At 40.4% G+C, this 129,534-nt stretch overlaps 4 protein-coding genes across 9 annotated transcripts; 1 reads left to right on the top strand and 3 right to left on the bottom strand.

Moving 5' to 3' along the window:
* Positions 1-20,359: 20,359 nt before the first annotated feature.
* On the top strand, positions 20,360-28,129 carry SERPINB3 (serpin family B member 3). The gene is made up of 8 exons (XM_033087601.1): positions 20,360-20,390; positions 21,601-21,791; positions 22,317-22,373; positions 23,648-23,776; positions 24,084-24,201; positions 25,316-25,458; positions 25,729-25,884; positions 27,718-28,129. Exons 2-8 carry the CDS (start codon positions 21,627-21,629, stop codon positions 28,126-28,128), a joined length of 1,179 nt encoding a protein of 392 aa, XP_032943492.1. The 5' UTR covers positions 20,360-20,390; positions 21,601-21,626; the 3' UTR covers position 28,129.
* Positions 28,130-32,120: 3,991 nt separating this feature from the next.
* SERPINB13 (serpin family B member 13) lies at positions 32,121-46,345 on the bottom strand. The gene is made up of 7 exons (XM_033087578.1): positions 46,240-46,345; positions 45,499-45,630; positions 38,152-38,283; positions 37,623-37,740; positions 36,080-36,222; positions 35,726-35,881; positions 32,121-33,282 (listed from the first exon to the last, which is right to left on the bottom strand). The coding sequence occupies exons 1-7, from the start codon at positions 46,330-46,332 to the stop codon at positions 32,878-32,880; spliced, it is 1,179 nt and encodes a 392-aa protein (XP_032943469.1). The 5' UTR covers positions 46,333-46,345; the 3' UTR covers positions 32,121-32,877.
* Positions 46,346-59,214: 12,869 nt separating this feature from the next.
* On the bottom strand, positions 59,215-95,416 carry SERPINB12 (serpin family B member 12). Of its 5 annotated transcripts, none has more exons than XM_033135652.1 (9): positions 95,364-95,416; positions 73,369-73,424; positions 70,006-70,191; positions 67,796-67,930; positions 66,898-67,038; positions 65,195-65,312; positions 62,232-62,374; positions 61,091-61,258; positions 59,218-60,146 (listed from the first exon to the last, which is right to left on the bottom strand). In XM_033135652.1, exons 1-9 carry the CDS (start codon positions 95,377-95,379, stop codon positions 59,742-59,744), a joined length of 1,368 nt encoding a protein of 455 aa, XP_032991543.1. In that variant the 5' UTR covers positions 95,380-95,416; the 3' UTR covers positions 59,218-59,741. The 5 variants fall into 5 exon arrangements, with proteins under 5 accessions (XP_032991548.1, XP_032991543.1, XP_032991545.1 ...); XM_033135654.1 differs by lacking the exon at positions 95,364-95,416 and adding an exon at positions 79,254-79,397; XM_033135655.1 differs by lacking the exon at positions 95,364-95,416 and adding an exon at positions 76,973-77,073.
* Positions 95,417-105,116: 9,700 nt separating this feature from the next.
* On the bottom strand, positions 105,117-126,662 carry SERPINB5 (serpin family B member 5). 2 transcript variants are annotated; one of them, XM_033135624.1, is made up of 7 exons: positions 126,291-126,379; positions 118,941-119,115; positions 116,628-116,765; positions 114,388-114,505; positions 111,614-111,756; positions 109,283-109,450; positions 105,117-107,123 (listed from the first exon to the last, which is right to left on the bottom strand). In XM_033135624.1, the coding sequence occupies exons 2-7, from the start codon at positions 119,106-119,108 to the stop codon at positions 106,731-106,733; spliced, it is 1,128 nt and encodes a 375-aa protein (XP_032991515.1). In that variant the 5' UTR covers positions 119,109-119,115; positions 126,291-126,379; the 3' UTR covers positions 105,117-106,730. The 2 variants fall into 2 exon arrangements, with proteins under 2 accessions (XP_032991515.1, XP_032991514.1); XM_033135623.1 differs by lacking the exon at positions 126,291-126,379 and adding an exon at positions 126,540-126,662 and having other exon boundaries at positions 105,119-107,123.
* Between the last annotated feature and the right edge of the window lie 2,872 nt (positions 126,663-129,534).

Below are 129,534 nucleotides of genomic sequence, written 5' to 3'. Positions count from 1 at the left end.
CCCCTAAGTTTCCAATAAAAATTGTTGTATACAACCAACCACACAGAACTGAAAAGAGTCCCAAATCTGTCCAGTCCTTCTCTGCTCAGAGCAAGTGTTTTCTGACACGAGCCAATTCCAGCTGTGGGTTTCCATCACTCAGAAGGACTCATATCCACATTTAAGACTAATACGACTTCTTTGTCTTGTTTTCATCTCCCTTGAGATGAAAAAGACTGATTATCTTAGTTTTCTTCCTATCTAAGAATTGAGCTGGTCTTCCTTGATCTAGATTGTACCATTATTTTCCCTATCAGACAGGAAGCTCTTGACTCATTTGGTTTTTCTTACCGCGTGAAAGGATATCCGTTAGCATAACACCCTTTGCCTCTCCTGACTCTCTCATTCACTCCTCCTCACCCCAGTATTTTAGCCTGGATTCCCTGAAAACAGAGCCTTAAACAAAGTCTTGCAGTCATGTAGTTTATTCGAGAAATTGTCTCAGGGAGTATAAGGAGAAGAGACAGGGAAAGGAGAAAAGCTATACTGTGATTGTTCTAAGTTGGCCCCCCGCACCTGACTCTGTGGACCTTTGGGAGAACCTTACAAAAATGTATCTCAGAACTGTCCCCTCGGAGGAAAAATGAGGGAAGCATTTATCTATTGACTTTCATCCCCACTGGTCAAGGATGTCCCCATGGGTATTAACTCAGGTTGCTCTAGTCTGCCTGTCAAGTGTGCACGTCCCACACCAAGACTTTAGAAAAGCTCTGGAGCTAGAAGCAAGAGGTGAGGGAGGGGAGGTGATGCCAAGTAGAAATGCACAAAGGTATTTCAAGCTTGTGCACAAGTGGTAGTGTCACGAGCAGCTAGATGAGGAGGTGGGATGACAGAACTCGAAGTGGCTCACAAGAGACGGCCCACACCTCTAATCCATGACAGAGCCCGTCAGTGGGCCTGGCACCTTATGTGGGTGCTAGCTGTCCAAAGGAAGTACAGGTTCTGGTCTATTCCTTCCACCCTAGGTTTTCCTGGCCAGCACCTCACATTGCGAGTCCAGTAATTCCTGTGAGTAGGTTGTATGTCTCTAATTCTGAGGACCAGAATTAGAAAACCTATTGTTGGCTCATACCTGATCCTGTCTCTCAACCATTTAGGTGTCATAAATAGTTTGTTCTCCATCTGCCTGCATTCTTTGACTTTCCCTCAAAATTTTCCAGGATTTAGGTGAGGTAAGAAGTGTTCTTCATTGGGCCTCATAGCCTAGGGACAGTGGGCTTGAGAGTGGAGTGCAGGCTAGATTTCTGCCCCCGGCTACTCCCTCACCTTTGACAGGGCACCGCTATCACCACTGGACTTCATGGCCTTCACCAGAAGTTAAAGGAGGAGAATTTCAAGAAAGAACCTGGAGACAATTAGAAGGGCCTAAGTGACCTTAGCAGAAGTTGCTTAAATGGTGTTCTAAGGGAAGAAGCTGGCTTGCAATGCATCGTAGAACATACTGGAGAAGAAGACACCCTTTAAATAAGGTTGTAACAGAACACAATGCTAGAGGAAGCAAAGTTTTCCCAGAGGAAGATGTCATGAGACCAGTCGAGCCAGGATCACCTCTGTGGTTTCAGTGGGGGTAATGGGGGTAGGGGGTGGGTACAAAATGGAGAAGCAAAAGATTCCCTGTGAAATGGAGGGCCTCTGGTAGGATTCAGAAAAAATGAAAACAGAAAGAATAGAATTGGACAAAGAGGAGACTGTTTAAATGGTGTTACTTGTTCCTGGGAGCTTAGGAGGGGAGTGCGGGTGCGGAGGACTTGGGGAGCATCTACTCTACGTGTGGGAGATGGAAAGGGACAGAGAATGCTGACTTTGTGGAGTTTCCATTTGCATCATGAATGTCATTCCCCTCTGTAGGGTGGCCAAATTTAGCAAGTAAAAACATAGGATGTCCACTTAAATTTGAATTTCTAATACACAATTAATAATGTTATAGTATAAGCATATCCCAAATAGTGTAAGGGACATGTTTATACTATGTCTAGGTCATATTTTCACTAAAAATATTATTCATTGTTTATCTGAAATTCAAATGTAACTGGGTGTTCTGTATTTTATCTGGCACCCCTACCTCTCTGGTGTTTTCTTGAGAAACTGTAGTAACTGCAATCCCCACTACCAACTTCTAGTTTTTGCAAGTTTCAGTTTTCTGACAGGAAGTTTTCAAAAAGACAGGACTTTTTTAATGAATCCCTATAACTCTTACTTTTCATTACAAAAGACAATGCTTTCAAAAGAAGTCATGTCATGTGACAATCAAGAGTTTTGAAAACAACACGTAGGGCATTTTCCACTTAGTTAGATTAGCTCTCGACAAAGAGCCAGTTACAACAAAATGGAGAGTGTGAGGCACAGACCCAAGAAAAACAATCAACGATGTTGTGGTTTTATTTTTCAGGAGGCACAGAAAGAGCCTTTCAACTATAATAAGCAACTCTAAATACTAGAAAGATAGGTACTTCAAGCCTTTGATAGGCCTCGACACTTTAGTCTGCACACTTGGAATATTTCCTCAGGTAAATCAAGAGGAATTCACTACTTGAAACAAACTAAAAGAGAACTTGTCTTTTTAAAATCCTGTAAGTCTCATCAAAAGCCACTATTAAGAAACTAGGCAAGAGACAGATTGGGGGGAAATATTCACGATGCATATACCTGAAAAATTGTTTGTATGTAGAATACACAAAGAATTACAATCTAAAAATTTAAAGATAAATAAATGGGCAAAATATTTGCACAGGCACTTCACGGGAGATTATGTATGAATGGTCAACAAGCACATAATACATTGCTCAACATCATTAGTCATCAAGAGAAAAGCAAATTAAAACACAAAGACACCACTTCACACCCACTAGAATGAGTAAATAAAAAAGATTGACTACACTACATGTTGACCAAGGTATGGAGCAATCAGGGCTCTTGTACACTACTGGTGGTAATGCAAAATGCTACAACCACTTTGGGAAAAGTGCCAGATTCCTAAAAAGTTAAACATGCATCTAACTTACGGTCTAACAATTCTTCTCCAATGTATTTATCCAAGAGAAAGGAAAACATATGTCCACAATAAGACTTGCACAAGATGCTGACAGTAGTTTTAAACGTAAGAGCTAAGCGCTAGATGTCCATCAAGAGGAGAAAGTATAAAAAAACTGTGGTGTATCCATCCATCAGAACAACACAGTGTTAGAAAGGAACAAGTTACTAATACACACAATAACATTCGATCGATCTGAAAAGAAAGCGTTATGCTGAATCAATGAAGCCAGGCCAAAAAAAAATTGAAAAAAGACCTATAACTACATAGGCAAGTACGTATGATAACAAAAATCAAAACAGTTGTTCTTCTTGGGGGAGGATTGACAGGGAAAGGGCATGAAGAAACTTTCTGGAGCAATAGAAATGTTTTATTTCTTGATAGAGTTATGAGTTATGTGAGTGCATGCATTCGTCAAACTGGTTAAACTTACTGACTGGAGCATTTCATTCTATGTAAATTATATATCAATAATAGTGTTTTATTTTAAAGAAAACTTTTTTTGAAGTAATCGTGGGTTCACTTATATGCAGTTGTAAGAAATAATACAGAGATATCCTGTGTATCCTTTACCCGATTTCTTGCAATAACACCTTGCAAAACTATATATAGTGCCATGTCACAGCCAGGATATTGACATTATCAAGTCAAGATACAGAGTGTTTCCACCACCACCAGGATTCCTCGTGTTCCTCTTTTAAAACCACACTCATTCTACCATAGCCTCATCCTTAAATCCTGCCAATCACTAACCTGTTCTCCGTTTTGATAGTTTTGTCACTTCAGTAATGCCATATAAACAGAATCGTATCGTCCATAATCTTTTGGGGTTGCCATTTTTTCACACAGAGTAATTCTACGGTGTTCCTTCCAAGTTGTTGAGTTTATCAATAACTCATTCCTTTTTATTTCTAAGCAATGCCCACGGTATGGATATACCACAGTATGTTTAACCATTCACTACTTACAGGACATCTGGGTTGTTTACACTTTGTAGGTATTACAAATAAAGTTGCTCTAAATATGTATGTACATGTTTTTATGTGAACATACATTTTCATTTCTCTGGGATAAATGCCCAATTTCTGGGTGATAGGGTCATTTCATGTTTAATTTAGTTTTGGGTTTTTTGCTTGTTTGTTTGTTTGTTTTTTAAGAAACTGTCAAACTGTTTTTCATGAGTGGCTGTACCAAGTTGTACTCTGCCAGTGATGAAGAGTGGTCTAGGTCTCCACATCCTCACCAGTATTTGGCGTTGTCTTTATTTTTCATTTTAGCTATCCTGATAAATGCACCAGGATATGTAAGTGTAGTTTTAGTTTGCATTTCACTAGCAATGAACATGGATATCTTTTTATGCACTTATTTGCTATCTGTATATGCTCTTCTTTAAAATGTCTCTTCATGTCTTTGCCCATTTTCTAATTAGATTGTTTGGATTTTAATGCTAATTTTGAAAAGTCTTTATTATTCTAAATACTAGTACTTTGTTGGATAGCTTGTCATTTCATCCTCTTCACAGGAGTTTTCACAGAGCAGAAGTTTTTAATGTTGATGAGATCCAATTTATCAATTTTTCTTTTCGTGCTTTTGTTGTCAAGGCTAAGAATTCTTTGCCTAGCCTAGATCCCAAATATTTTCTCCTCTCTCTCTTGCCCTACAGCTTCTGTCCTTAAACTCTCTAGTCTCTCGCTCAGCTGCCTTTCTGCCTATATCTTGGCTATAGCAGTGGGAGACTGGGTCTGAAATGAAATGGAACATCCATGGTGTCAAAACTTGGTCAAAACTTGGTGTCAAAACTTGGTGTAATGACCCCATTAAACCCCTCCTCTAATACCTACAAGCCCTGAATTTTAGAGCATTCTTGCTGGTTTGATTTACCATGGCTGATCTCCTTCTGGATTTTTCAATCTCTCAAAAAATCACATTCTCCACCCTAGCCTGACACCACGCTCTCCATTTCCAGGTTCCTTAAAGACTGCGTTCCAGTGTTTGTATTGGTGGGGTGGAGAGGAAAACTTCAGCTCCCCAAAGAAGGGTTTACCCAGAGAACACACAGATTGACAGTAGGGAGTTACTGTACAGCTATGTTGTTATTTTTAGATTTTCAACCTGTGTACTGAGTAATGCTGTGAGCAAGAAATAGTGAACATTATGTGCTGCTATTATCGGAGGTTTGTGTTACAACAGAGTGTTATTTGGAAAGTTGAAAAGAAAAGAAACTTTTCCGGGGCTAAGATCCGAGAGGGAGAGAAAGAAATTATTTGGCAGGGTTGGGGAGAAGTATTCGAATCACAGAGTAAATGCAAGATCACTAAGCAGTTTACTTAACGTACTGTGTTTTTAGAGAGATAAACATCAAATATTTGACATATCCGCTTGTAAAATAAAACAAAGATTCAAAACAAAATATTTCAGTTAACAAGTATAAGGATACTAAACATTTCTATAGTATACCAGACAACAAAAGAAGGGTGGGAGGAGTTAGAAGTCAGTGTGGAAGGGTCTAAGTGGAGAATAAATGGCGTGGCGGGGAGGGGTGAGGAAGGAGCGAGGAGAATTGAAGAACAGAAAAGGAAAAGTTAACACTACACGTTCCAGGAGTGTTCGGGGAGGTAGACTATGTCCCTCAGGTCCCTCTGATGGAGTTCAAATCCTAGTCCTGTTTTCTTAGCAATCTTGAGAAAATCCTCTAGGCCTCATTTTTTGCAGTTGCAAAGCAGGCAGTTGGAGCAAAAGCTTTTCTGGAGTCCCTCGCCTGTCCTCGTATGTCAGCCCATCTCTGAGGCCTGAAGCTGACCTGCAGACAGGGGCCACAGCCTCAGCAGACCTAGGAAAGAACTTATGCGGCTCTTTATTTTGCTAAAGGTTTAATTTGCTTATATCTTTCCCATCATTTAAGTATATTTTGTCATTTAATTTATGCTTGCTGCTGATTTTCCTACTAAAGTCCTTTTCAGTTCAGAGTTTATGATTCTGGAACCCAGGGCTACTCAGTAATCTGCTTCTCTGAGGTTATGGTGCCAGCTCACAGCCTCAAGGAAACAAGACAGAGCTACTAACCAAGCCAGAGAGTCTGGAAAGTACTGAATCCTGAAAGTCTATAACCATCCCAGGCACAAATGTCAGGACACTTGCCTAAATGGTTGCTTCACAGGGATGAGGCAAACTACATTTGCCTCTTCCAATTACACAGCACAGTGAACAGAGACAAGGCTACAGCCCTTGATTCATGTTTGCTCAACTTATTACAAAACAAAAGCTTACAGACTCACTGGAGCTTGCTCAGGGGGCCACACAGTGCAAAGAATGCTAAGGCTGTGATAGTTATTGTGGTTAAACAATGGCCCCAGATTTCCAAGGAAGCTGCATAGAGAATTAGTGTTTTTGTCTTGCGCTTTGAGCCTAAACGCGTTCTATGTCTTGGCCTCTCGAGTTACTTATTTTCATTATCTAATGTGTGTTGATTGGCAGACATTGCCGAGCACCATGAGGGAAGAATCTGTCTCATTTTACTTTTTATCTTTTACAGGACCTATGACAAAACTGGCACAGGATAAGCATCCAACACATACTTGATTAAATAATCGTACCTGTAGGAAAACAGTCACTTGAATGACGGCAGATTTCTCACCTGAAACCTTGGAGAAGCACAGGTGACAACCTGGACTTGCGGTTGGCATCTGAACCCTTAATGTGAGGTCCACACGCTCTCTCTCTTTACCTGCAACCTTGCTGTGTGCCCTTTGGGTGTGCCGTGTAAACTTCTGGGACGTGTAAGACCTGTTGTTCCTCAGAGTTCCCTGGTAGTTTCTGCTGAAGTGCACCTCACAATCATGAGAGCTACAAGGATCGGTCCAGCCACAACCTTGGCCCCAGTGGGACTCCCTACAAGTAATACAGCTAGGGGGAACCCCTCAGGCATTCCTAACCCAGAACATCACTGTGCATAGGCTGGGACTGACACAGCAAGCATATTTATGGGAGCTACTCTATTTTGGGGTCTCTATTCTCTTCCATTGATCTACTGCTCTGCCAATGCCATACAGCTTTACCATGTTGAGTTTTCTACTCCGTGAACACAGGCTAGCTCTCCATTTATTTCGGTCTTTTATTTCTCTCATCATAATAGTTGGTAGTTCTTTTCTTTCAACACTTGAAAAAGGAGAAAAAGGAAACCCGGAGATAGTGTCAGATCCCACCGTTTAAGGGCTCAGTCCCACAAGACTGCCCTCACCCCACTTCAAGTGCCAATCACAGGACCATGTTGTCACCTTGCTTCTGACAGATTGGCTATAAATCAAAGGTTCGTATGACCCTCTAGTCAGATTGCACTTATTTCCTATAGCAGCTCACAGAACTCACGTGTGAACAGAAAAGGGGCCGTGCAATAAGCCTGACAGGCTCAGCGGGGGGCAAACGGCAGGCCTGAGAAGCTCAGTAACCAAAAGTAACCACACAGGGATGGTCTGGTCACAAATTCTTAACTGGGCTGGTCGAAGCGAGTAGTCACACCCCAGGCCAACAGCTTCCTTACCAGAGATCAGTCTTTACCTTAAGTGAGCCCTGTCCATTGCCTTGTGCGTTTAGGATAACATACATTTGAAATGTCGGAGGAATTTTCTTTTTCTGTTCCTCGAAGGCACAACCATAGACACCAGAGCACAAGACCACAGAACCCCTCATTGTCATATTGTTTCCCAGCTACCATCTCTTTGTGCTGTAAATGTTACTTATTAACTATCCTATACCCCTCAATGTAAAAGAACTATGTGTTTCCCCATTTTGCCTTTTATCCAATCCTAGAGATTTCCCCACTATGCTTTCTTTCGCCTCTTCAATCTATCACCAATGGATTTCATATACCTTCCTTTGATTCTCCTTTGATTCGAATATATAAAACAAGCTGCAAAACTGCCGTTCTCCTGAGCATTTGAAATATTGCTTCCCAATATATGACATCAGTTTGGCTCAAATAAACTCATAAAAGTTCTCTACAAGTTTGGACGTTTCTTATGTCAGCAAAGAAAAACGCTTACTTATATTTACTAGTTCATTAAAGGATATGATAAAAGAAACGGATGAACATCCAGATGGAAGAGATGCGTAGACTAGGTAAGTGAGAAGGGGTGCGAAGTTTTCCTGCTCTCTCTGGGCGCACCACTCTCCTGGCACCGCCACGTGTTCACCAACCTGAAAGCTCTCCAAAGCTTATCTTTTTGGGTTCTTATGGAGGTTTCATTGCGTAGACATGGCCACTGGCAGTTGATTCAAATTCCAACCCTCCTCTCTCCCCTGTAACCAACCTTCTAATCACACGGTTGGTTCCCCTGACAACAAGCCCCATCATTAAGTGCAGTCAGCAAGTCACCTCATTAACATACTAAAAATCACCTTTATTGCCCTAATCACTTAGGAAAGGCCAAGAGCTCTGTGCCAGAAATGGGATGAAGACAAGTTATATATTTCTTATTATAAGTTATAATATCACAAGGCCAAAATGTCAATGTGATGTCAATGTTGACAAATCCTTTTCTAAACAAAAGAAACAGAAAGCAGAAGTTTTAGTATTGTTAAAGAACAATACTCAACCAAGTAAATATAAAGGCCTAATTGGCTTTATTAAGTGATTCATGAATTGGGCAACATCCCAACTAGAAGCTTGGAGGGGTTGTACAAAATGGAAGGTTTTTATAGGAAGAAGAGTGAGACAAAAAAAAAGAAAGGATTATTTTTAAGCCAGGACGTCTTCTTTGGAGGGGGAAGGAAAAGGCAAGAGCTTTTATCATGCAGATTGCCTCTTTTTCCCTATGGGGGATAGAGAGCGTCCCTCTGATAGATTATCTCATTAGTGTGGACCAGAAAACTCCAGACTGGTTGATTAAGGTTACCTTTCTGGTGAAGGTTGAAACTGCAATTAGGTCACGGGCTTTAGCATAAGTGACACCATCCTGGACCTGTGGTTTTCTCTCTAACCGTATATTATTCTAAAGGAGAGCTTTAAAAATTTCTGTCCAGATATGTGGGAGGTCTTCACCTGCCACCACTTAAATTCACATTGTGTTCTTATACTCAAGAGACCACCGCCACAAGGAAGGAGCCAACGATCACAGAGATCAGGTCTTGGATGACTGTGCCACCAAAGGGTGTGACAGGGCTTCGTGTCACCACACACTTTAGCAGTAACCACATCTCGGTGGCTATTTGCAATGATCTATGAGTCTTGGCTTTAAGACATTTAACTGTCACTGGGAAGCTCAACCTAGCCAATTGAACCTTTAGGAGGACAATACAATGGAAGAATAGTGCTGAATCGGTAGTTCAGAAAAAAAGGCTGAGGTATGTTTGAGCAGAAGGAAGAATTTCCCTGAGGAGGTTGAACATGTGATGGATTTTTGGGCTGTTGGAGGTAAAAATACCAGTATCAGAATATAAGTACAAAGGTTATCTGTGAGGCTACCGAGCTTCGGGCATGGATCTAACAAACTTAATCTGGGCTTAATATTTATATTGACAGCAAAATTCAATGAACTCACATTTTGAGTTTTGAAGGTTGAAAAGTTGGGAAATAAGCATCATCGATTCCAAAAGCTGCTGATTGAACTGAATAAACACACGGAGGCCTATGAACTGCTATCACCAACAAGCTCCATGGAGAAAAGAAATCTCAATTTTTTTCAGGTGAGCTTCACTGGCCTGCCACATCTTTCCTCTGCATCCTGGGCCCTCTGTCCCCAGTGACAAAATGGGAGAAAGTGAGGCACAATCAGAGTCTGACTGACACACATGGGAAGCATTTATTCAGGGTGTGTCAGGCCCCATCACCACAGCTTTGCTCATTGGAGTGACAACTCACCAGTAAAGTGTGGGTTTAGGGATGATTTTATGACCAAAGAGGAGGTTGAGTAACAGAGTAAGTCACCGAGTGGCACCAATGAGCTAACATCATTCAGTCACATAATGTAAATTCTGGTGAGCAATGACCCAAGAAATGTATGGCTAATGGGAAGTCGACAGGATGGGCAGGCTAGGGGAGTCCCCAGGGAAAGTCGGGGAAGTACCAAGGAATACTGAATACCCAGGATGGAAGATATAAGCAAAGGTGAGAAATATCAGGGTAGATAGTACTGGTGAGGAGTCCCAGAAGCAAACATCTTTTCAGGGCCACATGCTTTACTGTTTGCAAACCACAGCCTCTTCTGCCCCTGCCTTTCTCCAGATGATATTGTCCTCAGACACCTCATTCTTGTGCCAGTCTGTATTTTCCTTTCACGTTGTCCACATCACACCTGTTCAAAACCACACATGGGCAAGAAAAAGTAGCGTTCTTCAGGATCTGGAATCCTATATTGTATTTGGTCATGATTGAAAATAATTTAATTTGGGAATACATAGTTATGGATAAATAACTCTTAATTCCTTAAATAATTAGTACATTGATTTTCATTTTCATATGTTGATCTATCCTTGCATTCCAGAAATACATCCTACTTGGTCATGATATCCAATCCTCTTAGTATGCTGCTGAATTCAGTTTGCCAGTCATTTTATGAAAATGTTTGTATCAATATTAAAAGGGATATTTGTCTGTAGTTTTCTTTTTATGGTGTCTATCTAGCTTTGATATCAGAGCAAAGCTGCCTTCATAGAATAAGTTAGGAAGTGCTCCCTGCTCTTCAATTTTTTTTTGAAGAGTTTGGGAAATATTGGTTTTAGGTTTTTAAATATCTGGGAGACTTCACCAGTGAAGCCATTTGGCCAGAGCTTTTCTTCATTGGGGTAAAACATGACTTTTTAGTGAATAAGACAACATTCCTGTTCATAATCAGATGAAATGCAATCCATCCATGCCCCATCTATACTGATGTCATTCTCCCTAGATCCGCTCAATCCTAATAACTTTCAGAACGCAGGGTGTTTACCCCGTTGGGGTATGAAGAGGGATGGTCAGCCTTGCACTTGTTTTAAAAAGGAAAAGCCAGAAATCAATGTTGTCCCAAGGAAATCTTGTACTATTGAGTTGCTGTTGCAGCCATTACCACATGGTGTCACTAGCAGTGTGGCCTGGTACATGCTGCACTTGCTAAGGCACAGCACCACCGTGGTCTGAATCTGTCCCTTACAACATGATCTCCAACCCTTTGGCTCAAGAACAATTCAACTTTTTTGAAACCCAAACAACATGAACCCAAACAGGCCCACACCAAGACTCATTTATAATTCAAATGGCAAAGATTAAAGACAAAGAGAGAATCCTAGAAGCAGCAAGAGAAAGGCAACTAGTAACTTCTAAGGGAGCTTCCATAAGACTGTCAGCTGATTTGTCAACAGAAACTTTGCAGGCCAGAAGGGATTGGCACAAAATATTCATTGTGATGAAAAGCAAGGACCTACAACCAAGGGTACTCTACATAGAAGGCTATCATTTAAAATTGAAGGGCAGATAAAGAGTTTCCCAGACAAGAAAAAGCTAATAGTTCATCACCACCAAACCGGTATTACAAGGAATGTTTGAGGGACTTCTTTAAGACAGAAAAAAAAATCAAAATTATGAATAATAAAATGGTGATAGCTACCTATCTATCAACGGTGTAAATGGATTAAATGCTCCAATCAAAAGACATAGGAGAGCTGAATGGATAAGAAAACAAAACCATTACATATGCTGCCTACAAGAGAAGCCCTTTAGATTGAAAGACACACGCAGAATGAAAGTAAAGGGATGAAAAATTTATTTCATGAAAATGGAAGTGAAAAAAAAAATAGTTGGAGTAGCAATATTTATATCAGACAAAATAGACTTTAAAACAAAGGATATAACAAGAGACAAAGAAGGACCTAGTTATCCCACTTCTGGGACCTGTGCATCCTTATGTTCACTGCGGCACTGTTTACAATAGCCTTTGAAACTAGTCCTCCTGTAAGGCCTTGGGAAGGGCTACTCACATGACATGCCAATTTCCTGTACTGCCCTCTTAATCTTTGCCCTTGAAACTAGGACTTTACCTCTATGGTCTCTAAACTGCTGCCACTAGAAGTGACCCAGAAAAACAATGGAGAAGCCAAAGTGCAGCTCATTTCATGCGGTCTAGGATGGATAAGCTGCACAGGAGCCATGACCTCTTTCACCCGGTACCATTTTAGCCAGCCCTTCAAGGCTGCTGAATATCCTACCTACTGCCAGGTGCAGGGTCTGCTCATTTGCTGCCCCAGGGTGACTGGAAGTCCTAATACCTACCATCTTGGCCCCATCACCCTCAATAGATTGATAATCATGAAGGTATATACTCTGATGTCCATGGATTTCCCGGTATCTGGGCTGTTCAAGCTTACTCATGATCACATGAATACAAGGATATGTCTTAGAGTTATGGAAAAATCCCTGGATGGTTTCTGCTCAAACTGTTAAAAGTGATTCGTTTTGGCTAATGGGATTGCCAATTAATAGGGGGTTCAACAGTACCCTTCAAAAACTCAGAATCTCAGAGTGTGACCTTTCTATGTGGAAATAGATCATAGACATCATTAGTTAAGATAAAGTCACACTGGATAGTGCTGATTTTGGTAACTGCATAGCCCAAACAGTTTTTGTCTCCAGTGTTCATCCCTGCCTCTAATCTGTAACCTTTCTTACACAATCCTGAATCATGCCTCTGAACTCACTTTAGGTAGGGGTGGCTTGTACTTCTACCAAGCTAATCTAGTGACTTCTGCCCTTATAAAAAGAGAAGAGACAAACAGAAATGTCATGTAAAGAAGGAGGCAGACTGAATACACAAGCCAAAGAATATTAGGAACCACCAAAATCTGGAAGAGGCAAGGAAGGATTCTCTACTAGAGCCTTCAGGGAGAGTGTGGTCTTGATGACAGCTTGATTTTAGATTTCCAAGTTCCAGAAGCATGAGAGAATAAATTTCAGTCATAATAAGCCCAGTTTTCGGTACCTTATAACAGTCTTGGAAATCTAATACACTGCTGGAGAATGCAGGAGGAGTCCCCTCTCACACTTTCCTGCCTGTATTTTTGGATTATTTTAATTTACTATAGCAGACATCTAGTATTTCAGCAATTTTTTAAAGTGTTTTTAAAGAAGTAAAGATAAGTATCCTAGAAATAATATTGTAAGTCAAAATGAACATTGACCGAATATTTAATTTAATGCCCTGAATTTCAAGAATTCTTTTATATAAAGTATAATTAATTAACGTTTTCTCTCAAGTGATCCTCATAATGTAGAGAAGACATCACTGGGGCGATTTCAAAGTCCAGACTTTCTCATGCAATAACAGATAATTACTTCTATGTATGGGAGTAGCTTTTATTAGGCTTGGGCCACTGGGAGATTCAAGGGAATGACAATAACTTCTCCTGCAAGTCCTGGGATGTCGCCACCCCTGCGATGAGGGTTGTGGGGAGCGAGGAGGGTGACACAGGGTTCAGAAAAGACAGAAGCCATGAATAGAGTTTAAGCAGGGCCAATGGACCTGCAGCCTCAAGGACTGGGCCCCAAATCGGGCCTATGCATTAGCTTTTATTACTGAGGTGAGGAAGTAAAGGAGATAAAGCTCGTCAATCTCAAGATCTGTGAATCCCATACATCATAATAGGAAACTGATTCACGCCAGTCACCCTTGCCTGCAGGCAGCTGAACCATAAGTCTCAGGATGTATGCACTTCCCCAAAGGGACAAAACCTTTATGCATATGAATAGATGGAGAGCACATCATTGAATCTCTTCCCTTGCAGGATGTAGGAAGGAATGCAGCCACAGAGTCAGAGGCTCTCCTTAGCCGGGGGAAGGTGGGGGGCTGTGCCCACCTCTATTAACCCTGTGTTGGTCCCCACTCTACTGCACCTGGCTTGAGTTGTGCCCCCCATGTGGAATCTTACTCGTCATTGGCTGACCAGCCAGCTTTCTGGGGCCAAACAGGGAGACATAAAGTGCAAGCACAAAGGTGAAGCAATGTCCCTGAAAGGACCCGTCTCACAGACTCTCCTTTCTTTAGGGGCAGGTACAAGGAGACAGACGGGTAGGCTGCTGCGTGGCAACACTGGGAGATGCAAATTAAGAGCAAGATTATTTCCAGGAATACAGAGGCTGGTTTCAGAGGTAATGAAATGGGAAATGTATGGTGATAGCATAGGCTAGGAAGTTTGGCTCAGGGAATCAGGCTTAGTAAATCCTTTCTCCCCCAAAGTAAAGGAAACTTGCAAACCTTCCTTATCAATAAGTCCCTGCTTCTAACACTGGAATAGAGACCACTCACTTAGCCCATTATTAAGTCCTAGAAAATAACCAAGAACCCATTGAATGGAGAATGGATCACTGAAGAAGTCTTAACAATATGATAATCAAACACATTACATAACCATCTCTAAATTCAAAATGAGTGGCCAAGATATGGAGGCAATCAAAGTGTCCTTCAACAGATGATTGAATAAAGAAGATGTGGTCTACATACACAATGGAATACTATTCTTCCATAAGAAAAGATGAAATATGACCATTTGTGACAACATAGATGTATCTTGAGATTATTATGCTAAGCGACATAAGTCAGACAGAAAAAGTAGAGAGCCATATGAATTCACTGATATGTGGGATATAAAACTGAAAAGAACAAAGGAACAAGACAAACAAATGAAGGAATAAAACAGACAATAGTTTAATGGTTACCAGAAGGTAAGGGGAGAGGGGGTGGTAGATGAGGATAAAGGGGATCAAATATATGGTGATGGAAGCAGAACTGACTCTAGGTGGTGAACACACAAGGTGTTATATAGATGATGTATTACAGAATTGTATACCTCAAACCTATGTAACTTTACTAATAATTGTCACCCCAATAAACTTTAATTTTAAAAAATGAATGTTCAAGAAGCTTTCATGAAATGTCAGCAGTTAATAATCACTTATTCATGTTTATTGTTAGAGTTGGTGCATAGAGAAAAATATCTCTCTTTGTGTTCCAAAGACACATTTATCCTACTGAAACATTAACAGAGCTGCAAAACAGAACAAGTGTCTCCTGGAGCTCATAGAAGATGGAGAAGAGTGAAGGGTGGAACTGGAGAAGCAAAATAAAATCACCAGCATACCTATATTTCTTGCAATCAAATTTCTTAATCCATCTAGAACTTTGCATCTCCATTAGTATTCCAGAGACAGACATCAACAATAATTAATATTGATTGCCCTTATATAAAAAGTATATTCAAATAGATAAGGAAACATCATAAATACAATAAACAAAAGGGCAAAAAAATAACTTTTTTCACAAAGCAGGAGATTCGACTAGAATAGAGATGTAAAATAAAACAAGAATTAATTCCAATTTTTGCCAATAAAGTGAAACTTTTGAAGGCACCCAGAATACAGGAAGCAGTTAGGATAAAGAGAAAACCCATAAAAGGGTAAGGAAGCAACAGAAAACTTAGTGAATATTAAAGAGTAACACAGAAGATGGTAGGTGAGCACTTGGTGGTACACCTGCATGGCAGGAAACTTAAAATAGGGCATTGAGACAAGGAAAGAACAATGGCTAGAAAAGGAAGTGGGAATAAAAGAAAGAGAAGACCATGTGTCCTGGGTTCATGCTATGAAGATGGCGAAGTGAGGAGCTGCCCCTGAGGAAAGATCAAGGGATGTGCTGCCATGGGGAATATCTGTATTTCAGATAAAGCAAGGAGAAAGAGGGACAGGATCTAGGAAAAGGAAGAGCCTACACTGGTGTTTTTGGCAACAGAACAGGAACACCAAGATGAATCAGAGAGGAAGTTATAAGAGCTTAGTGAGGGGCAGGATTGGATTTGGTTGAAAGTGTGCAATAGGATGACAGTCCTGGGTGGTGCTGGAGGCGTGGAATGTGGGGAGAGGCAGCAGTAATATTAATGTGTCTCAGTTTTCCATAATATACCTACATATGAGACCAATTCCCTACCAACTTTTTAAATCTTACCGGGGTTGATTCTCCTCTGAAAATTAAAGCAAAGCTAATTAACCCTGTTCTAATGTTATTCAAGGTGTACATATCTATATCTCTATTTGTATCTGTAGAGAAATCCTAGTGAATCCAGTAACTGGCAGACATTCTATTATTTGATGCTTGACGAATCTTCTTCACTAACCAGTTTCCCTATAGACAGGCACAACCACATTCTTGGTGAAAAGGAAGAAGTAAAATCTCCCCTAAGATTTGCAATTTAACGATACTGTCAAATCTTCCCGCCCTTCACAGGAAGTAAGGTTCAGGAAAACCTAGGAGATATTTCTTAACCAACCTATAAAGGCCTTAGAAATAGCAGGATGGTTCCTGAAAGTGTAATTTCCTCTTTGGTTCTATTGGGTTCCTGAATTCCTGGAACCAATGATGTTGGTGTATACTTAGAAAATACCCAAAGACAGAAGTTGGTAAGTATTCACAGGCAAAAACTTCGGAGAATTGCTCAGTCTTCTGTGATGATCAGGATGTCATAATCCTGTCGATTACAGGCCAGGTGTATTTTCAGGAAGAGGAAAAAAAAAAACAAGTATGACGTGGTTTCTCACTTGACCCAACCCAAACTCTCCAAATTTAAGCAAACTCTTGGTCCTTATCGTTTAGTGCCTTTTCCGTAAACCCAGCTTCTGCATGAGGAATCTTGGTGGTATAGTCTCAGAAGAATTCAGCCTTAGTCAGAAGTTCTCTTGAAGGCCAATTTATCCTACTCTGTCACACGATTTCTTCTCCCATGCCCAGGCTGAGCTTCCTGTGTCTGTCCTATGGAGGTTAGGTCCTTTTCTCTTTGATCCCAAATCAAACCATCTTGCTCGCGCTCCAGGAACTTCCACCCTATCTGGTGATGATGGCCTGTGATGCAGCCTTGACAGAAACTCCTATCCTCACGGTTGCAATTTTTCATCCTGTATCTTATCTCTTGTCATTTTCTTCTACCTTTGGACTTACTCTTTAATAATTAAAACTCCAGTCATCTACATGACCCCTCACGCTGGACCCCGTCTCAACTCAGGGATCTTTTACACAACAAGGTACACACTATTGGCAGAGGTGACCTTAGAGTACAGTGGCCTGGGGGTGGGGAGATCAGGCAGGGAAAATCTTTCATAAACAAAGATCTCCTTCTCCCCCACCTCCTACCGCCATCCTTTCTGGGCCCTCGTTGTAGGTGAATCTGCCTGTGAATTCGTGATGTGCTAGGACTTGAGACCCTGCTCGTGCTGGTGTTAAAAAGAACCCATGTCAGTAACAAATGTCAGAGGGGTGTAGAAAAGTCAGAACTCTCATACATATTACTATCGTATCCTGGTGGGAATGTAATACAGTCTGGCAATATGATCACACCGATGGAATCTAATAATAATTAATAATAATAATTGAAAAATAAAAAAAAATTTTTAAACCAAACTTAGAGATACAGAGAACAGATTGGGGGTTGCTAGAGGTGGGGAGGGGAGGTAAAATAGGTAAAGATACAAAGTTATGAAATAAGTAAGATCTGGGATGTAATGTACAGCATGGTGACTATAGTTAACAACACTGTATAGTAAATTTGAAAGTTGCTGAGAGAGTGGATCTTAAAAGTTATCACTACAAGAAAAAATAATTATAACTATGTGTGGTGATGGGTACTAACTAGACTTATTGTGGCGATCAAATCATTATGTTGTACACCTAAAACTAATACAATGGTGTATGTCAAATACATTTCATTTAAAAATAAACAAAAGAAATTTGTACACAAAACCTCCTATCAGCATTATTCACAATCTCCAAAAATGGACACAACAAAAATGTCCATCTATTCATGAATGGGTAAAAACATTGTGTTGTATTGTGCAAAAGAATACTATTTATTCGTAAAAGGATGAAGCACTGATTGGAACATCCTGGATGAATCTTGAAACGATTATGCTAAATGAACGCAGCCTGATACGAAAGGCCACATACTGTGCAAGTCCACCCATATGAAATCTCCAGAATAGACAAATCCATAGAGATAAGAAGCAGATCAAGTGTTTTCCAGAAACTGGGGGAAGGGGGAGGGAGAACTAACTGTATAGGGGGTTTCTTGAAGGATTGATAAAATCATTCTGGAATGAGATTATGGCGATGGTTGCACAACCTTGTGAATATACTAAAAAGCAGTGACTTGTTCATTTTAAAAAGGTGAACCTTATAGTATATGAATTATACCTCAATTAAAAAGCCAGTCCCCTGTTGTGGGGTGGACGCTGGGCTAAAGACCTGGGGCAACAGCCTGGGCTATAGCTAGGCCTCAGGGTACACTGTACGCGGGGGGGTGGGGGGGACACGTTGTTTTGTTGACTCCCTTTCCCTTTCAGTCATTGATTTCTACTAAACCCCAGCTGGATAGAGCTCTTTGGAGGCACAGAGGCACAGGCTTTACTTGATTCTCTCTCTGAGCTCAGAGGAGATAGATCACCCCAACTACATTCCCCATTCACTGTTCTTGGTTGCCTCAGGATGGAGCCCTAAAAGTGTGACTGAAAGCCCAGCTTCCCCTCCTGGTGACTGTGGGGCCCACAGAGGAGAGTTTGGGGTGAGTATTTCACCCATTCCCGCCCCTTCAGATTCTGTGGGAAGCCATTTTCTCTATGGAGAGTGCAAAACAATGGCTCTTCATTTAAACACAAGGGAAAACATCATCTTAAGACCAGAGTCTGCCTAACAGTTCGGGTAGTGGATGCATGTGCAGTTTCCTGAGCCAGCTTATCTACCCTGGGCATCTCCTCTGTGCAATTTACTACCCGTGAAAACCTGGGCTTCTGTTCGCACACTGTGTGCCTCAGTCTGTCATCTGTGAAATGGGGATAACAAAGAGGCCTGCCTCAATGAATTATTAAAGGAGTAAGCGGGCAAATATATATCTCAGCTCATAAACATCAACAGTTTTTAATATCATTCTGCCTCTAGGAACACCATGCCCATGAAGAGAGTAAAGCTCCGGTGATAATGGAATTATCCATGACATTCAGTGAACACCTTTTTCTCAGTTTTTCTTACAGGCATTTGACTCTGTTGTCCAGCCCGTAAATCTGAAGCTGACGTGCTAAAGGGCAGGGTGACAGAGAAGTGTCAGGATTTTGGCAGTTCGACCATTTTATTTTTGTTTCGTGGTTATGTTGGGGCAGTTTTTCCCTGCGAGCACAGCCGCTAGGAGCTTTCCCGTCCCCCTCTCTCCTCCGATATCTCATCGGAGCAGTTTTCCCGCGAGCACAGCAGTTAGAGGCTTTCCGGTCAAAACAGTGTCCAGCGATCACAGCTGTTAGGGACGGACCTCCCTGGCACCCAGGCCAGATTTAACCGATCCCTAGAGCCGCAATAGCAATGGGGCGAATCCCCCCCAATCCCGGAGGCCTAACGCTACAAAACAAAGCACCCCACCCCAATAAGTGCTCAGTCTTTGGGAACAATCCCGCTGAGCCCGCCGGCGTAACAAAGCTGTGTTCTCCCTGATCTCTGCCGGCCGCTTGAGTTTCTCGGTCCTCCTCCTTCTTCCGCAACAGTTATAGCAAAAATAGAATGCTGCCACGCAAAATGGCCCCTGTCTCTAGCGATTGTTCTTCTCATTGTGAGCATGTTAACACTGCTAGGTGTGTGAGCTTCCCACTGACCTTAGGAAAAAGGGGAAATCTGGGATTGGCTGCAGGGGGCATGGGAGGTAACAGGGAGGACCACTGTCAAGGTCCAGCCTTCAGAGGAAGGCAAGTGACCCCTGCTCTCCGCACCCTGCTCAACACCTTCTCAGAATTCGAGCTGTTTTCTTAGTCAGACAGAATAATTACTAAGGGAAGTGCTAGGCTGCACAAACCCTTTCACAACTTATAATTGCAAATGTAAGCTTTTGGGTTACTTGGTGTTGGAAGTGGGCCTCAAAGATGATTCACCACCAAGAGGAGAATGTGTGTTTTTTTTTAAGGGTTAGTTCCGGTTGGGTGTACCTGGGGGAATGTGAGGAAGTTGGAATTTTAACTTTATTCTCATTGGTTTCTGCAAAGCACCTGCATGCATTTCATATGATGCAGTGATAGCCATGGTTGGAGACCCACGATTTTGTCTGTATGTGAAAAGAAAGCACAGTGATTGGATAATAATCATGTCTTTACCTATATGGAAAACACATGATTTCATGCTCATGCTGGTGAGTGTTGGTCTGGTTGAGAAATCAAACATTGATTTCTTGAAATAGCATCTATAGAAAGGCGGGGCCAGAGAGGTATGTATATAATCCGGCTCGCATCATTCACTACACACAGGCTCACAGGCTCCCTGTTCACCTGCTTCCTCCAGCAACACAGGTAAGGGCTTCCGCTGCAACCACTTAACAACATGAATCATTTTGGAAAATAGTAACAAGGGTTTGTTTTCTATTGTAGCGTGTGTTTCATTCTGTGTGAATGGAATTTACTTATTCTGCCAGGGCAAAATTAAAACACCTTCTTCATCTGGTATGTCCTTTATCAAATGTATTTCTTTCCCGGTAAGTAAACGCACTCTTGGGAGCACTTGTGGAGAGCCACAGCCACAGAGCCTTGAAGAAAAAGGCAGAGAGGTGCCTCAGGAGAGCTGGCTGGATGTTCTCCACATGAATCGCGATCTTGGCATCTGTTATACAGCCTTTTCTACACAGACTTAATGCAGCCAGTTACGATGGAAAGATAAAGATGTTCTTTCACTTTTTCACAAGTCTTAAAATAATAATCGTGCTAGTTTTCTTTTTCTTCTTCTTTTTTTTTTTTTTGATTCCTTCATGATTCTAGAACTTTATTCTAGACATTTTTTATTAAGGTAGTATTTCTACTTACAATAATTCCCCTATTGTCTAAATCCTTTTTTTTACCTTTAATTAAAGTTTATTGGGGTGACAATTGTTAGTAAAGTTACATAGATTTCAGGTGTACAGTTCTGTATTACATCATCTATATATCACATTGTGTGTTCACCACCCAGAGTCAGTTCTCCTTCCATAACCATATATTCGATCCCCTTTACCCTCATCTACCTCCCCATTCCCCCTTTACCCTCTGATAACCACTAAACTATTGTCTGTGTCTATGAGTTTTTGTTTCTGATTTGTTTGTCTTTTTCTTTTGTTATTTTTGGTTTATATATCATATATCAGTGAAATCATATGGTTCTCTGCTTTTTCTGTCTGACTTATTTCACTTAACATTATAATCTCAAGATCCATCCATGTTGTCACAAATGGTCCTATTTCATCTTTTCTTACCGCCAAATAGTATTCCATTGTGTATATATACCACAACTTCTTTATCCATTCATCTATCAAAGGACATTTTGGTTGTTTCCATGTCTTGGTCAGCTAGTTTTCTAATTATGAAATTAATGCATGCACATTATAGGAGGTTTGAAAAGTAAAAAGAAGAAAAACTTTAGTTGCCAGACTCCACAACCCAAATATAAGTCATTTCTTCAAAAAAATTTCATCACAGAGGATTTTTCTGTTCAATAAAAGTCATTATATAATGAAATCTGATGCTTTTCCAGGAGTTCCTGATCGCACCAAAGTCGCCATGAGTTCACTCAGTGAAGCAAACACCCGCTTTGCGTATGATCTGTTCCAACAGTTCAGACAATCGGAGAAGGAAAATATCTTCTATTCCCCGCTCAGTATCACATCAGCCTTAGCCATGACTTACTTAGGGTCCCGAGGACAAACTGCATCAACAATGCAGAAGGTATGTAGACCAGTCTGGACAGGTTTCTCTGTTGGCTTATGTGCAGATGATCACAGATGTGGCTGTCCCCATCGGTAGCACAGGAGGCTAAGCAAGCCTTCCCATGATAGGCGGGTGCCTCTTTGTGCCTAGACTTCCTTCGGGGCTGGGATTACATCCTACAATTGCCCACCTACCAGAGGTGATGCTTAAATAGAAGAGTTCTGGTAGAGGTGACTTAAATCCCTGGGAAACATCATCAAATGTGTCCTCAGCAATAAAGGAACATGAGTTGAATTTTTTAAAGTAGTTGGTCATAACCCAGCTTTGCTGTGTTATGTCAAGAAGCAAACTCTTACACTAAGTTTTCATTATTCTTTTTTCTTTATTTTGGTTTGGTTTGGGGGTTGGGGGATTGGTTTGTTTGGGGTTTCTTTCTTTCTTTCTTTCACTCTTCCTTTTGTTTTTTTTTTCCTCTTAATTTCCTGTGATGTAGACAGATCTTTTGAGTAAAGTTTTCTTGTTCTACTTCCTGTCTCTTTCCAGGTCCTTCACTTTAACGAAGTCACAGAGAACACAAAAGGAGAAGCTACAAAAGTTCCTGTGAGTCACACAGCTCTTGGGTCTCAAAGGAGCACCCGGTGTCTGAGACGGTCATAATTAAAACTAGAAATTGCACATAAACTGTGGAAAGTCTAGTTTTTAGGGGAAATCTTAGGCAAAACAGATTGGCCAAGCAGAGTTCTTTCTCATTTCATTCTACATACTTATTTATTTCATATTTTTGTTTTCCTGAGAGGAGATCAGCATTGTGCGAAAGAGCATGAGTATTAGAGCCGAAAGCCTAGCTTCAAATATCTCCTCTGCTGTTCACAAATGGTGAACATGGATGAGACACAGCAGCTCTGAGCCACAGCGACCTTGATCCCAATAAACTAGGGGTAATAAAAGATCTGCCTCTATTCATGAAAATACATGCAAAACATACAACAGTGCCAGGACTACTAGAAGCCTTGATAAAAAAAAATAATGTATTGTTATTATTATAGGATAATAATAATTATAATAATCCCAATAGCGTTGCTAAAATCATATAGTTGTAATTAACTCATAAATGGGATTAAGAGGAATAAGCATACATCCAAGTATACTTCGGTAAATAACTGTATGAAATACATGGTTGATAGCCTTCATAGTCCAAAACTAGCGAGCAAATGGAAGTTTCTGTATCCAGACGGGCCTAGTTTCAGAAATTGGCTCTGTGACATTACATCTTCTTGGAGAAGTTATTTAATTCTCTGAGCTTTCTTGTTTTCATTTGAATTGGACTGAAGCCTTAGACATGCCAGTGTAAAGCCTTTAGCAGACTGTTACTGCTAAAGGCACAACTGTTACTACTCCTGGAGTATGACCATCACGAGTGCAGAGCCACACACCACAGTCCATGGGTCTTAGGAGGTAATACTGCCACGCACAGTAGCAGGGCTTCATGTCACAGCACATTGAAATACACGAGTTTCACATTCTCATACCACTGATGGTTGTTAGAAATGAAATAGGCCTTCAGGAACTTGAGTTTAGCCGAGAAGCTACACCTAACCATTTGAATGAATTAAAAGACAATCCAATAGTAGAATGGTGCTGCATCTGTATTTCAAATGAGAAAAAATTGGAGTATGTGAGAGGAGGAAGAAAAAATTTCCTGGGAGATTAAATGGAAGGATAGTTGAGGTAAAATACACCAAATGTCAGAGAATAACAACAAAAGTCACCCGGGGGCTGGCAAACGTTAGGTATGGATCTAACAGAGTTAAGTACACGGTTTAGTATTTACGTTGACAGAGAATTCAGTAAGCTCATTTTTTTGATGTTTGCAGGTTGAAAAGTCGGGAGATGTGCATTACCAATTTCAAAAGCTTCTGACTGAACTGAATAAACCCACTGATGACTATGAGCTAAATATTGCCAATAGGCTCTATGGAGAAAAGAAGTTTCAGTTTCTTCAGGTAAGTTTCACGGACCTAGCACATGTCTCGTCTGCATCCTGGGCCCTCTGTCCCCAGTGAGCAAATGGGGGAGAGTGAGGCAGATGCACCTGGCTGACCCCCATGGGGAGCATTTACTCTGGGTGTGTCAGGCCCCCTCTGCCCACTGCTGTGTCCCAGAGCCGGACAACTCACCAGTCAAGTGTGGGTTTAATGATGACGATGTTATGTACTATATTTGGTCATGACTGAACATAATTTAATTTTGAGAATACAGACTGCGGATGCATTACTCTGAATTCCTCCTTTCTTCTACCCCATGTCAAAGGAATACAAAAATAATGTTAAGAAGTTTTACCTAGCCAGTGTGGAATCTGTTGATTTTGTAAATGCTGCAGAAGAAAGCCGAATGATGATTAATTCCTGGGTGGAGAGCCAAACGAATGGTATCGTATGATAGGGTCGCCCCGGAAAAACCACTTGTGAGCTTGTGCATAAACCCTGTGCTTGACATGGCACGGGGTGCTGGGAGAGGAGAGTGAGATGAGTGTGCAAAGAGGTGACAGAGGGCACGACAGGTGGTGGAAAGACCCCAGTAAATGTGGAGAGAACCAAGGGAAACCCAAAAGGGATCTCAGGACCAGCTATGTGGCAACACAGCTTGAGATCTGTGTTTGCACATCTCTGTGGATGGCAGCATTTTTGTGGACCGCAATTCTCTGCTCAGACCCCATCTTGGCTTCACATCTTTTACTTCAAATCAGAGGCTTAACTTTTGGATTATGATTCCTAAGAGAAAATATTAGAAAGGATTCTCTTATCCTTTATTAATTTGGAAACCAGCAGCTCTCCTATAAACTACCCTTCTTGCCACCTACACCTATAGCTGTCTGGCCCACTTCACCATCCCCACAGCTTTTTCCCTGATCACAGCAGACAGCCTGACAAAGTCTCCATCCTCTGAGCCATATCGTCCCACCCACCCCATTGTAGGCCAGGCCTACAGCAACTCAAAGTGGAGAATGAAGAAGACACCCCAGGAAATGGTGGCTAACAGCAAAGGGCACGTGTTTCAGATTATAGAGTTTATGTCATTTGTCCTAAAGAACATTCAGGCCCTATTTCCTCTGAGTAGTGAGCCTAAATTTGAAAAAATACAAAGACGTGAGGGGAGGAAGGAAGAGAGGATGGAGGAAAGAAAAGCCAGAGAGGGAGGAAAGGAGGAAGTAAAATAAGGAGGGAATGTGGCAAGGAGGGAGGAGATGCATTTGTTGAAAGAGTAGCTGACATCCGTTCATCAGTCTGCAATGTGAGGTGACTGACGTCACTCACAGAGAACCCGAATGAACACTTTCTGAATCATAAGAGGGGTGTGTCCGTGGGGGCAACTCCATCAGGTTGGTGCCATGAAGAAAGCTGTACCTTGTGAACTATAGGTCATGGAGTCCCTAAAGTGGTGACTTGTGTGAATAACTACTGATCAGTTTAATTTTCAAAGCATCTTCCAAACAAACCACTTGTACTTTTCATGACAGACCTTTATGTTTCTTTCTTTTGCAGAAAAAATCAAGAATCTCTTTCCTGAAGACTCTCTTGACAGCTCCACCATTCTGGTTCTAGTGAACGCGGTCTATTTCAAAGGGCAGTGGAACGAAAAATTTGATCCAAAAAACACTGAACAGGGTGAATTTTGGCAAAACAAGGTATTGTCTGTATTTATATAATGCAACATAGCTATACGTGGAATGTTAAATTTACACACATACTTGATTAACGTACAACTGCAGGTAGAAAATAGAATTTGTCACTACTTTATTTCCTTGTTTTACTTTTTTGACTTTATTTGGTTGGGAATACTTTCCAATTTACGAATGTCCCAGGTTATCTCTCAGAAGAAGGAAGGGTATCTCAATAATATAATTTTTTAACTTATCCCTCTGTTGGCATGTGTTTGCTACACTTATTTATTGCAGGATACAAGCAAACCTGTGCAGATGATGAAACAAACCAGCTACTTTAATTTCACTTCACTGGAAGACGTGCAAGCCAAGATCCTGGAAATACCATACAAAGGCGAAGATTTAAGTATGCTGTTGCTGCTGCCAAATGAAATCGATGGTCTGCAGAAGGTAAAATCTTGTACCTCCAATTCTTCCTTCAATTGCCCAGTTTCCCAGCAGCACAACGCTCGTCTGGGCTGTTCACAGAAGCCGTGCTCATGGTTTGTTGGTGATACCTGGCAGGGCTCAAGAACAGAGCACATCATCTCTTCTCTGCACACAGCCTAAAATAGAATAAGGAGAACCTGGCATTCTGTCACCTCCCAAAGAATAAATATCATAAGTATCACCGTGGAGTATGGAAGGAGATATAGAAAATTTTAACATCATAACTCCCGTTAATATTCTGATGAAACCATGAATGTCAGTACAGAAAACATACATACAGAGAGTGCCAAAAAATGTATGCGCATTTTAAGAAAGAAAAACTGTATTAAAATTGTAATATGTCATATATACTGATAACAAAAGAGGACTACAAGTCACGTTTGACTTCTGCAATTACAAGAGGTGCTCAAAGCGGTTACCATCAGCGTCCAGATACTTCTGATTACGACGAACTACTGCTTGAGCAACATAGACCAAAGTGTCTACTTGCATACATTTTTTTTGGCACCTCCAGTGTATACCTTGGCACACACATATACTATTTTGCAACCATAAGAACCTCTGATGTATTCCAGTTCATTCATTTAAAGACAAGGAAATTAAGACTCCGATGTAGGTGAGACACGGAAAATATGTGCAAGTTCACTCACAAACAAAAGCAAGCAAAGTAAAGCAACAATGGGTAGCCTTTTGCATACTAAATCACAGTGGTTTTGTGGACAGTAGATAAATAGGTTTATCTTGATGTTCGCTTCCCATTTAGAAGTAGACCGTCCCTAGGAGCTCGAAGTCATTTGGAGTCTCATTCCTGTGGGGGGGAGGGGAAATAGAGGAATTTCCCTCTTAGCATTGTTAAAACGATTAAAGACAATGTGTAAAAACAAAATAATAATATCTGGCATGTTAAGAACGTTCCAAAACCGGCCATCTGCAATTCCTATAATAGCTGACGCTGCTGCTGAAGTTGCAGTAAACTTACCACACTCCAAATATGTACTGTGGTAACACTGGAAATTGGAGTCCTCAGGGAAAGAAACATGTCAGCATATGTGAACAGCCATTACTATACTCACCCAGCCACTCAGCAATCCTTCTTATCCATAAGATCAGGAACACCAGTCCTGGGATTTATCCTAAGGGAACAAGTCGAAGTGAAGTAAAAGCTTTTGGACAGAAGTGGCTCAAAGTAATGAGAAATGCAAAACAAGGAACAATGGTGTGATTTTGCATTGCCAAGAGTTTAGCTTAGGGACTGGCACACAATAAATGCTTAAAAAATATTAAGATACATAGTTTGAATGTCAATGTAATGATAATCTCATGTAATAGTTTAAACTTGATTAGAGAAATCTATAGCTACATGGGAAAAATTCACCCAATAGGTCAAGCAACAAAAAAGAATAAAAATAAATTGTATGCTATAATTGCTCTATAAATTATTAAAAATGTATGTGCAAAAGGACAACCACAAGAAAAGAGTACTTGAAAATGAAACAAGCAGTGAACTGGCAGTTAAGAAATGGGGATATATAGTTCATCTTTTACAAATAATTTTATTTAATGGTTCTGTTGTTTTATATAAATATGTATAATACAGAAGATTCGGTTTATTATATATACTAATATATATTTACATATTACTATATATTATATCTAATATACATATATTACTGAATCTCTTGTATTGACATTTACTATTAAAATAAAGACCTACCATAGGATTCAATCCAATGTTAAATTGAGTTCAATGCTTACGGAGAATCAGTCAGCTGTTCCTTTTTTCCGTTGTTCCAGCTTGAAGATCAACTCACCGCTGAGAAATTAATAGAGTGGACAAGCTCACAGAATATGAGCAAGAGAAAGGTGGAGTTGCGCTTGCCTCGGTTCAAAGTGGAAGAGAGCTATGCCCTCGAGGACACAATGAGAGCGCTGGGGATGGGGAATGCCTTCACTCCAGGGGACGCCGACTTCTCAGGCATGACAGGGAGCCGGGGTTTCGTGCTGTCTCAAATAGTACACAAGTCCTTTGTGGAGGTGACCGAGGAGGGCACAGAGGCCGCAGCTGCTACTGGCATAGTCATTGGTCGAACATCAGTACAGATGTATGAACGCTTCCATTGCGATCATCCTTTCCTTTTCTTCATCAAGCACAATGAGACCAACAGCATCCTCTTTTTTGGCAGAATCTCTACCCCTGACATGTGATTAGCCTGCCACCACTTTAGAAGGACGGTCATAGAGTTATTTCAGTATGTTGATTGCTGGAAATAACAGGCTCTTCTTCATTCGTTTTCCTTTCCAGTCTCATAGTCATCACTGAGAATGCAAAGGTTGAAATAGCATGTCTGTCTCTCTCTTTCTATACACACATGTAAACGTACTCCCTCTTCTCTTAAATTTGAAATACTATATCTGCTATTTCAAAAAGCATATCTACTATTCAAATGTATTAACCTAGACACCTACATTTATTTGAATTTTGGTGATACCTTGGACTCTTACATGTCTAAATTTTTTTATTTTATAAAATGCATTATCAATAAAACAGTGACTTACTCTCATTACTTGTTGCTTTTCTTTTAAACAAAGTGCATGTGGCCCACCACACATAGGAAAGATAACTTAGACATGTATTATCATAGAAAAAGAAAAATTCAAAGTAGGAGTAGGGCATGACACGGCTGGAGAGGTAGGTCGGTGCAAGACTAGGAAAGGCTTTGTAGCCCACATTAAGAAATTTCTATTTTATCCTAAAATAAATGGAAAGCCATTTCAGGTTTTGTGTGTTTGTTTTCCAAAGAGGAGAATGAGATCATCGTATCTGCATCTTTAATATATATCTCTGGGTATTATGACGTAAGTGAGTGAGAGGAGACCACAGTGCGGGTACAGTGAAATTAATTAGTAAACCACTAGAATGTCAGGAGAGGAGATTGAGAGAAACAGACACAGGTGACAATTATTTAGGAAGTGAAATTCACAGAATTCCATCAACCCATTAGATATGGCAGAGATGAGATCTAGAAGCCAAGGGTGATGCCTAAATTTTTGGCCTAGCCAACTGGTTGGATGGAGGAAGATTTCATTTTGGAGAGAAGAGAAGACCCTGGATTTAGGCTTGCACTTGTGAATTTTAATTCCTTATGAGAAGTCCAAAGGGAGTGGTCTAGTAAGCACTTGAATATGTGAGTCTAGAGCTCAGGTATGGGATATCATATGAAGATCTAAATTTGTGATGTTCAATAAAAAGAAATACTCATCATCTAAAATACTGCCTAAAACGATTCACATTTCATTTGAGACTAATAATGCACTTGCTACCTTCCTAAGAAGAACGTCTTTACCTATATTGTTTTCTAACTATAATTTTAAGGAAAACAAAAACTTGCATTTTTTGAGTACACTCTAAGTTAGAAAGTGATCAGACCACAGTGAAGTTCACCTTTAGATAAATTGCACATGACAAATGGAGTGTTGTCTGCATGTTTACCTCCTTGCAGTCATGTTTAGTCCAGAGGCTGCACATCAATGACGTCAAAGCCAGTGTCAAGGTGAGCTCCCAGGACTGATAAAGCCTATCACACCATCCCTGGTCTCTTGCTTTTCAGAGCGTGTCCTGCATTGCACAGTGGTGGTACTGGGGAGGTCCTCCTTTCCATCCCAAGACCTCACCCTCCAAATGCATATCTGCACAAATACAGCAGTTAAACAAGTGCTTAGAGGTCATGGGACCTTCTGCTGACAACCAGGGAGGGGCATGGAAAGGAAGCTTGTATCTACATATGTCCATTTCTGAACTGGTTATTCTGCCCACACCTTTTACAGTGAAAGGTTTTGGGTGCGGCAATGAGAGAAAACCTGCTTGGAGATGCCCAGTGCATAACAAATACAGGATCAGAAGTAAATATTTTCAAAACCCAGGGGATTAGTCGGTGTAAGCTTAGTGAGCCAGAACTTTAGGCTGCCAGAGGTAAAAGCAGCTGAGGTTAAGCAGAAGGCCCCGAGGGAAGTAGAGAGAGAAGCAAGGGAGTGACAAGAGGCTCAGCAGCCGCAGAAGATTTCCGAGAGTCTCAGCAAAAATACATTTCTCGCAGGAAAGAGTCTGTCGGAGCACACCTCTGGAAAGAATGGGCACGGGCCCTGGGCACGCCGACTCAGCAGCAGGAAGCTTCCTGGGCCCTATTTGGCTTGGGAGCCCAGAGGAGGTGGGTCCCCCAGAAATGACACAGCCTTCCAGCTTCTGCTGTAGTGGAGAAAGCTGGACAGAGTGCTGCTCCACGCTAATCTGAGATACAGATTATATACACGTTGCGTATATCTGAATAATACACAACCTCTTGGCCCCTCGGAAAGCCACAGTTGCAAGGCAACCACCCAGCCTGAAATCTAAGGAAAGACAAGTGCCTCCGAGAAGAGAGAGCACGCATGCACTGATGTGCCTGGGGCAGAACATGGGAGCAAGACAGGGCCCTGGGACTAGTGTTGAAGGTCAAGTACAGACAGCACAAAGGTAAAGAACCCTGGGAGGTGCAGACGCAGGGGGAGTTTACACCCAGACTTCTCCACAGGGGTCCCCTGGGTGTTCAAGAAAGCCAGGGCTAGGCTGGCTGGTAAGAAAACCCTTGAGCCCTCTCCCGTGGCACCTGCAGGAAATGTAAACCACGCAAGCAAGCCTTGATCAGGCACAGGAACTCTCACCCAAGCCCAACTCCTCACCACAATAAAAGCCCTCCTGGCTCTCTGAAGCCAAGGACCTTGCCAGGTTCTTCCCAGAAAGCCTCATTCCATAAGTAGTAAATCACTTCCTACCTGCTTGGTGCATGTGTGGTATTATCAGTCTTAATGGCCAACAAATTTTGTGTGGGGGGCAGAGGAGTGGGGGATGCATTCTACCTCCCTGGGATGACCACGACATCCTACTATATATGATGTGTATTTTTAAAAACTCTCTTTAAGTATAAGGACATATCTAGGTTAAAATGAAAGGATGGAAAAAGATATACCATGCACCAATACTTGTCATATGAAAGCCTGAGTGGTTATATTATTAAACAAGTCAAACCTCAGGAAAGATTATTATGTGGGATGGCAAGATATTGACATACGATAGACATATATAGATCAGTGGAGGAACAGAGGACCCAGACACAGACCCACACATGCAGAGGTCACAGAGTTTCCAGGGTAATTAATTCACTGGGGTAGGGATAGTCCTTTCAACACATGAAGCTGGGACAATTGAATGTCCACATGAAAAGCAATGAGCCCTAACCCTTACTTCACAACAATTAATTGAAAATAAACCATAGGCCTAAACGTAAAAACTGATACCATAAAACTTCTAGAAGAAAACATAGAAGGAAGTCTTAGCAAACTTGCGATATGCAAAGACTTCTTGAATAAGACAGAAAAAACAGAAATCATAAAAGAAAAAAGTTAATGAGTTGGATTCCATTAAAATTTAAAACTGCTCTTCAATGACACCATTAAGAAAATGCAATCCGTATATATGGCATACAACTTTTATTCAGAATATATTAAAAACAATTATAAGTCAGTGGTAAAAAAACAATTTAATTAAAATGGGCAAACAAATTGGACAGACACTTCGCAAAAGAAGATACACATATGACCAATATACATATGACAAGATCCTTATTGTCATCAGTTATAAGAGAAATGCATGAATTAAAACCACCATGAGACTGGCCACACCAACCACTGGGATTCTCATACAATTGTTCACAGGAATGGGAAGTGGGACAATCACTTTGGGGAACATTTTGTCAGTTTTTTAATAAATTTAAACATATCCTGAACTTACCATATGACCCAGCAATTTTGCTCCTGGTTGTCCACCCAAGAGAAGTGAAAACATATGTCCACACAAAGACTTGCAGACAGCAGCATTATGCATAGTAGCCAGACTGGAAGCAACACGAATGCCCATCCATGGGTAAATGGATAAACAAAATGTAGTTTACCCATATAATGGAATACTGTTTATCAATAGGAAATAAGGAAATACTGATATTTCAACAACAGTAATGTTCTCAGCGCTCAGCAAAAGAAGCCAGACAAAAAGGAAAATATACTGTATGAATCCACTTGAACGAAACTCTAGAAATGACCAGTCTACCCTGTAGTGATTGAAGGCAGATCAACAGTTGCCTGGGCTGGGGATGTGTGGGGTGGTTGACTGGGAAACAGAACAAGGGAACTTGGGGGGATGATGAAAATATTCTGGATCTTGGGTGTGGTAGTGTTTTCACAGGTGTATACATTTGTCAAAACTCATCAAGTTCTAGTCTTAAAATGAGTGCATCCTATTTTATAATCACATTTGTTTCACAATATCCAAATGGTTATGCAACTGACAATGGATAATATTCTCTGTTAGGAGAGAGGGTGAAAATATGGCATCATCTCTGCCTGGTATATCGTTTCATTTTATTCTGGCTTTTGAGTTTTAATTTATGTTTTGCTAATGTGTTTCTAAATTCTCTTTCTTATGTGTAGTTTGCCACACTGCTGAGAAAGAAAAAAGTAACACATGAATTAAGTAAATTATTGTTTAATTTTCCTTTGCATTATAATCTGTCAAAATATCAGAACTGGAGGGACTCCCAAAATCACTAGTCCATAGTCATTACTGATGAGACTATTTCTCTCCATTAGGGCACAAAACCACAAGACATTGGTTTACTTTCAGAAGAAATCAACAGATTACTAATAAGCCTTGATGTAACTCACTTCATACCTGGCACAAACAAAAGGACATTTCACTTTTCAGGAAATTTATAAACACACACACCCATTACAGTCATTAAATCATCAATTTTGATGGTAAGACTGGAATGCAAGCAAAAAAAAGCAAATTTTTATAAAGAATGGGCTCTTTCCATAGTCACATGAATACTCCGGCACTGGTTTTCTGCCAAAGCAATGACTGGCCTACGGAGAAGAAAATCTGCCAAAGAACAGGATGCTGCTGGATTCATTGTGCCTGATGAAGAACAGGAAAGGATGATTGCAGTGAAAAGTTTCGTAACCTGCCCCTGATGTGACGGCAAAGCCCAGGCCGGTGGCAGCTGCAGCCTCCGTACCTTCCTCGGTGACCACCACGAAGGACCTGTGCAGGAACTTCTGGGCGTGCATCCCGGAACGTGAGCACATTCCTGAGTAGTCGGCCGTGTACTCACTGAAGGCGTCCGCCAGCCCCACGGCTGCCAGCGCGGCCTCCAGATCGTAACTATCTTCCACTTCCAACCGGGGCAAGCGCAAATTCACAGTCCTTTCCTCCATATGCCCTGGGTTAGTCCACTCTATTAGTTTCTCAGGAGTTATTTTATCTATAATCTATTAAGGAAAAAAAAAGGGAGGAAAGAATGAATGCCGTGATTATCAATAAAAGTTTAAAACAATGTAACACCGATCTGTATCAGTCAGACACCATTAATTTTAGTAACAAATAAAAGTAGAAATTTCATTTCACTACCCTGTGTGGGGACAGAGCCCCAGAAAGCAGTTTCCAGGCTCTCGGCCTCATGTGGAAAGGTGCTGGCTCAGGTAGTAAATGGCCATCAGCTGTGGCTGGTTGGCCGTCAGCTGTAGCCATTGAGCCATTGGCCACTAATATAACTGCTGTGGCTATGGAGGGAAGTTGAGGAGAGAGGAGGAGACTGAAGGAGAGTGGAGGAGAGTCGGTCAGTGGGCAGCAAAGCGGACAGCAGGTCACACATCGTGTAAACCCAGTGAGACCATAGTGGTATGACTTCCCTACCTATGGCTCCGTGGGTGTTCCTTTTTGCCCTAGCCATATCCTGCGTTCTTGTGTGGGGAGCGGGACCAGAGACCCCGCCGGACACCCTGCGTGACACCTGTTATCTTTATATAGCAGGCACTGGTCTTATAGTTCTCTGTTTAAATTATCTGCGCACATGTGAAAACTCAATCGCATTAAATGAGTTTTTAAAAATGAGAAATGTCATTTCTTATTCTACCAATCTAATACATATTATGTCATATTTTACTATTCCCCTATAGTCTTTGTATGCATATATGTTATGTATAATTTTGTGTATAATAAATTTTATGTTTACATAAATTATATACAAAAAGCATATTATTATAATTAATATGATGTATTATACAATACCATAGTTATTATACTACACAGTATATAAATATATATTACATAGTTGCAATCACAGTGAATGTCCATTTTACGTGTTATCGTGTACACATTTTACACTACACCATATCTCTCCTAAATATCTTCACACTGATGGACAATATTTTCATCAAATTGATAAATTTTATCCAACATTCATCCATTCAATCTTTTCACAAATATTTAATATGTATCAGACATTACGATAGATGCTGAGAGATGCTATAAGTACAAAAATAAAAATTATGATGAATTTCAAACTAAGTATCCTAGTGTATTTAATGAAAAAATTACTGATTTAACTTAGAAAGGCAACTTTTTTTTCCTTCTGAATTATTTCCCCAGGGTAATTCCCACAACTGGGGTTTTTGAGTCGGAGTAGAAATGCTCTTAAAGCTTTCATACACCTGCCATTTTGCTGTCCCAAAATACTTTCCAATGTAGGATGCTATTAACACTTTCACAGCAAGAGAAGAGCATCCACATAATAATAATAATATACCACCTGTCACATGTTATTATAATATGGAATGCTGTGCAGTGTGTGTTTAGATATAGATGATATGGATGTAGATATAGATGATATGGATAGATGAGAGAGAGAGAGAGCATGGTCTCTAATCATTACAATAAGGAATAGGGATTTGAAACAAAGCCTTTCTGATTTCAAAAACACAGGATACTAGGCACATCAACTTTTTTTAATACCCAAGTGAGTGGGACTAAATCAAGGGGTTCAAGATTCAGGATCCTATGGACTTTGGGTGATTACTGTGTGTCAGTTTAGGTTCATCCGTGGTAAAAACAAAAAACAACAACAAAGGAAAAAACCTTTTTCTGATAAGTGATGTTGATTATGTGAGAGGTTATACACGTGTGGGGACAGACGGTGTACGGGAAACCTCTGTACCTTCCTCTCAATTTTGCTGTAAACCTAAAACTTTTTTTAACAATTGAAGGTGTAAGAAAAAAATTCCAAAGGTCCATGAGCCTCCTAAGTATCCTGTTTCCCCGAAAATAAGACCTAGCCAGACAATCCGCTCTAATGCATCTTTTGGAGCAATAATTAATATAAGACCAGTATTGTATTATTATATTACATTACATTACATTACATTACATTACATTACATTACATTACATTACATTATATTATATTATATTATATTATATTATAGACCTGGTCTTATATTATAGTAAAATACGACTGGGTCTTATATTAATTTTTGCTCTGAAAGACGCATTAGAGCTTATTGTTTGGCTAGGTCTTATTTTCGGGGAAACATGGTAGTCACAGAACTTGGTGGATATGTGCATATGTGAATTTTTTCTGGGAAAAAATGTCTATAGAGATCAACCATTTTTCAGAATGGTGGGAGATCTTTAGAAATCTCCTACGAGGTTCATTTTAGCTAATTCCCAAATATTTCGTATCAGTTGTTCTCAATCAACCTGATACCGTCTAATGTTCCTCTTTAGATATCCTGCCCAGAGTGAGAAATCGTTTCCACGTGGCACTGCTAGACACCAGCTCCAAATCAGAAGTCCTGTTTCCAGGCTCACCCAGAACAAGCTCTGGGACACAAAGCCTCCAGAATGAAAGCAAGAATGGGGAGATGCGAGGTTTTACCTTCTCCAGACCCTCAATATCATCAGGTAGCAGCACGAACATGCTTAGGTCATTGTTTTTATATGGAATCTCCAGAATTTTGGCCTGCAGGTCCTTCAGGGAAGTGAAGCTAAAGGAATGGTGCTGTGTCATCATCTGCACAGATTTCCTTGTACTCTGCAACAAATTAACAGAGCACCCAGTGTCAAAAGAGGCATAAGACAACCAGGCGAGCTTATTAAAACAATCTGCTCAACCGAAAATCATGCTAAAGATCAGAGCCTCTGAATTACCATTTGCTGTTTATCCTGTACATTTGCTAAAATACGACTTTAGATTTTACACTCCTTATGTCACATACATACAGGACCATACCTTATTCAGCCAAAATTCCTCCTCCTTGGTATTTTCTTTCTTAAACTCCCTGTCCCATTGCCCTTTAAAATACATGATGTTCACCAGCACCAGCTTTGTGGAGCTGCTTAGAGACACATCTGGAAACAGGTCCTTGATGGTTTCTGCAAACAAACAACAAATTGGCCCATCTTCAAAATTATAAGTGATATGCCTGGCAGATACGATGCAGGTGGACCTGACCGATCTTTAACACCTCAGCCAGGTCAGCACCTGCAGGCCTGCCTGGCCCACAAAGCGTTCACTGACAGAATCCAGAGGGATGCTTTCGCTTTGCCCACCACCTATTGGACACATTGAGGTGATGGTTAAAGAACACAGGCTCTGGGAGCAGATGGCCTCTTTAGCATCCAGTTTTGCCTCTTATCAGCTGAGGAATAACTTGGGCAAGTTACTTAAACTCTCTGTGGTTCAGTTTCCACATCTGTAAAACAGGAATAAGCCCTGCCTCATAGGGTTGTTGAAAGGAGTACATGATTTAATACGTGTGAGGCACTTAGAACAGTGACTGGCTCACAACAAGCACTTAGTAAATGTTAGCTGTTATTATTTTTACCCATTCGATACAGTTACCACCTGAGATTTAGAGAATTCCTATTTTGTTGGAAAAGGAGGTGATGTTTTTGTCTCTGGGTTCAACCCATCTCACAGTAAATCCTAAAGAATACTGATTTAACCAACTCTCCGATAGACCCTCCTTTTTCCTGCTTTTTTTGTCTTTTCATTTCAGTTGTGCTAACTATAACGAAAAAATGTATTCTGAAATAACAGCTGTCTCCCTGATAACTGAAATAAAATATGTAATCTGAAACTCTAACACTGAAGTCTCATCTATCGCTCAGCCTCCCGCCCTCAAGCATATTTGCATATTTTCTTCACTCTCTGGTGCTCCTTGTGTATTTGGCTCATCCTGGGGAATGAGGAGCGGAGGACGGAGTGAGGGCGCTGGCAAGTTCTCTGCTGTGGATGGGGCTGAAAGTTGTTATCATCCCCACGTGATTCTCAGATGGCGATGAGGCCCAGGCAGCTCCAGCGGTAAGTAGCAGAGGCAGGTCTGGCTGGCAGAGCTGAGCGTTTCTTACTTGATAAAGAGAAAGGGGAACCCTCTGTGACATTTTCACTTAGGAACCCAGACTGAGAAAGAAAGACTCTGATACAAAGGAAAGCATGTGAACCCAAGAGAGACAGGAGCCCAGTTTCAGGAGCCCCAAAGCTGCTGTGATCCGCAGCCATGTGTAAATAATTCTCCACTATTGGAGACTCCGGCTTCCTGTGGTCCTCTCCCTGGCTCTCCGTGGCTCTCCCCACATTTGATGAGATCAGCCCACCATTGGCTTCTCCCACACCTCATGCAAGTCCCTGCCTTTCCCACCCTGGAAAACCCATCTCAAGTCCCCTCCCAAAGCGAGCCCACCCTGGCACCCCCTGCAGAGACAAGCATAGTGTTCACTCACAGCGGGAACTCAAGAAGCGTTTTTAGGATGAATGACCATCCATACTCTACCATGTGTTTGGCTTTCAACCCAGGAATTAATCTTCTTTCGACTTTCATCTGCTGCGTTTACAAAATCAACAGGTTCCAGAGAAGCATGGTAATATTTTTCAACATAATCTAAGTATTTCTTTAGGAGAAACAGGGAAGGAATAGAAAGAGGTTGAAAATTCAATTTATCCATTCCCAGCATCTCTAAATGAGTTCTGCTGTGTATCAAGATGACTCATTTTGTAAGCAGGGATTCTGGGGATCTGGGCAAATCACTCGGAGTACTTCCACATACATTTTTATACAGGTGCAATAAGGTTAAGGAAAAAAAAAATCAGATTTAAACTGCCAAAATTAGAAAGAAGCACTCAAAGGGCCTGGATGTCTGAAAACCAAGCAGAGCAGGCGGGCAGGGGGAGAACACCGAGTGATTTGGGCCAAGCCAGGCAGTCATCTTAGGCAGCATGCCTCCAGGTTCTACAGTCCTAACAGGACCATTTGGCCATGCATGAATCCCACTCACAGAGGCGATGGACACAAAAAAACTTACTTGAAGGAAAAGGTATGTCTTTTCTCCAAATAGCCTGTTGGCTATTTTCAGTTCATAATTATTAGTGGGTTTGCTTATTTCACTCAAAAACGTTTGGAATTGGTGGTGTATCTCTTCTGTCTTCTCTTCAATCTTAAAAACAAAAACAAAAACTCAGTGAGTTATCTTGGCAAAAGTAAGCCTAGATTCTCCCCCAAGAAGATGTGGTTGCAGGGTCTTTCCCTCAGTTCTGCAACCTTGAGGATGGCCCATGAGTTTGGTGTGGCCCCTGACTGTCAGGTGGCTTTTACACAAATCATATGATAACGTAAGTCACAACCAATCTCAGTTACACAAAGAAGCCTGTTCCTCAGCCCGACACCACAGATCTGACTTTTCTGACTCGGGTTGCTTTTTTAATCTCAAATATCACCCACTAAATTCTTCATATGCCTACCTTTAACTTCCCACAAGACTAAGCACCTGAAGAAAGCAGGGGATTCCTCAGATGGCTCTTATCCACCCTCTGCAGTTTGACAATTTGTGTTCCAGAGAGTGGATCATAAAATTGACTAATGATTGGACAAGTAGCCAGTTGTCAGAACTATACATGGAGCTGAAGTGAGATTTATTTATCCTTGTGTCTAGGAGGGAAAAAAAAACAAAACTTTTCTAGGCATTTTTTGTAGAATCCATCAGTTTTCTGACTGAGGGCTGAGGAGTGAGCAGAGGCAGCTGACCCAGAACACTTCCCTGAAACAGAGAAGAACGTGGTCCTACTGCCTGTTGAGTGACATCTGGCTACTTCCATTCACACTGGATGCAAGCGAGAGGCATGTTCATTTTGAGCTGAAAAGCTTATTCCTGATCACACTGAGAACAGAAAGGCCTTCTTCCTCTAGAATGTAAAGCCTGTAGGATTTTTGTTTCATCTTTTTATTTTACTACTGGTTACTCAATGCCCAGAGTAGTGTCTGGCACATTACAGATACCCCGTGAATTTTTGTAAATAATTATTAAGCATTTGGAGACGTTGAAGTTGAAAATGTAAAAGTGTGCTGCTCTAACAAAATATCTGAGGCTGAATTTGACCTTTGGCTTCCTCCTTGCTATTATGAGCTTTTTAATGGCTAGTGATCATTCTATGGATAGTCAGGCTGACGGATATGTGATGTGGGCAGGTTAAGGTATTGAAGCATTTAGGGAATAATGGATTGCTATAAAGAGAAAAATGTGGTAGGAGTATTTCTCCAGTGGGCCAGTTGTGAATAAGTTGACCTGAAAATGGGGAAAGGGAAGAAAAGGCTATCAAACAGGCTTGGGGTTTCAATGTATATTACTTCTGAAACCTGGGAAACTGCAAACTAAGAAATTAACTTAAAGTGACCCTGGATTGATAACATCCACAGATCTTATTTCAGAAAAAAATTATCTGTATTAGAAAGGTAACCACGACCCAGATTTCACTGGACTCCCATAAATTACCAACAAAATATTAGCTCATATTCCAAAATTACAAATCATGAGAAAAATAAGTCATATATCAAGAATCAGAAGAAAAATAGCAAACAGTCATGTTAGACCCTCAAGAACTTTAAATGTTGACATTATCAGATATCACATTTAAAAAGCAGTACATTGAAAATGTTTAACCAGAAAAGATAGTGAAAAAACAAGAGACTGTCAACAATTTCCAGGCTGGTTATAAAACCAGCCTGGTTATAAAACCAGCCTAGAAAACAATCAGAATTTCCATATATTCAATAAGCATTGAAATTTAAAGTCTCAATAGATGGGTTAAACAGCCAATCAGGTACTGCTAAATTAGTAAACTAGATATGTCTGAATAATTTTCATAGAATGCAGCATAAAGCAAAAAAATGATAAAAAATATATGTATGACAGATGGAAATAGAATAAGAATTCTAGCATCCTTCCAAAAGTCAAGAAGAGAATGGAGAACATGCATTATTCAAAATATTAAGTGGCTAAGAATTTTCCAGAGTTGATTTAAAAGTATGAATTTTCATATTGAGAAAGCACAGTAAACTTGTCTTGGTAAATAAAAGAAATCCATATCTGGACACATTGTAGTAAAAATTCAGGATCAACAAAAACAAACACCAAAACTTAAAAGCAGCCAGGGAGAGATCACCTACTAAAGGATGCCAAATAAACCAACTTCTTAATAGAGACACTGGGCGCAGAAAGTAGAATGGTACCTTCAAATCGTTGAGAGAAAATATCAACCTAGAATTCAACATACAGTTAACCATTCATTCAAGAAGAGACGAAGGTGGATACAACCTGACAACATCTACCATGTATAAATTTTTCTTAAAAACTTCCCAGGAGTGGTATCAGCAAGATGGCAGAATAAGAAGCTCCATATCCATCTTTCACCACTAGAAACACTGATTTAACAACAATACAAGAACCAAATAGCTTTGTAAGCAATTCAGAAATTACTTAAGAGGTTCTTGGACCTCAATGAGTATGAAACCAACTGCATTGAAACCTGGTAGCAAAATTCATGACACTCACTCAGCAGAGTTCCTCCCTGCCCATCACACACACACACACACACACACACACACACACACACACACACACACACAGTGTGATTGGGAAAAAACTCCCAACTTCTCCCTGGGAAGAAAAGAAAGAGAAGAGTGGAATGTACATCTAACATTCTGACTTTTCCGGAAGCTGCATGAGTGTCTGGTTTCTGTCTGCCTGAATATAAATGCTGATAGGAACAGGGCACCAGGTTGGCCACTGAGAACAAAGGCAACCAACATGCACCAGAGACAGATACCAGGGAGAGTTCCTGAGTAGAAATCAGTAAACCTCTTCAACTAGGAGATTACCCACACATGCTCAGAGAGAATGCATCCCCCAGAAAAGGCTTACAAAGTCTCCAGAATCTCTAGCCAGCCTGATTAGAAAAAGCTATGCCTGTATTAAACCAAACCACAAAGACTGGGAGAGGTGGCTGACTTTCCAAATGCCAAAGCCCCAACAGAAGATAACAAACATACAAAGAAGAGGTAAACATGACCCAACCAAAGCAACAAATAAAATCAACAACCTAACTTTACATCCCAAGGGACTAGTAAAAGAACAACCTAACCAAAAGTTAGAAGGAAGAAAATAATAAAGATTAGAGCAGAAATAAACAAAATAGAGAGTAGAAAAACAATAGAATAAAGTTAACAAAAGCAAGAGTTGGTCTTTTTTAAGAAGTTCAACAAAAGTGAGAAACCCTTAACTAGAGTAACTAAGAAAACATATAGAAGACTCCAAAAACTAAAACCTAAAAGAAATGGATAAATTTCTAGAAACGTACAACCTACCAAGACTGAATGATGAAGAAATAAAAAATCTGAACAAATATGACTAATAAGAAGATTCAATCAGTAATCAAAAACTTCTAACAAAGAAAAGCCCAGAACCAGTTAGGTTCACTGGAGAATTCTACCAAACATTTAAAGAAGAATTAATATCACTCCTGCTCAAAGTCTCCTAAAGGCTTAAAGAGGAGGGAACCTTTTCAAACTCATTCTATGTGGCCAACATTATCCAGATACCAAAACCAGACAAAGACATAAGAAAAGAAAACTATGGACAAATATCCCTGATGAATATTTATTCAAAAATCCTCAACAAAATACTAGCAAACCAAATTCAACAGTTTATTAAAAGAATTATACACCATAACCAAATAGGATTTGTATCTGGAATGTGAGGATGGTTCAACATATAAAATCCAATCAATGTAACACAACACATTAACAGTGAGAAACAAAACCCACATGATTATCTCAATTGATGTGGAAAAAGCACTTGACAAAATTCAATAACTTTTCATGATAAAAAGTCACCCAACAAACTAGGAATAGAGGGAACCAGCCGGAGCATAATAGAAGCCGTATAGGAAAAGCCCACAGCTAACATCACACCCAATGGGGAAATGAAAGCGTTTCCTCTAAAATCAAGCAAAGATGTCCACTCTCGCCAGTGCTATTCTATATATTCAACATAGTATTGGAAGTCATAGCCAGAGCAAGTAGAAAAGAAAATGAAACAAGAGGAATGAAAATGAGAAAGAAAGAAGTAAAATTATGCCTGTTCACAGATGACGTGATCTCAAATGTAGAAAACCTTAAAGGTTCCACACAAAAAAAATAAAAAATAAAAAATTTAATGTTACAACTAATAAATTAGCTCAGAAAAGTTGCAGAATGCAAAACCTATATACAAAAATCAGTTGCATGTCTATACACTAACAATGACCAATCCAAAAAGTAATTGAGAAAATAATCCTATTTACTATAGTATCAAAAAGGATAAAATACTTTGCTGTAAACTTAACTAAAGAGGTGAAAGACTTGTACACTGAAAACTACAAAAAAAAGGCTAAAAAGAAATCAAAGAAGATACAAATAAATGGAAAGAAATCCCATGCTCATGGATTTGAAAATACATCAATGTTAAAATATTTATACTACCAAAAGTGATGAATAGATTCAATGCAATCCCTATCAAAGTCTCAATGGCATTTTTTGCAAAAATAGAAGAAAAAAAAACCTGAAATTCATATAGACCCTGAATAACCAAAGCAATCTGGAAAAAGAAGAATAAAGTTGGAGGCCTCATACTTCCTGATTTCAAAACCATACTATAGTTAAGCAAAATGGTGTGGTACTGGCATAAGATATGTGAACCAATGGAAACAATAGAGAGCCCAGAAATAAATCTTTGGTCAAATAATGTTTCAACAAGAGTGTCAAGACTACACAATGAGAAAAAGACAGTCTCTTCAAAAAACGGTGCTGGGAAAACTGAATATGCACAGGCAAAAAAATGAAGTTGGACTCTTACCTTATACTTACTTATATACAAAAAAATAATTCAACATAAGTAAAAGACCTAAACATTAGACATAAAACTATAAAACTACTAAAAGAAGACAGACATAAGGGAAAATTTTAGGACATTGGATTTGGTAATGATTTCTTGAGTATGATGTGAAAAGCATAAGAAACAAAAGCAAAAATAGACAGATGGGACTACATCAACCCAAAAACCTTCTGCTCATCAAAGGATAAAGTCAACAGAGTGAAAAATACTTGCAACTCGTATATATGATAAGGGGTTAATATCCAGAATATATAAGGAACGCTGCAACTCAACCACAGCAACAAAATATCCCAATGAAAAAATGGGCAAAGGCCTTGAAAATAGACAATTTTCCAAAGAAGATAAACAAATGGCCAACAGCATTTGAAAACATGCTCAACATCGCTAATCATAAGAAGAATGCAAATGTCAAAACTACAATGAGATATCACCTCACACTCATTTGGATAGCCACTATCAAAAAACAGGAAATAACAAGTGTTAGTAAGAAAAGTTAGAACTCTTGTGCATTGTTGGTGGGAATGTAAAATGGTGCAGCTGTTATAAAAGCAGTATGGAAGTTTCTCAAAATTTTAAAAATAAAATTACCATATGATCCAGCAATCACTCTTCTGAGTACATCTCCAAAAATTCAAAACAAAATCTCAAAGAAATATTTGCACATCTATGTTCATTGCAGTATTATTCGCAACAACCAAGAAGTGGAAGCAACGCAAGTTGCCATCAACAGATGAATGGGTAAAGAAAATGTGATACATACATACAATGGAATGTTACGCAGCCTTTAAAAAGAAGCAAATCCTATTATGTATGTCAACATGGATGAATCTCAAAGACATTATGGTAAACAAAATAAGCCAATCACTAAAGAACAGATACTGTATGTTTCCACGCATATGAAGTTATCTAAAGTAGTCACAATCATAGATACAGAAATTATCAATCAATCAGTCAATCAATCAATCACCAGGCCCAGGAAGTTTTAAATCCCAATTCTGCCCAGAATATTAGGTGTGTTTCCGAATTTATACAAATTCTCCAGGGAATTAAAAAAAAGAGGAAACGTTCCCCAATTCATGAGTCTAGTGGTAATTTGATACCAAAACTAGACAAAGACAGGACGAGAAAAAATATTTCAGATTGATCGTGTTTATAACATTACATTTTTTTAAAGCTCCTAACAAAATATTACCAAACCCAATTTAATAATGTATAATATTTTTTAATCATGACCAAGTTGATAATCCCACAAATGCAAAAATGCCTTAACATTACAAATTCAATTAATGTAATTCACTCCGTCAACAGATAAAAAGATCATGTGATCACAAATAGATACAGAAAAAATATACATATGTACGTATGTAGGTATGTATATATAAGTATGAATATGGATGCCTGGGGATTATAAACCCGGGTGATTTCAGGTCCTACTGTCTCTGTGAAATGGATCTGTAGACACTGTTGCAAGGAATAGATGTTGGCATCATCCTTCGGCAAACATCTTGTAATATTCAACAAAGTTGGACATGCACACACCCTACCTCCCAGATCTTTCCTATAGACAAGCGTTGTCTCATACAAACAAAATGCAAGCCACCAGTGTGAGCCACACATACGATCTGAAATTTTCTAGTCACTACATTCTTTTTTTTTTCTAATGCACACAAAGATTCTGTGTGGACCACCGTGCTTGGGAGGGAAGTGCTCTCAGACAACTGTGCTCCTTGAGTGAGTGGACAGTGGAGCAGCAATCTGACCCAATTCTGTCGTCCAAAACCTGGAAGGAAACCTGACTCTGTGCACACGCACGTGAGGAAGACATTCAACTTGGCCATGTGGGATTATGAAATGAACAGCCCATACTGCTGGGTGACTGGAGCCCCCATTTCATGGGGGCCTGGGCTACGACTACCAAATGCCAGTCCCGACCTGGACTGAATCCCACTCCCATGTTTGCGCACTCTGTCCTGTGGGTGAGGAATGCTACAACCCTAGAGCTGGAAGAGACCCCAGGAAGTCATGGGTCCTGTGCCAATTCTTTCTTTTACATAAAACCTTAGCAGGTGGGGGGAAGAGCTTAAAATAAAAATAGAATGTAGGAATAACATCACCTACCACGACCACCACGGGGTGAGCCACCAGTGTGTTCCTGACACCCTACTGCACACTGTGCAGAGGTCCAAAGAAGATGAACAACTTGCCCAAAGTAGCACAGCTGCTAAGTGACCGAGCCAGGATTTGAACCCAAATCTGTTTAACTCCAAACCCTGCTATAGGGACTTTTCAGTCTGTTAGCCTTCACCAGGATCTATCCTAGTGGTTAGTGAACATTAAACTTAAGGTCTCTTCTGAACACTAAGGGACTATTATTATTGCATGACTCTAGCAACATTATGTGGCTGCTGTGATAATCATTGCTTAAAAATGAGTATGAAGTGTTACCTCTTTTTCGCATTTCCCCGGTGAGCCCACATCTAGGGAGCAACCACGCTGCAGTTTGTAAGACAAGTCTCTCACCTCATTTCCCTCAGCTGTGATTCTGGAACTTTCTCTCTCTTTCTCAGAGAAAAGCACCTGGAAGGGACCGAAAATATCATGGCGGTGGTCAAATCAGAGCAGAGAAAAACCTCACACAGAATCAGTCAGGGGAAAGTGGATGTTTGTTAAAGAAACCACACAGGGTACCTGTGTGGCACACAGGTAACATTTTTCTCTTGCAAAATCATGAAAAGGTCTGGAGGAGCCCACATTGCTTTACCTGTTCATGTACTCTTCTTTGATGTGTCATTTGTACCCTAGTGGGGATTATGCAACTTCTCCCAGTAGGTTTTGTTCTTCCCACTCTGTCTTTAATTATGAGGTTAATGGCTTTGGACAAGGCCACCGACCCAGGCCTCACCCAAAGGAATACCAAGCACTAGGGAGGCGATGGCATGGCGGAATGTGGAGATGGAAGGGGACGTCCCTGGTAGACCTGAGACTTCTCTGTGTCTTCACACGCTCTCTCTGTTTCCTGCCCCACACGTCAAGAGGAGCATATGTTCGAGGTAATGCGAGAAGGCTGCCCCCAGAGACAAGACTATGCCTGGCAAGCAAAGGAAGACCACCTACCTCCTGTAACCGGGCAGCTGTGGCTCCTCGGGCCCCCAGGAAGAGCATGCCAATGGCAGTTGTGATACTCACAGGGGAGAAGAAGATGTTGCCCTCCTTAGTTTTATTCAGCTCTTGGAAAAGGTCAAACCCAAACTGAGCGGTTGCTGTGCCAAGTGAATTCATGATGAGTCTAGCGAGATCTAGAACAACAACAACAACAATCAAACTTGTATGAGCACTTCACTTACTTGAATTGTTTTAGGCCACGGGGACCCTTCCGGCTTCTCTTCCTCTTCCTGCATTGATCCAGAACATAGGGATTCTCACCCTCTCAGTGAAAGGTCACTGCTGCCTCCTTCTCACCCCTGCACTTGGCCTTCTCTGGACAGGAGGCACGGATCCATTTGGCATCACCAAGTGATTGTCTGTTCTCGTTTCCTCAGGGAGCAAGGTTAGTGCCTTCTATGTTTTCATACTCTCTTGGTCTCTGTCAGAACCTGCCTGCATCTGCCCACCGGCTGCCTCCTCCCTGTGGGAAGCTCCCCCAGATAGGCCCAGTCCTTGCTCTTCCCATGTCCAGCCTGTCCAGCTGCTGGACCCCAGACCAGGAGAGGGGGAGGCGTAGGAAACCCCACTGGCCTCAGGTCTAAGCAGTGTTCAGCCTTAACAATTATAAAGCCAAGATTGTCTCCTTTTCTGATACTTTCTATTTCTCAATCAATTCAAAATCCAGAGCAGAGAGTGGGCGGATAAACGGAGTCTCTTCATTCCTAACTGCCTAAAAACTTGACTTTGGGCTGAATTTTTCCTAAACGGCAATGATATATCTCTAACCATGGATTATTAAGTGGGAGTGAAAGAGTTTTCTTTTTTATTCTTTTCTATATTGTTTCAAGCTTGTCCAGTGAGTTCATATTTGTTTTGTTATCTCACGAAAATAAAATTTTAAAAGAACAATTAATATTTGCCAAACGTACATAAATAAAACACATTTTATATGTTCTTCATCACCAGCTATGTTATAACTAGTTAATCAAGGTTTAAGGAAAATCCTAAAATAGAATGAGATTAATGCACAATCAAATGTTTTGAAAGCCTACCCTCCATGGAGGGAGGGGGTCTTGGCTGTCAAGGACCCACCCCTGCTAAGGCATCCCACCTCTGCTGTTAAAATTTCCATTTCATCCCCGAGTTCCCTTGTAGCAATTCCTTTTGGGTTAACTTAGAAATAAAATGAATTAACTCACTGTTGAATAAGATGAAGGAGGTATAGTATCATGGCTACATAGGCACCAAATTAAAGAAAACCACCCCACAGGAAGTTATACACAACAAAAGTGTTTCTTTCGCATCAACAAATATTCTCAAAACACAAGAAGTCTTAAGTTGGAGATGAAGCAAGAACTTACCTGGCAGTTGAAGAGACAAAGTTGGCTGAGCAAGGAACTAGGAAGCATGTGTAAAATGAGTAACTGAGATCTTTAATTTATATCTCAGTCTCTGCCTCTCCCTTCTAGTCATTACCATTTGTAGTTCCAGTGAAACAACCTTTGGTTTCTCAATGGTGATTTCTGTAATAAAATTAGCATGCAAGGTTTATGACAAAACTGAGGATTGAATTTCCTGTGTCTTTCATGCATGGCCATGAAGTTATACACTTGAGGGTGTCAGCAATTGTGTTGTGAACTACAGCTCAAATATGTCAGTATACACAGTAGACATAGAGGAAGAGAGCTGCAATTCTAACTTCTCCAAAATCCCTTAGAAATGTTTGGGGGTCCAAGCATGAAGAGAACTAATTAACCAGACAACAAAGTAAGACTGAAAGCAGAAGCTCAACCCAGGATTAAAAGGCAGCATTAGAATGGCCAAAAAAAAATCAAGCGGGGGAGGAGGGTGGGCGGAGGAAGGGTGGACCGTGAGAGAGCCTGCAACCCTAATGATATTAGAAATAGAATCTTCTGGAAAGAATTGTTTAGAGCACTGCTTCTCCACCTTAGAGGCACATTAAAATCTCCTGGGGAACTTGAAAAAAAAAATCTATACCCAAGCCCCACCACAGGGCAAATGAATCAGCATCTCTAGGGTGGGACTCAGGCATCAAAATTTTTATCACCCCAGGTGCCTTACTGTGCATCCAAGGTTGGGAACCACTGGTTCATTGTCTGATAAAGCCCTGAATTAATGCATACTCACTTACCGCAGATGTACAGAGCTTTGTCCTGACAAGCCTTGTCTCTGTAAGTTAACTTTGTTGTTGCATAATTTGGGGGATGTCAAATGCAAAGAAGAAAATGAAAGAAAACTATCTTTCTAGAAAAGCAGTGAGAAAAAGTAGTGAGAAAGTTTAGGCAGGCGGCTAAACACATACATACACATACACACCTCTGTTGTTCTCAAGTATTCTGTTCATAATTATGAAATCTCTCATTTTAATTCATTCAATAAACATTTATTGAGAGTCTGCTAGGTACCAGACTTTGGGCTCAGCGTCAGTAATTTATAAACATACAGCAAGCTTATTGATTTCAGGAAAACAACACTATAAAAAAAAAACCCTCAATAGGAAATTACACCTCCAAATTCCAGTTTTTCCTGCCAACCCTGGGGCACCCCTACTGGCTCTACTAGTTCATTAAAAGAAACAGCGCCTGGATTAGCATTCTCAGCCACAGTCTTCAGTAAAGTATGTGTGGATCCCTCACTGTTGCCAAGCAACACATCCTAGAAGGACATCTCTGCTCTTCCCTCTCGCCTGGATGAATGTCTGCCGAAGGAAGCAGCTCAGTGATGCAGCTTCTAAGGTCTGGGTAATGTCTGTACCAACTTCAAAACTCACGATTTGCTTTTTATTTGCTTTTTTTTAATACTTTTGACTACAGCTCTTTAAGCAAACTCAAAGCAGTATTTAACTAACTTCACTTTCTAATTGTCACTGAGAAATATGCAAACTGAGGAAGGTTTAGAAAGAATTAGCACTTAGTTACGGAGTGAACCCTGGATGTCAATGAAACGAAAATGTTAGTTTTTAAAAATGGCATGAAACCCCTGAGTTGGCAATAAGTCTGTTTTAATAGCCCTATCGGTTTATATCCTCCAATTGCTTCCTCTTTGCCCCACCCTCCCTGTCCCATTACCCAGCTATTTCCACACACCCTCTGCTTCTCCCTAAAGCATTTTCTCAACCACCCAGCCTTCACAGGGAAGCCTGGCTTTCCCCTGACACCACCACATCCCACACCGTCTTCACTGGGGACAGCCACTCAAATTTTGAGGCCAGGAAGCAAGATCCCCATTCATCGTCTCTCTCCTACTCTTGCTTCTTCCAAGCCTTTCTCCCTTCAATCACCTTCATTGTCCCCTTTTGATATTTACAACATCTCGCTATGCCACCCTACCAATGCCAGCCCTCCCGTGCCCCGCACTCTGCACACGGTCTTCCTGTCTGCCCCAAGCACCACCACCCCTCTGTGTCTGGGGTGCAGGCTGATGGCATCTCTCTCTTCCCTTCCCTCTCTAGAAGCCCATGCATGTGGTCATGCTTTGGATGTTGCCATCACCAGGAACTGTTCCTGCTGTAAATTACTGGACACCAAAATGTCTCTGGTTATGAATTTTCATTCTTGTTCTCTCCAAACCTAATTTTCCATGTCATCACGACCTCCCTTTGCCAGCCCGTGCTCCTATCACCCAGTGGCTGTTGGGGCTCATAATCACAGCTGCCCTTCTCTCAGTCAAGTGACTCTCGGCTACATGGGACCCACCTACCTGGGAAGCTACTACAACACCCACCCCCTGCCAGGGCACACCTCAGGGGTTACTCCTGGCATAAGGGTATATAAGGACAGGATGGCCCCTAGCATCAAAATAGGACTAATTTTGTAAGTGTAATCAGTCATCCTGAGCTTCCAGAACAGGATGAGACTGAGGCCACGTGATTAATTAGCATGTTTCTCTTACCCTATTCTGCTTCTCTCAAAGAAGGACTCCCCTCTCCTTTGCTCCCCTAAACCCCCCAATTCCCTGAACAAGAATCGCTGTCTTTGTTTCTGCTTCAAGGATAGCTGACCTAAGACTAATGTGTTTTAATATCCAGCATACGCCCTCTCTCTATTTTTGCTTCCCAAAAATTCCTTGGTAATTCTTCCATATATTCTCCTTTAGATAAATTTTTGCATCAGTTTATCAAAGCCTATGAAAAATATTCTGGGAATTTCCATTGGGACTCTTTAGAACTGATACATGACTGTGGGGGAAATTGTCATTTTTTACATATTGAGCAAGGAACATGCTCACCTTACATGTCCTTCACTAGAGTTTACAGGTAGAAAGAAATGGAGAGAGACAAAAAGCCAGTTTTCCCTTTGTGATCAAAAACAAAACAAGTATGCCCACTATTACTGCTGTCATTCAAAACGCAACCAGAGATCCTAGCAAATGCAATTAAGGTAGTTGATTAATTAATTCATTAGTTAATTAAAAGTTTCAAGACTCAAAATCAAAAAACTTTATTCACAAAGGAATTGATATATACATTATAAGAATTAAAAAGTGATTTTGCCAAGATTGATGACATACAAGGTCAATATAAGAAATCAAATATTTTTATATACTAGCAACATACAGTTAGAAAATGGAGGGGAGGCAAGATGGTTAGAGCATGAGCTCTGAACAACAGAATTGCCGGTTCCATCCCCACATGGGCCAGTGAGCTGTGCCCTCCACAACTAGACTGAATGACAACAACTTGACTTGGAGCTGATAGCTCCTAGGAAAAACACACTGTTCCCCAATAAAGTCCTGGAAATACACACTGTTCCCCTTCCCCAATAAAATCTTCAAAAAAAAAAGAAAGAAAGAAAGGGAAGGAAGGAAGGAAGGAAGGAAGGAAGGAAGGAAGGAAGGAAGGAAGGAAGGAAGGGAGAAAGGAAGGAAGGAAGAAAGAAAGAAAATGGAAATTTTTAAATGTATGATTTAGAAGGATATCAAAAAGCATCACATACCTATTAAAAATGAAAGATGTGCAAGTGTCTACCTAGAAAAAGATCAAACATAATATAGAGAAATTAAGAAGACCTAAGCAAATATTTATCTGTGGTTTGGAAGACCCGATATTGTAAAGATATCAATTCTCTGCAAAAATTGAACACTACGATTCTAATCAAAATCCCAGGAGGTTTTGTAGTTTTTTTAATCAAAAAATTGACCAGCTGATTTCAAATTTATAAAATAGCAGAAGGCGAAGAATAGCCAAAATACTCTTAAAGGAGGGAGAGGAGGAAGTTCTCTCAGATAGTAAGACTTGTCAACAAATAACTAAGTGTGGTTTTGGCAAAGGAGAGGCCAGAACAAAAGCTCAGAAGAGTATCACACTTGACTTTTTAAAAGTGTTGCTGCAGAGGAGTAAGGAAAAGAGTGGTGTTGTCAATAAATTGTGCTGAGTCAGCAGGATATCCATACACCTAAAAATAAATCTTGACTACTGTCTCATACTATATTCAAAATATCAATTCTAAATGAATTGCAGAAATAAATGAAACACAAAAAAGTGTTAACATTAATAATAAAAATTAACAAACTGGCTACATAAAAGTTAAAGCTTTCATTAATCAGAAAGCATTATTAAAGTTGAGCATATACATACCTTATGACCAGCAATTCCACCTGAGGAATGCGTGCTCATGGGTACCAAGAGACACGTACAACAATAGGGCATATAAATAAAATATGGTATACTCACATAATGAAATACTACTCAGCAATGGCAGCGAATGAACTAAAGCCATGGACAAGAAAATGGATGAATTTCACAATGTTGAACAAGAGAAGTCAAATGCAAAAGAACACATACTGTGTGAGTCTATGTATACAAAGTCCAAAAGTAGGCAAAATTAAACTATAATGTTGCATGTTGAAATACTGGTTTTATATTTTTTTATAATAACATTTTATTATATTACCTTTAATATACAAATTATATTAACATTCAAATTATACGTAAAAAAAATTTTCATTTTTTTTTATTACATTTATTGGGGTGACATTGATTAATAAAATTACATACGTTTCAAGTGTACAATTCTATAATACGTTATCTATATATTGCATTGTGTGTACAAGATGAAGAAAGTAATCATTGGAAAGGGATACAAAGCCGGGTTTGGGTGATGGCAATGTAATATTTCTTTACCTGGGTGGTGGTTGTATGGATGTTCTGCCAAAGCAGAAATAACAGGACTGAAAAAGTGAAAGGAGTGAGAAGGCAGAGTAAGTTCATTGATTATTGCCTAGATAATAGACGGAGTCAAAAGATATTTTTAAATAATAAAAACCTAACTAAGAAAAGAAGTGTAAAGTCAAAGTATGTTATAATATAAAAGCAACATCTAGAACAAAGAAAAAATACAAACTTCCCCTAAATATCACAGGAAAAATTAAAAAGAGGAAAAAATAGTAAAAAAAAAAAAAAAAAAAAAAAGACAAAATGATTCTAACATTCATATGGAAAAATAAACAAATAAGAATGAATAGAAAGATGCTAAAAAGTTAAAGCAACTAAACTTCTATAATTAAAACACTGATATTGGCACATAAGTAGGGAGACCAATGAAACAGGATTAATAGCCATAAATAGACCAAGACACACATGGAAATTTAGTACAGTACCTGATAAATGTGGTGTCTCAACTTCCTGAGGTACAGATAGATATTTTAGTAAGTGATATGGGACAACTGAATAGCCATTGGGGAAAAAGATAAAAATTGGATCCATACTTCACCTCGTTTGCCAGAACAAATTCCATTTCAATCACAGATCTAAACTTTTAAAACTGAAAACACTAGGTAAATTATTTTATAACCTGAATGTGAGAAAATCCTGATTTAAAATCTAGAATCAATAAAAGATTGATCAATTCAGCTTATAAAAATTCAAAAACAAACTTTAGTTTTTTGGGTTTTGGGCGGCCAAAGAAAAAATAGATACAATAAACTATGTCAAGGAGAAATGACAAACTGTTTTTTTTTACTTGAATTATTAGAATCTAGAAAAGATATATTAAAGTAATTCACTATTTTTGTAGATTTCTCAATTTCTTCTTTTATGTATACCTCCTTGTATTTAGCAATTATGCTATTAAGTGATATTATTGTTTTCTTTTTTAAGGCATCTTTTATCAAAGTGAAATATTTATCTTTGCCCCTATTACTGTTTTGGACTTTGATTCAATTTTTTAAATCTGATATTGTTATTCTCACTTGCCTCCTGTTACTATTGCTCTAGTATCTCCTTTTCTCTATCACTATTTTAATCTTCCTATTGTTATCGCTGTCTCCTATAAATAGCCTGTGGAAAAAAAGTTGTCTTTTTAATTCAGTCTGTCTTTTAATTGTCCAAGCTAACTCGCCCACATTTCTTGAGACTAGTCATAGTTCAACTGATTTGTCATCCTGTTTTAAGTTTTGTATACGTCATGCTTTCTTGTTTCTATTTTCTCTTTTTTACATTTCTTTGAATTGATCAAGTGTTTTTCAGTGTTTTTCCCCCTAATATTTTAAATTATGCCTCCTAACTCAGTTCTTCAACTGGCTCTTCTTAGGTTTAACACAAATATCGGAATTATTTTCTGTTAACCTACTTTCCCTTGTATCCCCTGAAATATATCCAGGAGTTTTATTTCTCTCTCTAATTCCCTCTTCACTCCTCAACCCCACCATCGCCCCCTCCCATGCTGAGATCATCTGAATCTGAATTTTTAAATTAATTCTAATTTAAGCTTAAATCATGTTTTACTCTTTTTTTCCTTTCATTTTTGGCATTACTGCTACTCATATGCCACATTTTCTTCTCCAATTCATCTTTTAAATTTTTTTGGAGTGGAACTTCTAGACATTCTTTTAGGTTAAAATGTGCAGGTAGGAAACTTAGAGTCCTTATGCATGCATGTTGCTGTCACACTTGGGTAACAGTTTGTATGGGTACATGTTTTAGTTTCTTCATTTTTTTTTCTTTCAGAACTTCAAATATTGCACTGTGCTTTCTTGTAGGACCAAAGAGAACCCTAAACACAATTGGCTTCCCGTTCCATTACGTGAATCATATTTCTTTTAACTCACAAAGCTTTTAGAACACTTTCTCTGTTCCTTGATCTTCTGTAATGTTGCCACAATGTGGAAGTGTAGGTTCTTAATGGGCCCTCTCAATCTGCATGACTTTTTTTTTTCAAATTTACAGTTTCCTTTTCTTATATCTTTGAGTCCTTCTCCTCCGCCCCTCAGAACTCTGTTCCTGAAATTCTCATTGATAAATATTGGATCTTCTAAACTACTTTGCATAGCTCTTACCATTTTAAGTACTTTATCTTTTTATTCTGTTTTGTCTTCCAGCTGACTTTTCATCTGTATGCCTTCTGCTACTCAGTCAACTTACTGAACTTTTGTAGTAACTAAGCTTATTTCCAGGAACTCTAAATAAAAGTTTGATAATTCCTGTTGTTATTTTATATTTTTAATGTTTCTTGTTTGACCTATTAACTCAGTTGAGGTTGATTTCTTCCCTTCAAGTGGTTATTCCCTTCAAACTTTTGGTAATCTAGGTTATATGCTTATCTCTGTGTTTGAGAGTCTTTGTCAGACTGTCTATGAATGCTGTTTTGCGGTTACCAAAGCCTGCCGTGGCTATTTAGGAGTGGGAGGGGCTGGATATGCTTCCAGGCAAGGGTACTAGTAGCTCATAAACATTAAGTGGGAACTTGTCCTCTTTGATAATGGCTGTCACCTGGAGCACTGTGATGCCTCTGTGACTCAAGTAGACATGCCTACTGCTCCAGCCTGGGGACAAAGTCCTCTATCACTCATCACCTGGCACAAGTCAGGGACAGGAAGACACACAGCTGCCTGGCTGCTCCTACTAAAGTACTCCTCAAACCTGCCACCATGCTGGTTGCCGGCCTACTCCTGCTTCCTCAATTCCACCTCCAAACTTAAAGAACACTGGCACCCTCAACTCTATCTGCCACCCAAAACTTTATCTTAAGTCATCTTTGGCCCACCAAGTTCACATGTGCAAAATTAAGAAATGGATAAAAATGGCCTCTTGTATTCTTTATTTCTACTTAGACGGAGCAGTGGTTAAAAATTCACTGTGTAATATCCAGCCAGGCTGCCTGGTTCAAATCTTAGTTCAACCATTTGCTACCTGAGTGACCTTACACAAAGTATTTCATCTCTCTGTGCCTCAGTTTCCTCATCTGTTAAATGTGGATAATAATAATAACACATCTCTTGGGATGATTGAGAGGATTAAACGGGCTAGCTCATATAAAGGTCTTTGATCAATATCAATTAATAAATATTAGGTATTATTATTGTTCCAATTCAGAGATTTCATGGCTGCGATCTTATTCTGGATATTGAAACTCACCCCAGGCCTGGAACCTATATTTAAAAAAAAATAAAAATTAATGCTAAAGAATCATAGCTGCCAACAATTTTGAGACATCATTAGAATTCAAAATTAAGAATTTCTCCTCTTCCTTTGATTGACAATTGAAATCATATTCTCAATGAAGGAATTTCTTTACTAACTTTCTGGAGTCTCTGACTGCACTGGATTCTACTCAAAGCATTATGAATTTAATTTCAATTCCTATGATGTTTATGGCATGGGGTTAGGTACTGGGGATTAAGCATACTACACTCACATATGCAAAAGTATATCGGGAAAGGATTTTGTGTCATTGCTTAAGCAGTAGTTCACCATAATAAGAAGTGTCTGGACACTGATGGTAACCACTTTGAGCACCTCTTGTAATTGCAGAAGTCAGATGTGACTTGTATTCATGTTTTGTTATTGGTATATATTGAGTATTACAATTTTAATAGTTTTTTTCCTTTCTTAAAGTGTGTATATATTTTTTGGCACCCTCTGTATATAAAAGAATACCATTTTTCTCACTAATTTTGCTTTCTAAAATAGCTATTTTCATAAAATTTATTCTACATTAACATGTAATGAGTTTTTATTATTTTTAAGTAATTATTTTTAAATTTCTCACAATTTTAATTTCTAATACAGTAAACATCAGTAGATAAAACCCTTATAAACAAGACTCTTTGGGTCTGTTATGACTGAATATTTGTGTTCCTTCAAAATGTATGTGTTGACGTCCTAACCCTGAATGCATTGGTATTTGGAGGTAGAGCCTTTGAGAGGTAATTAGATTTAAATGAGGTCGTGAGGGTGGGAACCCTATGACAGGATTGCTGTCCTTGTAAGAAATGGAAGAGAGACGAGAGCTTTCTCTCTCTCTCTCTGCTGTGATTATTATATCTTTGATTATTGACTTCATATATAGAAAGAAGGTGGTTTTCTACAAGTCAGGAATTGGCTCTTACCAGGAACCAAATGTGCTGGCACCTTGACCTTGGACATCCCAGCCTCCACAACTGTAAGAAATAAACGTCTGTAGTTCAAGCCAAAAAAAAAAAAAAAAGAAAGAAAGAAAGAAAGAAAGAAAAAGAAAAAAGAAATTTAATACAACACAAATGTCTGAGACCCATCTGATTGTTATCCTTTATAAGAAAATTTTCTTTTTTGCCCAAATGCTAATAGAATTTTCTCAACCTATTATTTTTAAAGATTATTAGGATATCTATTTTTGTTTATTTTTCGTGGAAATCAATCACTGTAATCAGGTGACTATCCAACTTAAGAAAGTTTTTTTTTTTAATTATATCTTTGATTATTGATTTCATCCAATTAATCTGCTTCCATTCTCAGAAACACCTTAATTATTGTATTTACTTTCTGTTTTCTCTTTGTGTCTACCAATTTCCCTCCCAGTATTTCCTATACATTCTAAGGGAGACACTGAAATACACCCTGTTCATCACTAACTAAACTTTCCAGAGCTTCAGATTTGCCTTAGTGCCTCTAATATCTATTTAAATTCTGCTATTGTATGTTTAGTTCCCTAGCAGTCTTCTTACATTTCACTCAGTTCTTTCACATCTTATCACAGTTTATCTTCATGGATTTCCATTCCAATTCTATAGATATTATCATGCCTTCTTTTGTATTTTTCTTTTTCCTTCTTAAATGCTATTGATCATGGCAAAATGTCTGAAGCCCTCTTCTGAATCTTGCCCTAAATGTGTTGGGGAAGCCTCATTTTTTGTCTATACCATGATATATCCCTTCCTTTTTTGGCCCTATCATTTTTACAATGCTATAGAGTTTTTTTCCCATTTGTTAAACCTTGGATATGGGTTGGTCTATTCAGAACCTATGTGTATCAATAGAGGGTATGAGGGTTTCCTTCAGCCCCACTGTTGTGCATTTGATTGCTTCTTAAATCCTTCTCACTCATCTGTAGCTAAAGCTTGTTTGATGCATATTACAGGTAACATTATTTAGAAGGGACACAGTGTATTAGAATATGGGAAATTTTTAATCAATTATTTAGCATAGAGAATACATTGGTGAAAGATGGGTTCACCATCTTTCATGGGTTAAATTTTGTGTTATTTATACTGAGTAAAAAGGAAAGGACAGTGGATTTGGGAAAACAAGAATACAACATAATGTGCATGAAGAACACGACTGAAGTTGGCATTCAGCTGTGGAACAAAGAAATCCTCTGGGACAACTGCACAGCTTCCTTCCCCTGTCACCCCAGTTATAGGACCTCCATCACAGTGATAGTGTAATTTAAAAAAAAAAAAAAAAAGTGCCATGCAGGCAAAAGTAAACAGCATCAGAGATGCAGCAACACATGTTCTGGCTTGCCCCAACCCCAGGAAACACTGAGGAGGAATCGGAGGGGAAAAATGTATGAAGTCCTAAGAAGGACTTGGGTTAAAATAAAGTAGAACATACAGAACCTGTGAATCAGAGAGTACTAGAGAGTCTGTTGGGTACTACACATTCATGGTTCTTTCACCAGAATATTTATAGTCAGCATAAATGAATCAATTGTTTTGGAATCTACATTGCTTCGCTTGGTCTACCTGTCAACATTGCTGAATGGAGGGAACTGAACTAGAAATGGAGGCGTTCACTCTCCTGATTTTCATGCTCTGACTGGTTTTCTAGCAATTAGCTCTCTCTGCCTCTGCCTGTCTATTGAAGGGTCAGTCTTGCTGGTGTGAAAAGAATGAGGAGTCAAGAGCTCCTAATTTTGAGCGTAATTCCCAGTGTCCCATAGGCTTCCATCCACTGTAGTTCTGCTGGGCTGTTAGAATGCATTGCTCCCTGTATGGCCTGAGTCTCTGACACTCCAAACAGGGAGAGTAGATGAAATATACAAACCCAAACATTGCCACCAGGGCTTTCTGTCCTTTTCCTGCCAAAAATACTTTACTTGTGATGACTAACGTGCCAGTGGTGGAAAGTACCAATCCCTGTCCTCACCTTCCTCTGAGTCATACTTGGCAGTTTCCTTCGGTCTACAGGAAGGAAACTATGGCTACAGGAAGAAAACAAGCTGATCTTAAAGACAGAGGCTAGGAAATAGTAGAAAGTACAAAATAGAAAGATGGATGTCCAGAATTTAGATTGGCAGAGATCTTGTGCTTCTGAACTCAGGGGAAGGCAGTAGTGGGAGGAAAACAAGACAGACTGACACACAGGTGACATGTTACAGGTGACCCCTTGACGAGGCCTTTCCATCCAGCCCCATGAACGTCTACTCAACAGCTATTTCTTCCATAGTCTGATGACTCATTGGCTAGCTCTTAGGTTTTAGAATTACTGTGAGTTTTCATCTTTTTTGTATGCCTCCACATGTAATTATGGAGGAAAATTGGGAGAATTTATCTGGTACAAGATATATCTTTCCTGAGCAACTAAAATGAATTGTTAGCTTTATATCTATTACATATGTCTTTATTTTTGGATGAAAAAATGTTTAAGTTAGATTTATATCTCTAAAAAATTCAGGTGGCAATACATGGTATATATTTTAATCACAGAAGTACTTTATTGACTAAGAAACATTTTAATCAATCAAAGATTCGTACAGAATGTATTTAGCGATTTACAGAAAGATTTAAGAATCTCATTCTTTCTCATTTTGTAAATAGATACATTATCCCCCTGTAATTAAAATTCTGTGAAATCCCAGTACAAATGAGAAGATTTGTTCATCAAGGAAAAGAATAAGAACATAAACAATACTGGCCAATGCCAGACCTTGATATAGGTCATGGTTATCCAGCTCAGTGTGCGGTAGGAATGCCATGTTAGCATGAAATCAGCCCTCAAAACATCAACCCCAAAAGGAACCACAGGAGAAACTAAGCATTTGATTATCTGAGGTACATTTGACCTGTGGGACGTGCACTCTGGGTCAGGATTGGAAGAGCTACCTCAAACTGCCTCGCCTTACCAATGAGAAATTCTTTTGTTCCATAACCAAGCCTGTGTGAAGAACATGGAACTCGTCTCTCACATCACAGAGAGATCACCCATGTAGAGGAGAATTCGGTCGACTTTTAGATATTAGCAAAAATGCAAATGCCCATGTTCTACTGGGATAAGACTGCATTGCCAATTTTCTCCCAGCCCTCAGGTACTGGACAGTGTGCTCATTTCAAGGAGAGCAGACCCTACCATAAAAGAGAATGGTTTGGGTTTTGTTGTGTCTGATGAAAAAGAGAAAGGGGTGATCAGCATTAAACGTCTCCCAGGATGGGGCAGACATTACTGAGCCGGCAGCTCCACTGGCTCCGACGGCCTGTGTGCCATTTTCATCCACCTCCACAAAAGTTTTATGGACAACTTTTGACAGGTACAAATTGGGGTTTGGAGAGATTCCAGTAAGATTAGCCTTCTTCTCGTCGAAGATATCTGTCATGCCCATGTCTTGTAGAATTGGAACGAGATCGTAGCTGTCTTCCAGGGTGAACTGGGGGAAGGAGATGGCTACTCTTTTTTCTGACATATTTTCTGAGCTGCTCCAGGCCACTATTTTTTCATAGGTGATATTCCTTTCAAGCTACAAGAGGAAGAAAATAATGTTTAGGGTCAGGGTCTGAGCCTGCAAAGAATGCCCCAATTACCTCACAGGGCCCGCGTCTATTTCAACAGTCAGTAACAATCTTCAAGTTTTTTCCCTACACCTTCATTTAAAGCTTCTCCAAGTAAATCTCTGTCCTCTTTACAGGGTGATTTGAGTTCCAGTGTTCTTTGGTGTCTGACAAACTAGTTTCAACCAGTCTAGCAAAAGCTCAGTTGATTAGGTTGGGTGAGCTTGAAGAAGACTTAACGTTTTGAAGTTCAACCTTTTCTTCTATAAAACAGGGATAATGCCATTAGGCTCTTGCAAAGATTAAACAAAATAAATGCATTTCAAGCAGTTAACATAGTGCAGGCATGTCATCAATTTTGAATAATTGCTATTGTTGTAATTATTGTACTGATGTTTCTCTTACTGTCTTTATGCCCCTCAGGACAACATGAAGCGGAGCTTCCCCAACCTGTACTAACTCCCACCTCACAAGCAATCTATTCCACTATCAACATCTCCTCTGCTGTCCAGCTATAGGCCCAAAGCGGGATTCAGCTGAAGGGACTTGAACTGAACTATAGCAACATAGTCTGAATAAGAGGTCAGCAGTCAGGATATTCAGGGAAAAGGAAATGCTATTTCATTTGTAGCAATTCTCAAGTTATTCACCCTCCGGATTTCTTGGTCTGGAAAAATATGATTTCAGGGAGCAATCAGGTTAGAGAGGCAAGTCCTAGCCCATGCTTTTGGCATGTTCGCTTCTAAACAAATGAGGAACAAGTAGAACTCATCGAATTCAGATTCTTATGTGTTCTTTGGTACCTCTGACAGCTCTGGTGCCATCCTGCCCCAGGATGGTAGACGGTAGATCATACGGCTCTCCCAAGATCTATGAGGACACATTTTGTGGAGACAGGAAAATGAACGTTTACCTCCTCCAGGCCCTTCAGGTTATCTGCAGACCAAGATGGCAGCAGGACAAACATGCTGAGCTTCCCCTTGGCATATGGCATCTCAAGGATCTGCGCCTTCAGCTCGTCTATGAAGCCGATTCTAAACATGCCCTTTTGATTCATCATCTTCACAGTCTTCTTTGCATTCTGTAGGAAGTCAGAGGACGGCCATATAAGCCTACAAACATGGTCCCCAACTTCCCTGAAAACAGGGGTCTGTTAAGATGAGCGGGGTCCTTGCCAGAAGTTCTGAGCCACACCAGTGACCCAACCTTAGAGAGTCCTCTGCCCGCTAATTCGTTGACTCTTACCTTGCCAACACTCTCTCTTCCCCTGGTTTCTTCAGCCCCCAAGACCATTCGTTGCTAGACTGTCTATCCAGGCATCTACCCTCAGCCTCGCCAGCAGAAACAAGCCCTGCGGCTCTCTATCTTCCTGGCCTCATTCACCCCACTCCTGTGCCCTCACACGACCCCCACTCCTGGTGGCCTGCGTGACACCACCACAGGGCCAGCGGGAGCCTTGGTTCAATGAGAATCACCTACATAGTAAACAACAACACCTGTTCCAGAGACTTCCATCAGAGGAAAGGGCACAGCCGCAGACACCTTAAACTTCATAAAATCTCACAGTATGTGGGGAAGCCATCAATCCACAGATGAGGACGTGAATCACCTGAGAGAGTCACACAACTAACAAGTGCGGGGCTGGGGTTTCACCCTTTTATTTTCTCCCATTCTACAGCCGGGTAGCTTAGAACATGGGTTTTTGAGGCAAACAACTCACAAATGTGAATCCTAATGTGTGAATTTGGCTAAGTAACTTCACTTTTGCATTTTCTTTCCCTCGACCCCTCATTGGGAATAATAATAAGCATTTTCATCATGTTATTTTGGGGAACAAATGGAATCGTGAATGGAAAATGCTCAGGGCAGTGCCTGGCACAGAAATGCTCAATAAAATTCAGGTCCTGATTTTTGTTAATAGTAAAATGTTCTTATTATCAGTGTACATTGTAACCCAGAGACCTAAGTGTTAGATTTGAGCATACATACCTTAGTCATTCTTAGTGGAAACTGTGAGTGGAGTATCAAGAAAACCTCATGCTCTAATATAGTACCTCATTTGGAGAGAAAGGTGCATCAACGGTGTTTTCACTTTCGAAATATTTTTCCCATTTGGCCTTGAAGTAAACAGCATTCACCAGCACCAGCACAGTTGTATTGTTAATGGTGTCCTTGCTGAAGAGTTCCTTGATTTTACCTTCAAAAGGGGAGAAAGGGGTTGTTTCAGAGCATACCCTGAATATGAGTTGTATCAAAAGTATTCATGTAGACAGACTTTTTTTTAATGCAGCTTAACCTCCCCAAGGCTACAGAGTCTCATTTAAGAATGTTTCATTCAAGGGTGGCCGGTTAGCTCAGTTAGTTAGAGCCACAACAAGGTTGCCGGTTCGATTCCCACATGGGCCACTGTGAGCTGTGCCCTCCACAACTAGATTGAAACAACTACTTGACTTGGAGCTGATGGGTCCTGGAAAAACACACTTAAAATAAATTTTTAAAAAATTAAAGGAAAATAAGATTTTAAAAAAGCCAAAAATTAAAAACAAACAACAAAAAAAGAATATCTCATTCAAAAACTAACCCAAGAAAATGAAACCAGAGTCCTGGGTGGGGTGGAAGTGAAGGTAAGAATGGGAGTGGTGAGGGGAGAACCCAGATCAGAGCAGTGTGACTGAGGGACTTTCCTGTGATTCTCCCTGTCCCTCTGGTTGGAACTTGTCATCAGACATCTTATGCCCTACTTTATCCTTCAAAGTATAGATCCTGCCACTTGATTATATTATAATGTCCCTCATGTACTCATCATAGCAGAGTATAGATGCTTCCATATAAACAAAAATGCATAAAAACCTATGTTATAGGAACTTTCACATGTCCTCTCTCATTCCATCCCATGAGAAGTAGGTATTGTTACCCTTTCTTTATAGAAGAATAAACCATAGTCCATGAGAGGTGAGGCCACATAGCCAAAAAGCAGAAACGCTGGCTGAGATCAATCCTGAGACTGATCTCACTCCTGGCTCAGCTCTGGGATGTCTTTCACAATAATACAGCCCTAAGGCAGATTGGGAAAGCCTGCGCTATCAGGCACTAGCTCATTTTCAGTAAGCACCCTTTTCCACACCAAAATACCAAATCACCAATACCGTTACTTGAATGTATGCTTAGGCGTTAAGATGAGAAGACCCTTCTAATTCAAGAAGATTTCCACTTAAATGCCATAATAATAGATTATGTTGACTCATCCAGACTTAAAACACTCTGGGAGTATTAACTAAGGAAAACTAGATATTCATACCTTAGTACGTGTAAATTTTTTAGTGAACCAGCTTTCCTCTTGACAACTGAGTGGAACCTTGGAGGATTGAGAATTTTTGTGGCATGGGGAAGAAGTAAGGAGAAATAATTTGGGAGTGTGGGTGCTTCCCCCAAGAAAAGGCCAGGCAGGGAAACCCCAGCCCTAAGCCAATGTGAAGGGACAGGAGACTTGGAGGAGCTAGGGCATATTCCCCTGCAGGAAAATCTTGGTTTGAAAAATTACGTTAAAACATTTGACACCTGTTATAAGGAGACATGAATGTGGTATCACAAAGGCAATTTATTTATTTATGCTCATAGACTCTGTTTTGCATTTTGAAGAATTGAGATTCTAAATTAAAGTGTTATGGGTCATCTGGATGACTCTCTGACTCTCATTAAACAATCCGTCTTCCATCTAAGTGATTGGTAAAATCCTTCTGATGTGCATCTTAATATCTCTCAAGTTCATTCACTTCTCACCTTCTCCACTAGCACCACCTGGCCCACCCCACCAGCACCTCTTTCCTGGTCTTCTGCAATGAAGCTGTCCCTCTGCCCTCTGCACCTACATCTACTCCTGTCCACTTCCAGTCTGCTCTCCATTCTACAATCGGAGACATCTTTTAAAAGACATGCTTCCTGTCTTAAACCTTCTCTAGCTTCCCTTTTTTTCTTAGTTCAACATGTAAAGCGATACTGAAAACTTTTTTACTTGGGTGGGTTCTTATTAAGGCAATGCAGATTTATATGTTAATTACAAGTTAACTCTAAGACACTAAGGCAGCTACTCTTCTCACTCCTACTCCATCATTTTACAGATGTGACTCCTGAGAACCAGAGAGGTCATCAAGACCAAGGTCATTTGACCAATTTAGCTGCAGTCAGGCCCAGTTTTCTGCAGTTCCTGTTTTGTTTTTAAGGCCAGCATCACCGCAGTGATGAATCCCGTACCATACCAAGTCACGCACTGGGGTAGGGGATAGGCATTACACAAAGATTGATACTATCCCGAAGTAGCACAGTTTATACAACGTCATAACTGGGTTACATAGAAGAAAAGATTAGAAGGAGGACAACGAAGAGCAGAAGGCAGATGAAGATGAAGATCAAGCTCGGAGGGGTCATGGCTGAGAATGTGGTGCCCAGGTAAGTGTATTTGATGAACGGGGCACTGATTGTACCTAATGTGACAGGACGGAGTGGTCACCTTCACAGCCCCAAGTCCATTTAGAGACTTCCATTTTGCTGGGAGCTGGATGGAGCCAGAAGGGGAGTTTCATATTAAAAAGAATAATTCCATTTATGTTGAAATCAAAATTTCCCCATTCTTCACTCTCTAAATCCCCCCTCACTCAGAAACACCTACATATCCAGTGAAAAGTTGATAAGAATAAGGGTCTTACAAGTATTATTTCCATGTCCCTCTGAATCACTATATTCTCTTCACAATCTTTTTACTGACCCTTTAAAAGAAGTGGAAATAATTTACATCCAGCTGGCATTATGCCTGGCTGAAAAGCCCTTCACCTTTATGCGGGAGCAAAGGACTGACAATAAGTAAGCATTTTAATTGTTTGATGTGTGCAGAAGAAGCTTTGGACGCAGTCCACAGATGTGAGCATCTGGTCCCTGACACACTAGCAATCTGAAAAGCTCGGCTGACTTGTTTTCTTTTAAATGGAAAAATACCAGCTGCAATGTCTTTGGTATTTCTTACCTTGGGATTGAGATTCAACCCAGAAGTTAATCTCTTGCCTGGACTTCTCAGTGTCGTTCCGGAAATCAACACTTTCAATCGTTGTGTGGTAAAACTGACTCACACCATCTATGTATTCCTGTTACATTAGAATAAATGGAAATAGTACAATAAAATCATGTAATTGTGCTACTAGGTAGGAGTGAGGCAATCGTGAGACACTTAATGCAACAGACATGCCTAGTAATTTAAACTGACTGCACGTCCGTCTCTATCTGTCCCCAGTCTTAATTATCCAGAGACATGTCAGATGTTGCAGCAACAATTTAGGATATAGAATGCTTACTCGTGGAGCAGTCCATAGTTATAATGGCACAAGGCTTTCCTACAGATATCCTCTTATCTGGGGATTCCATTTGTGGAGATATCACGAGATAAATGTCAAGTAACTTGAGTGACTTAGCTGTAAAATGCTTCTGCTTTTAAGAATTAAAACCCTGCTTAATAAAAAAAAAGAAGAAGAAGAAACCTAGTTAATGGTTACAGAGTTTCTGTTTGGGGTGATGAAAAAGGTTTGGAAATAGGGTGATGATTCCACAACATTGTGAATGTAATTAATGCCACTGATTTGTATATTTAAAACAATAACGTAACACAGTGGTACCTCGGTTTTCCAACGTCTCCATTGACGAACATTTCAGTTTACAAGCACAATAAATTTTATGGATTTTTGGTATCATTAGATAGTAAAATTCATGCTAAATTTGCAGTTTTGGGGGTTGATTTAAAAGGTCTGGAACGGATTAATCCATTTTGCATTACTTTCTATGGGGAACCTGTGCCTTGGTTTTCAAACGTTTCAGAACTCGATTGTCTCCAGAACAGATTACCTTCGAAAACCAAGGTACCGCTGTATACTAAAACCATTGATTTGTATATTTTAGTGGTCAGTCGTATGACATGTAATTTAAATCTCACTAAAGCTAGTTTAAAAAAAAAAAGCACATAAAATTGCATGTCCATTGTAAGAGAACTATTTCTTTTGGTCAAAGAACGCTACCCCTCCCCTTACTAGACCATCCCTAATCAAGTATATTGCACACTTGCCATTGGTCACACCCCTCGTGTTCGGTGCCATGTCTGTGGTTCCGTCTAGTGGTGACAAAGGAAACTGCAGCCCAGATTCAGATGAATCTTCCTCTAGGCACAAAGCAGTGTAGCCACAGTGACACGTGAATTTTGATTCCAAATACACCACACCACTTCTTAAGTCTTAAGTGAGTGCAATTTCTTTGGGGGCTTCCCTGATCCGGGCACAAAAGGTGGTTTCTGGGCCACCATCCAAAGTGGGGATGGGTCGGGGACAACAGGATGAGGAGCTACCAAGTACATCTACCAGGCACCTTGATTGGGAAAAATGTCACAAAAAAGAAAGCCATTTCCAAACCGATACGTGGTACAAAGGCTATTAGTCACGTGACCCTCTTTTCACCCACTCCATTCCACTCACAAGAAGCCTCGTAAACTGCTCAAGTTGAAAACTAGGAGGAGGGCAATTGAAGGTGTGGGAGAAAAGGTGGGCCCCGGCCAACCCACCAGTCCACAGTGCGTCATCCTTTCCAAGACGTTTGTGTTCTACATGGCAGGTGAATAATCCAGCTACTCACTGAATTTTAAATGGTATGCTACAGGATAGCTCGAAATCCCATCCGTGCCTCCCTCACCTGACGGATCGGAAATTCCTGCTCTCCATAAAGCCTGCTAGCAATACTCATGGTGCAATCAGCTTTGATCGTATCTAATTTGGAGAGAAGTTGCCCGAAGTGGCAACTGAGAAATCCAACATCATTACTTGAAGATTCCTCCTAACAAAGGAAAACAGAAAATGCGATCTTATTAGAGGAGTTAAACATCACTAAAGCAAGTTGTCATTTCACCTTGTTACCACGTGGGGGAGCAAGCAGAGAAGAAGAGAAGGAAGAGTGCGAAGTGGTCCCAGCGGGCAATTACGGCTCTTGCACTGGTGGAAGAGCCTCCAGGGAAAACACAGCTGGGGTCTCTGCAAGGCACGCTTTAGATCAGTGCGCCTCGTTTTTCTCTGTCTTCTAACCATACACGAAAGAGGCAATCTTCTCTCCACCTTCCTCTTACATTTCTAAAGTAGGGGGATTTATAACCTGAAGAACACCTCTCCTGCTCCTAGTATGAGACAACCAATGAAAGCTGTGTGCATCAGTACCGATTTCAGCCGGAAATAAAGCAGGCGAAGGCAGAGGGAAGAGAGTAAGGACCCCACAGCGGATCCTTGCCCCTTGCTGTCCTTCATCGTCAGCCATGCTTCATCCTGGAGGCCTGCCGCCTGCAAAAGTAGGTCAGTAAGGAAGCTTCGCGCTAAGGTTCTTCATCGTGAGCAGAAGACACTAGTTCCTACTCTTTAAGAAACTAGCTTACAGCCAAGAACGTACAAGACACGCAATCAGAAAGGAAGTGGGTCACATGCGGTTATTGCTGCCAATGATAGCTAGGAGCTGATGTCTGGGGCTAAGCAAGCGTCCGCAGATGCAGGACCGCGGGACCGAGCAGTGTGGAAGGCGGGGGAGGGGCGGGGGTTCGCGGGCTCACCTGCAGCGTCACACGCTCTGTCTTTCCTTTCTGCCCTTCCTGAGCGCTGTCACCCAGCACTTTTTGTTGTTTGTACTTCAGACAGGGATCAGGTTCTTCGCTTCTATTCTGGGAAAAGTCACTGAAGTGTAGTACCTACGTGATGACAATACAGGGTCTTTCAAACAGTATGAACAGCACGAAGTCCGAATAGCTTCAAAATCATGTTTATAAGGTGGCAATGGCGATGATTACATAGTCAAACAAAACAATCAACAACAGTTTGAAGGAACGTGGATGTTCCTTTTGGCTTGGGTTGTGAAGTGGAATGGAGCGGAAGGACACGGAATGCCCCACCCCCTTCGAACTGCATGTAAGAATGAATGTAACCAAACTCAAAGAGCATCAGGTGTCCGCGAGCCACATGCAGCTGTTGAGCCAGTCTGAGCTGATTGTTAGTGTAATGGAATTTTGAAGACTTAGTATGAAAAAAAAGAAACTAAAATATCTCATTTACGTTTTTAATTGTAATTGGGTTAAATAAAATATATTATTAAAATTAGTCTGACCTATTTCTTTTTACTTTCTTGTATGCCGACCACAGGTTTTTTAATTACATACATGGCTCAAATTATATTTGTGTTAGACAGTGATGATCTAGAACTTCAAATCCATCCAGTGAGTGAGGACAGCAAAAAACAAGTTATCCAGAGCATTGCAGAAAGGTAGGTGACAGCTTGTCAGCTGCCAGGTTTGCTGGCAGGTGACACCCAAGTGGCTGGAGAACGAACATCTGAAACCTGACCAGGAGGATACCAGCCACACTCTAATGCTAACTGTTGCTAATAGAATAATATACCAAATCAAAGAAAACGAATAAAGTTGAGTGACCCTGAACACAGTCTGCCTTAATCCAAGAATTCAGTCCTCTATACCAGGGACAACAGCTATGCTCATACATAACCCCTCTGCTATATGTTAGATCCAGGGACATATGAGACCACCTCAGGAGCCTTTGGTCTATTTGGAGAGCTGTTCTTGTTGCTTTCATTCATTCATTCTACAGATTGGTATTGGGTGGCTACTATAAACCAAGCACTGTTCTAGGCAAACGATTCCTGCCTTCTAGGAGATTATATTCTAGTGGGGGAGGCATACAAGAAGCAATACACCTAGTAAGTAATTATAGTATGCAGTATGTTAGAAGATGGAAAATGCCATGTGGAGGGAAAGTAGCAAGGATAAGAGGGAATCTTTGGGGGTTGGGGGCCAGGACGCAGCATTAGATTGAGAGGTCAAGGTACGTAAACTCTGATCAAAGACCTGAAGGAGAAAGTAAGTTATAGATCATTTATCTGCAGGAAGATCCATCAGCAAAGAGGGTGGAGCGAGGGCCCGGAGGCAGCAGTGGCCATGGCTTTCCCCAGGAAGCCAGGAGGCCAGTGTGGCTGGAGCCGGAGCAGGGGCGGGGGGGGGGGGGGGGGGGGGGGGATTGTGAGGGATGGCGTCGCCGGGTTGTCTGGATTCAGATCCTGACTTCCAGGGGCCGTTGTAAGAACTCAGACTTCTATCATTAGCGAAATGGGAATTCCGGGTTTTAAGCAGATGAGAAGCAGGATCTGACTTAAGTTTTGCAAAGATCCTTCTGGCATCTGAGTGGAGAACACTGTCAGTGGAAGCATGGAAGCCCACGAGGAAGTTGAATCCAGGTGAGAAGAGATAGTGGTGGGTCAGACCTCAGAGTGGCAAGGGGAAGTGCCTGGCTTCTGGGTATATGAGAATTTCAAAAGAAAAGCCAACAGGCGTTTGAAAAGAGAGAGAGAGAGAGAGAGAAAGAGAACAAGAAGAAGAACAACAACAAGTCCTGGATCTTTAGTGCCTGGATACATAACTGGTGCTTACTAAATATTTATTTAATGGAATGAGTGAGAGAGAAAACACATACATGCCTTAACAATAACTGGCAATGTTGGTATATAATTATAGAGAGAAAAAGCAACAGACATGCAGACAGAGAAGGTGAATGAAAAAAGCTGTCTGACTGGTGAGGTTGGAGAGGCATCATACGGGAGACGGTGGATTAATTGAGCTTTGAAGAACAGTGGGACTGCAGAGAAAGTGAGGCGAGTGTGTGAATGCAGTCTCCGAGCAAGGCGAGGGTGCAGCGAGCAGTTTGTCTTGCCAAAGCGGGATTAGGTCTGATTAGGGTGTGACTGGCAGTGGACAAGTACCTGGTCGATCTGACGTGCACTGTCACCTCTGGCCCCCAGAAGGACCATGCTGAGGGCAGCTGAGAGGCTCAGAGGACAGAAGAAGATGTTTTTATGACCATCATTTTTGCTTATCTCTTGGAAAAGACGGAGGCAAAAATTGGTGTTTGCTGCAATGAGCGAATCCATCGTGAAACTGATGCCAGTCTGAAACCAAAAAGAGAGCGAAAAAATGGTGATCAGAGGAAAATAGGTAAACAGACAGTTCTCATTTTAAATACCGAAGATCTAATCTTATACAATTATTCAGTATGTTATTAAAAAATTGAAACCTGCATCCTGGTATATCAATATTGATGTCGCTATAGACATTGGTACAGAAAGAGATCTATTTTCATTTCGTGGTGTGAATTAGTTTGCTAGGGCTGCCATAACAAATTACCACAAAACAGGTGGCTTAAACCACAGAAATGTATTCTCCCTCGGTTCTGGAGGCCAGATGTCCAAAATCAAGGTGTTGGCAGGATTGATTCATTCTGGAGGCTATCGGCGAAAATCTGGTTCAGGCTTCTCTCCCTCCTTCTGGTGGTGGCCGATAATCCTTGACATTCCTCGGCTTGTAGAGGCGTCACTCTACTCTCTGCCTCCTTCTTCACATGGTGTTCTTCCTTGTGTCTTCTGTATGTGTATCAAAATTTCCTTTTTCTTATAAGGCACTAGTCATTGGAATAGGGCCCACCCTAATCCAGTAGTTTGACCTCACCTTAACTTGCTTGCATCTGCCAAAACCCTATTCCAAAATAAGATCATGTTCACAGCTACCGGGGATTAGGACTTAAACATATCTTTTTGGGAGCACAATTCTACCCAGTTCCTTTATTCAGGTAAAAGAAACTCACAGGCTACTATGTCCCTGTGGTCAAGTTAGCAACCCAGAACAACTTCACTCCACCTCCTTCTCTCCACAGGCTGAATACCTGGTTCTACTTCAGACATTTGCCTGCAGTCTCCCCTCAATGTTCTATGACAGAATATGTGCCCAGCAAATTGTCCCGGGTCATGTCCTTTGTTAATATTCTCGCCTCTTGTTGACTCTTTCCGTATGAAACCTACAGGACTTGAGGCACTTTGGTTAGTCATCAATAGTGTTCAAAAGATAATATATCTTGGAAAATGTTGGGGGTTTAGAAGCCATTAGGTTCAACACCTTCTCTTGACAATGTAGAACCACAGGTAATACAGAACCAAAGTAAAGAAATGACTTTCCTTAGGACACATGCCTTGTCTGCCTCTCCAACCCAATAATCTAGTCCAGAAGTTTCAAGACAATCTTATGTAGATCTCACCTTGGACCTCTGTCTCTTAAATGAAAATCGTCTTTTATTTTGTCTTTTTGTCTATGGACATTGTGTGTTTCCAAGATGGAACTGTAAGCCCCGTTATATCTGTGATTTTATCATCAGACATATGGCACGTACTAAGAGTTAAGAAATAGTTACTGCATTGAATTGAGTAATGTACATAGGTTTTAACATCTTCCCACTGTAATACAGGCTTTTTTAGTCCATCAAACCTAATTTTAAAAGATAACATTAGATAATGTTTTGAAAATGTGCCAGATGTTACTTTACATCTACTTGAAAACGTCTCCCACACAAAGAAGTTGCTGTTTGGCTAAGTCTGAGGGCTGATGGCTCATATACTAATATTCTGCCTCTCAAGAAGTTACAACTTACAAAATTTGTACGTAATTTACTTCAGTAATCATTCTTTTTAAACAGACTCGAAATAACCTTTTAAAATAGTAAGGTCCCTCAAAAATCTATTCAGCTTAAGGAATCAATACTACCCCCACACACAATTGTAACAGTTACCATTTAATTTGAGCCTGGCAGTTCACAAATATTGCCTCCAATTCTCAAACAATCCTATAAATCAGAAATTATGCTCATTTTACATCCAATCATTAAGTGGTACAGCTGGTATGCAAATCAGTCAATTCAGTCTGATTTCAAAGCCACCCCCTTGCCTCCTACACCCCAATGCATCTGTAGCAGATAACACTTGTGCTTTAAAAGGACATGTCCCCAGCAGTCCATTCCTCATCTCTATCTACGACAGGAAGATGTCTCCAGTTTTGCTGGTGTCTCTGACCCACGGCCATGGGCTGTAGAAAGGAGCTCCCAGCACTGAGTGTCCACCAGGGCTGCTCTAAACTACCTCTCTGCCCAGGGGCATCTCAGCTGTTAGTCCATTCTTCCAGGACTCCTGTGATCTACGCTATGGAGGTGGGGTGGAGAGAGCTTCTCCAGATTGAACAGTTACTTGAAAATCTTCTTCCAATTGCATTGTAATTGATGAAAATATACCACAAATATAGACTGGAATTTCAAAACTGCAAATACCTTATTCCAAATTGGGACTAACTTGCATAATTTCATATTTACAGTCCCCAATATCACCTCCTATGAACCATAGCTATATATGGACGAGCTGATGGACAACTTTTGCTCAAAAATAGAGGAAAAAACCCACTTTGATATCAATAAAAATATTATCATATTTTTGCCTATAATACTTTCCCAGTGATTTATTGTTCAACCTCTAATGAACCTCTAGTGTAACGACTAAAATACGATTTCCTTTATTGTGACAATGTAAAAGTTTATACTAGATAGATTTTGTAATATTCCAAACTATTATAAGTGTAATTGTTCTTTTCTATACAGTAGGGGAAAATTAATATACCAAAAATATTTCATTCTCATAATTTCCATAATTTTCACAAAGTTATTAATAACCTAAGAATGAAATTTCAACTTTATATAGGTAGATGCTATTCTGCTGAAATCAAAATTCAAACCTGGTTATAAGTAACTAAATGATGAGAACTATCTAAAAACAAAGAAATACTTGTGAAAGATGGAATCAAAAGCATTTTCAACTTAGGTTGCAAAAGAGAAATCTAAATTTCATATTATTTAAAATACAGATATTCTAAATATTATACCGTTTTATATTTCAGAAATTAGTAAAAAAAAAAAAAAAAAAAGAAAGATATACAATCTTTCAAGTATGTAAAGATTTTTTTTTTGATTATTCAAACATCTACATTTTTAAGAATTCAATCTGATACATCTGACATCAGACCAGGTGCTGGAAGTGACAGATATCGCTAGTATTTCCTAGCAGGTATTACCACATTTACAAAAAAAATTCAAAATATCATAAAACAAATTGCTCTTTTTAAAAAGACATTTGACTAAATAAAAAGAGCATATCTTTTGGTTTCAATCCAACCTACTCTGGGTTTCTATTATTTAAAATAATTTTCCAACACAGTGGTCATTGTTAAAAATGATACTAAGCAACATTAGCATTTACCTTCTTGCCTTCAGAGTCGCTGCTAACAGATGGCCAGGTAAGTTTCAATGCACAACCTGTCAAGAATGGAAATATATGAACTTCGCCCCTCCTACAATGGCACTTTTCCAAGTGCCGTTTTGGAAGCCAGAGTCAAATTATTATTGACTGATTAAAGGGGGAAAAAAGGAATGTGTGGCATATACATTTTTAAACAAATACTCATGCTCTATGCTTTCAACTACATTAAATATTTAACTTACTATGTTTATATTTGCTTTGCTCTTTCCAATTGGGTCTCTTTATAGAACCCTCATAATAATATTTGACTCACATCTTTCAACCAAAATTCCTATACTAGACAAATAGAGAAGCAGAGAACTATTATATTTCATATGTCGTTGTCTTTGGACATTCTCTTATACTTGAATTTCTAAACTTATTCTAAACTTTTTTTTTAACTTACTACATAGGACTTACAAAATGAGTTTTAAGCCAATTTCCAAGTTGTGGGTTTTGATTGTTTGTCAGAAGGTCTCTCAATTCTCAATAGTGAATGGAGAAAACAAATACGCTGTTAATTTTCTTCACCTCAGATTTTCATTTGACAATGCTTGCACAAAATTTTAAAAACCATTGTTTTTCACTTGAGTCTGGTCATTGGTTATGATTTACAAGAGGTGGGGAAATGTTAACATCTGAATCACTTCATATTTCATGCCAGTTGATCAATAACTACTTCATGGGGTTGCTCCAACATCTCCTTTCGAAAAGGATGCTGGTTACATTTAGAACAGGATGAATTTTTGCCCAGCTCCCCAGATTTCTGGTTGTCACGTTTGCCCGTTGTTGGCTGACAATAGTCACAGCATGTTGGGCTTCAGAATGCCTGAGCAGAGTCCAAGCTTGTTTGGATATCTTTAATCTAGTATTGCAGCTGTTTATCCTCTCGTTTATCCTCCCGAATAATCCAACAAAGCTGACTACAGATGACTGCGCCCTGCAAGCCTAAAACTCAGGGTGGTATGATTGTTCAATCATTAATGATGAAATCCGCCACTAAATGTGCTAATATTATAGTAACTAACAAATATTAAAGTAACTTGCTCAATCACTACAGAGGGCATGAAAGGAGCGCTGACTGGATGCCAAGTAACATTCGGTCTTTGCCTACAGATTCTCATTTGAAGGCCTGACGAAAGTCAGTCTCTCTAATGTCAAGGACTGAAAGTACCAGAGAATTACGCTAGAGGTTGAATGAATTTGGGAGGTCAATGAGCCTGACAGTGCTACTCAAGGCAGGCTAAAAAGTTTTTCTGTTTCATCAGGCTGTAAAAAGAAGGTTTCACGGAGTGTAGAGTGAGATTACTCCTCCTAGATATGTTACAACTCATCATGAATTATGAGCCAGTCATTTAACCCATTAGTAGCTAGTCTTTTTCCTGCCTGGAATTTAAAAATCATTTTTGCCAGGATGAGTTACTGGCCTAAGTCTTTGCCAACCTATAATGCAAAACAATATGATTAAAATTCTCCTTCGTGGTAAAGGCAGTATTTTTGAGATACTGTAAAGAGGTTCATTTTCATCTAATTTTACATGACAACACTGAGGAAACAAAATGTGTGTATGGGGAAAATATCAGCATAGACACTTTTGATCCAATAAAAAAATTTATCTTTTATCTAAAGTAAACAGTTGACCTGACATTAACCATTTTATCCTCCAAACTTAGAAGCCTGGGTAACAACATATAAAATCCAAAAAAGGAAAAATCCATTAAAATAACAAAAAGAAGCAATAATAAATACTAACACACAATAAAATTGTTTTAAAACTTGCAATCACCTTTAAGGCATTAGCAATTACCCTTTTCATAAAAGCCCTCATTTCTCTCAGATCCAAAACTAAAGCCTCCAGGCTTGGAAATGATACCAACTGCCTACCCCGATGTGACAGAGACACAGGGACCAAAGACAGGCATAGCTATGAGGTGGCAAAGAATACATTGCACAAAAAGCAGTACATTTGCAATCAGAGGATTCAGATCCTGCTATGAATCGTCCTGGCTTGAGACCTGGAGTAAATTCTTATTGAACTTAGATTTTCTCACCTATTTTCATTGCAGGATTATTCATGGTGGCCAAGACATGGAAACAATCAAAGTGTCCTTCAATAGATGATTGGATAAAGATGTGGTACATATATACAATGGAATATTACTCGGCCATAAGAAAAGATGAAATACTGCCATTTGTGACAACATGGATGGATCTTGAGATTATCATGCTAAGCAAAATAAGTCAGACAGATAATGTCAAGAACTATGATTTCACTCATATATGGGATATAAAACAGAAAGCAACAAATGAACAAGACAAGCAAGCAAACGAAAACTCATAGACACAGAAAACAGTTTAGTGGTTACTAGAGGGAAAGGGGGAGAGGGGATGGGAGTAGAGGGTAAAGGGGATCAAATATATGGTGGTGGAAGGAGAACTGACACTGGGTGGTGAACACACAATGCAATATATAGATGTTGTATTATAGAATTGTACACTTGAAATCTATGTAATTTTATTAACCATTGCCACCCCAATAAATATAATAAAACATTAAAAATAGGAATAATAATATAACTTTTCTTGCTCTAATGTGTTATACAAATGTTAGTAATGTTATTATAATTTCATCGAACTAGTATTGCATAAACTTTTGTTATTTCATAGCCAAATCTATATGACATATATTTCTTCTATAATTGTAAATCAGGATTTCATCCTTCAAATCAGTGTTCGCAAACTATAGTCTGCGGGCCAAATCTGGACCAATGCCTGCTTTTGTAAATAAAGTTTTATTGATACACAGCCATGCCCATTCATTCACTACTGTCTATGAGTGCTTTCACTCTACAATGGCAGCGTTGAGTAGTTGTGATGAGACCATATGGACTGCAAAGCTCAAAATATTTACTGTCCAGTCCTTTACTGAAAGCTTTATTGATCCTTGCTTCAGATGATGAAACATAATCATATTTTTATATCCTTAGACATATAACTTCTCCATTCATAGAACAAAAGTTAAAATACACAGAAGAAATTATTTCTTAAATTAAAAATATGCATTTTGGTTTGATCTTAACCCTAGACAAAACTCTAAGGCCCTTGAGTACTGCAAGAAAATAACAGTCCAGATGTTCATTTGGTAACTAGTGAATGCCTACTATGTGTCAGGCACTGGGGATACAATGAACAAGGGTGAGATTGTCCTTGCATTCATGACACTTAGTGCAAAAGGAGCTTACAGCCCAGACTGTATTACTTGCATCTACATATAATAGACATTTACGGTGGGCCTAACACATAACAGGCCCTTCTGCACCCATTCTCTCATTCAGTCCTTCCAATAAGTCAGGGAGGGACCATTATTATCCCAGTATGACAAATAAAAAAACTAGGACTCAGACAAATTCAGTTGCTCAGAGTCAGGATGCTAGATAACAGCAGGAAAATAACTTTACACCTCCCAAGAATACATCTCTATAACACATAGCTGCTTCAATCCCAGGACAACTAGCCCCCAAAGACACCTCTGCCAACAATACCTTGTCCACCTCCCAGCACATACCTGGAAGCCAGTACGGACTGTACCCAGCTAAGGTGTGTGCTCTGATGAAGTCAGTTCAATATCACGCAGAGGAGGAAACAGGTGTTGAGCAAGAAATTCTGTGACTTTTAAATAGTGACAATAAATCAGAGCAATTAAGCTGTAAGATGGCGGAAAAAGACATCTATTTATGGTCACTAACTCAATGCGTTCTAAATTACAATAATGATCTCTGTCTGTCGTATCACTCCTTTACAGTAGAATATTCTGCTAAGACAGCCTCTCTTTACAAGCTGTCCCACAGCCTGCCTGTAAAGCAGGTTTCGAAGGAAGCCTTTATAAAAGGCTGCTAGAAAGACCCAGATTCCCTATCTCTGTTCCTAATCCCCCCTAAACAACTTGTGAAACTCTCTTAGCCTGTGAAACCCCATGAGTCATCATTTGTAAATGAAATACACAAAACCCAAGAAGATTTGTTTTCATAGCACGGCCCCGCCCACTCCCAGCAAATTCAATGGTGACAGAACTCTATGGTGTGAGCCAAGTGTGAAGCAAAGTAAAGTGTACCTGAGAAAGAAGAAGTCAGGTATTGCAAACTATTGTCTCTATGCCTCTATGAGCTATTCAGTCATGACTACAACTCCATGGCTTCTAAAACAATTTACTGAGCATCCTCACCAGTTATTATTTTGTGTTCTGCCATCTCAGACAAAATCTAACAAATGAACAAAGTCTCTCCCCTCTTCCTCTATCTCCCTGGCTCCTTCTCTTTGTCTCTGTCTTCCTCATCTCCTCATTCCCTACCCTGCAATCCTACCCCCATCCATTTCACCATCTCCCTCACTCTGAGATAATTCAGAGGAATTAATTCATCTGCAAAACTCATGAGATATCACTTCATCATATGACAACACTGGCTCCTTTTCTAAACATGGTTCATATTTTGTAAGGAAAATAACACATCCTTGGAGGGTTTTTGAGATGTTTAGAAGTCATTTAGTTCATTTTGCAGCCTAACAGCAAAGCTATGCCATTGAATTTCCATAGAAAGTCTCTCTCTTTTTATATAATTTCAGGACAATACACTCGATATTCTGGGGAAACCCATCCCTGGGCCAAGACTGAGTGACAATCATAATTTGAGGAGAATTATAATTAAAAATTAAGACTATTATATTAAAAATGAAGACTTATATTAAATTATATTAAATTAAAAATGATTATATTATTTAAAATATATTAATTATATTTAAAATGAAGACTTTCCCTCACTAGAAAAGAAAACCCTACAGTTCTACAGAATGTTATAGTTATGACCTCCTAACCTATAAACCAGAGAATCAGAGAATCTAAAGGAACTTAAAGTAGCATATAGCTTGCAACTATGAAATTTGTGTTCTATAAGTCAGATTTAACCCACAGAATAATAGTACAACTGAGCATTAACTGTAAAAGCAAAAAAAATCTTGAATTAAGGAGATGGTTGGGAATTTGGGGTACTAGAGTATTAAAAAAAATTTAAATAATACATCTCGTTTGAGAAAATTGAAGATATTTAGTAATATAAATAAAAATAAAAATAATTACAAGCCCATCAAAATTCATAATTTCCTTTTTTTCCTATACATTCTTTTTTTACATCATGGAACGCAAACTATACTCATACTTTTGTGTCCTGCTTTTTTCCATATAATACTTCACCCTAAATATTTCTCCATATTTTAAAATTCTGTTCATAAGGATTACTTTTAGTGACTATGTGAATGTGCCATAAATTACTCATCCATTTCCTTATCAATGAAACATTTAGATGGTTTCCATTTTATACAAATGGGGCTATTAGAATCTTTGTGTTTAGTCTTTTTATCTGAATTTCAGAAGGTCTCCTGAGCATTGATATCTAGGTCCTGAATTAATGGATAAAATTTATGAACATTTTTGTGCTTGACTACATCATATCAAATATACTCCAGAGAAATTCTACCAGTAGTGCCTAGAAGCGGCTGCCTTTCCACTGTTACCTACCAACCAGTTTTTCCTCTCCTAAAACCTGGTAACTAATCCTCTCTCCTAAGAAATGTCCCTGAGAGAGGAATGAAAAAGATCAGCATTCTTTACAAGTCCTCTAACATAAATCACTACTTTTCAAAACAGACAAGTTACTACTTAGACTGTCTATGATTTTTTCAAGTCGAGTTTTGATCATCCGTCAACTAGTGTCCTACCGTGGGGTTGGGGCAGGGTGTGACCCCCTAATTTTCTGAGTTTTCTTAAGAGAACACCAAAGACAAGTTGCACCTACCTTTCTTGTATTTTTCCCTGTGGCTCTTTCATCCTGTTGCAATTCTTTGTGTCTGGGCATCATGTTTCTCCAGTGGCACCCAGCAACGAGTTACATAGGCTATGCCATTGCGAAACTTAGAAGACAAGCCTCAAACACTCAATTTATCTGCTCTATGTCAGTGCACAAAATTAGACTAAAAAAAAACTGATGCATATGAAGGTTATCCACATGGCAAGTTCCCCTGGTTACCGCCTGGCTGATTGCCCCTTCTATGATGAGGGTTTCTGGGAGAGCAATCACTCTATCACCATCTGTCTCTTGGTATGCTTGGAGAATATAATTCACTTTAGAAAAACCCTGCATCAGACATCGGTGTGAGTAACCGAATAGAATGATAAGATTTTACTGGCGTTTTATTTGAAAGTGGAGGGTGGAGGGCCTGGTGAGAGAAGGGAAAAGATGGAGAGGACAGATATTAGTTCCTTGACACAGTCAGGCAAGAAAACACTCTTTGGCATCCTCCCACGTCCCTTCCTGAAGCCCCTCTATTCTCCCACAGCCTAGAATGTCTCTCTCCCTACTTGGGGAGATGATAGTGATAAAAACATTGTGACATGCAGCGACTCCTAGTGTTTACTCAGCTTTGTTGAAGAAGAGTGAAGATTTTGTGCATTTTTTTTTCTTTTTGCAAATAGATTTCATCTTTTTAGAGCAGTTTTAGGTTTACTGAAAAATTGCACAGGAAGTAAGAGAACATGCTTTTTTGTTTCGCATCTCCTTCTCGGCTTTGATTGGGCCTTTGGAACTGCCTTGGCAATGGCTGCTGATGACAATTACTTGAGACCTTGAGAAGAGCCAAGGTCACAAGGAGGAAACAATGCTAGGAGAGAGGAAATGACTCTGGGAAATGTGGAAACTTGGTTCTCTTTTCCTCATAGAGAGACCAGCTGGTCGGCCCCGTCATCCCAGGTGGGTATCCGTAGCTTAAACACTGGCTAGAAATGAAGGGGAAGTTTGCAAGGAGAATCCATTCTTAGGAAGTGTAATTCAGTTACCTTGGACTATTGAGGAAAAGACTAAAGAACTAGTTGCCAACTCAGAGAATTTGTCTCATTTTATTCATCTCAAGTGAACTTTCTTGTTTCAGATAGTATGAGGTCCACAGGTGACATCTATTATAGTAAATCTAAGGGCACCTGGTTATGCATGAAACCCCAAGAGCATAAAATGTATGTATTAGTTCAGAATAATAATGCTGCTGTAACATAAGGGAAGCACCAGGATGTTTGTAGAACATTTTCTGATAGACTTCTTCATTGGACAGCATTGGCTTAGGCAGTAACATTCACTGAGTCTCAGTTTCCTCACCAAAACTTACTGAGCCTTCAGGTTTCTTCAAAACCAGATAATGAAAACAAACCAACAGACAGATGTACACAGTGACATGACCACTCCAAATTTTGGCACCACAAACAAAAGGGGACTAACAGTGGAATTTAGAGTGGCAAGGAAGAGGTCCACGAATCGAAGTTGGTGACAAAGCGATCAGGGAAGGCTGTATCTTTCTGTTTTGCCCGTGATATAATGAGAACCTGGACCATTGCCTTTCTGAAGCTAAGATGTATACATTCTTTTCTCAACAAATCAAGAAATCCGATCACGATAAGAACTTAGATTCTCTTTGAACTTACTTGTCCTTTTGTCTTTCTTTCTTCCTTCCTTCCTTCCATCCTTCTTTCCTTCCTTCCTTCCTTCTTTCCTTCCTTTCTTTCTTTTCCAACCACTTTGTTGACATATGACTGACATACAAAAAAGCCGTCCATATTTAATGTGAACAGCATGATGAAATAAGTTGCATGGAGCCAAGTATACACCCATAAAACCACCACCACAATCTATGCCACAGATGTCTCTATCATCTCCAAAAACTTCCTTCCACCCTCTTTATTTGTTAGGCCTGACTTGTTCATAAAAACTCCTGGTGACTCAGTGGCCCATCACTTTCTTTCCAAAAGGCAAACAAACTATAATGTTTCTCTGAGAATGTACTTCAGCCTCGTTCTTCTCTCGTTTCTTCAAGTTTTATTTCCTTCTGGCATTAGACGTTTTCATACAAGCCTGTACAACATTCAGTTTGGGTTATATGAGCTGCCTTTGTCTGTTGCACGCGGTGCTTTAAAATCTGAGCTGATGAGCAAGCCCTTTTGTAGCTGTTCGTGTTTCTTTAAATATTGTGTTCGTTTTCTTTTCATCAGATTTCCTGGTTATTATGGAGTCAGAATTTTATTTTTAGTCCTCTTGAACCATAATCCCTTTTAATGTCTCGGAGCAAAGGATAATTTTTTTTCAGGTTTTTTTTTTATGTGTACTTAGAAAGTCTAAGATACATATTTCAATAGTTCTTGCATTCCTCATCCTTCTTTCCTTTCATTTTTGAACTTTCATTTTTGTCCTCGCATTCCAAGGGCTTCCATCATACCAATCAGATCTTTTCTTATTCATCAACTTTAAACCCAGAGTATTGATGCTCCTTTCATCCATTTATTTATTGCATTAGCATTAAGTCATTGCTATGTCCTAGTAATGATAACATTAAGGTTTGTCCCTTAAAGTTTATCTACCTAAAAATTTAATGTATCCTCAGGAACAATAAAAAATTGTATTTCTTGTCCCTGCACCATTTTTTGATTAACCATTCTTTCCCCCACTGAATTGTCTTGACACTTTGTCGGAAATCAATTCACCATAAATAGAAGAGTTTACTTCTAGAGTCTTAATTCTATTCCTTTGATCTATATGTCTATTCTGATGTCGGTACATCATTATCTTGATTACACATACAAAAAAATAAAGTTGGACACTGCCTGACACCATACACAAAAATAAACTCAAAATTCATCAAAGGCCTAATTGTAAGAATTTTTTTAAAAATTCATATAAGAAAACATAGAAGTAAATATTTGTGACCTGGAGTTAGGCAATGATTTCATAGATATGACTCTAAAATACAGCACCAAAAGAAAAAAAATAGCTCAATTGGAATTCATCAAAATTAAAAACATTTGTACTGCAAAAGACACTGCATCAAGAAACTGAAAACAATCCACAAAATGGGAGAAGATATTTGCAAAGCATATATCTGATAAGGGATTCATATCTAAAATATATATGAGATTCTGAAGTATTGGTGAATAAGTTGCATACATCATGTCCCTTTGCCCCTAAATACTGTTTATATATTTCATAAGAAAAATGACCTTCCCTTACACTACCACAGTACAATTATTGAAATCTAGAAATTTAACATTGATACAATACTTAATCTGCAATCCAATTTCACCAATTGTCCCCAGAATATCCTTTAGCAATGTTTTCCCAGTTCAGGATCCAATCCAGGATTTCATATTGCATTTAACAGTCTTTTATCTCTTTTGTCTTCTAATCTGGAACAGTTACTCTGCCTTTCTTGACTTTCATGGAATTGACATTTTGAAGGCTCCAGGTGAGTTAGTTTGTTAAATATCCCTCAGTTTAAGTTGGTTTTCCTTAATTTCTTTTTTAAGTTTCGTCATGATTAGATTCAAGTTACACACTTTTGGCAAGAACGATACCTAAGCAATATCATGCCCTTCGTAAGGTATCACATCAGAGGCAGATGATGTACATTTGTCCCATTATTAGTGATTTTAACTTTGAACAGTTGGTTGGGTGATATCCTCTAAGTTTATTCATTGTAAAGACATTTTGAGACTGTAAATATTCTTGTCTTCATCAAATGTTTTCAAATTTAGCACTCATTAATGATTCTTGTTTGGATCAACTATTACAACAACTATTTCAAAACAGTAATTTTCCAATCAGTATTCCATCTATGTTTATTAGTTGGTATTCTTGAAAGCCATTCCTAAAATTGGTAAACCATTAGGAAAAAACCCTGATTGAGCATAGTTTATCTACATTTTGCTTTCAATCTCTTATCTGAAATTTTTTAAGAGAAAGAGTGCCGGTTTTTTTTTTGAGATATTAGCTCTGTTCGAATCTAAGAGTGTTCTACATACCAGGAGAAGCCATTAAGACAAAAGTGATGTTGCAAAGTCTTACCACTGCTGGAAAAGCAACTCAAAAGACAAGTATTGATGACTAATATACAGAGACATCCTATTAGAATATAAATGAGTACAAATTACTGGGGATTTTGATTGTCTGAGTTTCTTATAAACATCCTTCTGCTAGGAAACAGAAACAAACAAATAAACAAACCAAAAAAACTTGGTGAATTGTAAGGTCTTTCCCTGTTCCATTATATTTAACCTACAGAATACAAGAGTACAATCAAAATCAACCAAATCTAGCTTTTCTGTGCTAGCTACCACCATGCTTACTCATGAAAGTTCACAGAACAAAACAAATTTGTGAATAGTAAGTAATTTGGAAAATCTGGGGGTTTTTTGGTGTAATTGACACTATTATAAGGCAGGTAGGACATAGCATGAAACAGTCAGGGCCCTTTCACTTTAGTAAGTCTCTATAGGTCTTCACAGATACTTTGTTTTTTAGCGAGTTGTCTCTTTCAAAAACAGAGTACCGGTTACCGTTGATTTTACAGTTGCTTTTATTGATACAAAAACCATAAGCTCCTACAACTCAGTTCATCTTCCTACTAAAATTATGTTCAATCAAATGGATCTTCAATTTAGCATCTCTTCCTTCTACAGTGAGGTTCTCAGTTATAGCAAAACATTTTTTAAAAAACAGTGTTTGGAACTTTAGCATCATTTTTCAAACAGCTTTTGGAAACAAAATGCTTTGATATTTAACATTTCAAATCAGAACTTAGATAAATGGTTTAAAATGGAAATTTAAAGCAAAAGCTTAACCTAAAACATGAGCTTTGAATAAGTGAAAATACAATAACTCAGAGAATCTAAAAATTATCAATAGTTGTGGTTGATGCATTGTAGTCTCTAGTATTCCCTACAGTGAACTTGAGAACAAGCAGATGAGTGGTAAATCTGAAACTGTACTGAGAGGCTTATCTTTAAAAATAAGTTTTTGTTGTATGCATGCAAATAAACCTTAACGTTGGTGTTTCTTTTGTGAAGAAAAATATATGTCATAAGATGCATAAACGTACCTTAAATGCTTAAAACCACCAATCTTACAAAGACATTTAAAATTCAGTCATCACATTTTGAAGGTAAGTCTTTAGAATTTTTCTAACTAAGATGAGTGTAAACTAGAAAAAAATGCAATAAAAAATACCATCAAATAAGCAATAAAAGACTGCTTGGAGAGTCCTTCAAGGTCAGTTTCAAAATCAACTGGTAGGTAAAACTCACATAATAGAAAAAACTGTGGTCTGCCCTCAGCTGAAGATATGGTCAAATCCACTCAAGGTTCAAAAAGGGGCTGGAAAAATGTTTCCATCGAAGAACGCCTTTTTCTGTGCTCAAGATACAAACAACCTATTTAGTGGCTATGATAAGCCCAATTTTTTAACTTACAGCTGAATAAACCATAATTGGGCCATTTTGTAGGATAGTGTTCTTCATTTAGATACTGAGGATGTGAGTGAAGACATATTAATTTGAAAATACTGGTGAAGAATTTTTCAAGAAGGCATGAGTTTAGTATAAGCAGGAATCAACTTAAAATGTCAGGCAGTAAAGCAAAAAGTGGAATCGAGTCCGTGACCAGCAATACGAGAAGCCATAGCCTATTTCAATGTGATTCCAAAATGTGAACACAGCAGTTTTCGCTGCATCGTCAACCACCTCACCTGACAGACATTTTCTCTGAAGGTGATATACAGGGGAGAAATTGCTGAAGAATTCAATCCATTCTCATTCAGGCAGTATTTTCTTTATCTAAGCTATTGTATAGCCCAAAAATTTCAAAAGGCCATACAAGTTTAGACCTAGAAAGACATTAGGAAGGGAAAAAAAAAATCCCCACTCTTCCAAATAGGTAGAACTATTCAGATTTCTATAATTCTACCCTTGTAGGGATATATTCATTTGACCATGGAAATTCTACAGTTGGGAGGGAGCACCGAAAAGGGAGGTGGGAGTCTGCCAAAGTTACAAATACACCATTACAGGTGCAGTTGTGCAAACTCATCTCTAAAACCCTAGCTCTGAGTCTGCAATGAAGACCAGTACCCATTCATTATAGTCGTGAGGTAATCTGGATTAACATGTTTTCCAAAGGATTAAAACTATGCCTCTGTCTCATTATCTGTGAGATTAAGGGGTAGGACAAAGGGAACTCGCAGCTCTGACATTCCGTAATTTCAGACTTGGTGTGAGGTATCATAGGGTGCCATATTTGTTCAGAGGATAATTGAATGGATTAACTGGTGACTTTACCAAGATGTCAAGGTTGAAAGGCCTCATTAAATGCTGTACTGGTGACTCAACCTTCTTATACACTCCAACCATGAGGAGTTAGCTTTTGATTCATTCAGTTACTAAACACGTACTGAGTGCTTACACCAAGGATTTGTGCAACAAGGAGGCGCTATTACTCCCAAGGTCAAATGTTTGCGGCTCAAGAAGGTTTATAGAAACACTGCAAGTGTGACTTGATCCCTAACAAGCAACAAGGGTGATGGGCTTTGCTGTTGCTGTTGTTTTTCTTATTTTTCAGTCATCCTCACTTTCAAACATCACCCCAAGGCCAGCATGTACACCACCTGATGTGTAGACACACCCTTAGAGGTGCACAGTGTTGTTCAGAATGGCAACACTTTAGCAAATTCCTTCATACTGAGCTTCCAGAATCATTTACATTTACCATGGAGATAATCTCTTGAGTCTCAAACAACACTGATCTTGAAATTGAATACAGGAAACAGGTGAAAGACAGAACTGTAGAGTAGGCAAACTTCATCCAAGACTCATTTTCATCTACAATATCCCCACTGCTCCTGGGCACATCCGGCCCAGGATTCTATCAGGTAATACCCATTTCCTTCACCTGTGTTTTCTTGCTGTATCCCAAATGCCCAACATTCAGGCCCCAAGGATAAACTGACTTTTTGATCATTTCCTTTGAAGGGTTTCAACAAATGTGTAAATAAAGGTTAGAGAAAGGCAGCCCCTGAGTCTCTAACTAAAGTGTATGATTGAGGTCTATATCTGTGTAGGGTGTCTATCCCCCAAAGGGTATCTTCTGCCCTACCCTGTAGAATGTAAGGAAGGAGAGGGCCAAAGTGGGAGCTACAGTCCCACTGACGCTAAGAACCGTATGATGGGTTTGTGTTCTTTATAATGACACTGTTCTTAAGATCTTGAAAATGAGCTTTCAAATCAAAGGGAATGAAGTGACTACGTGGCTACCATATCTTATGAAACAGCACCATTCCTATTTCCAGCTGGAGGCTCTCAAGCCATGTACCCACAAGGTCCTGAGTGGGCCACAATTTGCGTCAAAATATTCCTCAACTACAATTAACTTACATTTTCCTAGGTCACAAAAATGAAATAATAGATATGGTTGTTTCCATTTAAACAATTTCTTAAACCTTTGACATTTATGTCAAGTTATTAGAAATAGGTACAAGATAGTATTCAATCTAGGAGAACGAAAAAAAGTGGAAGTAACAAATATTTGTTGAATTAGATATTAAATTCGGTATTTTATTAGTTTATCTCAACCCTCAATAGATAGGGAATATTATCTCTACGTTACAGGTTAAGAAATGGAAAATCAAAGCGGTTAAGTGACTTGCCCAAGGTCACTGACCTCTAAATAGTGTAATTCAAACCTATATTTTTCTTACTCTGAAATCTGTGCTGCCTCCAAAACTATATGCCTGTGTTTTACATCCAACAACAAAAAATTATTTGAATTTAGTAATGAAAACTGTATGGTGGTCCATCCCTGAGCAACTTTGGAAGCCACAGACTTGGCCTATATCTTTGGCAGTTTTTACTCCCTCTTTGTGAAGTCGGCCCCAATTGTTAACCTACATGTGGACTAGAATTTAAGAAAGGCTTCAGGAATTCAAGCTTAAAGATCCCAGGATCAGTCAGGCAAGAGAAAATTGAAGGACTCAAGGGAACACTCTTAATCTCTTTATGGGCATTGATTTATTATCAACAATCACTGGCCAAACTCTCCCAAGATTTGGGGTTTGGCGAACTACAGCTGCCACTCTAGCAGACCCGCGCATATTTAGGCAAGCATGCTATGTCCTTCAGGCTACAATTTGTAATGAAAGACTTAGGTTTATAGGGCCTTAGGGAACCATATCGATTTTAAAGAATTATTGTTTCTCCCTGCCACATAACATGTACCTAAATATGAATCCTACCTCTTACAACAAAAATTACGTATGTGAAAGTGAGTGGCTCTTAGCAGCTGATCAGTAAATGTTTATTAAATATAATCTGAGTTTCTGAACTGTTTGACATTTACTGTCTCCAGCAGGCTTTACCGACTTGTTCTCCCACTCTGTAACCCCCTCCTCCCACTTAAAGATACTGTTCTAATTATTGCCCTTCTGAGGACATACATCACTTAATTATATGCTGTCACCTGTGAACCCTTGAGGAAGGGCCTGGTCCACGAGCACAAAGGGTTACATAATCTCTGGTAGCCTGATAAGTACTTGCTGACTAATTATGTTGACTGATATCACCTAATACCAAGCACAGAGGGCAACTCTTTGAAGGTAACACATATTTTGAGGTCAGAATATAACAGCAATTTTTGATTTTCACCAACATTGATTGATGTCTGACAAGTTGAGTAGAGAAATATTCAGCCTAGGATGAGAAATAAAACCAAGCCCTAAATCCAAGGGAAAGAGGGTCACTCTCTTCTTCAAAGGCTGAGACATGGATGTTTGGAGAAAGGGCTTGGTCTAGACCTGTGTATCCTGTGACATCCCTTAGAAAAATGGCTGTGAGTGTATATAAATTAACGAACAACAACAGTCACAAATTGGCGGTATAACTGAAGAGAGTCAAGGCCTGTGGTGGTGTAGTCTTCATAACTGAGAATAATGGGGGCAAAGAGATCCACCCTCTCCCCAAACACTGTCACACCAGCAGTGGTGGCTTCAGCCTTAGGTCACCAAAAAGCCTTGCTTCACTGGACAGGGATAACCTATCCTGCAGGGTAAACTGACTGCTGCTTTACATGCCCAAGTCACCTACAGAATTTGGTGATGGATGAAGTGATAGCACCCAAGATGCGGGGAGAGTGACCATGGTGATAGAATGGGACTCCGACACAAACTCAGGTGGCTTTTGCATTTTCTATCCTTAAGAGCATAGTAATCAGCAGTAATTCCTTGGAGCAAAAAACCATTCTGCAGGTTTTTAAATTGAGAGAGGGAGGACTTGAAGAAGGAAAGAAAGACATCGTCTAATAAGTAGGATGACTAATAACAGAGCAACTTCATTTGAATAGAGCAAAAAAGAAAAAGTATCCTAAGTTTGTGCCCCAAATTGATGAAGACCTAAGTTTCTGAATGATAAGCTATTTTATGTTTTGATTGACTAATTGTGTCTTCACTAACCTGGACTTCTCTTCCCACCCCAAGCCACCCTCCCCTCCCCTCACATACACACAGTACTTGGTAGTTTATACAGCCAAACTTACCAGTTGTTCACTCTTATGAAAAAATATTCCAATATATGATTGTATGCTACAATACTGACATTTAGCCAGTAGAAAACTGTCAACATGTCAAATTCAACACTTTCAAAACTCAATTCAATCTGTTTCCTCCAAACTGGCTTTCTTCCTATGTATCTTTTCTTGTAGAAAAGCCTCTCTATCTGTTCATCCTCTGAAATTGAAAACCTTGGAGCTTTTGTAGATTTCTCCTTCTGTTTTACCCACTGTCGCTTTCCACTGGGCATTGAGAACCTTTGCTTCTACCTGTCAAATTTCTCTATGTGCTCTCTCTTGTTCTGTGGTCTTTCCACACTGCCCTGGTTTAAGCCTTATCATCTTTATTCTGTACTACTGCAACTGCCTCCACTCAGCGTTTCTGTCTCCTACTGAGTCCCCCTATTTCCAGCTGTCTCCCCCTTTATCTCAGCGTGTTCATCTGTAGATGTACCTCCCTAACAAGCATGAAGGACGATCTTCCTGTGTGCGGCTGTCCAGACCCTTCCCGTCCAGCGGCCACCCCTCATCTATGGCCTCATTCCATACCCTACCACACAAGTACACACTTCTTTGCTCCCCAAACACACCTTGCCCTTTCATTGTTCTCGCTTTCCTATACCAAAAATAGCTTCCACTCCACCTTTATCCTGGGAAATCCCAGTCATCCTCCAGGGCTGGGAGGGAGCAACGTTTCTGTCACAATTGTCCCATCCTGGAAACTATTGTCCTAGGCTTGTTTCACAATTAAGGCGTCTACCACTCCTGAGCCTGCACTGTGGGTGAGGCCGTGCCCTACCCATGTATAGAGGGTGGGTCTCACCTGAAAGATGAGGGTATTCATGGCATTGCTCTCTGAAGAAGACCTAGAGCCTCAAGCTTGAAAGCAGAGCTGAGCGGGGAAGACATTGGCCTGGATGACACAAGGTCTCCAGGGGCTCAGAGACAGCTCCCTCCCTGATGGTCATCTTGGCTAGAGTACCTCTCATAGACACAGGCAGAGAGCTAGGAAGTAGGGGACCTAGACAAGGGGTCTGTGAGGCTGCACGAGTCCCATAGGGCTGACACAGCCTCTCAACTGGGGATCCTCTAAAACTGCTTCAGAATCACTAGTGGTATTTGTTTCAAGATGCTTTTTCTTGAGCCTAACCATAGATAACAAATTAGAGCCTATAGGGATGGAGCCTTGGAAGCTGCACTTCAGCAAGACTCTCATGAAAATCAGATGCACATTACACTTCTAGAACTCCTAGAACGAGTGTTAAGGCATCCCATAACAGAAGACAAAATAAGACAAGCCCACCAACTCTCAGCCTTCCATGCGGGGTTCCTCTCAGGAAACCCAATTTCCTGATGTAAAAGAGACAGGCGATTTTCATCAGTGAATTGCGATAAGGAGCCAAACAGTACTGGAATCTAGAGAAGAAAGCTAGGAAGGCAGCCATTTGGTACGTCAAGATGAATGGGAAGGTAGGGGTGGGATTGTGGAGGGTGGAGGAAGGAAACAGCAAGCAGCAAAAGTCTAAGAAGCAAGGTGAAGATCAAGGTCCCAGCCCTCCCCGGTAGGTTTTTTCTGCTGCAAATAAACACAGTAGGATATAACAAGCATCTGGCACATGCCTGGTACAGAGCAGATGCTCAACAGATGTCAACTGCCCCAGAACTGCTTCCACTGCGTTTCCCTTTCATGTGCATTTTGCTGAACCTGGAGAAAAACTCAACCAGGATGAGCACCGTCCCCAGCCCACAGGTCTGGTGCTCATGGAGCAACGTCAGGTCGGTGGGGCTGAGTCCACTGGTCTCACCTGTAGGTGGTGCTTATGCAAATGGCGGCGCTCTTGGGCAGAGCATGGGTCCTGCTGGCTGCAGCCACTCCACCAAATATTCTGGTCTTCCCACCCCGAATTGTGGGGGTAACACAGAGTGACACAGGATGTAACAGGGGTCCAGAAAGACTGAAAGTGATGGACCTGTGAAATCCAAGGTGAATGTGCACAGAAGGCAAGAGATGCTGGTGTTCATTGCAGAACGTCCTGGCATCTGACCACTGTCTTCTAGCTTTCCTTGATGCCCAGTGGCTGAAATACCACAGGAGGGGGGTCAGGGTAGGTTTTCACTCCCCTCCTGGAATGTACTTCCGGTTTGCTGGGGCTCCCTTTGGCCCAGCGCAGGGTGACCTATAGGTCTTTCTATGTGGTGCAAAAGTACCTCCAAACACCACTGGCAAGACTGAGCACCTTGAACACAAAGTGTCCCAAACTGAGCTCATCTTCTTCCCTAAAACGTTTTCCTTCTCTACTAGTACCTATTCAGATTAATGGCAACCCCATATGGCTACTGACTCAATCAGAGACCTGAATCATATTCTCTTCTCCTCTTCCTCTTTCTCTTCTATCCAAACAACCCGTCAGTGTAAACCCTTATTTAACTACTATGTTTCTTTTCTACTCCCTATCTCCACTCTCAATAACTTAGTCTGAGTCCTCAGCATATGTCACCTAGAACATACCTTCCTGGCTATATTTCCTGCTTCTAATCTATCTTCCCTCAGATATATTTACTATGGTGAGGTCTTAGTGATTCTTCTTAATAAACATGGTCACACCCAGTCTCCTATGAAAAATCTCTACTGTTTTCTCCATTGTTTATTGAACTAGTGTCCAGAGAAAGATGCATAATGTGATCTTTGTATTTATACCTCTAGCAGAGGGGTCCTTCCCTCTACAAAACAGCTTGTTCCTATAATGCAGGGGTGTCAAAACTTTTCTCAACGTTTTTTACCAAGCGCCATAGGAGGTAAAATACACAAACAGCCGGGCCACTCACTCGAGGTGAAGTACGTATTGCTTCACCTGGTTTACTTAAGTAAACTAAATACATTTTTGGAATTTGCTGCGGGCCAATTAACAATGGATTGCGGACCGCAGTTGGCCCGCGGGCCGCAGTTTTGACACCCCTGCTATAAAGTATACTTTTTAGTGTGTTGTTGGACTCCCATGATGTAAAAGTGATGCTTAAGAATAGCATAGTCCAACCGAAATGTCTGCAGTGATGATAACATTCTATTTCTCTGCTGCCCAATGCAACTGCCACCAGGTACATGTGGCCACTGATCTCTGGAAATGTGGCTATTGTGACTGAGGAGCTATTTTTAATTTTACTTAATTTTACTAACCACGTATGTCTAGAATCTTTTTTTTTTTTTGAAAAATCTTGAAGGCTGAAATCTGAACTGTAAAGAATAAACAAACTTAAAAAGTGGAAAATCTGGTCCCTAGACTTCCCCATGAAGTCCTGGACTCTGTAAAGAAGCTAAATCAATTACAGATCAGTAGCACTGCCTGGCTCTCAGAAAAGGAAAATGCAAATCATTTGAGAATAAATGCTCCAGTATTCCCACAGGTTAATATCAACCAATTATACAATATCACCAAACATACAAGGAAATAAGCCACCATGAAAGAAAGCCAGCAGAAAAAAAAACAACAGATTTATAACCCAAGATTGTCAGCTATTGGAATTATCATATACAGGATATAAAATAACCATGTGTGAAATGTTTTGTGTTTTTTTTTTTTTAAGTTTAAGAGTCCCAAAAATGAACAAGTAGTAAGACCATCATATATGACCAGGCATATTTGAAAACGCACCAAATAGATATTTTAGAGATTAAGTAAAAATTAAGTATTGAAATTAAAAACTGAATAGAGGATTAAACAAATTAGACATCTAAAAAGAGAATTAGTGAAATAAAAATTAGATATGAAAAAGTAACTGAGAATGAAGTGTAAAGATATAAGGAGATGGAAAATGTAAATAAAAGATTAATAAATATGAAACGTAGACTAAGAAGTTACATGTCTATTTTGAATCTCAAAAGCAGAAAATGAATAAGAGGTCAATTGGAAAAGACAGTGGATGAGAAATTCCCAGTTCTGATAAAATATATGAATCCACAGATTCTGAAAGCCTTGTCTCAGCAGCAGATCCAGACCCAAACAAAATTACAAAATAGAAGGTTTTCTTCTGTACCCCACCTACTTTTGGAAATGACTTTTTCATTTTCAGGGATCCTTTGCCAAACTTCCAAATGCCCAGCATCCCCACACCACCCCAGCCTACTCAAGGGTATTATGCACACATCCTCACCCAAACCAGCACCTTCAAGATGTCAGGAAATGATAGTGAAATGATCACATAAACCACCTGTGCTTAAGTATTTTCTTTTCTTTTCTTTTTTTTAAAGATATTATTGGGGAAGGGGAACAGTGTGTACTTCTGGGACTTTTCCAAATCAAGTTGTTGTCCTTTCAGTCTTAGTTGTGGAGGATACAGCTCAGCTCCAGGTTCAGTTGCCGTTGTTAGTTGCAGGGGGTGGAGCCCACCATCCCTTGCAGGAGTCAAGGAGTCGAACTGGCAACCTTGTGGTTGAGAGCTCGCGCTCCAACCAACTGAGCCATCCAGGAGGCAGCTCAGCTCAAGGTGCCGTGTTCAATCTTAGTTGCAGGGGGTAGAGCCCACCATCCCTTGCGGGAGTCAGTCCTTGTGGTTAAGAGGACACGCTCCAACCAACTGAGCCATCTGGCCACCCAGGAGCTGAGCGGCAGCTCATTGACATCATTCTAGTTGTGGAGGGCACAGCTCGCTGACCCATGCGGGAATCGAACCGGCAGCCCCGTTGCCCAGAGCTCACGCTCTAACCAGCTGAGCCACCCAGCAGCCCCTATGTATTTTCTAGCTAATGAGTTACCTCTCCCATTGGATAATGCTTTAAAATAACTTTGCATTACAAAAGTCCCATGAGGAGTGGCATAATTATTGGAATGCAAGGCACAGAGCAAAAAAAAGATTTGGAAGAGAAAAAGACTCTGCGTGTCCTCAGTTCACCTCAGTGTGGAGCTCTTGTCCTGCTGTATCACTCCTGAGATAGATGAGTGCCTATCGCAACCACACAGAAGATCAGCCCCCAAACAGTGGGCCCTTTATCCTCGAAGAGAACAGACCTCATACTAATTACCAAAATAAGGAGTGTGGAAAGCAATATGGGATGATGTCTCTCAGAGCACCCCTCAGCCCTATATGCAGCTTATACCACCAATATCTAAGATAACCAATGTGCAGCATCCTTCTGGCCACAATTACTGGTTCACCAGTGAACTCGTACATACAAAAAAATAACTGATGAGCACTATGTATCAGGCACTGTTATAGGCACTGGAGATGCCACACACAACAAAATGAACAAGATCTCTGCCCTCCTGGACCTTACACTGGGGTGAGGATGAGACTATATATATATATATATATATATATATATATATATATATCCTTATAAATATCTTTTCATACAAGGATATTTATGTATGCATATATGTGTATGGGTATACATGCAATGTGTATGTGTGCATGTGTGCCTACAATGTGAGAATGAGTGGAAGAAAACAAAGACAGGAGGCAATTTAGGCATCTGTTTCTATTATCCAGCGAAGAGAACATGGAGCTCGGATCAGGATTGTTTAACAGCAGAGAAGGGGGTGACTTTGAGGGCTCTCAGATGTAGTGACTGGTTGTGCAGGGTGAAGGAGGGAAACTATTGTGGAAAACGGTATGAGCCCAGTTTGGACCTCTGGGTGGATGGTGTGGCCATATACGAGGAAAGGGAACAGAAAAGAAGAGCAGGTGAATTCGGCTTGGGATGTCTGTGTCACACGTAGGTGTCCACAGGGCAGTTGGATATGTGGCTGGAACTCAGCAGGGAGATTTGGGAGATAAAGATTTGAGAAACAGAATCTGAGAAACAGATTTGAGAAACAGCCCTTTTCTTGACTCATTTAACTACTCCACCATATCACACGGGTTTCTGTTTCTTCTTTAACACTTCAACATAGAGCTAGTAACTTAAGTCAAGGAACTGTATCCATCACAAAAGGGGGCCTCAGAATAAAACTTGAAGGAATTTAAGGGGCAGGCAGAGGGACAGGCAAAGTATTGTGTCCTGGCAGCAGGGAACGAAAGCACTTCAAGAACGTCCGCAGAGAAGCAGGAGCAAGAGGTCTAAGGCACTTCCGAAGTTTATGTGTCTTACAGAAAAACTGCTACAACTGATTAGTTGGGGACTCGGCGCCCCATTGTTGTAGTGTGACAAATGGTGCCATCTAGTGGACAATAAGATGAACAGACGAGAGAAGGCCGATTTTCTAGATATGTTGATAATCACACGAAGTTGCAGTTGGAGTGAACCTCAGCAATGATATTTTACAGCCGAAGAATAGACCACAGCGACTAAGTCTGACTTGCCCACGAGTTACCCCAGTTCTCCAGTGAGGGAGCTAGGACGGGTACCTGGCTTGTCAGCTCCCAAGCCTCATTACACGGCACTGCCACCAAAGGGATGGTAGACCACAGAAAGCACTCAGACCCGAAGGAACTGTGACCAAGGTGTCCCTGGGGTCTCACTGCTCCTTAGAATCTGCACACGGCTTGGACCAGACCCCATTCTCTTACCTTGAGGGATGTCCATAATTCCCAGACACTTCTGGTTCCCGAATTTTCCTCCAGTGAATTCCCATCGGCAATTCTACTTTTTAGGGTTGTTTCTTTATCTCAGCCTTGGCATCAACCCACACAGGGAAACAAACAGTTTCTATGGTGCCAAGGTTGAGATCACCAAAAACACTCATCTGAGGCCAACATGGAGATGAAGGAGAACTCAGCGTTACAAAGCCCTTTTCTTGACTCATTTAACTATTCCACCACATCACATGGGTTTCTGTAACACTTTCAGGGAGAAAACCATTTATTCACATTGTCTTTTATAAAGAGTGTGACCATATAATTAATCTTCTAAACCAGGACACTTTTGAAAGTAAAAAGGGCACCAAAAACAAACATATAGATAAAGATAAATAGATCTAAATAATGATGATATATAGACAGACATAGATATAGATCTATAGATATGTAGCACCACGTGCCTATGCAGTGGAAAGTTCGCGAACTTAATTGTCTGATCACATAGAGACAGAGATGATATAGAGATAGAGATAGATGTGGATGATACAGATGTATGAAATCTTCACTTGACTGACAAACTGGTTTTATTTTATTGGTAGACCTTTAAAATAGCTCTATACAAAAACTGTTTTCAAAAATAAAATTCTCTTTTAAAATAGCCTGTATCTGTACAAAAAACAAAACGTGAAAAAGGAAAAAGAGTCATCAAATTGATTATATAAGCATTAAAAAATAGCATAAACACAAGCAGAATAATTACTGTACAATTTAAACAGTGTTTTAGTACTGGTCTCTAAATCTGTGTCACCAGTATTTTTCTGAAGAATGTAGTTTTTCAATGTGATTTGTTATTTTTAACTCTTTCATAAAACTGTCAGAAATTGTCTTCAAAGTTACATTTTATGGTTAATACAATTGAAAGTATTCAGAGAGAAAATGGCCTCTCTAGAAGTGCTGAAGTACCTGGTTATCTCAGAGCAAATTCTGTTGCATGAGGAATATTCTCAATTCAAACTTTCTGTATTTCAGTATTTAAATAATCCAAGTCCAAGTGTCACAGATACAGTCTCTTTGCTTCTACTCACAGCACATTTGCTCAACAAGCCAAAACTTGTCAAGTAAGTTATCTCCATTCATGAGTTTTTTGAACATTTTACCACGTTTCGGTGATGCAAAAATGAGGGCCTGAGTTTTCTTCTTTTCTGGTAAGAAATATAAATATACCCAACTAAAAAAAAAGTTCTATCAAAAAAATTCTCCCACAAGTTGCAATATTCTAAAGTTCAGTTATAGAATTTCAAATTTAAATCTTGTACACATTTGAACAACTCTGTTCTTAAATTTATTCAGTTTCCCCCTTTCTTTTTCAGTAATTAATTTAAATGTCTTCTTGTCTGAGAGTTTTATGTTCAATAATTGCAAATAGCTAAAAGCACCAAAAACGGAGATTTGGGGGTGCTCTGTTCTTTATATGCTTTGACTGGAGACTTCCCACTGATAATGAACAAAATGCAACCAAAAGGTCAGGGATTCGTTTATCAAAAACAGCAACAAAACCTTAAGACACTGTAGGATGTGAGTTGGTTACAACATAGGTTTTCAAAGATTCAAGCATTTCTAAAATCCAATTGCTGATGGCTTCACAAAAAATCTGTAGTTATTTTGTGTGTACATTTAAAAATTTATAAATTTTTATGACTGTAACCTCTGTTTTGGTAAACAGTATATTTGGACACAATTATGAGTTTTATGAACACCACAATTTATTCGAAGTCTATTGTTATCTCATGAGAGTTTTAATTTAGAAAAGAAAATTGTTTTCATTATAACATTGAGGTCACTAAAGTTTCTATTTATGTTATTGCTATACAAATAAATAATTTTATCTTTAATGTTAAACATTTTAACTAAATTTACTATTCAATTCATAATAATGTCAGATGTTTTCATTTGATAGTCTGAAATTCCAAAAGCTTTATAAACCAGAAAAAAGAAAAAGGGAACCATTATTGAAATTAACATAAATTATTTTCCATTTGAAACAGCTCATGACAGTGATATAAAGTTGAAATTAACTGTTTGAGGCGTTCTTCTTCTAATGGAACCAACACATCAATAGCTATTGCTTCACTTGATTTCTGTGCACAAAAAAACTTAGAATTGAAAACGAGTTAATTAATTTAGAAAGTCACATGATTTGAATGAAAAATGACATTTCCCAAGGTGCTGCATCAAAGTCCCTTCTTGGAGAACCAAGATGGCAGAGTAGATAAACACTGTGCCTGCATCCTTCCTTGAGCATATTAAAATTACAACTAAATTATAGAACCATCTGAAGTCTAGCCTAACAGAAGTCCTATAACTGAAAATATAAAGAAGATGCATGGAGACTGATAGGAGGGGTGGAGACATAAAACAGGCTAGCCCCAAAACCCCCTGTGGTTTTTGAGAATCGGGAGGAATATTTCAGCTTCGATAGTTCCACTGGAAGGAGCGAGAGACGCCAGGCCTCCATACCAGGCTCCCCAGCCCAGAGTATTGGTTCCAAGAAGAGGAGGCCCCACAACATCTGGCTGTGAAAAACAGTGGGGATTCCAATAATTTGGGTGGGATAGAAGCCTGCAAGAAACCCAGAAATCCACTTAAACAACCCATGCACAGTCTCACTCAGTCGCAGTCACGCACCTTGGGCTCCAACAGAGAGATGGTGACTCAAGGGGACTGGGAGACATATGAGGGCAGACAGAGGTGTGTGGCTTAGGAGAAGGACTGAAGGACAGTCAGTATTGTCCCAGTGAGGGGTACTGCTCCTGTGCAGCTGTCATGTAGACGCCATCTTTCCTAGGTTGAGCCCTCCCCCATAGGTCAAATCTGAATCTGATTGGCCTGGTGAGCTCCACAGCTCCACCCTGCTGACTCAGCTGGGACCCTGCTCTGCCCAACAAGCACACCACCTAAGGCAGCTTCTCCCTGAGCAGCCAGACCCTCCCCCATTGCACTTTTCCTTGAAAAACTATTGGAATCCTCTGGCCCCAGGCAGGCAGCAACTAATGTCGGTGTGCTCTGGGACTTTTTCTGAGTTGTTCCAGGCTGGCACTGGCACCAAACCAGAGTCCACATTAACCTTGTACCAAATTCTTCTCACTCTAGTGACTTCAAGAGACCCTGCCTCACCCAGCTCACAAGGCTTCATCAGGGACTGAACCTTAAGGGAGCTGGCAGGTGGCAGAAGGCCTACAGGTGCCCTGGCTTTCTGTGAAGTTACCCCAGGCCTGGTACTGGTGGCAGCTGTCCTCAGTTTGAAGTATGTCCTCTCCCACACACCTCCAGGTTTAGCACGGGCAGCAAACAACCATGGATCACTTTGTAGCTCCTATCAGGTAGCCCCTGGCCAGTCATAGGCAGTGGCTGACCTGGGCCTGCACAAGAGCCCCTCCCAAGAGATTCCAGAGCCAACATACTTGGAGGTTGTCTTCAGATCACAGCAGAGAACCATCCAATTAGCCCTACAAGTGGCACACACAAAGGGTGGTCTCAAGAGGCACCAGAGCCTACTGGGATGAATCCTACATGGTGGGATAAGCCTCCCGCATAGCAACCCATAAGCTGTGGACATGGCCAAACCCCACAGCAAGTTAGCCTGAGAGTCAATCCCACCCACCGACATGTCAGTAGCAATCAAGGCTCAGGAGAGCACAACCCACACAAGGGACATTCCTGGAGCACCTGGCTCAGGTGACCAGGGAGACTGTGCCACTGGACCCCACAGGACACCTGCTATGCAGAGTTCAAAATACTGGTTATAAGGGTGCTCAAGGAACATAGTGAGAACTTCAACAAAGAGAAAGAAAGCATTAAAAAGGTCATAGAAACCCTAAAATAAATCAATCAGAAGTGAAGAATACAATAACTGAAATGAAGAATGCACTAGAATCACCAGCAGACTACATGAAGCAAAGGATAAAATCAGTGGCTTCAAAAAGAAGGTAGCAGAAAATACCTAATTGGAACAGCAAATAGAAACAAGAATCAAAAAAAAATGAGGATATTTTAAGAGACCTCTGGGACAATATCAAGCATAACAACATTCTCATCATAGCGGTATCAGAAGGAGAAGAGAGAAAGCAAGAGATTGAGAACCTATTTGAGGAAATAATAACAAAACTTTCCTAACCTGGTGAAGAAAATAGACATATAAGTCCAGGAAGCACAAAGGGTCTCAAACAGGATGAACCCAAACAGGCCCACACCTAGACACATTATAATTAAAATAGCAAAGGTAAAAGACAAAGAGAGAATCCTAGAAACAGCAAGAGAAAAGGCAACTAGTAACTTATAAGGGAGCCCCCATAAAATTGTCAGCAGATTTCTCAACAGAAATTTTGCAAGCCAGAAGGAATTGGCAGGAAATATCCAACATCATGAAACGTGAGGACCTACAACCAAGACTACCTTACCCAGCAAGGCTATTATTTAAAATCAAAGGACAAATAAAAAAAAACTCTCTCAATGAAAAAACCTAAAGGAGTTCATCACCACCAAACCAGTATTACAAGAAATGTTAGAGGGACTTCTTTAAGGTGGAAAAGAAATCAAAATTGTGAATAATAAAATAGTAATAGCTACATATCTATCAATAATTACTTTCAATGTATGTGGATTAAATGCTCCAATCAAAAGACAAGAGAGCTGAATGGATAACAAAACAAAACTCTTACATATACTGCCTACAAGAGACTCACTTCAGATTGAACGACACACACAGACTGAAAGTAAAGAGGGAAAAAGTTATTTCATGAAAATGGAAAAAAAAAATCTGGGGTAGCAATACTTATTCGAGACAAAATAGACTTTAAAACAAAGGCTATAAGAAGAGATAATGAAGGACCCAGTAATCCTATTTCAGGGTATTTATCTAAAGAAACCCAAAACAATAAGAGGACATGTGCATCCATATGTTCATTGCAACATTGTTTACAATGGCCAAGATGCGGAGGCAGCCTGGGTGTCTGTTGATGGAAGAATGAATAAAGAGTGGGTGGGACATATATGCAATGGAATATTGCTTGGCCATAGAAGGGAATGGGTTCTTGCTATCTGCAGCGGCATGGATAGACCTGGAGTGTTTGTGCTGAGTGGAGTATATCAGAGAGAGAAAGACAGATGCAATGTGATTTCACTTATATGTGGAATCTAACGAACAAACAAAATAGAAACAAACTCATAGACACAAAAAACATTTTGATGGTTGCCAGATGGGAGGGAGCTTGGGAGTGTTGGTGAAAGAAGGGGAAGGGATTAAGAAATACAAATTAGTTGTTACAAAGTAGTTATGTGGATGTAACAGATCATATAAGAAATATAATCAATAATATTGTAATAACTATGTATGGTGTCAGATGGGTACTAGATTTGTTGGGGTGATAGATGGGAGGTGGCTGGGATAGGACTAGGGGCAGAGTGAAAAAGGTGAAGGGATTAAAAGGCACAAATTGGTAGTTAAAAAGTTGTCATGGGAACGTAAAGTACAGCATAGGGAATATAGTCAATAAGATGGTAATATCTATGTATAGTGCCATGTGAATACTAAACTAGTCAGAAGGAATCACTTCTTAAATTATATAGATGTGTAACCACCATGCTGTACACCTGAAATTAATATAAAATAATATTGAATGGCAACTGTAACTGGTAAATTTAAAAAGGCGGGGAAAGTTGAAGGGGGATAAGAGGTCCAAATTTCCAGGTATAAAACAAATAAGTAGTAGGGAAGTAATGTACAGCATAGGGAATATAGTCAGTAATATTGTGATAACGTGGTACAGTGTAAGATGGTTGCTGAATTCATCACGATGCTCTCTTCTTTAGGTATATAAATGTTGAATAACCATAATATACCCCTGAAACTAATACAATATTGTATGCTAGCTATATTTTTAGTAAAAACCTTTTTTTATAAAGGCCCCTCTCGATGTACATACACACAATGAAATATTATTCTGCCTTTTGCAACATGGGTGGACCCGAGAGCACTATGCTAATGAAATAAGCAGTGTCTATTCTCACAGATCCTTCCTACACATTCTACCCACCAACCAGGCCTAACCCCAGCTCTCTGCTTTGCATACACTTGCCCCCTCCTTTGTTTTCTTCACCTAATTAATGGCTGCTCATCCTGTAAGACTCAGGCCAGGTCCTGGAAAATCCCTCTGACTGAGCTGAGGACCCTCCCTCCGTGCTGCAGTGTCCTCTAATTACCCACCCTCGCTGATAGCTGATCATTTTCGGTATGGCCATGGCCTCTGTGTCTTACTCATGTTTTTCACTCCCCCACACGTTGGCCAGTGTCTATCACAATCAATGTTTATCCAGTGAATGAATGAATAAATAAAAGATTGAGCTGATGAAAATTTGTTGACAACATTGTGGACAAGATGGGGATAAATGAGAGTGTAGTCAGGTAGTTAAGTGGTCAAACATCTTTGCCTATTGGATGTTCAATAGAATTTTATCTAATGAAGAAATAAATTCATTGTTGAGCCTGAGGTGCTTAAAATGATTGAAAATAGAAATGTAACACGCATTCGCTGCCTATTGTAACTCCATTATTGGTGCTTGTGTTCCCACTGGGATGAATGTAATGGCAAAGAGAATGACACTTGGGATAGACTCACATTTACCAGCTCCAGCAGGCTGATTCTGCTGCCAGCAGCTTTTCGATGGTGCCTCCCCGACAATGGGAAAACCTGTTCTCCACCTGCAAAGCCACTGACCCAATTACCCCACCCGTGTAGTTCCTACTTTCCCCTAAGTCAGCAAAGAAGAAGAATTAAAGGCAGGGGAAAACAGCTCATCCCAGCGCCCCATCACCTGCCCTCAGTGTTTGATCAAACTTAGCAATAATACCAGCCACCTGAAGACAGAAAGAAGTCTTGTTGATTTGGGTGCAGGGTGCAAAATGCCCAGCTCCCACAAGCTTTGGTCCTTAAGATAAAACTCCCTTCATCCATGTGTCCTCCTTAAGTGATGGAACTAGAAATGGTGACGGTAATGACCCCTGTTGGACCACAGGTTGACTGAGGGGAAGGTAAAGGTGAAACCAAGGAATCACTTTAGGTCTCAACTTGCCATCAAGCAAGCAGGATGCTCTTTGCAAGAGTCCCAGCCGTTGCAAGAGTGCTCAGTGTACTTAGAGACTGATTCTGTGGCTTCTCATTAGTCCTCTTCCCCTGGGTAGCTATGTCCTCACAAGCATGGCCTATTTCTCATCTGCTTCTTTGCTCCTAAATTCTATCTACTTCCTTTTTTAATTGTGGTGAGAACTTTTACCATGAGATCTCCCCTCTTAGCAAATTTTGAAGTGGACAATACCATATTAACTCCAGGCATGATGTTAGACAGCAGATCTCAAGAAGGTATTCATCCCGCATAACTGAACTTGACATCTGTTGAGGAAGTCCCCATTTCCCCTTCCTCCCAGGCCTTGGTGACCACCATTCAACTCTCTGCTCTAAGAACTCATGGGACAGAAAGGGAGGATTCCATGCAGGCGACGTGGGTCTGGCAAGTCTCCTTGAAGGTGCTGAGAAACTCCAGGCACATCTTAATCTCTAATGGAGAAAGAGGCCGTGTACTTTTTCTGTTCCGGGACCTAGGTCAGGAACAGTCGTTTACTGTCCCTGGGACACTGTGATCCCCTCACACGGAACCCCTCACAAACGGGGGCAGCTATTATTGTCCTGGCAGAGGACGGTGACAGGGAAGAAGCCATTGAACAGGGGAAGGCCCATCAACTGGATCTTTCCCGTCAGGGGGGTGGGGTTGCAGGTAAGAACGTTGACGAGGTGGTTTCAGGTCAAAGACCTAAAACTGAAAGATCTGCTGTGAATAGCAAATGGCATACAGTTGACTGAATATGACCCCTGTAGAAAAAGCTCAGAATTTCAAAAACCGTGTTAGATTTAACTGGAAATGTTTGAGGAAAAAAAGGACTGCTGGGATAAGACAGATATTTGGAAATTTCAAAATGGAGAAGGTACAGAGGAGAGGGGAATTCTTCCAGGTGCATTCAGCGGCCATTTGTCAAGGGTTAGTACCAGTTGGAGAATGGAGACATCAAGTACAGAGGTTCGAGCTCTAGCAGGACTCAGTCTGCCAGAGTTCAAACGTAGCCTTCAGCTTTCATTAGCTCTGTGACCTAGAGCTGATTATATATCTCGTCTGTGTCTCAGATCCTCAGTTATAAGATGGGATCGTGGTTTTCTCTTCATTTATTTGTTGTGATGATTAAATGAGATGATCCTACAACCAGTTTACTGGTGAACTGGACTAGGCAGGGTGCTAGGAACAGGCAGCTTAGGTCTTTCCTCCAAAGCCCTTCCAAGCTGACTCTACCTACCCCTAAACCAAATCCTCTAAACTACATGCTCTCCAGTGACTTTCATTGATTAACAAAGACATTTTCAGACATACAAAAGCCCAGAATCCATCTAAATCAGAACATCGGTCTATCTTTTGATTGAAAGCTTGTCCATCCACTACAGCTGAGGGCTGGTTGGAACCCACTGCCCCACAGGGAGAAGGAAGTGGAGGTGGGCTTCCTACCCTCCGCACAACACAGGACCTGTGGGGCCAGCGAAGGAAGGAGAGCTCAGGAAGTAAAGGACCTTACTTGACTGATGCAGTTGGAATCTAGTCTTCACTGTGAGAGCTACCAAACGTTAGCTCCTTTTCACGGGGTGCTTTTGTGGGCTCCTTGAAGACCCCACACCCTCACTGGGCAGACCTTTTGAGCAGAGTCTCAAAATAACCAAGTCAGACTGCCTCCACATCTCACTGTAGTGACAGCAAAGAAGTAACCACCTCCACTCCCTCTCTAGCCCGTTCTCCTTGCTCTGCCTTTGGGACCCCTCCAGCCAGCATCTGTCCTTTGGGTAGAGTACCAGGTTTCTCAACCTCCACACCATTGGCCTCCTGTGATTATTCTTTGTTGTGTGTGTGGCGGGGGCAGGGCGCGAGGCAAGGGGGAGTCTGTTCTGAACATTGTAGGGTATTGAGCAAATTTCTTGGCCTCTATCCACTAGATGGCAGTAGCACCCCTTTCCCTAGTTATGAGAACAAAAATGTCCCCAGACATTGCCAAATGACCCCTAGGGGGCAGAATTGCCCCTGGTTGAAAAAAACCACTGGATTAGACTATCCCACGCAAGAGTTAATAAAAAAAAAAAAAAATTCAGTGCCTTCTAAATTCCAAAGGCACTTTAGGTTCCCTGAGCACTTGGCTCAAAGAGGCACTAATCTCTCCCGTCCTCTAAATACGCATTAAGCTTTTTCACAGTCATCCCCACTTTCTATTTCATGACCCAGAGAAGGTGGGTAATGAGCCAAGAGTGGGGAAACCTGGTTTGGGCCACGCCCAGCAATATCGCACACATGGTCTTTTCAGAATGTGGGGCATTTGTCCTTTTTTGTACTCAACATTTATTGCAAGAGGGGCACCACACTCTTTGAGCACACCGTAGGGACAAGAAAAGGGCGGTATTGACTATTAGGTTCAGGGACACCATAAGTAATTTAAAACAAACGTACATGACATTGAGAACAATGTACTTGATAAAAAAAGAATATATTTTAAGCATATACAGCTTCTTTGATAAAATTACATTTTGAGGCAGGGCCCAACGGGAAAAAGGCTGGAAAAAAGTTTCACGTCCTCCTGCGTGGCCCGTCACTTCATAACGCACTTGTGTGCAGCTACAAGTCCTTCAAGCACTGCCCTGGTCCTTTCCTCCCCGGGATGACGGAGAATGGGAGGAGGAAGCAAGAGCGGGTTGGCAGGGAAAACAGAAGACAAGGGAATAGGAGCTGTATTATTCTTATTCCTTCTTATTCTACATCAATCCCCACACAAAAAGCATTTGCATACAGGAATGCTTTTGTAAATAGATCGCTTGGTTCTATTCCAAAAATAAATCTAACTTTATGGGATAAAAAAACAAGACATGTAGTTGAATAATATTTTATTGTCAATAGCATAGAAGAAATTGAATATTGACCCTTCAGAGCAAAAAAAAAAAAAAAAAAAAGTTAAACTATTTACAAGGAACGCCAGAGAAGAGGTGAGGGAGGGACTGTCACAAAATTTTCAGTAAATGTGCTCTTGTGATGGTGACTTAATATTTGAACTGGCAGCACAGTGAACTGACCAGACCAACTTTTTAAAATTACTATTAATGTAAGTTACTGATGAGCTGTCTACAGTAACTAAACCCAGAGACTTGGAAAAAACACATGTCAAAGCAGTGGGAACACTCCAGCAACTTATATTTTCTAAAGGTGTAACTTCCTTTCCCTTGCCCACTATTACATTAGACAAAGAGTTCCTTCAACACTCATGAAATTCTTCTATTGGCTACCCTGAGAGTCCCTCTGCATTTTAAGTCCCTGGTTGTCACACATCCAAAATCTTGTTGAGTCAGTTAGAAGCCCAGGCCAGCCTTCTATCACCAACCAAATGACCAGATGGGCAGTCTATCAAAAGTGAAAGTGCATTTTTAATTAGATCTGAACTTCCCCTTCAGGGGGCTGCACTTCAGCTACTACAGGTCTGCAATTCCTTACTCAACATTCCGAAGTCTCAAAAAGTTCTGAAAACAAAGCTTGTTCATAAGCTGATGGCAAACACATTTGTCAGCAAACGCTGACACTCCTGGGCTACGTAGAGTTCTGTCCCTTTTGTGTCAATACTCTACGATTTGTGGCAGAAATAGTAAGGTATTGATTTACAAGGTGTTGCTTCGGACTCTATCAGTGGAGTTCCATAACATATTATCTTTCTAAAACCCAAAAAAATCAAGAGTTTGAAGAAAGCATTTGTCCCACAGGGTTTAGCATACAGACCTGTGGCCCTACAGTAGCCTGAACACGTGCCCAAGTTTCATGGGAGCCAGGAAAGTTTTGTGGATCCCAAGCACATTTCTTTAGCCTTTTAGGAAAGTGGGAATGTCTGGAACATTCTGTATCCCAGGGAAGGGAGGCAAATCTCTGAGACTAAAATCCTCCTTGTAAGAATTTTCTTTGTGAAAGACGGTATTCCTGCCCATAACCCTAGATAGTTTGACAAATAATGAATATATTTCTCCTCTGGAGTGATTGCTTTTCGTTCCAAGCATTGTCTTTTATGGGGGGTGGGGGAGAGAACAAAAGAAAAGATGGGCCTATTAGTGTGAGGGCTGCATATGACAAGTACCAGAGGGTTCCTTATCCAGCAATATTAACAATGTATCACATTTAGAAAGTGATTCTCTGGATACAGAATTCACAGAGAAGTCAGGTGGGACTTCACCTGGGCTCTGCGACTTAAGGAGAACAGAACTTGCCAAAGAAAATGATGTTTCGAGTTTTGTTGTGCCTGATGATATAAATAAATGGGTGGTCGGCATTGAATTCATCCTTGTGTTGTAGGATTCGTGATCCTGGCACCTCTATGGACTCCCCACCATCTTCAGTTATTTCTAAGCACACTCTGTGAATAACATTTGAGAGAGCCACTCCCTTGGTCTCTGACATTCCAGAGAAATCAGATGTATTTTCATTAAAGATATTTTTCAGCCCTAGGTTTTCCAGACTAGCCTTGGCATCAATCATCTTTTCCACCTTAAATTTTGGAATGGAGAGTTTGACTTTGGCATTGGCCATGGTGCTGGGATTGGTCCACTGCAAGAGTGTCTCTGAGTTGAGTTGTTTTTCAACCTGAAGGACAAAAGAGGGAAGAAATTTTTTTTTTAATTTTTATTCCCAGTTGAAAAAGAGTACCTGCTTGATGCAAAACATAAAGTGTCACTGTGAGCCCAGTTTCGAAACAGTACAGATGGACCATCAAAAATGGAATTGGCCCTGCAGTTTTGGTATGAGACTGATTTCTCTTATAAATGGTCTACTACCTAAAATTCTCCTCCCCACACTGCAACGATGGTCTTTTTGTACTGAAATTTATGAGGGCATTTCTTTTAAGTTATAGAGTAGCTTTATAGAAATAAATGCATGGATTATGATGGTGCATTAAGTAATAGCGAAACAAATATAAATTAGAAGCGTTTTTATACATAATGTTTCTTGAATGCTTATTTTGATTTCTCTACCAGTAAATTCATCTACCAGAATATGCATGTACTAGACATGTCACCAAATTCAGTAACTCAAATTAAAACTAAAGTACGCTTGCTTGAAATGAGAATTTGACCTATGACTATTCTTTAAGATAATAGGTGGTGAATACATCCATTTCAGATGTTTTTTTTTTAAGTCAGAGGTAAAAAACATAAATATGTGAGGAGATGGATGTGTTAATAAAGTAGATGGTAGGAATTCTTCAATAATTTATATGTTTATCAAATCATGGTATACATTTTAAATATCTTACAATTTTATTTGTCATTTATACCTCATTAAATCTGAAAACTAATAACATACCATGTTCTTAACCTGCATAAAAACTAAATATTCACCTACTATAATAGGAAACCTCTAAATCTGTGCTATCCAGTGCAGTGGCTAGTGTGTGGCTATGAAACACTTGAAATGTGGCTAGTGAGGACGGAGAAATGCGCTACGTGTAAAATACACACCGGATTTCCAAAACAACAAAGAATGTAACATATCTCATTAATGATTTTTATAGTGAATGCATGTTGAAATGATAGTATTTTGGAAATACTGGGTTAAGCAAAATTTTTTATTAAATGTTTTTGAAATGAGAGATATTCAATGAAGCATAAAATGGTTTAGTCATAAAATTCTTCACTGAACCCAACAAATCTTAAATTGCTCCTTTTGTTCTGTACGTTAATAAGGGGAAAAAATGGTATGAGGCTATTTTAGGTCCATAAGTAAAGCGCATGACAGCTGAACAATGGCTGAAAGAGAAAAAGGAGACCAAGGCATGAAGTAGAGTCAAAGAAGAGAACAATGAATAAAAGAATAGACAGGACTTACAATTCAGTGAACAACGTGATGGATGAAGCATAATGATAAGTGAAGTAACAGGGAAGATGGTGACCAAGTAAGACTGTCCTCTGGAAAGTCAGGGAGTCACTGAGAAGTGACTGGAAATATAGTGGGAGACCCCTGGGCTCCTCAAATATTCCCTCCTGCTCCTGGCCAAGGACCCACGCCCAGGTGGAGGGAAGCTGGGAAGCTGGGAGGGGAGGGCTGAGGGGAACCGCAGGCCCTGAGCAGCAGGTCAAGGCTGACAGGGTGAGGGGAAGCTGAAAGGCCATCCACAGACAGTGGCTGTGCCTCTTATAACCTGCATAAAATATGGAGCACAATAAAATCTCATATATGTGTGTATGCATTAAAAGAACTTTTCAAAACCCACAGAACGTACAACACAGAGCGAATCCTAATGTAAACTGCGGACTTCAGTGAATAATCACACATCATTATTGGTTCATCAGTTGTAACACATGTACTATGTTAATAATATGTTAACTGTAGCCTAGAGTTCAGAACACAGATTCCAACTTCCTGGGCTCAAATACGATTCTACAAACTACTGACTAGTTATGTGGCCAAGCCAGTTACCTATCCCTCTGCGCCTCAATCCCCTTGTGGGTGAACGACTATGGTAATAGGTTCTAACCCTAGGCCTGTGCTGAGAATCAAATGAGATCGTTAAGTACGCATAGGGAATTTACAGTTCCTGGCACACTGAAGCGCCAGATAAATACTGGCTGTTTTGAACATTAGAGAGGAGGACCCAGAAAGGACCACAAAACCCTTGGAGACGACTGAGCTAGTGACGCATCAGTCAGGGCTGTGGCCCCTGTTCACAGCCGCACAGCGCTGCTCACTCCTCGGTTTGCCCCCGTGGGCGGGACCTTCCGGCTGCGCTCCGCCCCCCGCCTCACCTTGTCCAGGCAGGTGGACTCGTCCTCCACATCCCTGGGCAGCAGGATGAGCATGCTGAGGTGCTTGTTTTGAAAGGGGAGCTCTATGACCTTACAGTTGATACCGTCGATGTGGCCCATGCAGAATGTGGCTTCCAGATTCATCATTTGCACGGGCTTGGTTTCCGTCTATAGAAGCAGAAGAAATCTGGGCTGCTTGCTTTTCAATTCACGCAAATATATATACATATATATATTCCCATAAAAGACAACGACATATGCTTTTATATCTACACACACATACATACACACATATATACATACATATCTACACACACACACACATCGATTTGTATTTGTTATAGTTCCATGAAACACCTCAAAGATTGGTCCTCTCTCTTGTAAGAGGGGCAAATTAATGAGCCCTTTGTATTTTTAGGTTAGCAATACATAGCTATGTGTGTGTGTCTGTGTGTGTGTGTGTGTCTGTGTGTGCGTGTGTGTGTGTGTGTGTGTATCCACTTTGTCAGAATAGGCACCACACTAAACTTTTAATAATATACTTTCATCAATTTAGTCTAGCCTTTAAAGAAGACACCGAGGACATGAGGGAACAGTTAGTAAAGTCACTCAAAAAGTTCGGGGGCTGACAGAAGCAATTCCAAAGAAACAAAGGAAAAGTAATAGCCTCTGCTTCAAAAGGAGGGTGTGTCCCCACGCAGCTTTGAGTCGTGTTTTATTGCTTTGTTGGGTGAAACACTGAGAGATCAATGACATTTCAAAGCCACATGTAAAAATCCGAGGAGCTGTATGTGACAAATATTGCTGAAGAGTCTGACATTTTGTGCCTGGCATGTGAGACGTGCCCCTGTATGCATGGTCACTCCTGCCCCTGGCAGGCAGCTTGGGGAAGACCACTGTAATTGGGAAGCCAAACTGAGCAGGAGGAAGTGGAGGGAAGAGCTGGCTCCCTCCCTGGACGGATGGGTAATGTGAGGAGGTTAGCAGCCCTCTCAGCAGTGACTGTCCTCTCCAGGGACAATGCCCAATGGAGCTTGTATACAGACCCGTGGTGGGCACAAAGGCCAAACAGGTTTAGTCTTCCATTGACTGTTTATTCAAACTGACCCTCAGGGATTGGTCATTCATTCAACAAACTTTTGCTGAGCACCTACTAATGTGCTGGGGCCTGAGCAAGGAATTATAGAAACGGGATGAAAAAGGCATTCATTGTCCCTGCCTTTAAAAAGCCCATGCACTCATGAGGAATCTAGATAGGTAAATAAATAATTAGAATTGACTATGGAAAGCACACTTGCAGTGGGGGGAGGGGTGGGAGGCATAGGGGAGTAATGAGAACAAAACTCTATGGATATAAAGAAAAAGTAACAAAAGTCACTCCAGTGAACGCAGGTATAAATTGTATCTTGAAAGTCTTTCCTGCCTGTGTTCGAGCATTAAGGTTACAATATTTAGCTAAAACATAAGTGATTAATGCTAGGTACTTTAGGTGCTGGGAGGAACCTGAAAACCAGAATCAATGCAGAGGAGCTACAAGGTAAGTAAGCTACCTTCAGATGCTAACTGAAGTATACATTTGAGTCTACATTTTTAGCACAAGTCAGATCTCCTCAAATGAGACCAAGTCACATCATCATACAAACTCCTGGGGTTTCCTAGATCCTCTAATGAAATGGGTTGATTTTCCAGTCTCGGTTCTTTGGTTTCTTTTATAGGAGAGAGAGGTACTTTGCCTATGTCCACGAATTCTTTCTAACATGGGATATGACCTCAATTATTCACCTCAATAGTATTAATGAAACTTCAAGTTTTTAGTTCCTCCCCATAATGACGCCCAGAGCGGCAGGTGAGTAAGCTATACTTTCTCCTTCATAGCCAACAAGTACCTCAAAGCATCTTACCAATTAAAATATCTGAACCCTTTACTTCACTATGAGCAGATGAGAAACGGATTACAGAAGAGTAGATTAACTTCGAATGAGATTCTCAAATGTCCCAGATTTCAGGATGATCCAAAGGCGTCTCTCTGAGGCTGGCTTTTGGTCCTTTTCTCTCCTTGCTTTTCTTGCTAATGGTCCCAAATATTTGTAGCCATTTTCCAGTAGGTGGTTTGGCTTTATTCACTGGGCTCTAAGTTCTATAAGCTCTCACTCAACTCAGACCCTGAGGACATTCTGGAGAAGAGTGAGAGTCTCTGGATTGTGGTTCTTTTTTTCTACCAGGAAAGGCATGCTGCCCCCTGTGCCTCAATTTCCCTCATCGGAGTGGATTCCTATGGTCCCTTCTCTTGCTGTGATTTTTCAGATCTATAGTTGGGACCCTTTGACCTACCTTGTTGACTCGGAAAGGGCATTCTTTGGTTTCTGATTCAGGAAATTTCTTCATCCACTTTCCAACAAAGTAGGCAGCATTAACCACAAGGATTTGGGTCTGGTCACTTATACTGTTGTCGGATAAAATGTTCTCAAAGTGGCCTGCAAACAGTTTTAGGAAACCACAAATTGCACAGGGTTATTCTTCCAAACCACATCTGCTATTCACATGCCTGTCTGCTCACTGGGTATTGAACACCTGCTAGAGCCATACGAGCTAGAGGTTTGGAAGCCCAGCCTCCCTCCTTTCTCTCTATCTTGCCACAACCAACTTACCAAAGACCCTTCGGGAGGAGAATGAAAGGAGAGAAGGAGGGAAGAGGAGGAAGGAGAACACAAGCCACCACTTTTGAATGTCCATCCTGTACCAGACCATGGGCTAGACACTCATATCCATGACAGCACATGTTTCTCCCCATGTTACAGATGAGGAAGCTGAAGCTTGGTGGGAAGTCACTTGCCCGAGATGATACACGAGCAAGAGTGGATTCAGGATTGAAAGCCTGTGCTCTGGAATGAAAAGGCACAGCTGCTGACTTTTCACCTGGCCCTGTGCTCGGCATTACACGTGGATCGCTCGCTCACTTCTCACAGGGATCCTATAAGGCAAAGATCATCATCCCCACTTGATAGTCAAGGAAAACGGGGCTCAGAAAATGAGGCCTAGGCGCTTCCTAATGCATGCGGCTGGAAAGCAGGTCTGACACGAGGACAGCTTTGTCCTCATCACCCCACAGGCCTCCACCTGCTCCCCACATTGCAGTTATGCAGGCAGCCTGTTTGCATCAACATAGCTGTCCTCACCACCATGGGCTCAGTGACAACTGTCATTACTGTACTGCTCAAATGCCCCGAGAGCCAAAACAGTTCACTGGTGATAATCCCTTAATAAAACTATGTCCTCACATTTCAATAGCACTGACACTTTCTGCAAAGCATTTTCATTTACCATATGTCTTGGAGCTTCATACCATCGCCAGGGACCCCTTCACAGGCCTGTGGGCTGTGCATGACGGGCCCTGCACTGGTTTAAAGCTCTGCTGTTACCATCTTAAAATCCTTAATACACTTTTTTAATAAATGAGCCTGCATTTTCATTTTGCACAGGGACCGGCAAATTATGCAACTGCTCCTGCCAACGCCATGGGATGTGTTGAGTGTGTGACAGTGTTATTGAAGGACCCTGAGACCGGAGAGGTGGCGCAGCTGGTAAGTGGCCAACGTTCAACGTAAGTCTCGAGCTCCCGATTCCCAAGTCTGAGGTCTTCTCATTGAACTACATTCTCCAGTAAAAGCCTTCCATGTATGAAGATTTAAAATCAAAGGCCGTTGGGGAGGAAATACAATTATTTAAAAATCTTAAAAGCAAAACTGTTACGCGGCCGTGTAAACAGGAGCTGCTGTTTGCTTAAAATTGTTTTAATTTGTTTAACCTGATGTTGTTACCTACACCAGGTTTTTCTTTACATATGAAGGCAAAGAAACTTCATTTCAATAACTTATATATATGTATATAGAGATATATACATATATACATATATATATGGTGTGTGTGTGTGCGTGTGTGCATACATGGCTATGACTACCATATATTATCTCGGCTATCACACATTCTCGGCTAGCTTGTATTATCTAAGTTGATCCTCACAATAACCAGGTAAAAATTAAACTAGATAACATAGGCCCCATTGTACAGGTCAGAAAACTGAAACTAACTTATTCAGTTACTAAGTGACAGTGTCTGCATTGGAATCTGAGCTCTTGAATGAGTCCAAGGCCACGTGCTTGCCACGTCCTCACGCTGCAGTTACAGCATGGATGCTATCATTCCTGAGTCCTCACAGCGAGAAGGCCATTCAGACAGGAAATGTGTCTCCCTTGCTCAGAACCGTATTATCCCTCACTAGACGGCAGTGACGGCAGTGGTGCCAGAAAAATCCATCATTGCTGTGTACTCCTACACGATCAGGTGTTTTGTGTTCCACAGGGTCCCTTCCTGTATAAATACAAATGTGTTCCTGGGAAGGGAAACATGGGTGCTGATTTGCACTCTGACTCGTCTTGGCTCCAATTCATTTCTAGCAAGGAGGACTACTGACAGAGAATTTTAATGGAGGGAGGAGTCAGGGGAGGGAGAAACTCGAGAGAAGCGTTGAACAAGAGACTCTAGTAGAAGTTGCAGAAGAGACCCCGGCGCTAGCAGAGGGCTCACCAAGATGTGGATTTGTGGGACTAAGGACAAGTTCCCATCCACTACAATTTGTTTTCTTTCTTTTTTCTATTTGTACATTTCACTGCCTAGGACTCTCTGTCCTTTTTTCTTTAATACTTGTTGCATTTTTTGAGCTAAAAGTGACCTCAGGGAACATCAAGTTATAGTCCAAGTCATTTATTTCCAGACTGGAAAACTAGTCTCACGACTTGCCCAAAGCCATACTTTGTTAGAGGCACAGCTGAGGCTCCAGGAGGGTGTGTGGCAGCTCGTGGGAGAGCAAGGCAAGTAGACTAAAACTGAAGCGCCAGGAATTTCTGCCAAGTGATGACATGATGAAGGAAAGGCCCAGAAATCCAAGTTGTTGAAATAAGTGGCTTGATAGGCAAGAATTTAGCTTCTGTAGTGAAAATATCCCAGGAATCCTCCACGTGTTCAATCTTATGCTTAACAGAAAGATACTTGAAAAGGCAGGGTCTGTCTACTGAGCAATTTATAGCAGAATAAGTAAAGAAACTTGCCATCTGTGAGATCTTTGATTGCATTGTTGATCTGGCCTTTTGTTTCTTCCAATTTGTCTTTGAAGTCAACTGTTTCCATTTCTTTTGCATAGGGTCTCTTGGTAGAGCTGATGAACTCCTGAAAAAATCCAGTTCATAAAATCACAAAGTATTCATAATCTGTAGTCAAACCATCACATTGTTACAAGGTTCTAACAAAAGGACTTTTAAATGTCTGCTATTATGAACACACTTTCAAAATCTGTACCATTATGCAAATTGAAACCTCATATAGAAATCAATAAATTTTCTTTGTATTAAATGTTTTATTTCTTCAATTCTAGGACAAGATCAATTACTAAATGCATCCATCAATTTAGTATCAAATTTGGGAGGAAAAATACTTTGCTAAATGTACACAACAATTATAATATGGATCCCAATTTCAGAAACATTAAAATGTGAATATATACATGTATGTGTCTTAGGATGGAAGAAATATACAGAAAAGAGAACTCTATGAGCAGAAAACTCTTATTCTCAATGAAACAAATAAATATTCTATACAGGCTTGCTACTCAAGGTGTGGTCCAAGGACTGAGCTTCAACTTCACCTGGGACCTTGTTGGAAATGCAGAATCTCAGCCCCCGCCCAACCCACCCAGACCTACTGAATCAGAATATGTATTTTAGCAAGATTCCAGGGTGATTTGTCTGCACATTAAGTTTGAAAGACAATACTGTGGAGAACATAACAGTGATTCTAATTCTAATGCTTGTCCCATCCCTACTGATCTTGATTCAGGCGATCTGAAGCCAAGAATTTGCACTTCTAATCAACATCCAGGTCGTTCTGCTGAAGATGACCCTCCTCAGCCCAGGCTTGTTTGCACTATTACTAGTAAATTTGCAGAGGATATAAAACCAACAGGAGCCAAGGAAAGCAGCCTCAAAAAAAAAAAAAAAAATCCCTTACAACTCTTGGTTTGGTTGAAATCATCCCAAATGTTGAATAAAGAAGTTCAACCAAACTAAACATAGCTGATTTAATGTCTGAATTCAAGTCTCCTTGAATTTCTTCAGAGCAGCTACAGCCTGAGCCAGTTGGATCTGTTAATTGCAACCCAGCCTGGGGACTGAGTGCTGCCAATGACGGATAGAGATGGGGCCACCTAAGAGCATTAGAGCCTCAGCAAGACAAAAGGCCTCCACTGTCCTCACTGCCAGCAACAAAATGTTGAGCATCTCCTTAAGGACCACCTAGAGAGTCCCCTGCCCAGGCCCCCACTCACAGGTCAAGTTTTTTTTCAATTCCCCAGGTAACTGTTGAAAGAAAAATGGCTCTGTGTATGTGACTTCAAGCAATAAGAATAAATTCACAACATCTAGTGACCAAAATCCTCAAAAGACCTCAACCAGAAAAAAACAAATAGCGACTGCAGAAAGTAATAAAGCTATGGTAAAATAGGTAACTGGCAGTCAAGATTTGGAAAGCTTGAAATTCTGACCATCCAAACACAAACTGAATCAACTCTATATTTCTAACATAGAGAATGAAACTCTATGTAGTCTAGGATATTGGCTATGTGTTTCAAATACAGATTTTTTAAATATTTGATATACTCTGGGATCAAATCAGGGTACCACAGTATTCTTGACATGATTCCTTTAAAAAAAAAAAAAGCTGAAATTAAACACCCAGAACTACCTCATATAGAGATCCACATGACCAGCCTAGTAAAACAAACAAAACCAATCTGGGACTGATGAAAACTGTTAATTCATACAGTTCCCATTTTTCTTATTGATTTTGACAAACATCAGGAGAACACTGTCTACATAAACAATGAGGAAAAGAACTTAAAATGTTGTCCCAGGCTGTATACCCTGTTGTTTAAGGGGGAAAGGTCTAAAGCAGGAGCTGTCTTGCATCTGTAGAGATGCATTTATTAGCAATTCCATTTTCCATTTCTCTGAGTGAGGAAGCTAAGAGGAAGGGTAGGATTTGCCAGCGTTTGAGAGGGAAAAGGGAAACCCGCGAGCTTCTTTATATTTTGAACTTGGAAGATGTGACTACAATTGATTCCCGCTGTGTTCAACTATATCTCCACTAGGACTAGTTCGTTTTAATTAGCCTCAAATCATAAATGAGCAGCCAAGAAATGAGTTTCACTGAAAAAAAGAAAGTTGTGAGTCAGACCATGTGAAAATAGCACTCCTGGGAAAAGGTTACATCTTGCTAATTGCTTTAAACCACTTACTGTGGAAGGATTCAGAGACTTGTCTATGTAGAGCCTTTTGATTAGTTTCAGTGAGTAGAAGGAACTAAGTTTGTTTACATCCGACGTTACAGTTTGAAATCCAAAGGGCACGTCTTTGACATTTTCAAAGTGAAGGACCTGTAAAGACAAAAAAAATAATAAAAAAAAAAAATCCATGACCCATGAAGCATTATCTCTTCCCACTGCAGGGGATACATGGTAACTGTCAACCACCACAGGGGAATACATTATCTCCAGGTTCAATTGTCCCATAAAGCAAGGCTTCTGAGACAACACTATTGACATTTTGAGCTGGGTAATTCTTTGTTGCAAGGGGCTGTCCTGGGCATTGTAAGGATGCTTAGGAGCCTCCCTGACCTATTAGGTACCAGTAGCACTCCTTCCTCTATTTGTGACAACCAAAAGTGTCTCCAGACATTGCCAAATGTCTGGGGGGTGGGGAGAGGGATAAAATTGTGCCCACTGAGAAACACTGCCATAAAGATCCTTTTCTCTGGATTGAACTATAGGGAAATTTTGCCCTTTCTTCAAAATGATGCCTCTATTGTTCACACAGAAGGCTTTTGGAACTTGCAAAAGAGTGAAGCTGGATTATAATTTCTATCCAATTTAGAGACAAGAAGAGAGAGATTAATAGCAAGAGAGACAATCACTAGGCAGGTATCAGATTCCAGGACAGTGTCTCTTCACCAGGGTCTACCTGGTCCCTTTAGTGGCTCTAACAAGTACCAAATGGGCTGATGTGGTATTTATGGTAGGCAACGGCCATAAATGGTGGGCTAGTTTCTAAGCCACTTAAAACTAGGATGCCATCTTCCAGACGGCTTATATCCTTTTGTTTTGTTCCTAACTTTTCTTTTCCAATCAATAGCCCAGCACCTAATCTGTTTCACAGTGCCACAAAACACCATGTCAGCATAAGGTGATTCTCTCCTCACACTTAACTCATAATAACGGTGCTCAGATGCCACACCTCAGGGAATGTCACTAAATGGGCACATTGCACCAATGAGTCATACAGCCTCAGCATGGCAGGGTCAGATTGGCTGGTCCAAGGCAGTGCATAATTCTCATGCATCATGACAGGTAAAAGGACCAGAAAATTAAAGAAGCCAGGGAACTACTGCTGAGGGAACAATTGCATGTACTGAAAAGGCCGTAATTATTATTTTTGAAGAACAGACCCACTACCAGGAAGTTTTCTTCTGTGTCCCTTGTCTTCTGGGAGATGAGAAATGAGGAATGGGAGAAGGGGTAGGGATTGGGGGCTGGGGAGGTTGAGAGAGCAGGACAGATGAGAAGATACGGCTCCTCTTCCCACAACTAAGGGTTCTTTTTCAAGTTCACTCAATTTCAAGTGCAAGTCCTTCACATATTATGACCCAAATCACATCTCCTGGGTCATATTTTGGGGGGATTTATAGGTATAAGATGTTCCCTTTCTAAATCCTATGAGCTCATACAAGATTCTGTTGAACCTAGAATGATCAACATAAGAAGAATAATGGAATGGAATTAGAAGGGCGTGTGCATACATACTATCTAAAAGTAAATGGAGGGGGTGTGGCTGGGAGAAATGGGTGAAGGGGGTAAAAAGGTACAAACTTCCGGTTATAAAATAAGTCATGGGGATGCAATGTACAGCATGGTGACTATAGTTAACAAAACTGTACTGCCTATTTGAACGTTAACAGAGCAGATCTTAAAAGTTCTCATCACAAGAAAAAAAGGCTGTAACTATGCACGGTGATGGATGTTAAAGAGACTTATTAGGGTGATCATTTTGCAATATATACAAATTTCAAATCATTATATTGTATACCTGAAACTACTATAATATTGTATGTCAATTGTAACTCAAGAAAAAAATAACAAAGCATGATGCTGTAAATACATTTTGTGCATAAAACAGGAATGTATATTTACGCTCTTTCTGGTTGGGGTATTGGCAGTGGAACATTTAATAAACACCATCTTGATTGATCCTTACAATATAACATGTAGAAAGATGTCAGGTAACTTGCCAAAGGCCACTCATTAGTGCGAAGCTTGTGATTACCTAGCAGACCCCCAGGTTCTCCACCACAACATGGTGCCTATTCTCAAAGTGGGTTGCAGGACAGATAAACAAGCTTTCACATTTAAAAGTAGATGAAGAGAGTGCTAAAAGTGGCACAACTCTGACTCTGAGCAATTCTGACCACAGAGCCCCGTTTGTTCTTCCTTCCACACTGCCTATGTGTTCTAGTAACTCTATTCCCACTCAAAGCAGAAATAAAGTGTGGGGCTTACCTGTCCAATTTCGTTTGCTGTGTCACCTTTGGTGCCTACTTGAGCAAGTGACAGGGAGGTGGAGAGACAGATTGGAGAGAAGAGGACATTGCCTGCTGGCTCCTTCTCACACAGTTGTTTGAACAGGTCAACTGCAAAAGCTGAATTTGCCAGCTGCAGGGCGTCCATTGTGGGCCTGGAACAAAGGAGAAGCGTGTGGTTGTTTCTCAAGCATCTTTAAAGTGTCCTCAATTGCATTCTGCCAACCCAGTAAGAATTCTGTTCAGACAAGTAATGGTCTTGGGTAGAAGAGAGGAAGGAACTTTCAGTAAAGGCAATTTAAAAAGCCAGTGGTGAACGAACTTCTGAGCCAATGCCCTGATGTCTGAGAGGTCCAGCATGTGAGGTCGTCTGTGTGTTCAGCTCTGTGCAGAATCTCCAAATTCAGGCCTACTCGACCACAATGGACATTGAAAGGAGCCCAGCGTTCACACCTCTTCCTCAGCAAGTGGTCAGAACAGTTGACAGCACTGATCAGAACGAGCTGGTTTTATTTATCCATATTGTTTCAATTAGGATTTAAGTTAAACCATACGAAATTGAAATTTTGTAGGTCAAAAACAGTCAAATCACAGCAGCTTTTGTGTGATTCAGTTTACTATTTACTAGTAAGTGTTTTGGGTTGAATTCGTGTCCCCCAGAAAGGCATGTTGAAGTCCCATCCCTGAGTACCTGTGAATCTGACCTTATTCAGAAAGAAGGTCTTTGCAGATTTATTCAAGCTGGGGTCATTAGAATGGCCTTAACCTAATACGACTGGTGTCCTTATCAGAAGAGGAGAAAAGATACAGAGACAAACATGCAGAGGGAAGATGTTGTGAAGACACCCAGGGAGCAGGCAGCGTGACAACAGAGACAGAGATTGGACTGATGCTTCTAGAAGCCAAGGAACTCCAGGTGTCACTGGAAACACCAGAAGCTAAGAGGAAGGCATGGAACAGAGTCTCCCCGAGAGCTTTCAGAGAGAGCATGGCCCTGACGACACCTTGATCTAAGACCTCTGGTCCCCAGACCTGTCGGAGAATGAATTTCTATTGTTACAAGTCACCCAAGTTGTGGCACTTTGTTACGAAAGCCTTAAAAGACCAATACAGTAAGTAGTGCCTTAGGAGGGGACGTGGCATATGGCAATATGTAATAAACAGAAGCTGCTCCTGTGTTTGATGTTAGTACATTACCTACTATATGGAAGACACCACACAGTGTGATAAGGATCACCTGAGTCCCTCCTTCTCTGAGTCTGCATTCTCTTTGGGCAGAGACGTAGGAAACACGTAGAATGCAGGGCTGCCTATGATGTACGAGCGGTATAACAAATAACACGGGAGTTAAGGAGAGAAAGGGCAGCTTCAGCTGAAAATGTGGAGCCTAGTAAAGTGGAGAGAACAAGTGGGCCTCCAAGGCTTGTCTGAGAACTTCTTATTCCAAAGCAGACATTCCCTAAGTGGTGTCTGCTGACCCCTGGCCATCCCTAAGACCCTTTCAGTCTATCCATGAGGTCAACACCATTTTCATAATAATTCTTAGACATGATTTGTCTTTTCACTCTCAATCTCTCACAAATATATAGTGGAATTTTCTAGAGGTTATATGACGTATCTTCTAGGAAACCAAGTATTGAAGAGATTTGCAGAAATGGGAAACAGTGTACTCTTCTTCCTACATTTTTTTTACTTTTGAAAACAGGTATTTTTTCATAAAAACCTGTTATCCATGTTAATATGTAATTGTAACATTATTGTAATCAGTTAGTAAATAAATACTTCTAACTTTGTCCAATTTTAATTTTTAATTTGCAAATACTGATAGGTATAATCAACATTTTAAAAAAAAAGAAAAAGAAAAATAGCTCTTTGGGATCCTCAGTCTGAAGGGTGTAAATGGGTCCTGAGATTAAAATGTTTGAGAACTGCTGTTCTAATGAAAGGTCTACCTATCTATCTAGTCCAGTAGTTACTGACCAATTCTGAAGGCCCCCGGGTAAATGGAGAAGTCAGGGCATATCCCTTTTCTAGGAGGCGATCCATCCTGCGTGGACTCTCCAGGCTCAGCCTGACCCCAGGACAGGATGTTTCTAAGGAACGTAGGTTGATATTACCACCCCTGGGTGACCACTGCGTAGATCAAGGCTTGAAGCTTTCCCCCAAAGCAGTCAGGTACTGTGCAGTCATGTGTACAGAGAAGGAGAGCGAATAAGACACTGACGGTCATCAGGTAGGACATGCCCCCAGGTGTCAAAGCATCACTCAAGACGAAGGGCTTCCTTCAACCAGGACCCAAGGAACTGTTACAGTCAAATGCATGAATAGGATCTTAGTTTTGTACCTTCTACTCGAACAGAAATTCAAAATGCAAAGACGTAAGAATAAGATCAAGAAATGGGTCCCTGGTCTTTAAATATTTTTTCAGAATTCTCTCTTTTATGGGACATATGGCTTATGTGTAGGATGGACTCATAAGGCTATATCTTGGACCCTGTAAAAGCAAGTTCATTAACAAATACATATATATATATATATATACACATACATACATATATACACACACACATACATATATGTATGTGTGTGTGTATATATGTATGTATGTATATATATTTTTTTTTCTTTTTTTTTTGGTTGACCTGTGCATGCTCACTGGTCATCGCCAGTAACTTCCTCCTTCACTTTACATCCTGATAAGCACAGCTACCGTGTTTCCCCAAAAATAAGACCTACTCCGAAAACAAGCCCCAGTTAAGATCGTCAGCCAGACGGACACATTTAGTACATTATGACGATGTTCCAGAAGAAGATGCCATGACTGTATTTGAATAAATGTAGATTGTTGTACAAGAAAAAATAAGACATCCCCTGAAAATAAGCCCTAATGGAGCAAAAATTAATATAAGACCCGGTCTTATTTTCAGGGAAATAGGGTAGGTGAAATCAGGTCATTGTTCTCATTAAAAACCTATTACAAAAGGGAACCTGAAGTCAGGGCAGGCATCTCCCATTTCTTTAAGATATGCAACCTTATTCTTTCCCCGGGTGTGGTGTCAGGATGTGCAGAGGGCAGTAAGACAGAAATGGAAGCTTGTGGAGTGTCTCCACCAGTATTTCGATGAGGAAATTAAAAGAAACTTCACAAAAGGCTTGGGGAATCCGTGTAACAGACTTTCAAGACAAGCTGTCTGGCTTTCCCCAGAAGCAAATTGTACCTCCATCATGCTGAGTTTGTCTACATCTAAAATTCAACATGAGCGACTTCTCCAGCAAATGGATAAGCCTCAACCCAGATCCCTGCAAACTTCTCAAAGCTTCCGCTAGAGGCCTAATCACATTCATAATACGAAAACATACCAACTGCTCTTCAACAAACACAAGTAGTTCTTCCCAGAATGTGTTTAACCACCCTCCAAGAAGAGCAATTTGAATGATTTTGCATAAACGATAACAAACTTTACTTTTAAAGTAGGACTTCCTTTGTGTAGGAAAACCGTGTTTAAGGCTTTGAAATGCTCCGCTATGGGACTCTGACAGCAAACACCTAGAAGTGGTTTGAAGAGGAAGGAAATGTTTGTGTTACCATTTTGTTCCGCTGAAGTATTACTCACCCATTTATTGTACAACTGTGAGATACATTTAATCTAAATGGCTCTGAGTACAGCTCATGGTGGTTTTAAGTACAGTTAATTACACAATACAATTAACACTGTGTTGCAATCCAAGGCTTAGATTTGGGTCCCTGTTGAAAAATGTAAATGTGCACACACCTGACCTCTAAGGCTTTCCCATGGGTGGCAGACCGTTCCTTTCAGAGTCCCTTCCTTCATATAAGAGTCCTCAGTGCATGAGTCCAAACAGGTCTGCCTTCCCACCCACCTGCTGACTGGCTCCTTTCTCAGAAAATTCTCCTTAGGTTGGGGAAGGTCACAGCCCTTAATAGCTAAGGTCCCGTAACAACGATGCTGTTTGGTGCTTGACAAAGGTGTCTGAAAAGGTCTGGACATGGGCCTTGCTGTAGGGACAAACAATCACCACTAATAATTAATCAGACTGTGCATGGTAAATGTGATTGGCTGTTTGGTGATTAGTCTCAAGTTACCTAAGAACACTGTGAAGATTTGGTCTGAGGTAGTTCACGAGAGGACTTTGGCCACAGCCAATTGTCACCTCACTGTGCTGCCACAAGACACTCAAAATATTTAAATGGATCTCAGCAATGTGAGCAATACACCCGCAGGAATATACGTCAGGTTCCAACACGGGCCATTCTGCATAGCAAATGCCAGAAAAATTATGGGTACAAGAGTAAAGAGATGAGCAATTCCTACATAGTAAAGTTACCTATCTAATGATTTGTGTTCAGAATGCTAAAATTGCTGCAGACCTTTTTCATTTTATTATCACTTTGTTACAGAGATCACTTCTTTGGTCTTCATGAAACCCTTCTAAATGGTTATAACAAATCAAGAGAATCTCGTTTACAGCTCCAACGTAGGAACCACTACATCTTTTTGTCACTTAAAAGTTTAAACGTCACTTTTATTTTAACCAGAGAAGAGGGAGGTGGAAGTTTAAGCAATAATACAAAGGCAGCAAGTGAAGAACAAAAAGTTGTTAAGGATTTATTGGGAAGTTGCTTTTAATTGCTTTCATTTAATTTTTTGCAATATGTCCTAAAATCATATACCAATATGTCCTAATTCATGTACCTTTAAAGGGGGACAAGATCTTGGAATGGATTTAGTCTGGGTCCACCTCTTCATTTTACAGATGAAGAAAGTGAGGGAGACCGAGATGAAGTGGTTCTCCAGGCCACCCACGCAGGAAATGAGAGTTGTTAAACCAGATCCGGTGTTCACTTCTCCCAGCACCCAACCTGGTGCATCCGACCACAGCTTCCCACCATCCTAATCAGTCACTGTGTCTTCGCTGGTCTTTGTTCTCTCAGAAGCCTTTAGCACTCCAAGACTCCTACGTGTCCTGCATTTCCCCTTAAGAGATACCAACATACCTTGCATGTGTTGTTTTTTTTTAATCAACACCAACTTTTTTCCACCTGATTTTCCTACTTGAAGAATTTCTTATTCTCTGTCTGCCATATATATTGCCATTTATATTGCAAACTATGCATACCGTATTGCTTTCATTTCATAAGTATTAACTGAGCACCTAATGCGTGTCCGGCACTGAGCGAGGCATTAAGTAATCAAAGGTGAACACAGCATGGGTCCTGCCTCCACCATGCTGTCAGCCTGGAGGCATGATGCATGTGGTAGATGTGATGGAGCACAAGTGGACACAAGAGAAAGCTCACTTACAGTAGAAATCTCAGCGAGATCCCCTCAGACAGTGACATCTAAGTAAGTGACTCCTAATGACAAATAGGAGTTAGCTATGCAAAAATGTGGGCCAGAGAGAACTGACACAACTCAGACTGCAAGCTGTCCAAAATGAATGGAGATGCTCGCACTAGAATGTGAAAAGGACTTACAGCTGGTCACTGGCCCTGCATAAAGATTTCCAACGTTTTCAATGCATCTAAGCCAGTGGTTTTCCAACTTTGTAGAGCCTGTGGGTGAGATACATGCCCTGTGGATAGGTTGACCATATGGCCCACTTTGCCAGGGACAGGCCCGGTGAATGCCTGCTGTCCTAAGATTAGCAGTAGTGAGTCTTTCACTCTCAAACACATTGTGTTTTGAACAATATATATTCGCCCTACCTACAGACCATCTACCACACTTTTCTATAGACGTGTGCATGCACACATACACACACACACACACACACACACACACACACACACACAGAGCTATGTGCATAGTTTTCTCATCCTTAAAATATTTTTCACTGTGTCAGATTATTGTGGCTATCATGCAGCCTAACCTGCCTCGTATTACAGATGAAGAAAAATGCGGCAAAAAAAACTCTCTAAGTATGTGGTGTATCCAGTCCTTAGGCGATGCCTTGAGAAACCTTGCCTATTATAACACCTATAATTGAATGCCTTCAAACACAGCTTCTGCTGTCCGTATTCTAACTTCATGAGGAAAACAACCAGAGCCAGATTAAGAAAACAGGAGATCTTGCAGCTTCTACCGTGTGGAAGAATATCATGAGGATTAAACGAAGTGATGAAATGACTAGATGTGTATGAAAATTGCTTTATTGGCAGGAAAGGACAACACAGCCATCAGTAATAAGGTCAACTGCCTGATTTCCAAAGGCAGGAGAGCGTCTGCTTTGCTCACACATTCTGCTCCTGTTTGTTTAGAAACCTGACCTTGACCACTGACCCATCCTACTGCTGCCTGACAGTAATCTAGAGCCAGACTGACCACGCCAGAATGACCAAAACACTGCTGAGGCTGCATACTCTCAAAGTCAACCCACAACCCGGAGAGACTGCACTGGCAGGATTCAAGACATTAGGAAGCAAAGATAGAAAACTGTTGAGTCATTTTCTCTGGAGAATCCTGTTCACAGGCAGCTCCCATCTCTTCACCCATCAAGGAACCCCAGCAAACACTTGCACCTACTGGTGGGACTGAGATTTGAGACCCACCGAATTCTATTCAAACCTTCTGAGTGGCATAGAGGGTGGAAAAGTTTTAAGAGTACCCGGGATGTCATAGAAATGCCCACGAGCTGTGAGTCTGAAGGCTTTACTTCTACTTATAGTGCCACTTATAAGCTGTGTGACTTTGGACACCTCTGTGAGCCGCACTTTCCATCTACAAAATGAGGGGCTGAGATGAAATATGTCTCAGACCCCTCAGCTTTGCGAATCAGAAGCGAATCTGATAACAAGTCTACTGAACAGCCTGGCATGTTAAGTTTTGATCTTTAATGATACGCTTAAATGAAGCCATAAAAACAGTAGCATCTATGAAAGAAACTATGACCCAACGTGTTAGAAAAGTTGTCCAAGGATACACTTGAAATCTGTAATTTGTTTCAAGTATCCTGAAACCCAGAAATAGGAAGGGAGACTACTTCTGCCTAGAAGTAGTTGCAAGTAAGTGAATGCCGACTAGGTGCTTTAAAATGTCAAAAAGAAGAAAGAACAGTTCAAAAGTCTGACTCAAACCCACAAAGGCAACCAGGAAGGTGAGCCAGAGACTCAAATACATTTCCACCTTCTCCAGATTTTGAGTACCACACCCTGTCTGAAACCAGCATTGCAAACTTTATTCTTAATTCCGAGAAACCGGCTGAAAATGTGCTCAGAATTACTTTCTCCTTCACGAATCACACGGTTTTGCCCCTCCCCGCATCACCACCACCAAAACCTCCTAGCCAAGTTATTTCTTCATAGTCTTACCTTGTATGGCTAAGTGATTTCGCTCCCTACAAGGCATCCTGGTTGTCAAAGGACGGAGAGCTGGAGATGCTGCCCATGTTGGGTGCTGGGGGGTGGGGGGTGGGGGTGATGGGCAGCAGCACAGCGGCCTACCCTGAAAATAATCCATTATGTCCACTTTGTTCACCATCTTGAATCAACTCAAACACCTCTCTTAAGAACTGCCCCCAAAAGGGAAATCGCCAGCCCTGCTACCCCCACTTTGCTTACCTGAGTTACAGTTATGCACGGCCAGGGAAGAGGAAAGCAAGACGCAGGACCTGGGTGTAGAGGCAACTCTGTGGGGCCCAGCAGCCTGCCGCTCACCTGAAGCCCGGGGCCCCGCCCACTGTGGCCACTCCCACTCTGCACTCTCCCTCCCACGGCTACACTCTCAGCCCTTACTCATGTCTCTTGGCAGCTTGTCCATAATTGAAAAAATTATTCAGGCTGAAGGTGCTGTTGTCTGCACAGCTTCTAAAGGCCTCCGACATGCTCAGGCAGGAAGGTGAGATGGTAAATCCTGCCTTGGGCCGAATACATGCATACATAAGGGCAACCCTTGTAGTCACGTGGGTCCCGAGGGTGAAATATTATATGAAACAGAAGGGCTATGTGATGGTCGTAATAATTCATACTTCTCAAATATGGTGGTACCACAAGAGAGCACCCTAACCTCCAATCTTTCCGTGTAAACTGCCGTGGCTCATTCTGCTAGATGCCAAAGAGGTAGCTACCTACTCAACAGAAGGGCAATCATAAAAGAAGGGGGTATGTCAATTAAATAAATTATACTCAGCAAAATATGTAACGCCAAGTTGATAGCAGTTGCCAAGAAAATATGGTGATTAGGATTACACAGCTCTGGCCTGAAATCTCTTTGTGGAGCTGGGCTCCACTTAGGGCTAATACTGCCTTCCTCAGCATCTTCTTCCTGTAGGACCCACACCCTTCCTAAGGAATCTGTTGTCAGGAAAGCACCTGAGACTGAGGTAATTTCTTCTCTGCTCTACTCATCCACTCTGCCCTCCTGTTCATGTTCACTTTCCACATTGTTTCATAATAATCTATTTACCGTACGTTCTCCTCTGTCTGCCTGTGAGAATCTTAAAGGTGAGGACCAAACCTCGTTCATTTTTGTAACACCAACACTCCGTGGGGACGTGATGGACAGTATGCAGTCAGTAAATGCTTGTTGACTAAAGGAATGAGAGCAACTAATTGTGCTAAACTAAGATTGAGAAAGAGCTTTCCTTCCCCCCAGGCCCTGGGTATTTTATTATTAACCAGGATCAAAGTCATCAACTAAATGAGTTGAATTCCGAAAATAGAATTTCCGGTATCAATGTGACAAGTAGAGACAAGAGAGTCATAATAGGTGATGTGGCAGGATACCTCTCAAAAAATCACACCTCCAGCTGTAGTGGGGTTTGGGGCCCAGTCATAAATTTGGAAACCGACTCGACCACTGCTTGAGAAATCCTAGACAAAGTGCCTAACCTCTCTAGCCTCAGTTTGCTCATCTGTAAAATGAGACACATACATACATGAAGAGACAGTCCATATAAAGTGCCTGGCACATAGCGTGTGCTCCCTAATAATGGTGGTGATTATCACCCCTTTGCCTACTCCTCAGGCAGGCGCAAGCTCCTAAAATATCAAAGTGACCAAAACACTGGTGCAGGATATTCACACCTAAGTCACTAAAATCACTTATTGAACACCTGCTGCTTGCTTGCGACTGCGACCCAAAGATTTTAAGACACTTGCACTTAAATCAGAGAGCTTTGTCCCTTCTCCCTGTTGATGGCTGAATTCCCTCCACAACACTCTTGTTCAGTACTTGTCTAACCTGGACAGAAACACCCACTGATAGGAATTTGGCAACACCCAAGGAAACCCAAACATAATTCTGACTGTCAGAAATAAATGTTTCTTTAAAAACAGTTTGTGGGAAATAATATGCCTGTTTGTAGGAAGAAGCACTTGCTCTATAATTCCAAAAATAATCTATAATTTTCTTCTTTCCTTTATTTACCACATAAACTATGTTATTGACTGTATATTAAAAAAGAGTAGTTTTTCTTTGGAGGGAAGAAATGTAGCTTAAAGAATGAATTATCCATTCGTTAATCGTACAATTTTATCAAACAGTCATTTCCTCTAGCTCAACAAAAGTTATCATCAGCCCCAATATTTAATAACCTAGGAGACTGTTTTGTTGATGCCCTTTCCTACCTATAGGTTAAAATATTGCAAACATTATAACTTGATTACTCAGCATTTGGGCTGAGGGGTGGCTTGACACACCCAGCCACTCCCAGGAACAACTCAAAGGAGCTTTGTTATAGCATGTCCGGAATCATTCATATTCTCTCTCTTTCTCCTCTCTCTCTTTCTCTCTCTCTCTCTCTCTCTCTCTCTCTCTCGCTCTCTCTCTCTCTCTCTCGCTCTCTCGCTCTCTCTCAATAAATTTCAGCCACAAATTCTTGAGCACCTTCCCCAGATACCTACAAATCATCAAGTGTTTTTTTCCCACTAATATACACAGTTCCCACCGATGCACAAGACAGTTCCCCATACAACAGAGAAATAACGAGAACCTTGCAAGTTTCCAATAATTCACAGAATTCACATAATAAAAGCTCCCACCTGAGCCTTCATTGAGACCTATTATCTCCTCCTCACATGTGGAGAAACTTAAGAACGATAAGGCAATTTTAGCTTAGAGTTTCTGAGACTGAAAAAGAAAAATGTTCTCAAAACCTCAGATTTATAATCCTTTACCCAAACTAAGCCCATTTCAAGAATCCAACAATCTAACATGCTGTCCTGCTTTGGGTCTCATCAACTTCTAGTGTTCAAGAAGCCCAACGTCCTGTCTAGAAGATATTTTATAGTAAATGATGACTTGTTATGGAAAATAACTTACATTTTCCACTAAGAAACAAATTTTCTACTAAGAAACAAACTTAAGGGGAAGAAAACTAAGATGACTAAAAAAAAAAAAATTAACTAAACCTTCAGAAAAAACAAAGAGTAAAGCAGGACTGCTGAGGAAAACTACAGCCAATTTGATAGTATCAGCAACACAATTTGCCTGTAAAATCCTTCCTACTGCATGTAAGGGCATATCCAAGCAGAAAATTCAATATCAAATCAATTAGATTTGATTGATAGATGTAGGGAAAAGGGAGTTTGGGAAAGAGAATTCATCTTGGAGTCG

Source organism: Rhinolophus ferrumequinum, chromosome 19, assembly GCF_004115265.2.
Source record: "Rhinolophus ferrumequinum isolate MPI-CBG mRhiFer1 chromosome 19, mRhiFer1_v1.p, whole genome shotgun sequence".
In the NCBI taxonomy this organism is placed as follows: Eukaryota; Metazoa; Chordata; class Mammalia; order Chiroptera; family Rhinolophidae; genus Rhinolophus; species Rhinolophus ferrumequinum.
Note: the sequence above shows the minus strand (reverse complement) of the source record. Positions and strands in the feature narration are given on the sequence as shown.

Excerpts from the sequence above, each read along its gene's own strand:
- SERPINB3 (XM_033087601.1), top strand. The coding sequence starts at position 21,627 with ATGAGTTCACTCAGTGAAGCAAACACCCGCTTTGCGTATGATCTGTTC. Across the intron at positions 23,777-24,083 it reads AGAAGTTTCAGTTTCTTCAG|GAATACAAAAATAATGTTAA; the intron begins GTAAGTTTCACG and ends CCCATGTCAAAG. Across the intron at positions 25,885-27,717 it reads AAATCGATGGTCTGCAGAAG|CTTGAAGATCAACTCACCGC; the intron begins GTAAAATCTTGT and ends CCGTTGTTCCAG.
- SERPINB13 (XM_033087578.1), bottom strand. The coding sequence starts at position 46,332 with ATGAATTCACTTGGCACAGCAACCGCTCAGTTTGGGTTTGACCTTTTC. Across the intron at positions 36,223-37,622 it reads GGTTGAAAGCCAAACACATG|AAACCATCAAGGACCTGTTT; the intron begins GTAGAGTATGGA and ends GTTTGTTTGCAG. Across the intron at positions 33,283-35,725 it reads ATATTGAGGGTCTGGAGAAG|ATTATAGATAAAATAACTCC; the intron begins GTAAAACCTCGC and ends TTTCCTTAATAG.
- SERPINB12 (XM_033135652.1), bottom strand. Across the intron at positions 70,192-73,368 it reads GCGACTCTGAAGGCAAGAAG|ACTGGCATCAGTTTCACGAT; the intron begins GTAAATGCTAAT and ends TTTTGGTTTCAG. Across the intron at positions 67,931-70,005 it reads GTGCACGTCAGATCGACCAG|GTACTACACTTCAGTGACTT; the intron begins GTACTTGTCCAC and ends GTCATCACGTAG.
- SERPINB5 (XM_033135623.1), bottom strand. The coding sequence starts at position 119,108 with ATGGACGCCCTGCAGCTGGCAAATTCAGCTTTTGCAGTTGACCTGTTC. Across the intron at positions 111,757-114,387 it reads AATCAAAGATCTCACAGATG|GCCACTTTGAGAACATTTTA; the intron begins GCAAGTTTCTTT and ends AACTGTTTGCAG. Across the intron at positions 109,451-111,613 it reads GCCCTTTCCGAGTCAACAAG|ACGGAAACCAAGCCCGTGCA; the intron begins GTAGGTCAAAGG and ends CTGCTTCTATAG.